General features: G+C 42.2%; 2 protein-coding genes across 3 annotated transcripts; one reads left to right on the top strand and one right to left on the bottom strand.

Annotated features, from left to right (window-relative positions):
* Nucleotides 1-39,683: 39,683 nt before the first annotated feature.
* LOC129855636 (prostaglandin G/H synthase 2-like) lies at nt 39,684-48,544 on the bottom strand. Its single transcript, XM_055923505.1, has 10 exons — nt 48,355-48,544; nt 47,895-48,011; nt 47,650-47,793; nt 47,240-47,383; nt 46,690-46,871; nt 44,383-44,466; nt 44,027-44,273; nt 41,854-42,140; nt 41,430-41,577; nt 39,684-40,624 (listed from the first exon to the last, which is right to left on the bottom strand). The coding sequence occupies exons 1-10, from the start codon at nt 48,416-48,418 to the stop codon at nt 40,212-40,214; spliced, it is 1,830 nt and encodes a 609-aa protein (XP_055779480.1). The 5' UTR covers nt 48,419-48,544; the 3' UTR covers nt 39,684-40,211.
* Nucleotides 48,545-52,952: 4,408 nt separating this feature from the next.
* On the top strand, nt 52,953-105,539 carry LOC129855637 (cytosolic phospholipase A2-like). Of its 2 annotated transcripts, none has more exons than XM_055923506.1 (18): nt 52,953-53,356; nt 74,752-74,887; nt 75,797-75,878; nt 76,222-76,370; nt 76,484-76,600; nt 77,050-77,087; nt 79,201-79,345; nt 80,276-80,412; nt 80,629-80,851; nt 80,981-81,095; nt 83,389-83,526; nt 83,702-83,791; nt 84,997-85,062; nt 89,026-89,271; nt 94,296-94,480; nt 99,711-99,900; nt 101,246-101,403; nt 102,067-105,539. In XM_055923506.1, exons 2-18 carry the CDS (start codon nt 74,855-74,857, stop codon nt 102,193-102,195), a joined length of 2,241 nt encoding a protein of 746 aa, XP_055779481.1. In that variant the 5' UTR covers nt 52,953-53,356; nt 74,752-74,854; the 3' UTR covers nt 102,196-105,539. The 2 variants fall into 2 exon arrangements, with proteins under 2 accessions (XP_055779481.1, XP_055779482.1); XM_055923507.1 differs by having other exon boundaries at nt 52,953-53,242.
* Nucleotides 105,540-144,179: the final 38,640 nt, after the last annotated feature.

Consider the following 144,179-nt stretch of genomic DNA (forward strand, 5'->3'; position numbering starts at 1 on the left):
TTTATTACCCATGTCTCTTCACCGGGGCGGGCCACTGGTTGAACAAACTTATGAAAACCCAAATCTCTCATTTGGAAGCTAAAATTACATTTCATCTCTTCAAAAATAATTTCATATTCAAACATTTGAATTAAACAACAATTCCATGTGAATCCGATACCTCTGATGTTTAGACTTTCTACAGTAGAGTTTATGTCATTCTATCATTGATGAGAATGTGCCAGATGACAACCGAACTGACATAATATACCTTAAGTACCACCGCATATGTTCAGTTGGTCGGATTACCAGAATATAGTTAATTTCCCACCCAACTTCTGATGTTCCCAGAATCTCTATGTTAACCAAAGGGGCTTTCTAATGTCACATCAGTAGAGTAGGGAGAGGAATAGGGGAGAGGTATTTATAACTGTCATAAACCTAGCCCCAGGCCACACATCATTGATCCATTTTTAATTTTCCATTGGTTTTGTCTTGTCTTCCTACACACCTGGTTCCAATCCCATTCATTACCTGTTGTGTATTTAACCCTCTGTTTCCCCTCATGCCCTTGTCAGAGATTGTTTGTTGTTCATTTTATCGTGTTGTTTGTATTGGTGCGCGACGGGTCCTCGTACCCACTTTGTTTTGATTATTGTTATGGTTTTGGAGCTATGTTTTTTAAGCTATTAAACTACTCCATTTTACCAAGTTCGATTCTCCTGCGCCTGACTTCCCTGCCACCTATACACACGTTTATGACAAAAAAAACAAGAAAGTCTGCAGCAAAAATTGTCTCCCAAAAAATTACTGATAATGTTTTTCTTGCGTGTTCTAATCTGAATACTGGAAGGTTGTTGACAACGTAGGCGCTGAAGCTATCAGCGCCAACACAGGTGTACGTGAAAGACAAAATACATGCACCAATGCATCAGTAATAATAGCTATTATAATAGCCTAAAGTTCGAGAAAAGTTCTCAAAGGAAAACCTGCGTCATATCACGTTTTCTTTTAAATATCATAGACACTGCTGTGTTTCCAGATATAATCTTTTTTTAACAGGAGTGTTTGTTATGATGTTTGACTTCTTCGCCCCAGTACAAATAAATGATGACAATGGGGATGCAGGTAGCCTAGTGGTAAGAGCGTTGGGCCAGTTTCCAAAAGGTTGCTGGGTTGAATCCCCAAGCTGACAAGGTAAAAATATGTTGTTTAACCCACTGTTCCCCGGTAGGGGAACCTTTAAATAAAGGTTAAATAAAATAAAGAAATCAATTCCCAATTGTTATGGTAAACCACCCCCACAGATAATCAGAGGATGCTGATTGGTCTGGCTATACGGTGGACAGAAGGGAGGGGCTCAAACAGTTTGAATCTGGTTGAGTAGGGAAACAAAACTGAAGCTCGTAAGATCAGGTTGGATGCATACTTTCATTATGTTCCACTGTTCCGACCAGCAAAATGAAGTTCCGAACCGGTTAGAACCCAACATGTTTTAAAGGTTTCTATCATTACTTTCTGTTCCTTTTTAAACCTCTGAAATCTTTATTTTTTTACTTTTTTACAATTAGATTTTTTTGTGGGACTGGGGAAAAAATGCCCGGAATATAAAATAACATTATTAAACGGTTTCCATGCTTTTAAAATTACGGTTTTGTTCCGGAACATTATAGATCACTTTTGTTCCCGGTTCTGAATCTGTTCCTTGAATATTGTCATTATTTTCCGGTTTAACCAGTTCCAACCTCTGGTTTGTATGAGGCTACCCTTTAATAGATCCCTTAGGGAAACAATGACTGGCTTTATGTCAGCTTCTGTCAGCTTCTGCCATAGACTCACCACTAGGAGGAGCTGCAGGAGCACAATGGTGTAACAGATTATATGTATTTTTTATTTTTTTATTTAACCTTTATTTAACTAGGCCTTTTGTTGTACTCACTCAGAGGCAATCCATCCTGGTCCTGGCTACCTGCCAACCTATATGCGTTAGTAAATGCCAAGCAGTGAATTACTTAATCCAATCTTTTGTCTAATATCCAGAGATAAAGTAAATAAGGCAATGGGTCCAAATAACATGAGACATAGATAAATCTCAAGACTTTTAAGGTCACAAAATGTCCAAGAAAGTTTGAATTGAACTATCAGATACTTTACTAGAGCTGGGATTAGGGGGCATTCTGTAGTATCAGTATAAGTGTTCTGACAGCTTCCTTTTCACTGTAAAGACTGAAATAAGACCTGTATGGGAGAGTTTAACATGCTAACATAAACACCAGCATCTGCAGTAGCAGTGGATGCGTAGCCAACACCTCTGACTCACAATTCTATTGACAACAAGCTCTGTGACATTTTATAACCAACATGAACACAACTCATCAACTGCAATATTTTATGTTTTCCCAACTTGCCAACCAGCTACCGCCCACTGGGACATCAGGGCCAGGCAGGGCAGGAGGGCTGTTCTAGTGACTTCCAATATTATGCAGTGGCGACCCTTCATTCAGGGCTGGTGGGGCAGAGTCTGTTTTGAGACCCACATTTCTAGAAAAATAAATAAATACAATAATAATATATATATATTTTAAAAATCTGTGGTGGTGGGGCGAGCCAGCAAAAAATAGGAGCATTGTGCCGTGATTGGCTCAGTGTTCTGTCACTTATAGGAACACTACATCATCGCAAAGTGTAGACATCCCAAATTGCGGCCCTTTGGGTCCTGCCATAGAGTTATTACAAGTTCCCTTCCAAGAAGGCTCAAGGTTATTGGCCACAGATTTTCATTTATTTATTTATTTATTTTACCGTTATTTTACCAGGTAAGTTGACTGAGAACACATTCTCATTTGCAGCAACGACCTGGGGAATAGTTACAGGGGAGAGGAGGGGGATGAATGAGCCAATTGTAAACTGGGGATTATTAGGTTACCATGATGGTTTGAGGGCCAGATTGGGAATTTAGCCAGGACACCAGGGTTAACACCCCTACTCTTACGATAAGTGCCATGGGATCTTTAATGACCTCAGAGAGTCAGGACACCCGTTTTAACGTCCCATCCGAAAGACGGCACCCTACACAGGGCAGTGGGCCCTGGGGCATTGGGATATTTTTTTTAGACCAGAGGAAAGAGTGCCTCCTACTGGCCCTCCAACACCACTTCCAGCAGCATCTGGTCTCCCATCCAGGGACTGACCAGGACCAACCCTGCTTAGCTTCAGAAGCAAGCCAGTAGTGGTATGCAGGGTGGTATGCTGCTGGCGAGATTAAAGGACGTCAAATCACGTTATATGTACAGTAGCTTTGATTGGACTGATCATGTCAACATCTTACTTTCAAAGTCTTAGCTAGCAGTCATCAACATGAATCAAGTCGACAATCTACTGGTATATCCTTTGTAATCCTTGTCATATGAAAATAAATAATGAAGAGAAATTAGATATAAAACGTATCAGTGCTCATTGGCCAAAGATTACACAACAATGAGTCGTTTGGAAGGAATCAGTGGCTAACTGCAAGCAGTGCAAAGCAACCAGTAGCCTGCTATTCAATGGAGTGGCTTTGTGTTTTTTTTCTGAGTTCCCACCATGAATCCAGAGAATGCCAAACTTTGATGACAAAGTTTGATGACAAAACTGCCCTGCCACCTTCATGTTTAAGTGAGCACATCACAAGGTGAGTCCAAAAATGTATTGTTTGCTGCTGCAAAAATGATGTAATATGCAAGGGAGATATGCATACTGTAACTAGGAAAATAATTACGAAGTGTATGTTGTGTAGTAAGCTGTTAGTAGCCCATGTGCCTCACCCTAATAATTTGGTCTATTTTCACCTCTAAATTTCGCCTAACATTACTGTTCTGACTCGGTGGTGCTGCACATGTAGCCTATAACCTGTTTTAGGAAATGTCATCATCTAATATTGTAAGAGGTTTCATTGTCTGCTTATATGTCCTGTTTATTTATCCTATGATTCTGACTTGGTGTACAGGGACAATACTGTAAGAGCAGCCCATGTTCTGTATTCTGTCGCTGTACTTTTCAAAAGTGCTGAACACTTTTGAGTTATATTGACTATGTCCGTCATAGCTCACTAATGAATGTTTTAATCGAAATTACAGAATGCCTCTTATCCGCTCATCGTTCCCTTATGCCATAGTTTGCACATCTCAATTGTCGGTAGAAACCACATTTGTTTAAGCAAGTCAGCCATATCAGCTATGTTTTTTGAAAAGGCAGTAAACGAGGCTGAATATTGTTTCGCTGCTAGACAAAGCTCCAGGTGTAGCGGTGGTAAGGCGCTGGTAAGGATTCACTTCATTATGCTGGAAAGGAAGTTCTGCTGTAGGGACAGCTTTATGTAGGCCCTAACCGTTTGTGGGAACCGCTTGTCGCCGTTATAGTGCAATTAATTAATTGTTTAGAGTTGTGTAGTGTCTTTGTTGGCATGCATCTACATTTTTTGGCGGGGAGTTTGTCCCACCAAGATTTACATGCTAAAATCGCCACTGGTGTTATGTATAGTGACGGTGGTAACAAACCCTGGCATTAACGTGTCAGTTTTGATGTGTCAAATCCTGGTGTGTCAAAACTGGGCATTGACGTGTCACTGTATACAATAAATGGTGAACCAACTGTGCTCGACAGGTGTCCCTTGAGTCTGTCCCCTACAATCCCTTCTCCCAGAGAGGATCTTTGCTTCCCCCTCTGCGTTTCACCCCACTTACCACACATTTAAGATGGGTTGTTTAGGCTCCTCGTAGTGTATGCTGTGCTCTTGTATGACTCATCCATATACAAATGTTTGAGGTTTACCATGTATGTTATGGTATTATTGTTGGATGTTTAAAGGCCTGGTTGACTAATTCACTTAAGAAATGTCCTAGTTAAAGCTGATTTTAGATTTCTAAAGAAAAGTAGTTGCCACAAAGGTAGTTTGTTATTAGAAATGATTTTACGCTTTAGAAGTGGTGAGACAATTTCAACAATTTCAACCAATTAGTTGCCATTAATTAGTGTGCATTAAGTAGTCTCTAAAACGTTCCCATATTTGAATTTTGTGAGGAAATATGAGAGGACATCTGCTCTCTCCCATACGTCATTCCCTGCTTCCGACTTCCTGGCCTGTAAACATAAACCTACACAACCACCTGCTGGTCTTCAAAGCACACGCTTCCACTACATCAATAATTTAAATAATTGAGTAAACAAGGAAATATCTCCATTAATGCGCAGTGGTCTAAGGCACTGCATCGCAGTGCTATACCCAATACATACAAATCTAAGTAGGAATGAATTAAGACTGTATACATATGGACGAGCGATGTCAGAGCGGAACAGACTAAGATACAGTATATACTTATGAGATGAGTAATGCAAGAGATGTAAACATTATTAAGTGACTAAGATACCGTAGAATAGCATAGAATACAGTATATGGGATCCTGGGTGGCACAGCGGTCTAAGGCACTGTATCTCAGTGCAAGAGGTGTCACTACAGTCTCTGGTTCGAATCCAGGCTGTATCACATCTGGTCGTGATTGGGAGTCGCATAGGGCGGTGCACAATTGGCCCCACAATTTGCCCGAGGGTAGGCCGTCATTGTAAATTCGAATTTGTTCTTGGTTGCAACACTCACTACGGAGTTCCAAACTGCCTCTGGAAGCAACTTCAGCAAAATAACTGTTTGTCGGGAGCTTCATGAAATGGGTTTCCATGGCCGAGCAGCCACACAGAAGCCTAAGATCACAATGCTAAGCATCGTCTGGAGTGGTGTAAAACTCGCCGCCATTGGACTCTGGAGCAGTGGAAATGCGTTCTCCGGATTGATGAATTACGCTTCATCATCTGGCAGTCCGACGGACAACTCTACCTGCCCGAATGCATAGTGCCAACTGTAAAAGTTGGTGGAGGAGGAATAATGGTCTGGGGCTGTTTTCATGGTTCGGGCTAGGCCCCTTAGTTCCAGTGGAGGGAAATCTTTGTGAGAGTGGATTTCTTCATCAGTGTCAGCTTGAAGCGAGCCCTTGCTCCTACAGTGTCCTATAGTTTGTAACTTACTGCAAATAATCCGTCGCATCTGCTGTCATATGGAATGAAGCCTTATGACCAGTTCCCTTAACACTTCCCCAGAGCCATATATTTCATACATGGCTTTCACTGCCACAAATCTCCACACCTAGCCGCCTACTAGGGTGTTTCCATGACAACTATCACTATGACCTATGACACCAATCAACTATGACTGCGATCTAGTGTTGTGAACACAGATAACACCACCCCTCACTCCAAAAGTTTTGTTAGAAATATCTCAAGATCATGCTGGTGTGTCCACTGTGTGTACAGTTCCGTTTCAGTTTCCGGCATCGCTATGACCATCACAAGACAGTTCATAACATGAGTGAGTTCCATTCAGTGGTAACTCTGTATACAGTAAATTGTGATCATGTGAAATCCAAGGCTGTACATAAGATAGATGTTGAATATGAATCAACCACAACGTGAGTGAGTACAGTAGCAGCTTTTATTCAGCTTGTATTCATAAGTAAATAGTGACCCACAGTAGGCTACACCGCCAACTAATTGCTTAGTCAGAGCTCAGTTTCCCATCTGCCAGCTCGATCCAAACACATTCATGACTTGGATGTGTTATTCAGCTGCAGTCCCAGATACGTGCTGAACGAAGACACCAATTAGACTACGGGTAGCTGGGTCGTGTAGAACCTGATCCAAGCATAGCCCAGGACAGCCCAGCAGCCCTGCCAAATACTGTTCCCCAAAGCCTCAGCCAGTCCAGCAGCACTGGCAAATATTGTTACCCAGGAAATGGGGTTTCCCAGAGCACTCTAATAAAGCCAAATTACTGTTAAACCAGGGGTTATCAAAACGACACGTCCAGTCAGAGACGAAACACTACTGAGGGAAAACGAGCCAAATGATGACATTTCGTTTTTTGTTGTCATTTCCTGCTGTTTTTGTGACTTAAAACACCCTAGAGTCAATGCCCACTGTGAAAAGGTGAGACCCTCACGAACACTTACAACTCGGTTGTTTTGCTATGGGACGCCCACAGAAGACTCGTCTGAAGGTCTCCAGTACCTGTTGAAAGAAATGTATGGAGGTATATATGGAGACTGTTTAATGCCAAAATAAGGGGTCAAATACATATACATTTTTTTTTTTACAAATGTTTCTTGATCTTTCTTATATCTCTCAGACATAGGACAAACACTTCAGAACAAACTTCCCTTAGATTTTTTTGGGGGGACTATGTGTTGTTCCATGTAGTAAATCTGTTATTTAATGCATTTGTATGAACTAATAGCAGTACGGCCAAATACAATTTTTCATTGAAGACGTATTTTTTTTATATTTGAAGGGGTCTTAAATTTCAAAATCAAATAGCAAAATGATCCTTGGTATGACCTTCTTAAAACAATTCCATATAGCTTAGTAGAACCCCCTTCCACGGCTTAGTAAAGGGCTTAGGCTAATGCTCCCGAGTGGCGCAAGGCACTGCATTGCAGTGGAAGAGGCGTCACTACAATCCCTGGATTTGGCCAGGGTAGGCCGTCATTGTAAATAAGATTTTGTTCTTAACTGACTTGCCTAATGAAATAAAGGTTCAATTAAAAACATTCAAAATAAATGAATGGGTTAACTTAAATAATACATTTGCGAAGATTTTGTGGCAATAGAGGAAGAACAACGAAATTGGAGCTTGAACCATATTACAGGGCAAGGGCACCTGCACCTGTGCAATATACTGTCGATACCATGATTCACCCTGTCCCCTTGAATCATCATTCCATCATCTAGACAAATCAGTTGTGCACCTCTGACATATACTAAACAAAAATACAAAACAAAACGTGCAAAGTGGTTGATCCCATGTTTCATGAGCTGACAGAAAAGAGCCCAGAAATGTTCCATACGCACAGAAAGCTTATTTCTCTCAAATTTTGTCCACAAATTTGTTTACACCCTGATAGTGAGCATTACTCCATGATAATCCATCCACCTGACAGGTGGGGCATATCAAGAAGCTGATTAAACAGCATGATCATTACACAGGTGCACCTTGTGCTGGGGGCCAATAAAAGGAAGCTAGAATGCGACGTTTTGTCACAAACAAAGTCTTGAGAGAGCATGCAAATGGCATGTTAATTTCTCTACCATAAGCCGCCTCCAACGTCATTTTAGAGAATTTGGCAGTTCACCCAACCGACCTCACAACCACACCAGCCCAGGACCTCCCAATGTTTTATATATGTTTTAATTTAACTTGACAAGTCATTAGAGAAAAAAATCTTAATAACAATGACAGCCTAGGATCAGTGGGTTAAAAACTTCTTATGGCTGCAGGGTGAATATTGAAAAACTGGAAAATATGTGCACATTTTCAAACGGCCTCTTAATCAATTTTTGCTCTTACAATATGCATATATTTACTACTATTGGATAGAAAACAGTCTCTAGTTTCTAAAAACGTTTGAATTATTTCTCTAAGTGGAACAGAACTATTTTTACAGCACATTTCCTATCCGGAATTGAGATTTCCAAATGCGATGTCTCTCTTTAAGAGCTTGTCTATAAAAGGTCATGTCACTTAGGACTGTAGAAACACGTCATACGCCTTCCTCTGGGTGTAATGCGGAAGTGAGAGCAGAAAGCAGTTGAATATCTCGTCTAGGGACTGAACACAACATCTTGGAGTGAGACCTGCGCACTTCATTTTTTTTTCTGGTCACGAAGTAGAATATGGACTCGGCTCCTGGAAAACGCTCGTTAAAGGTGAATATGAGCTCTGGCTACGATTTTATTTGATACATGTCACAAAATCATCCTAAAGTATGTTTTTTCAATATAGTTTAATTATATTATTGAAATTTATTCTGGACTTTAGACGTGATGCGACGCAAGAATTGTTTGAAGAAAGAGAGGTTAGCGCCGCACGGCCAGTGTGCTTGCTAACACAAGAGGGAAATAGTTTGTTCTGGAACCCAAACAACGACTGTACTGGACAATGGACCCCTTTACAACATTCTGATGGAATATCAACAAAGATAAGGACCCAATTTGGGATGCCTTTTCATATATCTGTCGAACTGTGCTATGCTACCGTTTGACTAGAATCAATGCTGCCGTATGCTAGCTAATGTAGTAAGCTAATATAACGATATATTGTGTTTTCGCTGTAAAACACTTCAAAAATCGGAAATATTGGCTCTATTCACACGATCTTTGTCTTTCATTAGCTATCCACCATATATTTTTCTGAAATGTTTTATGAGGTGTAATTAGTAGTTGACGTTGGTGTCTGTATTTTCTCTGGCTACTCCCGTGCGATTTCAGATTGTAGCTATGATGGGAGCAGTAATGTAAAACTTATTTATAGCTAAAATATGCACATTTTTTGAACAAAACATAGATTTATTGTGTAACATGTTATAGGACTGTCATCTGAGGTAGTTTTTTCTAGGTTGTTTAGGTTGGTTCTGGGTTAGTTAGGTTGGCTTGTGCATGCTACTTGAATCCTACTTGTGCTGTGAAAAATGTCTGTCCTCTTTTTTATTTGGTGGTGAGCTAACATAAATATATGTGGTGTTTTCTCTGTAAAACATTTAAAAAATCGGACATGTTGGCTGGATTGACAAGATGTTTATCTTTCAAATGCTGTATTGGACTTGTTAATGTGTGAAAGTTAAATATTTAAAAAAAATAGATTTTGAATTCCGCGCCCTGCACCTGAGCTGGATGTTGTCATAAGTGTACCGGTGACGGGCTGCCCCCCTAACAGGTTAACTGCCTTGTTCAGGGGCAGAACAACAGATTTTTACCTTGGGGATTCTATCTAACAACCTTTCGGTTACTGGCCCAATGCTCTAACCAGTAGGCTACCTGCCGTCCCACACGCGGCTTCTTCACCTGCGGGATCATCTGAGACCAGCCACCCAGACAGCTGATGACAGCTGATGAAACTGTAGGTTTACAAAACCGAATACAAACTGTAATTGTTCAGAAACCGTCTCAGTGAAGCTCATCTTTCTCACTAGGGTCTTGACCTGACTGCAGACCAACTTAAGAGGGAAAATGCTCCCTTTCGATGGCTGCTGGAGAAGTGTGCCCTTCACGGATGAATCCCAGTTTCAACTGTACCGTGCAGATGGTAGACAGTGTGTATGCCGTTGTGTGAGCGAGCGGTTTGCTGATGTCAACATTGTGAATAGAGTGCCCCATGATGGCGGTGGAGTTATGGTATGGGCAGGCATAAGCTATGGACAACGAACCCAATTGCATTTTATCGAAGTCAATTTGAATGCACAGAGATCCTGAGGCCCATTGTTGTGCCATTCATCTGCCGCCATCACCTCATGTTTTAGAATGATAATACCCGGCCCCATGTCGCAAGCATCTGAACACAATTCCTGGAAGCTGAAAACGTCCAAGTTCTTCCATGGATTGCATACTCGCCAGACATGTCACCCATTGGGAATGTTTGGGATGCTCTAGATCGACACGTATGACAGAGTGTTCCAGTTCCCACCAATATCCAGCAACTTCGCACAGCCATTGAAGAGGAGTGGGACAACACGCCACATCAACAGCCTGATCAAATCAATGCTAAGGAGATGTGTCACGCTGCATGAGGCAATTGGTGGTTACACCAGACACTGACTGGTTTTCTGACCCATGCCCCTACCTTTTTAAAGGTATATGTGATCAACAGATGCCTATCTGTATTCCCAGTCATGTGAAATCCATAGATTAGGGCCTAATGAATTTATTTCAATTGACTGATTTCCTTATATGCACTCTAAGTAAAATCTTGAACTTGTTGCACGTTGCGTATATATTTTTGTTCAGTATATGAACTATAACTCAGTAAAATCCTAACAATTGTTGAATCATGCGTTCATATTTTTTGTTCAGTGTACACAGTACCAGTCAAAAGTTTGGACACACCTACACATGCAAGGGTTTTTCTTAGTTTTTTCTATTTTCTACATTGTAGTGTTTAGTTTACACTTTGACCTCGATACCCAGATGTCTTGCAAAACATCTCAAACATGTAAGCTGTCCGTGGACAGGAACCACCTTTCCGGAGCCATATAAGGACTCTCTCTGGGAATGACGTAAGACCAGCTGTGACTGAGGATTTTTAGGCCCACATTAGACGGACACTATCTCTGGAGGGCAGGCAGCTCCAACACATCACACACAAAAACACAATCAAATACATACAGTATACAACACACACTGTGACATCACATAAATAGTACTGGTCAAAAGTTTGGGCACACCTACTCATTCAAGGGTTTTTCTTTATTTTTACTATTTTCTACACAGTAGAATAATAGTGAAGACATCAAAGCTATGAAATAACACATATGGAATCATGTAGTAACCAAAAAAGTGTTAAACAAATCAAAATATATGTTATATTTGAGATTATTCAAAGTAGACACCCTTTGCCTCTGATAGCTTTGCACACTCTTGGCATTCTCTCAACCAGCTTCATGAGGTAGTCACCTGGAATGAATTTCAATTAGCAGGTGTGCCTTGTTAAAAGTTAATTGTGGAATTTCTTTCTTTCTTTTAATACGATAGAGCCAATCAGTTGGGTTGTGACAAGGAAGGGTTGGTATACAGAAGATAGCCCTATTTGGTCAAAGACCAAGTCCATATTGTGGCAAGAACACCTCAAATAAGCAAAGAGAAATGACAGTCCATCATTACATGATGACATTACTGACATTAGGTCAGTCAATGCAGAAAATTTCAAGAACTTTGAAAAATAATTCAGGTGCAGTCGCAAAAACCATCAAGCGCTATGATGAAACTGGCTCTCATTAGGACCGCCACAGGAAAGGAAGACCCAGAGTTACCTCTGCTGCAGAGGATAAGTTTATTTGAGTTACCAGAAATTGCAGCCCAAATAAATGCTTCGCAGAGTTCAAGTAACAAACACATCTCAACATCAACTGTTCAGAGGAAACTGCTTGAATCAGGGCTTCATGGTCAATTGCTGCAAAGAAACCACTACTAAAGGACACCAATAACAAGAACAGACTTGCTTGGGCCAAGAAATACGAGCAATGGACATTAAAAAGGTGGAACTCTGTCCTTTGGTCTGATGAGTTAAAATTTGAGATTTTTCATTCCAAACGCTGTGTCTTTGTGAGACGCAGAGAAGGTGAAAGGTTGATCTCCGCATGTGTGGTTTCCACCGTGAAGCATGGAGGAGGAGGTGTGATGGTGCGGGGGTGCTTTGCTGGTGACACTGTCTGTGATTTATTTAGATTTCAAGTCACTTAACCAGCATGGCTACCACAGCATTCTGCAGCAATATGCCATACCATCTGGTTTGCGTTTAGTGGGACTATCCTTTGTTTTTCAACAGGACAATGACCCAAGACACTTCCAGGCCTTATAAGGTCTATTTTACCAAGAAGGAGAGTAATGGAGTGCTGCATCAGACGTACTGGTCTCCACAATCATGCGTCCTCAACCCAATTGAGATGGTATGGGATGAGTTGGACCGCAGAGTGAAAGGAAAAGCAGCCAACAAGTGCTCAGCATATGTGGGAACTCCTTCAAGACTGTTGGAAAAGCATTCCAGGTGTAGCTGATTGAGCAAATGCCAAGAGTGTGCAAAGCTGTCTTCAAGGCAAAGGGGGGCTACTTTGAAGAATCTAAAATATTACATATATTTTGATTTGTTTAACACCTTTTTTGGTACTACGTGATTCCATATGTGTTATTTCATAGTTTTGATGTCTTCACAATTTTTTTTCAATGTAGAAAATCGTAAAAATAAAGAAAAACCCATGAATGAGTAGGTATGTCAAAACCTTTGACTGGTACTGTATTTCGTGCATCAATCATATGCATCACACAGACATCCTTCAAGTGTACCTTCATGGTACCAAACAGTGCAGTGTCATGCCAACATCATTAGTAAGTCCTATACTTATACTGCTAATAGAACAATAATCATTGTCTTAGTGACAGAGAAGACCAAACAAGGGAAATAATTATGGGATTTTCTCTTATAAGTGGGGTAATTGCTAAATAGACTCTCAGCTGAAAGTAGGCTTGAGATATCAGTCAGTCAGCTGGACTTGTAATTGTGAAATAAATCGTCTAACACTGCATGCCTAAAACAGATTGCATTGCTAACTTGATCTATTATTAATTAAGATAAAATACGTGTAAATACAATATCATCACAAATATATATATTACAAGATGTGCACATGCTTCCAGTCATTACTGGCAAATAATGTAATCTCACCAAGAAATTCCAATACTTTGGTAGTCAGAAGCATACAAAGACCAGAATATCACACAATTTATCAAAAGACAGTAAATGACTACCAATGCTACTACTGTAACTGTGTAATGTATACTCAACGTAGGCCGATTGTCTACAGTGTGATCACTAGTCTAACTGCTGTAAAATTCTACATTAAGCACTACACAATCGAGGGATAGTACAGTGTGTAGTATAGTAGTCTACAGTATACTACGAAATTATAAAGTAAGCACTACACATTATCAAGGGTTAATACAGTGTGGAGTACATTATTGTACAATATATTACAGTTTACTACAGTCGGCTATATAATTCTATAGTAGGTACTTTAGTATTCTCTAGTAAACTGTAATTATTTTTTAATGTAGGATACCATCTAAATAAAGAAAACTAAATAAGTTATACTGTCTATGGTCATTTTGCAGGGCTCTGGCAGTGCTCCTCCTTGCACAAAGGCGGAGGTAGCGGTCCTACTGCTGGGTTGTTGCCCTCCTACGGCCTCCTCCACGTCTCCTGATGTACTGGCCTGTCTCCTGGTAGCGCCTCCATGCTCTGGACACTACGCTGACAGACACAGCAAACCTTATTGCCAGAGCTCGCATTGATGTGCCATCCTGGATGAGCTGCACTACCTGAGCCACTTGTGTGGGTTGTAGACTCCGTCTCATGCTACCACTAGAGTGAAAGCACCGCCAGCATTCAAAAGTGACCAAAACATCAGCCAGGAAGCATAGGAACTGAGAAGTGGTCTGTGGTCACCACCTGCAGAATCACTCCTTTATTGGGGGTGTCTTGCTAATTGCCTATAATTTCCACCTTTTGTCTATTCCATTTGCACAACAGCATGTGACATTTATTGTCAATCAGTGTTGCTTCCTAAGTGGACAGTTTGATTTCACAGAAGTGTGATTGACTTGGAGTTACATTGTGTTGTTTAAGTGTTCCCTTTATTTTTTTGAGCAGTGTATTTCAAGGACTACCTTCACACTCAGTGCCTCTTGGCTTGACATGGGAAAATCAAAAGAAATCAGTCAAGACCTCAGAAAAAGAATTGTGGACCTCCACATGTCTTGTTCATCCTTGAGAGCAATTTCCAAACTCCTTAAAGAACCATGTTCATCTGTACAAACAATAGTACACAAGTATAAACACCATGGGACCACGCACGTCATACCGCTCAGGAAGGAGACTCCTAGAGATAAACGTACTTTAGTGCGAAAAGTGAAAATCAATCCCAGAACAACAGCAAAGGACCTTGTGAAGATGCTGGAGGAAACAGGTGCAAAAGTATCAATATCCACAAGAAAACAAGCCCTATATCGACATAACCTGAAAGGCCACTTAGCAAGGAAGAGGCCACTGCTCCAAAACTGCCATAAAAGAAGCCAGACTACAGTTTGCAACTGCACATAGGGACAAAGTTCGTACTTTTGGGAGAAATGTCCTCTGGTCTGATGAAACAAAAATAGAACTGTTTGGCCATAATGACCATCGTTATGTTTGGAGGAAAAATGGGGAGGCTTGCAAGCCGAAGAACACCATCCCAACCGTGAAGCACGGGGGTGGCAGTATCATGATGTGTGGGTGCTTTGCTGCAGGAGGGACTGGGGCACTTCACAAAATAGATGGCATCATGAGGACAGAAAATTATGTGGATATATTGAAGCAACTTCTCAAGACATCAGTCAGGAAGTTAAAGCTTGGTCGCAAAAGGGTCTTCTAAATGGACATTGAAACCCAAGCATACTTCCAAAGTTGTGGCAAAATAGCTTAAGGACAACAAAGTCAAGGTATTGGAGTGGCCATCACAAAGCTGTCACGACTCCTACCGAAGGTGGCTCCCCTTCCTATTCGGGTGGCGCTCGGTGGTCGTCGTCACCGGCCTACTAGCTGCCACTGATCCTTTTTCCCCCCTTGTCTGTTTATTAGTTGCACCTGTGTTTAGTTAGGTTAATTGGTTGGGCTTTATTTACCAGCCGGCCCGCCTGCCGGTTGTGCGGGATTATTTTTCAGTGTACGGTTGTACACGACTGTAAGTCACGGTTGTCCGTGTGTGTGTGTTTTGCTGAACTGTTTAGTTCCCCCCCTGTTTGGGGCATTTATTTGAGTTGGCGTCATTTTCACCGGTGTGGTGTAATAAAAGTATCGCTACCCTGAACTCACTGCTTGCTGCGCCTGACATCTTCCTCCACTACACCCCGGGCATTACAAAAGCCCTGACCTCAATCTTATAGAACATTTGTGGGCAGAACTAAAAAAAGCGTGTGAGAGCAAGGAGACCTGCAAATTTGACTCAGTTACACCAGCTCTGTCAGGAGGAAACGACCAAAATTCACCCAACTTATTGTGGGAAGCGTGTGGAAGGCTTCCCGAAACGTTTTAGCCAAGTTAAACAATTTAAAGGCAATGTTACCAAATACGAATTGTGTGTATGTAAGCTTCTGACACACTGGGATGTGATTAACAAAATAAAAGAGGAAATAAATAATTCTCTCTACTATTATTCTGACGGGTCAAATTCTTAAAATAAAGTGGTGATCCTAACTGGTGTAATGACCTGGGTGTCGGGGGGGTGCGAAGTCAAACGCAGGAGACAGCAGAGCTTCAATAAGTTGAGTCTTTTAATCCCCAACAGTCCAACACAAATGTCCAACACGGACGAACTGGGTGAACATACACTACGGTCCAACGACACGAGCAACAATCCCAGTCCACAAATATAATCTCCACTCCCGAAATCCAAAAGGTATACAAAGTAACAATCCCGCACAAAGACGCCTACGGGCTGGCTGACAAATAAAGCCATACTAATTACCCACTTAACTGAACACAGGTGTAACAAATAAACACATAAGGAGGGGGGAGGAAAAAGAGTCAGTGGCAGCTAGTAGGCTGGTGACGACGACCGCCGAACGCCACCCGAACGGGAAGGAGAGCCTGCCTCGGTTGAAGTCGTGACAGTACCCCCCCCTCTGACGCGCGGCTCCCGCAGTGCGCCGACACCAGCCTCGAGGTCGACCCGGAGGACGAGGCGCGGGGCGATCCGGATGGAGGCGATGGAAATCCCTTAGCATAGATGGATCCAAAATGTCCTCCACCGGTACCCAGCACCTCTCCTCCGGACCGTACCCCTCCCAGTCCACGAGGTACTGCAGGCCCCTCACCCGGCGTCTCGAGTCCAGAATGGCCCGTATCGTGTACGCCGGGGACCCCTCGATGTCCAGAGGGGGAGGAGGGACCTCCGCACCTCACTGTCCTGCAGGGGACCAGCTACCACCGGCCTGAGGAGAGACACATGAAACGAGGGGTTAATCCGATAATAGGAAGGGAGTTTTAATCGATAACACACCTCGTTTATTCTCCTCAGGACTTTGAAGGGCCCTACACACTGCGGCCTCAGCTTCCGGCAGGGCAAGCGGAGGGGTAGGTTTCGGGTCGAGAGCCAGACCCTCTCCCCCGGTACAAACACGGGAGCCTCACTGCGGTGGCGGTCAGCGCTCCTCTTCTGCCTCCTAGTAGCTTGTTGAAGGGACTCCTGGACGGCCCTCCAGGTCTCTTTGGAGCGCTGCACCCACTCCTCCACCGCAGGAGCCTCGGTCTGGCTCGGATGCCATGGTGCCAGGACCGGCTGGTACCCCAACACACACTGAAAGGGGGACACATTAGTAGAGGAGTGGCGTAGTGAGTTCTGGGCCATCTCGGCCCAGGGAATGTATCTCGCCCACTCCCCTGGCCGGTCCTGGCAATAGGACCGCAGAAACCTACCCACCTCCTGGTTCACTCTCTCCACCTGCCCATTACTCTCGGGGTGAAAACCGGAAGTCAAGCTGACCGTGACCCCCAGACGCTCCATGAACGCCCTCCATACTCGGGACGTGAACTGGGGGCCCCGATCAGAAACGATGTCCTCCGGCACCCCGTAGTGCCGGAAGACGTGAGTGAATAAGGCCTCCGCAGTCTGTAGGGCAGTAGGGATACCGGGCAACGGGAGGAGACGACAGGACTTAGAAAACCGATCCACAATTACCAGAACCGTAGTGTTTCCCTGAGAAGGGGGGAGATCGGTCAGGAAGTCCACGGACAGATGAGACCATGGCCGTTGTGGAACGGGGAGGGGTTGCAACTTCCCTCTAGGAAGGTGCCTAGGAGCCTTACTCTGAGCGCATACCAAACAGGAGGAGACATAAACCCTAACGTCCCGAGCTAAGGTAGGCCACCAATACCTTCCCCGAAGGCTCCCCACTGTCCTCGTCACCCCAGGGTGACCCGAGGAGGGTAGGACATGAGCCCACCGAATCAGTCGGTCCCGAACACCAAGCGGTACGTACTTACGGCCCGCCGGGCACTGAGGAGGCGCGGGTTCCGCCCGTAACGCCCGCTCGATGTCCGAGTCCACCTCCCATACCACTGGCGCTATCAGCCTCGAGGCGGGGATGATGGGAGTGGGCTCGGTGGTCCTATCCTCCGTGTCGTAAAGGCGAGACAGTGCGTCAGCCTTTACGTTTTGGGAGCCGGGTCTGTAGGACAACGTGAACCTAAACCGGGTGAAAAACATGGCCCACCTTGCCTGACGCGGGTTCAGTCTCCGAGCTGCCCGAATATACTCCAGATTCTGGTGGTCGGTCCAGATGAGAAAGGGGTGTTTAGCCCCCTCAAGCCAGTGTCTCCACACCTTCAGAGCCCTGACCACCGCTAACAACTCCCGATCCCCCACATCATAGTTACGCTCCGCTGCACTGAGCTTACTAGAGAAGAAAGCGCAGGGGCGGAGTTTTGGTGGCGTACCCGAGCGCTGTGATAGCACGGCACCCACCCCAGCCTCGGACGCGTCCACCTCCACTATGAATGCCAAAGAGGGATCCGGATGCGCCAACACGGGAGCATCCGTGAACAGAGCCTTCAACCTGTTGAAAGCTCCGTCCGCCACCGCTGACCACCGCAACCGCACCGGGCCCCCCTTTAGCAGTGAGGTAATGGGAGCCGCCACCTGACCAAAACCCCGGATAAATCTCCGGTAGTAGTTGGCAAAACCCAAAAACCGCTGCACCTCTTTCACCGTGGTTGGAGTCGGCCAATTACGCACGGCCTTTATGCGGTCACTCTCCACCACCACCCCCGAGGTGGAAATGCGATAACCCAGGAAGGAGACGGCTTGTTTGGAGAACACACACTTCTCAGCCTTGACGTATAGGTCATGCTCCAGCAGTCTGCCAAGCACTTTGCGCACCAGAGATACATGCGCGGCTTGAGTAGTTGAGTAGATCAGAATGTCATCGATATACACAACTACCCCCTGCACGTGCAGGTCCCTGAGAATGTCGTCTACAAAGGATTGGAAAACAGCTGGAGCATTCTTTAACCCATACGGCATGACGCAGTACTCATAATGGCCCGATGTGGTACTAAATGCGGTTTTCCACTCGTCCCCCTCCCGAATACGCACCAGACTGTACGCGCTCCTGAGGTCCAGTTTTGTAAAGAACTGCGCTCCGTGAAATGATTCCACCGCCGAAGCGATGAGAGGTAGTGGGTAACTAAACCCCACTGTGATGGCATTTAGACCTCTATAATCAATACACGGACGCAAACCTCCCTCCTTCTTCTTCACAAAAAAGAAACTCGAGGAGACGGGTGAGATGGAGGGCCGAATGTACCCCTGTCCCAGAGACTCCGCGACATATGTCTCCATAGCCAACGTCTCCTCTTGGGACAAAGGGTACACGTGACTCTTGGGAAGCGCAGCGTTAACCTGGAGATCTATCGCACAATCCCTACCCGGTCGATGTGGTGGTAATTTCGTCGCTTTCTTTTTACAGAAAGCGATTGCCAAATCGGCATACTCGGGGGGAATGCGCACCGTGGAACCCTGGTCTGGACTCTCCACCGACGTGGCACCAATGGAAACTCCCAGACACCTTCCAGAACACTCCTCTGACCACCCCTGGAGAACCCCCTGTCTCCACGAAATATTGGGATTGTGCCGGGCCAACCAGGGAATACCCAGCACCACTGGAAACGCAGGCGAATCAATAATAAAGAGACTGATACGTTCCCTATGATTCCCCTGCGTCACCATGTCCAGGGGAACTGTGGCCTCCCTGACCACCCCTGACCCTAATGGCCGGCTATCTAGGGAGTGCACGGGAAAGGGAGAATCTATCGGCACAATCGGAACGCCCAACTCTCGGGCGAGTCCGCGATCCATAAAGTTCCCAGCTGCACCTGAATCTACTAGTGCCCTATGCTGGGAAGAGGGGAAAAATAAAGGGAAAAAAATTGAGACAAACATGTGACCAACAGGGGGTTCTGAGTGAGTTTGGTGCTGACTCACCTGGGGTGATCGAGAAGCGTTCCGCCTGACATCTCGACTCCCAGACAGACCCCCCCAGCACCGATCGGCCGTGTGTCCTCTCCGACCACAGCTGGTGCAGGGGAGGCCTCCTCCTCCGGTACCCCTAGGCGCGGCCCCTCCCAACTCCATTGGGATGGGAGCCGGGGCGCTGGGTGGTGGAACGCACAGGACCCTCTCCGAACGCCCGCGGGCAGCCAGCAGATTGTCCAGTCGGATGGACATGTCGATAAGCTCATCCAAAGAAAGAGCGATGTCCCGACACGCTAGCTCCCTGCGGACGTCCTCCCGGAGACTACACCGGTAGTGGTCAATAAGGGCCCTGTCGTTCCACCCTGATCCCGCGGCCAAGGTCCGGAACTCCAGCGCGAAATCCTGTGCGCTCCTCTTCTCCTGCCTAAGATGAAACAGTCTCTCACCCGCCGCTCGGCCCTCTGGGGGGTGGTCGAACACGGCACGAAAGCGACGGGTAAACTCTGGGTAGTGCTCCTTCGCTGAGTCCGGGCCATTCCAGACTGCGTTGGCCCACTCCAGAGCACGACCCACTAGGCAGGAGACGAGGACACTCACCCTCTCCGCTCCCGAGGGAGTAGGGCGAACAGTGGCCAGGTATAGCTCCAGCTGGAGTAAAAACCCCTGGCACCCTGCCGCCGCTCCATCATAATCCCTCGGGAGCGTAAGACGGAGCGCGCTGGAGCCGGGGGATGAAGAGTCCTGAGGAAGGGGAGCTGAAGGTGGAGAGAGGAGCCCACTCCTCTCCCATCGCTCCATTCTCTCCATCATCTGGTCCATGGCGGATCCGATTCGATGGAGGACGGTGGTGTGGTGGAGAACCCGTTCCTCCATCGATGGGAGAGGGTTGGCTGCTGCTCCTGCTGACTCCATTCATGGTGCGGGATTCTGTAATGACCTGGGTGTCGGGGGGGTGCGAAGTCAAACGCAGGAGACAGCAGAGCTTCAATAAGTTGAGTCTTTTAATCCCCAACAGTCCAACACAAATGTCCAACACGGACAAACTGGGTGAACATACACTACGGTCCAACGACACGAGCAACAATCCCAGTCCACAAATATAATCTCCACTCCCGAAATCCAAAAGGTATACAAAGTAACAATCCCGCACAAAGACGCCTACAGGCTGGCTGACAAATAAAGCCATACTAATTACCCACTTAACTGAACACAGGTGTAACAAATAAACACATAAGGAGGGGGGAGGAAAAAGAGTCAGTGGCAGCTAGTAGGCTGGTGACGACGACCGCCGAACGCCACCCGAACGGGAAGGAGAGCCTGCCTCGGTTGAAGTCGTGACAACTGGCCTAAGACAGGGAATTTGTACTAGGATTAAATGTCAGGAATTGTGAAAAACTGAGTTTAAATGTATTTGGCTAAGGTGTATGTAAACTTCTGACTTCAACTGTATATGTATTAAACAGCCAGTCACAGATAATGTACAGAGCTGTGTCCATCTCCAGCTGCACAACACAGCACATGACTGAGAAGCCCAGTCACAGCAGCAGAGTATCATGTTTAAAACAATTTGTTTCATTAATCTTTGGTCCTCTGTCCAAAACGAACATGCTAGTCCAGGCTGGATCCATTGCTCCCTGAAGGCATGCTGACGTTCCTACTAGCACAGAGAGTTCAGAGTTCTGAGTCAGGCCTAGAAAGTAAAACCCCAAACAACTTCCTAGACATTGACTCCCCATCGATTCACACACTGACTGATCTAATTCATCTCTCGAGTCACAAACACATATCAAACTCCAGAGGCTTGAGTCAATGCTTCGGGATCCACTGTATCTGCACTGTTTCATAGTGATTAGTTCCAGCACACACAAGCACGCCAGGGAGGCACGTGTGCACACCCACACATACATGCGAGCACACGCACATGCACACACACCTAGAAAGACACATGGACATAAACCAGTCAGATTGAATGAGTCATGAGTCATGTTCATCAGTTGTCATCCCATCTGAAAAATGTCCGGCCTCCTCACAATCTATAGTCCTTCCTAACTTCAAAGAGCTGGGCGTAGAACAGCCTGTCATATGTCGTTTCACTTGGCCCGTCATGGCAGGAAAATGACCTGATTGTGCGTGCACCATTATTAGTGTTCCCCTTTCCGAGTGGCCCGGAGGGAAGGCTCACTGCTGCAGAGGGCCAATGTGGCATGCCCATACCTAGGCGATGAGCTCTGAGAGGAGCAAGCGGGGGAACACATCGGTCTTTGTGTGTGTGTAATGAGCGTGAGTGGGTCGTGAGCGGTGGTGTGGGAGAGTATTGGGGCGATAGACCTGTGTGTTTTCCCGCTGACCGCTCCTTGCCTCTGCCTCTACTCCGCCTACGCCTCGCATCTGCTGGCCCAAGCCCCAGTGTGGACGCTGACACTGTGCTCTGGGGAAAGAATTACGTGCCGATCCTCAGGTAGAGGGGAGCCGCCGGATAGGCTACTGGGTACTGGACGCCACCACCATAGTCTTATATAATGATGGCCTTCCACACACATGTGAGGGCCTGGCAGGGAGATGGCACTGCTAATTGTGATTAATGCTAATGATGTTCAACAACCGGTTCTTGTTATGTAGATGCTAAATATAAATGCACCAGCTGAGCACACATGATATGGTGGCAGTCTGGCTGTCAAATAAGTTTTGTTCTTTGTTCAAATTCATGTTTTTTGTGCACTGTGTTGTCATTAGATGTGAATGTGTGTATGTTGGGGGAATATGAGAGTATCTTCACATGGTGTGTGAGCCCTTTGAATGGGTGCGTGTGCGTATCATAAGTATATGGTGGTTACAGTATGTGTATGCATGCGTCTCCATGTCTCGGGGAATGTGTTTATGTGTTTGTTTTGAATGTGTGCTGTAGCTGTGTGGTGACAACCTGTCCATACCTGCCCCAGGGAGTCTCTGATTGGTTATCTCTGGTGCATGAGGTCACACTCTCAGTCTCACTGAGACCTGATTCTCAGACATGATCTGAGCAAACAAAGAGCACTCGACTAATGAATCGCTCTCATAAAATTCCCATAACGGTGCTCTGTCAGACAGAAAGTAACCTGGCTGTGTGTTTATGTTTAGCCTGTCATGGGGACACTAAAGCACTGTATGACACTAGTAGTGAGACGAAGCCCACTGGCACTATGAGTATTAATGTGCCTGGAATATATCCAACATACAGTGTGGGATCCTGTTTTAAGCCAAAACACTCATCACTCATCATTGACAAAGTGTATCTAATGAACTAAAAAACAAGTCCATGAGTCAAGCACCTGATCCCCTTTTTCGTTCATGCTGGGTTGAAGCTTGTTTGGGTACCTTTTCTATTCAATGTATCTAAAGAAATGTCAGTTCATTGATGCCTTGTTGTTTATCTCAGGTGTCAAATAACAACAAATGACATTCCTGATGAGGAGCAGAGAGATAGTGGCTGGCATGTGGACATACTCTGCGCGTTTGTAAATTCGCTCTGGCTATCTACTCTGATTTCAGAGCACTCTCATCTGAATGTTCCAGAGTGCAGAATAACTCATGTTATCACCAACGCTCTGGATAACAGGAAAACAACCTAACCAGCTCTGCTAGGGCAAGTAAAATGGTCAGAGTGAGGTGTTCTCTCATTTATGTCTGGAAGTAGCTAGCAATCTAGCCAACTTTCCCCAACCACCTCTAAGCCAAGTGGGGAGAGTTGTTATTACTGCAGTCAACTGAGTGTTGCTCTTTTAATTATGAAGCGTGGTGCCGTCAATAGATTAAGGAGCGTGGGGCAGTCTGTTAGCTGTCAGTCAAACTGTGTAAAAGTGAAACCGAAACGAACCTTGATGGTTAAGGTAAGAAATTAATTCTGACTGGTTAAAAAAAAATAGAGTCGATTGATGCACATGTGCGTCAATATAATTAACCTGTTAAAGCTGGGGGCGCTGTTGTCACTATTTATGGTAATCGTGTAATTTTTAAAACGGCTTCCTACAAAATTCTTGATCGTACAATATGCATATTATTATTATTATTGGATAGAAAACAGTCTATAGTTTCTATAGGAGTTGAAATTTTGTCTCTAAGTGGAACAGAACCCATTCTACAGCAATTTCCCTGACATGGAGTCAGATTTCAGAAATGTTGGCCCCTGATCTGGAGTCAGTTAAAAGGCCACTGTTATTGCTATGAGTATACGGACACTGCTTACGTCTTCCCCTGGATGCCTTTACGTGATGACGATTTGAATGGGGTCGATTGCGCGTTCACAGGCACTACAAATTAAAAAACCCTGTAGCTAGTCACTCTTTTGGATCTGCGTCATGCGCCTGGAGGACACCGACCCGCACCTGTTCCAAGCATTAGTGTTGGGAGTAATCTTTCTCCGGTCATGTTAAGACTCGTTATAGGAGTTAAAAACATCATAAGGTAGTTAATTTAAAGCGTTTTATAGCAATTCATATCCGTTTAGTGCGATTTTGGGACATTTATTTCTGAAACGCTGTGAATCGCTGGGCACGCTTCCAGTTCATGCTGAACGCAGTTGGCATTTCCACATGGCAAGAGGACAGCTTTCCACCAAAAGACGATTAGACCCAAGAAAGGATCCTTTGCCCAAGATACTGATGGAAGAACAGCTCAAAGTAGGAAATTTTTATTATGATAAATCGTGTTTCTGTCGAAAAATGTTAGTGGCTTAGGACGCCATGTTTTTTGACGTAGCTTCGCTTGGCGCAAACTGTATTGAAAAGTAAGGATAATTTAAAAAATTAATTCCGCGATTGTATTAAGAATTAAATTGTCTATCAATCGCTGTCCACCCTATATATTTTTTAGTCACGTTCGAGTATTTATGTATAAGAGTAGATCACTGTCTAATATGGCGCACGGACATTTTCTCACCAGCTGGGCTACATTTCACATTGTCTAACCATGATTTTGGTGGCTAAATATGCACATTTTCGAACAAACTGTATATGTATGTTGTAATGTGATGTTACAGGGGTGTCATCTGAAGAATTCTGAGAAGGTTAGTGAAAAAAATAATATATTTTGGCGATGTTGACGTTATCGCTCTCTTTGGCTAGAATCAATGCTGGGCTGCTATGTGCTATGTGCTATGCTAATATAACGATTTATTATGTTTTCGCTGTAAGACACTTAGAAAATCTGAAATATTGTCTGTATTCACAGGATCTGTGTCTTTCGATTAGTGTATGCTGTGTATTTTTACGAAATGTTTGATGATTAGTAAGTAGGTAAACACGTTGCTCTATGTAGTTATTCTAGTCCATTTGTGACGGTGGGTGCAATTGTAACCTATGCCATCTACCTGAAATATGCACATTTTTCTAACAAAACCTATCCCATACCATAAATATGTTATCAGACTGTCATCTGATGAGTTTTTTTCTTGGTTAGGGGCTATAAATATCTTAGTTTAGCCGAATTGGTGATAGCTACTGGTGTTGGTGGACAAATAAAAGATGGTGGATTATGCTAATGTGTTTTTAGGTAATAGATGTACATCTTTACATATTGTGTCTTCCCTGTAAAACATTTTAAAAATCGGACATGTTGGCTGGATTCACAAGATCTGTGTCTTTCATTAGCTGTATTGGACTTTAATGTGTGAAAGTTAAATATTTAAAAAATATGTTTTTTTTGAATTTCGCGGCTCTGCCTTTTCAGTGGGGGTGGGGGGGGAGTGCCGCTAGCGGCACCCTCATCCTAGACAGGTTAAAAACATCATAAGGTAGTTAATTTAAAGCGTTTTATAGCAATTTATATCCGTTTAGTGCGATTTTGGGACATTTATTTCTGAGACGCTGTGAATCTCTGGGCACGCTTCCAGTTCATCCCGAACGCAGTTGGCATTTCCACATGGCAAGAGGACAGCTTTCCACCAAAAGACGATTAGACCCAAGAAAGGATCCTTTGCCCAAGATACTGATGGAAGAACAGCTCAAAGTAGGAAATTTTTATTATGATAAATCGTGTTTCTGTCGAAAAATGTTAGTGGCTTAGGACGCCATGTTTTTTGACGTAGCTTCGCTTGGCACAAACTGTATTGAAAAGTAAGGATAATTTAAAAAATGTAATTCCGCGATTGTATTAAGAATTAAATTGTCTATCAATCGCTGTCCACCCTATATTTTTTAGTCACGTTTATGAGTATTTATGTATACGAGTAGATCACTGTCTAATATGGCGCACGGACATTTTCTCACCAGCTGGGCTACATTTCACATTGTCTAACCATGATTTTGGTGGCTAAATATGCACATTTTCGAACAAACTGTATATGTATGTTGTAATGTGATGTTACAGGGGTGTCATCTGAAGAATTCTGAGAAGGTTAGTGAAAAAAATAATATATTTTGGCGATGTTTACGTTATCGCTCTCTTTGGCTAGAATCAATGCTGGGGTAATGTTTGCACATGTGCTATGCTAATATAACGATTTATTGTGTTTTCGCTGTAAGACACTTAGAAAATCTGAAATATTGTCTGTATTCACAGGATCTGTGTCTTTCGATTAGTGTATGCTGTGTATTTTTACGAAATGTTTGATGATTAGTAGTTAGGTAAACACGTTGCTCATTGTAATTATTCTAGTCCATTTGTGACGGTGGGTGCAATTGTAAACTATGCCATCTACCTGAAATATGCACATTTTTCTAACAAAACCTATCCCATACCATAAATATGTTATCAGACTGTCATCTGATGAGTTTTTTTCTTGGTTAGGGGCTATAAATATCTTAGTTTAGCCGAATTGGTGATAGCTACTGGTGTTGGTGGACAAATAAAAGATGGTGAATTATGCTAATGTGTTTTTAGGTAATAGATGTACATCTTTACATATTGTGTCTTCCCTGTAAAACATTTTAAAAATCGGACATGTTGGCTGGATTCACAAGATCTGTGTCTTTCATTAGCTGTATTGGACTTTAATGTGTGAAAGTTAAATACTTAAAAAAAATATTTTTTTTGAATTTCGCGGCTCTGCCTTTTCAGTGGGGGTGGGGGGGGTGTGCCGCTAGCGGCACCCTAGTCCTAGACAGGTTAACATGATTTTTAAAATCCACATAAAAATCAATTTGGGTAAGCTAGAGATCATTTTTGTTGTTGCATGGGCTGTAATTCAATCCACCGCATCTGCTGATGTCAGCCTTCATCATCTCTGGTGGAAAGTGGCGGAGCTACAGCGCTGTTTGTCAGACCAGGAGACATCCTGAAAATCTTCTCCCGAAAATGTCTGTAGCGTGGCCTGCTGGAGGTGGCCTGCTGGAGGTCATTTTGCAGGGCTCTGGCAGTGCTCCTCCTGCTCAAAGGCGGAAGTAGCAGTCCAGCTGCTGGGTTGTTGCCCTCCTACGGCCTCCTCCACGTCTCCTGATGTACTGGCCTGTCTCCTGGTAGCGCCTTCATGCTCTGGACACTACGCTGACAGACACAGCAAACCTTCTTGCCACAGCTCGCGTTGATGTGCCATCCTGGATGAGCTGCACTACCTGAGCCACTTGTGTGGGTTGTAGACTCCGTCTCATGTTACCACTAGAGTGAGAGCACCGCCAGCATTCAAAAGTGACCAAAACATCAGCCAGGAAGCATAGGAACTGAGAAGTGGTCTGTGGTCACCACCTGCAGAATCACTCCTTTATTGGGGGTGTCTTGCTAATTGCCTATAATTTCCACCTTTTGTCTATTCCATTTGCACAACAGCATGTGAAATTTATTGTCAATCAGTGTTGCTTCCTAAGTGGACAGTTTGATTTCACAGAAGTGTGATTGACTTGGAGTTACAGTGTGTTGTTTAAGTGTTCCCTTTATTTTTGTGAGCAGTGTACATCCCCTATGTCACACCCTGACCTAACTAAAAATAATAAAGAAAACAAAAATAACTAAGGCCAGGGCGTGACAGAAATGGGCTACTCTGTGTGAATGAATGAGGAGGCAGAACACACCTCAATTCATACTGTTGTTAGAAAATACCACCTGTTAGAAATTAATTTGAAATTGACAAGTTGAAACATAGCCTATAGATAATTAGCAGGCAGCGCGTGTTAACTGTCCTGTTGCGTAATAATCACATTTTGGAACAGTGAGTGCATTCTGACATGTGCATAAAACAACTCACGCTAGGGTGACCGTGAGAGATATTTCAGTGACCGTGTACTGATATTTCTGCCTTGCCATGCAGTCATGGGTGAACAGGGAGTACAGGAGGGTACTGAGCACTCCCCCCTAAGGGGCCCCCGTGTTGAGGATCAGCGTGGCATATGTGTTGTTACCTACCCTTACCACCTAGGGGTGGCCCGTCAGGAAGTCCAGGATCCAGTTGCAGAGGGAGGTGTTTTGTCCCAGGGTCCTTAGCTTTGTGATGAGCTTTGAGGGCACAATGGTGTTGAACACTGAGCTGTAGTCATAGAATATCATTCTCACATAGTACGTGTTTCTTTTGTCCAGATGGGAAAGTGCAGTGCGGAGTGCAATAGAGATTGCATCATCTGTGGATCTGTTGGGGTGGTATGCAAATTGGAGTGGGTCTAGGATTTCTGGGATAATGGTGTTGATGTTAGCCATGACCAGCCTTTCAAAGCACTTCATGGCTATAGACGTGAGTACTATGGGTTGGTAGTCATTTAGGCAGGTTAAGGGGAAACATTTAAATGTCTTGGAATGGCCTAGTCAAAGCCCAGTCCTCAATCCAATTGAGAATCTGTGGTATGACTTAAAGATTGCTGTACTCCAGCGGAACACATCCAACTTGAAGGAGCTGGAGCAGTTTTGCCTTGAAGAATGGGCAAAAATCCCAGTGGCTAGATGTGCCAAGCTTATAGAGACTTACCCCAAGAGACTTGCAGCTGTAATTGCTGAAAAAGGTGGCTCTACAAAGTATTGACTTTTAGGTGAGGTGAATTGTTATGCATGCTCAAGTTCTTTTTTCTTGTCTTATTTCACAATAAAAAATATTTTGCATCTTCAAAGTGGTAGGCATATTTAGTAAATCAAATGATACAAACCCCCCCAAACATAAATTGTAATTCCAGGTTGTAAGGCAGCAAAATAGGAAAAATACCAAGGGGGTGAATACTTTCGAAAGCCACTGTACGTAAAAAATAAGTTGCAAAAAAAACCACACACAATAGCACAATTGGTTTGGAAACCGTAAAACGGGAGGCATCTCCTCCGGCGCCATTCTTGTGTTTGTTTTTTCATTTCATTACTTTTCTAGCACTGATAGTAACTGCAACCACGTTTCTACGCAGGCAGAAATCCTGCCTGACGATCTTCCCTGATGTTTTCGTGAACTTTCCAAATGCTTTGAATGCATTTCAGTCACTTTGTGATGCAAATAAAAATGTAATCAAATCATTTCACATCTTTTCTTATTAGCCTACGCAGAAACGTGATTGCAATTTCTCTCTGTGCTAGAAAAGCCATAAAATGAAAAAGGAAATAGGATATTGGTATTGGCCCTCAATATTCACATTGGTGCATCCCTTAAAACCTGATTAAAAATATGCAGAAATTATAATGGCCTATATATTTTTTAATAACTGCCTTTGGCCTTGTGGTTAAAAAGTACACCCCGAGATTCAAAGGTTGGGATTCATTGCCTTGTTGAGAATTGGACATGATGCCACTCTGCTTGACACTCAGCATTAAAGAAAATTCAACCCCAAAACTATGTTCTGGTATGTATTTCATTATTGCATTGTTGATATCGTTCTAAAATGTTTTGCATGTCAGCAATCAAGCTATATAACTTTCAAAATACAGAAATACAGTTGGTATGATGCATAATAGATCAGTTCCAAACCTCTCTGCCAATAAAAGCTAGTTTTCAGGTTAGGCTACATTTCCCTCTCATTAGGCCCTTCTGCTCTGGTGGATTTATCCACACTGTTGTTAACCTGTTGGGGATGGGGGCGCTGTTTAGACTATTTATGCTAATTTGGCTAATTTTTTAAACGGCTTCCCACAAAATCCTTGATCGTACAATATGCATATTATTATTATTATTGGATAGAAAACAGTCTATAGTTTCTATAGGAGTTGAAATTTTGTCTCTAAGTGGAACAGAGCCCATTCTACAGCAATTTCCCTGACATGGAGTCAGATTTGAGAAATGTTGGCCACTTTTCTGAAGTCAGTTAAAAGGGCACTGTCGTTGCTATGACTATACGGACACTTCTTACGTCTTCCCCTGGATGCCTTTACGTGATGACGATTCCAACGGGGTCGATTGCGCGTTCACAGGCCCTACAAATGAAAAAAACCTTTAGCTAGCAAGTCTTTTCTTGCTGCGTAACGCGCGTGGAAGACACCGACCCTCTCCTGTTCCAAGCGTTAGTTTAGCCTGTTATATTTCTCCGGTCATCTTTTCACTCGTTATAGGAGTTACAAACATCATAAAGTAGTTAATTTAAAGCGTTTTATAGCAATTTATATCCGTTTAGTGCGATTTTGGGACATTTATTTTTGCAACGATGTGAAAAGTTGGGCACGCTTTTCAGTTCATCCCGAACGCAGTTGACATTTCCACATGGCAAGAGGACAGCTTTCCACCAAAAGACGATTTCTCCCAAGAAAGGATCCTTTGCCCAAGATACTGATGGAAGAACAGCTCAAGGTAGGACATTCGCTTGGCGCAAACTGTATTGAAAAGTAAGGATAAATTAAAAAATGTAATAACGCAATTGTATTAAGAATTAAATTGTCTATCAATCCCTGTCCACCCTATATTTTTTAGTCACGTTTATGAGTATTTATGTATAAGAGTAGATCACTGTCTAAGTGGCGCAAGGACAAATTCTGACCAGCTGAGTTACATTTCACATTGTCTAACCATGATTTTGGTGGCTAAATATAAACATTTTCGATCAAACTGTATATGCATGTTGTAATGTGATGTTACAGGAGTGTCATCGGAAGAATTCTGAGAAGGTTAGTGAAAAAATTAATATCTTTTGGCGATGTTGACTTTTATCGCTCACTTTGGCTAGAATCAATGCTGGGCTGCTAATTGCTATGTGCTAAGCTAATATAACGATTTATTGTGTTTTCGCTGTAAGACACTTAGAAAATCTGAAATATTGTCTGTATTCACAGGATCTGTGTCTTTCGATTCGTGTATGCTGTGTATTTTTACGAAATGTTTGATGATCAGTAGTTAGGTAAACACGTTGCTCATTGTAATTATTCTAGTCCATTTGTGATGGTGGGTGCAATTGTAAACTATGCCATCTACCTGAAATATGCACTTTTTTCTAACAAAACCTATCCCATACCATAAATATGTTATCAGACTGTCATCTAATGAGTTTTTTTGTTGGTTAGGGGCTATAAATATCTTAGTTTAGCCGAATTGGTGATGGCTACTGGTGTTGGTGGACAAATGAAAGATGGTGGATTATGCTAATGTGTTTTTAGGTAATAGATGTACATCTTTACATATTGTGTCTTCCCTGTAAAACATTTTAAAAATCGGAAATGTTGACTGGATTCACAAGATCTGTGTCTTTCATTAGCTGTATTGGACTTTAATGTGTGAAAGTTAAATATTTAAAAAAAAATATTTTTTTTGAATTTCGCGGCACTGGTTTTTCAGTGGGGGGGGGGGGGGGGGTGTGCCGCTAGCGCCACGCTGATCCTAGACAGGTTAATGTACCACTTTGGTGTCCTTCCCTCCCCACTCAGATCACTTACATACAGTCCTAGAGACATTCTTGCTTGACATAGTTTTTTTGCTTAAAAAAGACATGATAATTGATTTTTTTTGACCACATTAAAATGATTTTCTTTTTTTGCCTACTTCTGTTTTTTCCCCCCCAAATTCCGTTTTTTCTTGGTTTTGTTTTTCCAGGTTTCGGATTTCCCCCATTTTTTTCTGGTTTACCCCAGTTTTTCACACTTTTTTTATGGAAAAACAACAACATTGGATTTTCTGTGTTCACAATAATGCTTAAACTACATCAGGGGATTACTTTTGAGGTCTGGGAAAAATGTAAGATACTTTGTTTTTTAGGGTAGTTGCCCTTTAATTCAGTGAGCTGCCCTGTACTGTTGTTTGGTTAGCAGGTTTTCTGTAGTGCAGTAAGCACACATGTGATGTGATTTGGCCGGCAACAGAATGGGTGGAGTAAAAGACCAGCAACACTCCGTATTATTCAGATTCACCATATATACATTCTACAGACCCTACTGAGTATTGCCTACAATACTTTTACTGCAGCACCGAGAATAGTTTTTGCTCTAAGCCAATATGCATTCCCTATACAGTGTTTCGCATTGGGGGCATTTATTTGATCTTGGAACATATTTTAAAACCCACATTTTATGCAAATGTAACTTGAATATGAACAAACACAAATCATTGTTAATTTTTCAATAATGATTTTTGAATGGTCATGGACACCTTTCTACTATTACGTGTGGAAGTTTCATTTTGAAAATGTCTGAAATTCCGTGACCCGGATGTGTTTTAATGTTGCTGACGAGATGGCAAATCAAATGCCCACTTATGCTGCCACTGGACAGCGAAAAAAAACAAGTATGTTAACCTTTATTCATTGTAATTTGAATTAGTTCAGTAGTTAAGTGTTGAGCTAGATTACATACTGCATCTCAAATAATTTCGGTGACATCAAAGCAGGCTCAGCTAAATACAAATCCTTTTAGACAGTCATGTCATGATATTTGTAAATGAAAGAGGAATATACTGTAATAATACGAATTGAAAGGAGTTTCCCATCTTCCCATTTAGAGATTCTGGTGCAGCACAGAAATGCCCTTATCCATATCGTGTGACAAAGGCATTTCCTAACAGACCTGCTAACTTTCTTTGATGTTCATTTTAAGGTTGGAACCAACATGCAGTACCTCAAGCAGGAAGAGGCCAGAACCATTCGTCCGCCAGCTCAGGGACTAGCTACACTATTCACAGCCTTGTGTAATGTTCAATGTTATTGCATTGCTGGACTTTTTGAAACTTTCTGAATTTAATTTAATTTTTTGTACAAATAAAAGTAAATGTCTTTGATGTTTATTTGTTTTAACTGTTAGTGATAATTTCATAAGTCTATTTGTGTTATGAATGACCAAAGGAGTCAGACTTTATAATAAGTACAGCGTCAAATGATACGAGGCATTTATGTATGTGTTATAAATGACCAAAGGAGTCTGACTTTAAATTACAGTTGAAGTTGGAAGTTTACATCCACTTAGGTTGGAGTCATTAAAACTCGTTTTTCAACCACTCCACAAAGTTCTTGTTAACAAACTGTAGTTTTGGCAAGTCGGTTAGGACATCTACTTTGTGCATGATACAAGTACTTTTTCCAACAATTGTTTACAGACAGATTATTTCACTTATAATTCACTGTATCTCAATTCCAGTGGGTCAGAAGTTTACATACACTAAGTTGACTGCCTTTAAGAACAAGTGTATCTTTAATTCTGTGTAAAACATGTATCTTTCATCAAAGTTTATGATTAGTATTTCTGTTATTTGACGTGGCTCTCTGCAATTACTCCGGATATTTTGGAGGCCCTTCTCAACATGGCGCCAATGTAAACCGATATTTGTGGATATAAATATGCACATTATCGAACAAAACATAAATGTATTGTGTAACATGATGTCCTATGAGTGTCATCTGATGAAGATCATCAAAGGTTAGTAATTCATTTTATCTCTATTTCTGCTTTTTGTGACTACTATCTTTTGTTGGGAAATGGCTGTGTTTTTCTGTGGCTATGTACTGAGCTAACATAATTGTTTGGTGTGCTTTCCCTGTAAATCCTTTTTGAAATCAGACATGTTGGCTGGATTCACAACATGTGTAGCTTTAATTTAGTGTCTTTCATGTGTGATTTCATGAAAGATTGATTTTTATAGTAATATATTTGAATTTGGCACGCTAAATTTTTTCTGGATTTTGGCCAAGTGGGACGCTACTGTCCCAACTATCCCAGAGAAGTTAATGCAACCGCTGTGTCAGATTTTTTTAAAACTTTACGTAAAAAGCACACCATGCAATAATCTGAGACGGCGCTCAGATGTAACAACATTTCTCCGCCATGTTGGAGTCAACAGAAATACAAAATTACATCATGAATATTCCCTTACCTTTGATTATCTTCATCAGAATGCACTACCAGGAATCCTAGTTCCACAATAAATCGTTGTTTTGTTCGATAATGTCCATTACTTATGTCCAATTAGCTACTTTTGCTAGCATGTGTAGTGCACGTGTCCAAACTCTCGCGCAGATGCAGGCAAACGTCGGACGAAAACTCCAAAAAGTTATATTACAAGTCGAATAAACTGGTCAATCTTCAGGATGTTGTTATCATTTATATCTAATAAGGTTCCAACCGGAGAATTCTTTTCAGTCTCAATAAGTAATGAAACGCATGGCGATATCATGAGGAAAGTGCGTGACTAAGAACTGGCACTCTGCCAGACCACTGACTCAAACACCTCCCATCCGGTCCCACCTCACAGTATAGGCTTCATTCAGCGTTCTACAGACTGTTGACATCTAGTGGAAGGCGTAGGAAGTGCAAACAGATCCATATATTACAGGGAATTGAATAGGCGATGAGTTTAACATCGACCAGTCTCAGAATTCTCACTTCCTGTTTGGATTTTTTTCTCAGGTTTTTGCCTGCCATATGAGTTCTGTTATATTCAGAGTGTTTTATATCCAATAGTAATAATAATATGCATATATTAGCATCTGGGACAGAGTAGGAGGAAGTTCACTATGGGCACGCAATTCATCCAAAAGTGAAAATGCTGCCCCCTATATCAAAGAAGTTAAACAGCTTGGAAAATTCCAGAAAATGATGTCAAGGCTTTAGAATGTCATGGGCGGAAGTGTCTGGGAATGAGATTAGGTGTAATGTGACTAACATGACATCACTTTAGAGTGTATGCCATCCTTCATCACAACATGTCACCCTTTATAAAGCTGTTTATATCATATTCGACATAATGGGTTATGTCACATTTGACATTGGTGATTAAATCACACAGTTATGCCACATTTATGGCATAACCCTTTAAAAAGCATGACATAGGGTTACAGATGCTTTGTAACACATGTATGAAGGCTTTATGAAGCCGAACGTCATTTAAAACGAGAGCCAGATAATTGTATGTATGGTGTACAGAGATGATGTAGTTAATCAAAAATCATGTTAAACACTATTATTGTAAGGCCTGGGTGTCGGAGTGTGAAGGAAAAGCGCAGGAGCAGCAGGTGCAAATACAAATGTTCTTTCATGAACACGGAACAAACTAGGCCACACTACTAACACACTGGGAGTACACTATAAACTACCCCAGACACGGGGGGAATGAACACAGTCCAGATAAACGTGAAGCACAAAACCAACACCACACTTACATACAAACAATCCCGCACAAAGAAACGTGCGGGCCGGCTTCCTAAATAAGCCCAACTAATTACACCCTCATACAAAACAGGTGCACCCAATAAACACATAGGGAGGGGGAGAAAAGGATCAGTGGCAGCTAATAGGCCGGTGACGACGACCGCCGAACGCCACCCGAACGGGAAGGAGAGCCTGCCTCGGTCGAAGTCGTGACAATTATTGCACACGGAGTGAATCCATTCAACTTAGTATGTGACTTGTTAATTAAGCAAAATTTTACTCCTGAACTTATTTAGGCTTGCCATAACAAAGGGGTTGAATACTTATTGACTCAAGAAATTTCAGCTTTTGATTCATTATTAATTTGTAAAGATTAATTCCACTTTGACATTATAGGGTATTATGTGTAAACCAGTGACATTATTTTTATTTGATACATTTTGAATTCAGGCTGTAACACAGCAAAATCTGAAAAAAGTAAAGGGCTGTGAATATTTTCTGAAGGCATTGTAGATGTCCTGGAGGGTGGGAGCTCAGTCCCAGTAATGTACAGGGCCGTCTTCTCCACCCACTGGAGGGCCTTGCAGTCAGCAATTCCCGGACCAAGCTCTCGATGGTACAGCGGTAGCATCTGGAGAGGACCCAGGGTGGCATACCACATTTCTTCAGCCGTTGCACCCTCTTAACTAGAGTAGTGGTGTTATTGGTCCATGTCACATTCTCGGTGATGTGCACACAGGGGGATTTACAACTGCTGACTCTCTCTGCTGCATTCCCATTGATGTGAATCGGGGCGTGTTCCCTCCTCTGCTTCCTGAAGTCAACAATCAACTGTTTGTTTGTTTTGCTGACGTTGCGGGAGACGTTGTTGTCCTTACACCACAACTCCAGTTCACTTACCTCCTCCCTTTAGACTGACTCGTCGCTGTTGGTTATCAGGCCTACAACCTTGATGTTGTCAGCAGACGTGGTGATGGAGTTGGTGCCATGCTAAGCCATGCAGTCGTGGGTGAACAGGAAGTACAGCAGAGGGCTGAGGACACATCCCTGGGTGGCCCCTGTGTTAAGAGTCAGTGTGGAGGAGGGGTTGTTGCCAATCCTCACAGCCTGTGGTCTGCCCGTCAAGAAATCCAGGATCCAGTTGCAGAGGGTGGTGTCCAGACCCAGGGCTCTGAGCTTGGAGGGAACAATAGGGTTGAATGCTGAACTGTAGTCAATAAAGTTCCTTCTCACATAGGTGTTCCTCTTGTCCAGATGTGTTACTGCAGTGTGAATAGCGATGGAAATGGCATCTTCCGTGGATCTGTTGGTGGATAAGCAAATTGGAGTGGGTCCAGCATGCCTGGCCTTGATGTGGGCCATGACCAGACTCTTGGCGCACTTCATGATGACTGGGGTGAGTGCGACGGAGCGATAGTCATTTGGGCATGTCACCTTGTTTTTCTTAGGCACTTGTCTTATTAAAGTGTGTGTGTGCATGTGTGCGTGTGTGTGTGTGTGTGTCCCAATCTAAGTTTGTAGCTCCTGCAGCAGATATGTGACCCGTTTCAGGAAAACAGGCGTATGTCGTGGGTCACGAGTCATTTTTATCTGCGTTTTTTGGCAGAATGGCCTTCTGAAACATGTGAACTTTCATGCCATCTGTAAATAGAAATACAATTGTTAAATTACGAGCCTAGTTGGTTTAGCCACAGAAAAGGTCAGCAACCTTCCCACTAGCCATGATTGGCTGAGATAATGAGTTCAGATTGGTCTGCCATATAGCACGCTTATGTCTATTTGAGCTGGTTAGTATGTGTAGGTAATTCTGTCTAACGCTGCTTTTAAAAAATATATATTGCTTTATAGAACTGCATAAGTGTTGCTCTCCACTTTCTGGAGGACTGAGTTTTGAAATCAGTGGAATTAGTGTATGATAGCTAAGGAGATGGAGAAAACGCCTTCAAACTCAGGGCAACCCTGACATCCGTGACAGGGAGAAGTGTCCAACCATGATGTATACGGGTAAGATAGTCTAGCTAGCTACATTTTCAGATGTTACTTGTTTCTAATTTTGACTAAGTCATTTTCATTTCAAGTTAGTGTGCTGTTAACTGGCTCACTAGACAACGTTACGTGTATGATCGTATTATTCATTTCTCAGAGCCATTTGCTTGGCTAGTTATAACCTGATAATAGCTAGCTAACATTTAACCTGGTTGGTTAGCTACCTGCAGGTTCATGCAGGGTAGTAACGTCATGAGTTGCGGTTCATTGTTTAGCTAGCTACATCACAAAAGACTCCAGTATGCAAGTGTCCTTTTTAATAGAATGTCACTGGGACAACTGTTAGCCAGTTAGATTGGGTGCTTGACTGCTGTTGTTAGGACAGAATACTTGGATCAACACTTAAGAGATTGGTGGAGCTAAAGCTTAAGAGGGTGTGAACGATGCTGAATGGGTGTGGACAAAGAAGAGCTCTCCAGTAGGTTCCAAAGCAGTCAAGGCCATTTTCTCAAAAGTGAGGCTATAAAAGTTTATCAACTTTGATAGCAGAATTACTTTCCCAATGTTCCCCAAAAGCAGTGTATGATATACCATTTTGTTTCTGCTTTTATCCAATGTAAAACACAATTTCAAATTTTGCTACGTAAGACAGAGTCAAGGCGGTCAGTCACATATGGAGGACAGAAAAGGGGAAAGAGGGAGAGGAAGAGGGAGGTTTGGCAGCACTGAGACAAGAACCTCTAACTTCATTTTTATCTTCGCACAAAGTGCCCTCTTAATTGACTTCTTATGGCTGCAGGGCGGTGCCGGTACACTTATGACAACAGCCACTTCAAGTGCAGGGCGCAAAATTCAAAAGATATATTTTTTTAATATTTAACTTTCACACATTAACAAGTCCAATACAGCAAATAAAAGGTACACATCTTGTAAATCCAGCCAACATGTCCGATTTTTTAAATGTTTTACAGCGAAGGACAGACATTTTTCACAGCACAGGTAGCATGCACAAAGCCAACCTAACTAACCAAGAACCAACCAAACTAACCAACAAACAACTTCATCAGATGACAGTCTTATAACATGTTATACAATAAATCTATGTTTTGTTCGAAAAATGTGCATATTTCAGGCATAAATCATAGTTTACATTGCAGCTACAATCAGAAATTGCACCGAAAGCAGCCATAATAATTACAGACACCAACGTCAAATACCTAATTACTCATCATAAAACATTTCTGAAAAATACATAGTTTACAGCAAATGAAAGACAGGCATCTTGTGATTCCAGCCAATATTTCCGATTTCTTAAGTGTTTTACAGCGAAAACACAATATAGCGTTATATTAGCTTACCACAATAGCCAGAAACACATGCCATTTCCCAGTAGCAAAAGGTTAGCGATCGTAACAAACCAGTAAAAGATATATAATTTTTGACTAACCTTGATATTCTTCATCAGATGACAGTCCTATAACATCAGGTTATACATACACTTATGTTTTGTTCGGAAATGTGCATATTTAGAGCTAAAATCAGTGGTTATACATTCTGCTAACGTAGCTATTTTGTCCCACAACGTTTTGATATTTTTCTGACACTTTTTATGACACACATATTCTGACCAAATAGCTATTCATAAACATAACTAAAAAATGCATGTTGTATAGGAAATGATAGATCCATTAGTTCTTAATGAAATCGCCGTGTTAGAATTCTAAAAAATGACTTCATTACGACATCCAGCTTCGGTATAGCTGAGTACCCAAATGTTGGGCGCCGACGACTAGTTCACATGCACGACAGATATATGAAATAGCATCATAAAATGTTTCTTACTTTTGGTGATCTTTCATCAGAATGTTGGACAAGGGGTCCTTTGTCCAGAACAGTCGTTGTTTGGATTTAGAACGGCCACTTTCCCTCTCGATTTAGCAAGCGTACTAGCCAAGTGGCACGAATCGCTCCATCGTCAACAAAGTCAGAGAACGGAACACGGCAAAACTCCTGAAAAATGTTCACTAATCTGATTAAACTATATTGAAAAAACATACTTTACGATGATATGGTCACATGTATCAAATGAAATCAAAGCCGGAGATAGTAGTCGCCTAGAACGACAGCTAAACAGAAGGCAAATCCATGTCTCTCTTCGCGCCTTCCAGAAAACAGGAAATGGAGTACACGTCATTCCATGAGCTGTAATTCGAGTCCAGATCAAGTTACAGTCCATTTCTTCTCACTCCTTGTCGACATCTAGTGGAAGACGTATTAAGTGCATCTAAACTAATAAATAACAAGGGCTTTAATAGGCAGCCCCTGGAACAGAGCCTCAATTTCAGACTTTCCACTTCCTGTCAGGAATTTTGCTGCAGAATGAGTTCTGTTTCACTCACAGATATAATTCAAACGGTTTTAGAAACTAGAGTGTTTTCTATCCAATAGTAATAATAATATGCATATTGTACGAGCAAGAATTGAGTACGAGGCCGTTTGAAATGGGCACCTTTTATCTGGCTACTCAATACTGCCCCTGCAGCCCAAACAGGTTAAACAAAAATACATGAATTGAGAATAAGGATATCACAGTGATGCAGGACTGAATAGCAATCTCTGCTGCAGTGTCACTTAGCAAATGTGAAAAGATGGAGTCATGTATTTCATTATAGACAGTGTTTTATTTGAACAATAAGGAGTCAGCTCAAGAATAAAAATACACAAAGAAAATACTTTAAGGGTTACAGTATCACAGTACAATGGACTTTACATACCTAGCTATCTTTTCCCTTGCACGATAAGTGGAGAAGCAGCTGTAAGTTAGGTGGAATGTAACATTGTAACATGCAGCTAAGAAGGAATGTTAGAGTCATGTTGTCAACCAAACGTGTTGAATTCAAGTATCAGTTGTTAAACAAAGTAAAATGACAAACAAACACAATATTGCTAGTGCTATTTCTGAGGTCAATAAAATTACATAATACATTAAATTAGCTCTTAGAATAAAAATAAGCCAAACGTAAGGATTGGTTTTCTTTAAACTTACAAAAGTCATGTCAAAACAATGAGACATTACAAAAAATGTTCTCAACAACATTTCTCAATAACACTTCCAGAATACAATAAATTAAATAAATATTAACATAAATAAATACATGAAATGCTTATACATTTAAATGCTTAATTGTCTTAGAGCTCAGTGGTCCTTTCTCTTAGAAGTACTGTGGGGTTGCGATCGTTACTTCCCGAATGTACCGTACTGGAATTAATGACATTGGATCCATTGTCTTTTACGTCGGGCACATGAAAGGATGCCAAAGGGCAGGGGCCCTTGATGTTGCTGCACACCAGACTCTGTAGGGACGCTGTGTTGATGATGTTAAAGCCGATGCTCCCACCGAAGGTGCTGGGCTTCCAGTACTCTGGCGAACAAATGGGGTTTCCCATCAGGCCTTTCAAGGAGTAGGGGGCGCCCATCTCCACCATGGTCTCCCCAAAGATGGCATTGGTTCTTGGCTTCTCCACCAGCAGGCCTGGGTAGAGCTCCACAGCATCCACATGCCCATACATCTCCTCCAGCTCTGCAGCCATCTCCTTATCCCCTGAGAAACACACACAGAGAGAGGGGGACATTTTACATTACTCAGTCTGGCTTCTGGGAGAAAGGATTATGTTAGGTACTCTACTCAACCTGGCTAATCTCAGTTTGACTAGACTGATGTGGACGTTATGATGACGACACACTGATGTAATGTATCTACATCTGACCTCGTGTCTTGCCATCTGTGTTTTGTCCACAGAACAAGTGTCAGTGAAAACGATACAAGTTTGAGAGCTGTTTCATAAGCATTTAGAGATTGAGTTTCCATACAATACACATGGAAAGTAGGTCAAACTCATTCAACATCTTTCTCTTTCACTCTTACTCTCTCTGTCTCTCACTCTTTTTCACACATTCTTTTTCACACACACACTGTCATTAAAGAAAAGCTTCTTCTTTCCGAGAGGAATGCAGTAGGCCTGTGTGAGGCAGTGTAGAGCTTGTCGACCTCCCAGACGCCCCTCTGCCTGTTTACACCCGGCTCTCTGCCATCACTAACTGCTTACACTATCTTTAACTAAAGTGCACATCTGTTTTCCTTTGCTGTAGCCCTTAAAATGAGCTCAGTATTACTCCAATATAACTTACAGCAGCACGCTCCATCTGCCCAGGCTAGTTTATTACTATTTTAATGATCTTCCATCCATCCCTTTACATGCCTTAATTGAAAGCAGTATACCACAGGATGTCACACCTTCTACTGCTAAACGATCACTATATTGCAATCTTATTACTATATACTCAATCCCAATGCTTAGGATGATAAGTGTTTATGTAATAGCTGTGATGCTAATGGTGGTTCTCACCTGTGAGGTCTTCGAAGGAGATGTATGGCGTCATGGAGAAGCGTTTCCTGTAGGCGTTAAGGGACTGGTAGCGCATCTGTCTGCTGTTCTCTATGGACTTCAGAGCCACCATTAGCACTGCAGGGGGGACATTACGACCTCCAGCAACCTAAGGAGGAACAAGATGTAAGTCGACCAGCCTTAAACAACAATGAGTTTCTGCTCATTTTGAATGACTGACATTCCCTCAGGGTAAGCACTAAAGAAAAAATATATAAAGTCTGTTGAAAACTCACATAATAACATGCAACATTACCATTCACCCACATTTCAACCATGGTTCACCAGGCCCCATTTACATTCCTAATTCTGAACCACACCTTAAGCAGCCACCCAGAGCCCACAGTGTACAACCTAAATCCCACACAAAAAAAGAGCCTCTTACCCTTCCAGCAATCTGCTTGGTGAAGGACTCCACCAGGTTGGTGATTCCATGTGTGGTGACCACAGAGGTGTTGAAGACAAACTGTGGGTAGGAGTAGACCTGCTCCTGGATGTGGAAGGCGTCGGGCATCAGTGGGTGCCAGTGGTACAGGGTGTTGAACTCTGATGCGATGCGGTTCTGATACTGGAAACGCTCTTTGAAGAGAAGCTCTGGGTCGAACTTCAGCTTGAAGTGGTAGCCGCTCAGGTGCTGCACGTAGTCCTCGATCACAATTTTGATGGTCTCACCTACAGCAAGGAGAGGGGCAATTAGTTCTAATCTTTGTTGTTTCTTTATATATGCATGCATTTACTCTTTACTTCAGGTTGTCCCACTGGAACAAAATCCCTTTAACAAGAGGGAAGTTATTAAAAATCTCCATAAAGTCAATTTTGACATAATATCAACTCTCAAGTGTTGTTTTGAACCCCAATTTACATGGCGCCATTTAACTGCTGTCATATTAGGCGTATTTACACAGTGACTGATCGACAACTTTTGTTAACTGACATTAACACATTTGACATTTTAGTCATTTAGCAGAGCTCTTATCCAGAGCGACTTACAGGAGCAATTAGGGTTAAGTGCCTTGCTCACTCAATCGCACTCCAATGCTGTTCATTGACTACAGCTCAGCGTTCAACACCATAGTACCCACGAAGATCATCACTAAGCTAGGGACTCTGGGACTAAACACCTCCCTCTGCAACTGGATCCTGGACTTCCTGACGGGCCGCCCCCAGGTGGTAAGAGTAGGCAACAACACATCTGCCACGCTGATCCTTAACACTGGGGCCCATCAGGGGTGTGTACTTAGTTGCCTCCTGTATTCCCTGTTCACCCACGACTGCGTGGCCAAACACGACTCCAACGTCCTCATTAAGTTTGCTAACGACACAACAGTGGTAGGCCTGATCACCGACAACGATGAGACGGCCTATAGGGAGGTCAGAGAACTGGCAGTGTGGTGCCAGGACAACAACCTCTCCCTCAATGTGAGCAAGACAAAGTAGCTGATCGTGGACTACAGGAAAAGGCGAGCCTAACAGGCCCCCATTAACATTGATGGGGCTGTAGTGGAGTGGGTCGAGAGATTCAAGTTCCTTGGTGTCCACATCATCAACGAACTATCATGGTCCAAACATACCGAGACAGCCGTGAGGAGGGCACGACAAAATCTTTTCACCTCAAGAGACTGAAAAGATTTGGCATGGGTCCTCAGATCCTCAAAAGGTTCTACAGCTGCACCATCGAGAGCATCCTGACCGGTTGCATCACTGCCTGGTATGGCAACTGCTCGGCATCTGACCGTAAGGCAATACAGCGGGTAGTGCGAACGGTCCAGTACATCACTGGGGCCAAGCTTCCAGCCATCCAGGACCTATATAATAGGCGGTGTCAGAGGAAAGCCCATAAAATTGTCAGAGACTCCAGTCACCCAAGTTATAGACTGTTTTCTCTGTTACCGCACGGCAAGCGGTACTGGAGCGCCATGTCTAGGACCAAAAGGCTCCACAGCTTCTAACCCCAAGCCATAAGACTGCTGAACAATTCATAAAATTGACACCCCTCCCTTTTGTACACTGCTGCTACTCGCTGTTTGTTTGTTACTTATGCATAGTCACTTCGCCCCCTGTATATAGCCTCGTTATTGTGTTACTTTTTATTTTAGTGTACTTGGTAAATATTTTGTTCTTCTTGAACTGCACTGTTGGTTAATGTAAGTAAGCTTTTCACGGTAAAGTCTACACTTTTTGTATTCGGCGCATGTGACAAATAAAGTTTGATTTGATTTACTATCAAGGACTTCATGAAAAAAGAGAAGACAATGGAGAGGAAGTGAAAACAATGAGCACTGCTGTAAATATGGGTTCACACTGTTTCATTAGGTCGAATACAATAGAATTTTGGGTCTGGATAGAATTTTGTAGAATATTGGGTCTGCATACAATATTATAGAATATAATAGCTGTTTGCAAGTAAATGCAATATTTGATCGGCACAAGCTATAATAGACAATGTCATTTCAGATACTATGTAAGATCTGCAGGATCTGACCACATGGCTTCCTTGTGATAATGAGCAGCAAGTCCTATACATCTCTCTTCACATACGGCTCGCTTAGACTCCTTACCAATGAGAATGAGGCGAGATGTCTGGAAGAGCCTATCATCATCCCAGTCCGGATGTACCTCCTTCAGGACATCACAGACTCGGTTGTGTTCTCTCAGCCAGATGGTAGCATACATCATAAGACCAGGCACCAGGCCGAATGCCTCATGGCCCACAGCGAAGCGGTGAGACTCAGGGACATGGGGAGGGTAGTGCATATCCGCCCCTACCTCCTTCACTGTAGGTGGGTACACCTCACCCTCCAACACCTATAGAGAGTAAAAGGTGAGAGAAGAGACAGTCAGCTGGGCATATGACAAACAGAATCTGTTCAGTGATGTTCAAGGTTATTTATAGTTGACAAGATCTGTCCAGTACCTGAAACTTCAGCTTGCCATCCTTGAAGAGCCGCAGTTTGTGTTGCCTCTCAAGGTTATCACCGTAAATGTGACCCAGGTCCACCTGGAAATCAAGCATTGAAGTGAGTCATATACTGATGTAGGATCTTAATTTGAACAAGTTTTCTACAGCTGGAAAATAATCCTGCAGCAACAGGAAAAGTTAATTATTATGTGGATTATAATGAATGAACCCTTTTGTAAGGGTTGATACTAAAAATGTAAGGGAAAATAAAGTCTGAGTTTTCAAAATGGAAATTACAAACTTCAGAAGCTTTTTTAAACCTCATACACTACAAGGTTTACATTTCCTACATTGCAGGAAAGCTCTCCTGCAACAGGGTGATCAATTTAAGATCCTACAGTGTATTCGGAAAGTATTCAGACCCCTTGACTTTTCACATTTTGTTACGTTAGCCTTCTAAAATGTATTTACAAATAATTATTCCCTCAATCTACACACGATACCCCATAATGACAAAGCAAAAACTGTTTGCAAATTAATAAAAAATAAAAAATTGAAATATCACGTTTACATAAGTATTCAGACCCTTTACTCAGTACTTTGGTGAAGCACCTTTGGCAGCGATTATAGCCTCGAGTCTTCTTGTGTGTGGCGCTACAAACTTGGCACACCTGTATTTGGGGAGTTTCTCCCATTCTTCTCTACAAATCCTCTCAAGCTCTGTCAGGTTGGATGGGGAGTGTCGCTGCACAACTATTTCCAGGTCTCTCCAGAGATGTTCGATTGGATTCAAGTCCTGGCTTTAGCTGAGCCACTCAAGGACATTCAGAGACTTGCTCCGAAGCCACTCCTGCATTGTCTTGGCTGTATGCTTAGGGTCATTGTCCTGTTGGAAGGTGAACATTCACCCCAGTCTGAGGTCCTGAGCAGGTTTTCATCAAGGTCCTCTGTACTTCATCTTTCCCTCGATCCTGACTAGCCTCACAGTCCCTGCCGTTGAAAAACATCCCTACAACATGAAGCTGCCACAACCATGCTTCACCGTATGGCTGGTGCTAGGTTTCCTCCAGACGTGACGCTTGGCATTAAGGCCAAAGAGTTCCATCTTGTTTTCATCAGACTAGAGAATCTTGGTTCTCATGGTCTGAGTCCTTTAGGTGCCTTTTGAGTTTAGTTTGAGTTTATTTTATTTTTACAGGGACAGTGCACATTAATCAACGTTTCAGTAAAAGTGCCGGTTTTAGCCAGCCGGCTAATTTTCAACCGCAGTCCCTGGGCAGGTTATTAAAAAAAGTTACAATATAGACAATAGCAACATAGAACAAGACATAGCATACAGACATAGGGAGTCTACAACTTTTGGCCATCTCCAAGCGGGCTGTCATGTGCCTTTTACTGAGGAGTGGCTTTCGTCTGGCCATTTTACCATAAAGGCCTGATTGGTGGAGTGCTGCAGAGATTGTGGTCCTTCTGGAAGGTTCTCCCATCTCCATAGAGAAACTCTGGAGCTCTGCCAGAGTGATCATCAGGTTCTTGGTTATCTCCTTGACCAATGCCCTTCTCTCCCGATTTCTCAGTTTGGTTGGGCGACCAGCTCTAGGAAGAGTCTTGGTGGTTCCAAACTTTTTCCATTTAAGAATGATGGAGGCCATTGTGTTCTTGGGGACCTTCAATGCTGCAGAAATGGTACCCTTCCCTCGATCTTTGCCATGACAAAATCCTGACTCAGAGCTCTACGGACAATTCCTTTGACCTCATGGCTAGGTTTTTGCTCTGACATTTACTGTCAACTGTTGGACCTTATATTCACAGGTGTGTGCCTTTCCAAATCATGTCCAATCAATTTAAATTTACCACAGGTGGACTCCAATAAAGTTGTAGAAACATCTCAAAGATGATCAATGGAAACAGGACGCACCTGAGCTCAATTTCGAGTCTCATAGAAAGTCTCCTATCTGAATAAGGTATCTGTTTTTTTATTTTTAATACATTTTCAAACATTTATAAAAAGCTGTTTTTGCTTTGTTATTATGGGGTATTGTGTGTAGATTGATGAGAAAAATAAATAATGTAATAGATTTTATAATAACGCTGTAATGTAACAAAATGTGGAAAAAGTCAAGGGGTCTGAATACTTTCCGAATGTACTGTACGTAGACCTACATACATAAGAGATGTCTTCCTTCCGCTAACGCAATCTCTAAGGTGAGACCAGGGTTGCCAAGACCCAACTAGCCCCCCTGTCATTTGATCCCTGGGCAAAACCATGTTGTAATGTTCAGTGCTGTTATTGTGCTGGTGCTGTCCAGTGTTGGTACTCACCCCGTGGCCCTTGGCTTTAGTGAAGGCCGGCCCCATCTTCTGGTCGGATTTGAAGAACTGGTGGGTGAAGTGTTGGGCAAAGAAGGCAAACATCAGACTGGAGCCCTGAGGGTCTGGGATAAACTTCCTCCTGATCAGGAGCTTCTTTGCCAGCATCTCAGCATTAGGCAGCTCCTTCTTACCTGGATGGAGGAAAGCAGAGAGATTGGTTTAATTTAGAGGTTTGCTTTTTTAAATGTTGTAGTTTTATAAGATATACAGGAGATGGTGCTTGTTTTTATCATTAACTGAAATATATTGCCAATACAATAGAATAACCTGATCCTATGTCCACCAAACCAAAAGCATGCATGGGAATGCCACACACATTTTGGTGTGGCTCAGTGAGTATGATTTTCCCTCACAGTAAACCTCAGGCAAGCAGCCAGCTCTACTCTACAGGGACTGTCAGACATGTGCATGATGTAATGAAGCTATGGAGGTGAGGCATCGTTCAAAAATCTGAGAGAACAGGTTTGGATAGAGAGAGCGAGAGAAAGAGCTTGCTTACCTACGACTCCCATAGGAGTTGGGCAATCCTTGGGCAGAGGAGGGAGCGTGCGTGTGTAGTAGGAGAGATTTGAGTAGGCTTCCCAGCTTTTATAATCATAGTCTGTATTGAAAGTCGGGGGGCTGTCAATCAGATGAGAGCGAGCTGTAGACAGAGAGAGCACAATTCATGAACATGAATTCAAAATAAACTGTGGTGACTTTGTATGTTATTGTATTGGTAGCCCTACTTTTTGAATGGCCTAGTTTTGACTAAGCAAAACTTCACATCAATCGTTTTTTGACATGATTTACATTTATATTTAAGTCATTTAGCAGACGCTCTTATCCAGAGCGACTTACAAATTGATCAAATGGCAAGAGAGGAAACCTCATCAAGACTACTGTACGATGCTATTGAACTCAACTCACATGTCAGAACATATCTCATGATAGCATCCCTGAGGAATGATACGCTGTTGATGATGTTCCAGAGCCCCTTGTAGTGGGTGAGGAGGTAATGCACTGTGTTCGGGGTTGGCTTCAGAGACACTTTAATCCACGTGAATAATGTAGCTGTTAAATCAAGATAAAAGCATATTAATAAGGTGTCTAGGGAGGAAAAAATAAAGGATTTTTTAAAAAATGTTGATTTGTTTATATAGGATACAACTTACGTTGTGTGCAGTTGTGGCCATAAAATCCCGTGCGTGTGCAATCGCACTCATAGTCGTCGGCGCCCATGGCCGTACACACGCCACGGTTCTGGCATGGCTGTGAGCAGCAAGGGTTGCCTGCATAAAAACATTTTTGGTTAAGTTAGACTAAGTGTAATAAATGATGATCACATAAACATGTTATTATCTGATTGTTTCGATGTACATATTGGCCCACATATCAAATAATTCACAGATTGGCTGTATATCCAAATATAGCAAAGGCTATCAATTTATATAGCCCTAAATAAACGCTCATAATGTCCGATAGCTGATAGAAAATGAATTAGATTAACTCAAATAAAAAAATAAAAAGAGTGAATAAAATGTTTAGAAACATTTTTGGTAACACATTGCAAACGAAACAAACACATTTAGACAGCACCAACGCTTCACAATTACTCTCCCGTCATGTTTTTACCTCCTTCGCAGACAAATATAATGCCTAGAGACAGAAATAAAAGCGCCGATATGCTTCTGTTCATTCCAATGCCTTTTACCGATAGCGCGCCTCTGTTTTTCTCTCCAGTTCAAGGTTGCGAATGAAGCTGTCTGCAGCGAGGACACGTTTTGTAGTAGGCCTACTGGGTGTGGGCTTGAGCGTGACAACCTCAATTATTCGCTCACCAAGTGGTGTCGTCGACCCATTGAAGCGTTATGCTTATCAATAGATTCAAATGGACTGACCAGTGGAAATATTTGTGATGATGACTTTGATCATAATGAGCCATCTCAGTCTAGCGAATATTAATTAAGCTATAGGAAACACACTCTTTTTTAATGTTATTCAGGTTTCAAGAAGATATAGGATAGGCTATAGATATTACAGTAATGTGACTGTTGAATTTGCTATTAATTCATTTAACAAATCCATATTATGTTGCTAATGTTAATCTTACTTGATAATGACTGAATCTCAATCAATTTAATAGTACTGGTCAACGAATAATGTCCACATTGAACGTGTATTATATTACATTGCCAGACTTTTAAAATCCTATTTGGTATGGGTGCTTGGGGGAAATGTAATTCATAGCTTGTATTATAGGCCACAAATAGGTGACATTTAAATGTTTAAAAAAATCCACCTCAGTATTTTCAGACCACCAGCCAGCCTCTCCACAAAATCTCGCAAATGTTCATTCTGGGAATCAAGATTCAAGCTAGTTTTTGCGCGCCCTCGAGTGGAGGCATTTTACGCACACCAATCATAGAGCATAATGGGAAATGGATTAACGTTCTCCTAGCAGCAGCAAATCATGCTAGCGTAAATATTTCCTCCAAAATAAAAGTCCCCCTCCAAAGACACTCAACTTTGGGAATATTGACTGTTTTTAATCACACCTTGGAAAAAATACTTAGATAATTTGATGTAATATTAATTGTAATATTTTATTGTTTGTACCAGCATTTATTTGAAAGCTTACACAAATACTGGTACGTTGAACGCTATTGTGTATTTAACATAATACACTTTTAATAACATACAAAATATATGTTATAGGAATTATTGGAGTCTAAGAATTTACATCTAGTCTCTTGTGCTGGGCAACTGGTGTAATACAGAGTACTGGTGACTCCTTAGTCCACCCACTCCATTCACAGCAATGCAATTAATTGTAGGCTATATAAAATATATATTGGTCCATAGCCAGGGGCATGCTGCAACACTCAGACATAATTTACAAACAAAGCATGTATTTAGTGAGTGCGCAAGATCAGAGGCAGTAGGGATGACCAGCGATGTACTCTTGATAATTGTGTGAATTAGACCATTTTCCTGTCCTGCTAAGCATTCAAAATGTAACGAGTCCTTTTGGGTGTCAGGAGAAAAAAAGTACATTGTTTACTTTAGGAATGTAGTGAAGTATAAAGTTGTCAAAAATATAAAAGGTAATGTAAAGTACAGATACCCCAAAAAACTACTTAAGTAGTACTTTCAAGTATTTTTACATCACTGACTCTCATGGGACGCCTTTGAGGTCAGATAGGTAGGCTAGCCTATAGCAATATCTCTAATACAACCCATGCGCCACATTTCAGGTTTTGATTTGTCCCCCCAAAAGTTCTGACTTCCTACATTATCAAAGCTAGAAGTTGAATTGCGCTACAGAGGTGCATAGGTTTTGAGAGACCGCGTTTAGCACCTCCTGCTCATCTTACACAGTGGAACCATACTTCTGCATATGATTACATATGTTCTAGGATTTATGAGCTGAAGTTAAGTGGGAAAATAACTGGCATTCCTCTATGTTGCATGTTTGTTACAATACAAACACATTAGGCCTACTATGTAGGACACGGCCTATTTAACCAATTTGACATGCTGCCCTTGCGAGATTGCTGTGCGCAGTGGTGTGTTAAGTGTATTGACTTCCTGATCTTTATGGATTTGGCAAGTCAAAGATAATATATTTGCCTTATTAGACCACTATTTAATTCCATTGTTAGCCAATTCGATCATAACTTGAAATATCTTACATTTTCTACAACTCAGCAAGGAATGATAAACCCTCCTTTGAATGACCTTTATGCGATTCATAAAATGATCAACCACTGAAGATATTTGGCAAATAGTGATGTCTGATCTTTCTGGAATTGATTATGCGCAGCATCCTTAACCGGATGATTCCAATCTAGCAGATTCGGCTAACATGACTAGCCTAGCGATGAGTAGGCTACTAGTGATGAGAAGTTAGGCTCTTTTTACTGTCTCGGATCTTTTCAACTCGTTCAGTCAAAAGCATAAATATTTCGACTCATTTTCTTAGTTTGTGCTGAGGTAAAAGTGGGGTTGGAAGTACTTAGTACGGTCTTTGGAATCTATATTGGGAAGGAAAAGTATGTGAACCCTTTGGAATTATCTGGATTTCTGCATAAATTGGTAATCAAATTTGATCTGATCTTCATCTAAGTCACAACAATAGACAAACATTGTGCGCTTAAACTAATAACACACAAATTATTGTATTTTTCATTTAACATTCACAGTGTAGGTTGGGAAAAGTATGTGAACCCCTAGGCTAATGACTTTTCCAAAAGCTAATTGGAGTCAGCAAACCTGGAGTCCAATCAATGAGACAAGATTGGAGATGTTGGTTAGCGCTGCCTTGCCCTATAAAAGACACTCACAAAATGTGCCTCTGCCTCTGCCCCCAGCTGTGCTCTGGACACCATATGTGAACTGATTGCCCCCCATCTATCTTCAGAGCTCATGCTGCTAGGTGGCCTAAACTGGGACATGCTTAACACCCTGGCCATCCTACAATCTAAGCGCGATCACTGCCTCCATACCTGCATCCGTAATGGGTCTGCGGTCAAATGACCACCCCTCTTCACTGTCAAACGCTCCCTATAACACTTCAGCGAGCAGGCCTTTCTTATCGACCTGGCCCGGGTATCCTGGAAGGATATTGACCTCATCCCGTCAGTAGAGGATGCCTGGTTGTTCTTTAAAAGTGCCTTCCTCACCATCATAAATAAGCATGCCCCATTCAAAAAATGTAGGACCAGGAACAGATATAGCCCTTGGTTCTCTCCAGACCTGATTGCCCTTGACCAGCACAAAAACATCCTGTGGCGTTCTGCATTAGCATCAAATAGCCCCTGTGATATGCAACTTTTCAGGGAAGTTAGGAACCAATATACACAGGCAGTTAGGAAAGCTAAGGCTAGCTTTTTCAAGCAGAAATGTGCATCCTGTAGCAGAAACTCAAAAAAGTTCTGGGACACTGTAAAGTCCATGGAGAATAAGAGAACCTCCTCCTAGCTGCCCACTGCACTGAGGCTAGGAAACACTGTCACCACCGATAAATCCACAATGAGAATTTCAATAAGCATTTTTCTACGGCAGGCCATGGTTTCCACCTGGCTACCTGCCCAAGACTCCCCCATTTCTCCCTCACCCGAATCCAGATAGCTGATATTCTGAAAGAGCTGCAAAATCTGGACCCATACAAATCAGCCGGGCTAGACAATCTGGACCCTCTCTTTCTAAAATTATCTGCAGAAATTGTTGCAACAACCTATTACTAGCCTGTTCAACCTCTCTTTCGTAACGTCTGAGATTCCCAAAGATTGGAAAGCTGCCGCGGTCATCCCCCTCTTCAAAGGGGAGACACTCTAGACCCAAACTACTACAGACCTATATCTATCCTACCCTGCCTTTCTAAGTCTTTGAAAGCCAAGTTAACAAACAGATCACCAACCATTTCGAATCCCACTGTACATTCTCCGCTGTGCAATCTGGTTTCAGAGCTGGTCATGGGTGCACCTCAGCCACGCTCAAGGTCCTAAACGATATCATAACCCCCATCGATGAGAGACAATACTGTGCAGCCATCTTCATCGACCTGGCCAAGACTTTAGACTCTGTCAATCACCACATTCTTATCGGCAGACTCAACAGCCTTGGTTTCTCAACTGATTGCCTCGCCTGGTTCACCAACTACTTTTCTGATAGAGTTCAGTGTATCAAATCGGAGGGCCTGTTGTCCGGACCTCTGGCAGTCTCTATGGGGGTGCCACAGGGTTCAATTCTCAGACCGCCTCTCTTCTCTGTATACATCAATGATGTCGCTCTTGCTGCTGGTGATTCTCTGATCCACCTCTACTCAGACGACACCATTCTGTATACTTCTGGCCCTTTGGACACTGTGTTAACAAACCTCCAGATAAGCTTCAATGCCATACAACTCTCCTTCCGTGGCCTCCAACTGCTCTTAAATGCAAGTAAAACTAAATGCATGCTCTTCAACCGATCGCTGCCTGCACCTGCCCGCCCGTGGACAACTACAAATACCTAGGTGTCTGGTTAGACTGTAAACTCTCCTTCCAGACTCACATCAAGCATCTCCAATCCAACATTAAATCTAGAATCGGCTTCCTATTTCGCAACAAAGCATCCTTCACTCATGCTGAGTGAAGTCATCAACATTTCTAAATGCAGGCTTTTAGTTTGAAGGTTTCTTTATTACCATACAGAGTAACGTCGTCATTTTTGCTGCTGGTGGAATCAAGATGGAAGCAGGGGCGCACTTTTGGAAATGATTGCGTACCTACGCATGTAGCGTACCAAGGTTACCAAAGGAATTAAAATATCTGCAGGTTACTTCTCTATCGGGGTTACTCTGCAATTTTATTTCGCCTACTCCCATGGGACGCATTTGTGGTTAGATAAGTAACGTTAGGCTAGCCTACAACAATTTCTCTAATACGACCCATGCGCCACATTTCAGGTTTCGATTTGTCCCCCCAAAAGTTCTGACTTCCTAAATTATTAAAGCTGGAAGTTGAGTTGCGCTACAGGGGTGAGTACGTTTTTCTTGAGTCGGTGTTATTTTAGCACCTCCTGCTCCTCGTATACATACGTCTGCATAGGATGACATATTTTCCAGGATTTATGAGCTGATACTGTTCTCAAGGTAAGTGGGAAAATAACTGGCATTCCTCTATGTTGCATGTTTGTTACAATACAAACACATTAGGCCTATTATGTAGGACACAGCCTATTTAACCAGTTTGACACGTTGCCCTTTGCAATATTGCTGTGCGCAGTGGTGTTTCAATTGTATTGACTTCATGATCTTTATGGAATTGGCAAGTCAAAGATAATATATGTGCCTTATTAGACCACGATTTAATTCCATTGTTAGCCAATTCGATCATAACTTGAAATACCTTAACTTTATTTTGTTAATTTTCTACAAATCGGCAAGGAATGATACACTCTCCTTTGAATGACATTTATTCGATTCATAAAATGATCAACCACTGAAGATATTTGGCAAATAGTGATGTCTGATCTATCTGGGATTGATTATACACAACAACCTTATCCGGATGATTCCAATCTAGCAGATTCGGCTAACATGACTAGCGATGATTAGGCTACTAGTGATGAGAAGTTAGGCTCTTTTTACTGTCTCGGATCTTTTCGACTCGTTCAGTCAAAAGAACAAATCTTTCGACTCATTTCGTTCATTTGTGTCTGTAATGCCCAGAGCATGCAGTACCTCTACCCGTGAACGATGAACTGAAAACTCTAAAGAGTCATGATTCTACAAGCATCTCGTTCACATGTCGTTCGTCATACGGGGTTTATTGTAGCTGGCATTTGGGAATGAGACGTGTAACAGTGTGTTTTAAACATAGTACATTGGTTGATTGCTAGGCATACAAATACTACTATTTCTTGATAAATTTGAAACGAGGTCTAGTTGTGACCGCAACCGGACTAGATTGTAAACAAGTCTTGGCGGAATGCATTGCTTGAATGCTCTGGACAGGGCCTGGTTAAGAAATCATAGGCCCTGGGTTTTTTTTCCAGGCAAATTATAATTTCATGTAAACAAACCCGTGCACAAAGATGCAAATCCGTGCACCACGTTGCAATTCGATGTGTGGTAAATGTACTATTGAAGAAAAATCCCTTTTATAATAAAGGCATAATACCTTTTGCAATGTGGCATAGACTACACTTGAGCAGTAGCATTTTTACATTTTCCACACATGGGGAACATGTGTTAATTGCCTTTTTAAAAACGCATTTCATCAAATATTATATTATATACATGATAGAAGACATAAGCTGAATGTTTTTCAATAGCACACAAATGACTGAAATAGTGACTACTCTCACAAGCTGAGATCAATCTGGTCTTGAATTCAAAGAAACAATAGCCCAGGCCAATGAAGCGACACACAGATTGTACAATATTAGGAGGCTATATCAATCTGTGTGTCGCTTCAACGGCCTGGGATATTGTTTCTTTGAATTCAAGACCAGATTGATCTCATATATATATATATATACTGCTCAAAAAAATAAAGAGAACACTAAAATAACACATCCTAGATCTGAATGAATGAAATATTCTTATTAAATACTTTTTTCTTTACATAGTTGAATGTGCTGACAACAAAATCACACAAATTATCAATGGAAATCAAATTTATCAACCCACGGAGGTTTGGATTTGGAGTCACACTCAAAATTAAAGTGGAAAACCACACTACAGGCTGATCCAACTTTGATGTAATGTCCTTAAAACAAGTCAAAATGAGGCTCAGTAGTGTGTGTGGCCTCCACGTGCCTGTATGACCTCCCTACAACGCCTGGGCATGCTCCTGATGAGGTGGCGGATGGTCTCCTGAGGGATCTCCTCCCAGACCTGGACTAAAGCATCTGCCAACTCCTGGACAGTCTGTGGTGCAACGTGGCGTTGGTGGATGGAGCGAGACATGATGTGCTCAATTGGATTCAGGTCTGGGAAACGGGCGGGCCAGTCCATAGCATCAATGCCTTCCTCTTGCAGGAACTGCTGACACACTCCAGCCACATGAGGTCTAGGATTGTCTTGCATTAGGAGGAACCCAGGGCTAACCGCACCAGCATATAGTCTCACAAGGGGTCTGAGGATCTCATCTCGGTACCTAATGGCAGTCAGGCTACCTCTGACGAGCACATGGAGGGCTGTGCGGCCCTCCAAAGAAATGCCACCCCACACCATGACTGACCCACCGCCAAACCGGTCATGCTGGAGGATGTTGCAGGCAGCAGAACGTTCTCTACTGCGTCTCCAGACTCTGTCACATGTGCTCATGTGCTCAGTGTGAACCTGCTTTCATCTGTGAAGAGCACAGGGGCCAGTGGCGAATTTGCCAATCTTGGTGTTCTCTGGCAAATGCCAAACGTCATGCACGGTGTTGGGCTGTAAGCACAACCCCCACCTGTGGACGTCGGGCCCTCATACAACCCTCATGGAGTCTGTTTCTGACCGTTTGAGCAGACACATGCACATTTGTGGCCTGCTGGAGGTCATTTTGCAGGGCTCTGGCAGTGCTCCTCCTTGCACAAAGGTGAAGGTCCTGCTGCTGGGTTGTTGCCCTCCTACGGCCTCCTCCACGTCTCCTGATGTACTGGCCTGTCTCCTGGTAGCGCCTCCATGCTCTGGACACTACGCTGACAGACACAGCAAACCTTCTTGCCACAGCTCGCATTGATGTGCCATCCTGGATGAGCTGCACTACCTGAGCCACTTGTGTGGGTTGTAGACTCCGTCTCATGCTACCACTAGAGTGAAAGCACCGCCAGCATTCAAAAGTGACCAAAACATCAGCCAGGAAGCATAGGAACTGAGAAGTGGTCTGTGGTCACCACCTGCAGAACCACTCCTTTATTGGGGGTGTCTTGCTAATTGCCTATAATTTCCACCTTTTGTCTATTCCATTTGCACAACAGCATGTGAAATTTATTGTCAATCAGTGTTGCTTCCTAAGTGGACAGTTTGATTTCACAGAAGTGTGATTGACTTGGAGTTACATTGTATTGTGTTTAAGTGTTCCCTTTATTTTTTTGAGCAGTGTATATACAGTTCATACGGAAAGTATTCAGACCCCTTGACTTTTTTCACATTTTGTTTTGTTACAACCTTATTCTAAAATGGATTAAATTGCAATTTTTCCTCATCGATATCCCATAATGACAAAGCAAAAACTGTTGTTTTTTTTAAATGTTAGCAAATGTATAAAAAAAAAAGACAGAAATCTCACATTTACGTAAGTATTCAGACCCTTTACTTTATACTTTGTTGCAGCACATTTGGCAGCGTTTACAGCCTCGAGTCTTCTTGGGTATGACGCTACAAGCTTGGCACACCTGTATTTGGGGTTTGTCCCCATTCTTCTCTGCAGATCCTCTCAAGCTCTGTCAGGTTGGATGGGGAGCGTCGCTGCATAGCTATTTTCAGATCTCTCCAGAGATGTTCGATTGGGTTCAAGTCCAGGCTCTGGCTAGGTCACTTAAGGACATTCAGAGACTTGTTCCAAAGCCACTCCTGCGTTGCCTTGGCTGTGTGCTTAGGGTCGTTGTCCTGTTGGAAGGTGAACCTTCGCCCCAGTTTGAGGTCCTGAGCGCTATGGAGCAGGTTTTCATCAAGGATCTGTTCATCTTTCCCTCGATCCTGACTAGTCTCCCAGTCCCTGCCACATGATGCTGCCACCACCATTGCTGCATCTCACTTCCTTGACAAGTTGCTAGACAACAAACATGGAGAACTTTGACAAAAGTTCACAAATCAAAAACATATTTATGATACCTCGTAAGAATTTCAAAGACACAAAAATGTGTTTGAACTCCTGGAAAGAGATCGGGGAGGTAAACGGAATAGATGCGACTGGTGCACATGGATTGGCGCACATTCAACAAATCTGTCCAAAAAAGTGCATATTTGTAAAATCCATTATGATTTGTAACAGGCCCACAAAGTGGAAAATCTGATTTGGACATATTTGGCTTTTTTCACTGGGTAACATTTAGAAGACACTTTTCAGGAAAAATGCTAACTGCCATTTGTATACGCTTGTAGCATAGATAGCATACAAAAATTGGTGGTGGTAGTCCAAGTAGTTTTTAACTGTAATGCAATTGATTGATGACATGAACATGTATTGGGGTTGACATCTATACAAGCATTATAATCACATTTTTACCTCAACATAGTGTGGTTAAAACATATGATTTTGCTGGGGGGCAATGGTGGGCTGCCCCGGTCAACTGTAAGTGCTGTTATTGTGAAGTGGAAACGTCTAGGAGCAACAACGGCTAAGCTGAGAAGTGGTAGGTCACACATGCTCACAAAACGGAACCGCAGAAGCGTGTAGCTCGTAAATATCATCTGTCCTCGGTTGAAACGTCAGCACACAAACTGATCGTCAGGAGCTTCATGAAATGGGTTTCCATGGCCGAGCAGCCACACACAAGCCTAAGATCACCATGCGCAATGCCAAGCATCGGCGTAAAGCTCACCTCTATTAGACTCTGGAGCAGTGGAAACGTGTTCTCTAGAGTGATGAATCACGCTTCACCATCTGGCAGTCCGACAGACAAATCTGGGATTGGCCAGTGAGTGCTACGGGGCTACGGTTCAGTTACCTTTGCTGTCTTGGGTACACGAACAATAGTGGACATCTTGAAGCATGTGGGAACAGTAGACTGGGATAGGGAGAGATTGAATATGTCTGTAAACACTCCAGCCAGCTGGTCTGCGCATGCTCTGAGGATGTGGCTCGGGATGCCGTCTGGGCCGGCAGCCTTGCGAGGGTTAACACACTTAAATGTCTTACTCCCGTCGGCCACGGAGAAGGAGAGCTCACAGTCCTTGGTAGCGGTCCTCGTCTTTGGCACTGTGTTATCCTCAAAGAGAGCGAAGAAGGTGTTTAACTTGTCCGGAAGCAAGATGTCGGTGTCCGTGACGTGGCTGGTTTTGCCTTTGTAGTCCGTAATTGTCTGTAGACCCTGCCACTGACTGGCGAGACATGGTTCTCCTCATATTTGTTTAACCACCTCATGTTTAAAACGAATACAATTTGAGTTGATTTATTTTATTATTATAGTGTCATGCATCATTAGGATGGCCATCCCACATGGCCTATAAGACACTATATTTGCTGTAGCAAAATAAAATAATCATGTCTATATATGGACACATACATATACTGAACAAAATATAAACTCAACATGCAACAATTTTACTGAGTTACAGTTCATATAAGGAAATCAGTCAATTGAAATAAATTCATTAGGCCCTACTCTATGTGTCACGGATTCCCCCGGTATTGCTGCTCGTGCACCAGCTCCGGAGGTCTACATCACCGGCCTCTAGGCGTCACTGAACTGTTTCATTACATACACCAGGTTTCCATTCCCCCTGTTTAGTAGTTGTATATATGTGCCCTCTGTTCACCATTGTTTTGTCATTTATTGTTCCCATGTCCGTTGGTCTCATGTATACCTGTGCTTTGTTGTTTTGGCTTTCGTGCTGAGTGTATTGTGTACTCGTTATTACGGGTCTCGTCCCGTGTATTGTTGTGCACTTGTTAATACGGGTCTCGTCCCGTGTATTGTTATTACGGGTCTTGTCCCGTGTATTTATTAGAGGTTTAACCTCGCTCTTTTGTTTGTGTTTACATCCCTGTGTTTGTTTTGGGCTTCGTCCCCGAGCCTTTTCATGGCATGTTGTAATTTTGGGTGGAGTATTAAACCCCCTATTACGTATTCCTGTGCCTGTCTCCAATTTATACAATGTGACACTATGGGCTTCACATGATGCGGTCATATGTAGCAAAAGTTGAAATTGTGTTTTTTACATTGGATAAAAGTAGAGTCTCAGAGCTAGAAAATTGTATATCATACACTACAGTTGAGGAACAATGGGAAAGTAAGTTGATAAACTTTTAACCTCACTTTTGAGCAAATGTCCATTCGTAAATTCAGAGTGTTTCACTCTTGGAGCGTTGTTAGGTCAGAACACTCGGAAACAACCTTACTTTCCAGCCAGAGCGTCCAGTGTGCGCTCTGGCCGAAAAGTAAGGTTGATCCGAGCGTTCTGACCTAACAACAGCAGTCAAACGCCCAAGCTAACGTTGGCTAGTTTGCTAGCTACCATTTTACTCACCCTAGCAGAGCTGGTTAAGCTGTTTTTATGTTATCCAGAGCGTTGGTGACTGCAACTGTGCTGCTGGAAACAATTTAATAAAACATTTTTGCCAGCGTTTACTGACACCGGCCATATTTAAAAGGTGTTGAGAGTTCGTAAATTCATCAGTTATTCTGCGATCTGGCACACTCAGACGAGAGTGCTCTGAAATTGGAGTAGATAGCCAGAGTGAATTTACCAGCTATGTCTATCGACAGTTGTCGCAGTGACATCATAAACATTGTGTTGAAATAGTGACTTGCATAGCAGAGTATTTTGTTTAGACATGTAGCTAGCTAGCTAAACAATTAACCATTATCCCAACTCATAACATTACTACCCTGCATGAATCTGCAGGTAGCTAACCAACCATGTTCAATTTTAGCTAGCTAACATGGCTATAACTAGCAATGCAAATGCTTCTGAGATACAAATAATATTACTACACAGATCATACACGTGACGCTAGCTAGCTAGCCAGCTAACAGTACACTTTAACTTGAAATTAAAATGACTTTCTGACAAAATTAGAAATGTGTAATATCTGAAAATGTAGCTAGCTAGACTCTCTTACCCGTATACATGGATGGACGCTTCTCCCTCTGTCACGGATGCCATGGTTGCCCTTAGTTTGAAGATGTAATCCAGAGGCAGGTGTTTTACAACAGCCTTCTGTCTGTTCTCTTTTCGATTCTGTCTGCATATTTGAAATCAAACGGCAGAATTTTCTCCATCTCCTTAGCTATCATACTCTAATTCCACTGATTTCAAAACTCGGCCCTCCAGAGAGTGGAGCGCAACACTTATGCACTTCTACTACGTGATATCTTTCAAAAAGCCGTGTTAAAAAGGATTACCTACACATACTGACCAGCTCATAATATAGACAGAAGCGTGCTACATGGCAGACCAATCCGTCCTCATCTCTCAGCATGACCAGGCCACTCATTATCTCAGCCAATCATGGCTAGCGGGAGGGTTGCTTTCTTTTTCTGTGGCAAAACCAACTAGGCTGGTAATTTAACAATTGTATTCGTATTTACAGATGGCATACAAGTTTGTTATTAAGGCACATGAAAGTTCACATGTTCCAGAAGGCATTTCTGCCCAAAATCGTATTTTGATTTTTAAAAATCATTATGTTCAAATGGCTCTCCTGTGAAGAAGTAACACGCGACATACGTCTAGCTTCCTGAAACGAGTTACATATGCATCTGTTGGTCACAGATACCTTAAAAAAAGGTAGGGGATTGGATCAGAAAACATGTCATTATCTGGTGTGACCATCATTTGCTTCATACAGTGTGACACATCTTCTTCACATAGAGTTGATAAGGCTGTGGATTGTGGTCTGTGGAATGTTGTCCCACTCCTTTTCAATGGCTGTGCAAAGTTGCTGGATATTGGTGGGAACTGGAACACGCTGTCATACACGTCGATCAAGAACATCCCAAACATTCTCAATGCGTGACATGTCTGGTGAGTATGCCAGGTCATGGAAGAACTGGGACATTTTCAGCTTCCAGGAATTGTGTACAGATCCTTGCGACACGGGCCCGAGCATTATCATGCTGAAACATGAGGTGATGGCGGCGGATGAAGGGCATGACAATGGGCCTCAGGATCTCGTCGCGGTATCTCTGTGCATTCAAATTGCCATCGATACAATGCAATTGTGTTCGTTGTCCGTAGCTTATGCCTGCCCATACCATAAGTTTACCGTCACCATGGAGCACTCTGTTCACAACATTGACATCAGCAAACTGCTCGCCCACACGACGCCATACACGTGATCTGCAGGTTGTGATGCTGGTTGGAGGTACTGCCAAATTCTCTAAAATGACGCTGGAGGCGGCTTATGGTAGAGAAATTAACATTCAATTCTCTGGCAACAGCTTTGGTAAAGCTGTTTCCTGCAGTCAGCCATTTGCACGCTCCCTCAACTTGAGCCATCTGTGGCATTTTGTTGTGTGACAAAACTGCACATTTTAGTGGCCTTTTATTGTCCACAGCCAAGGTGCACCTGTGTAATGATCATGCTGTTTAATCGGCTTCTTGATAAGCCACACCTGTCAGGTGGATTTATTATCTTGGCAAAGGAGAAATGCTCACTAACAGGGATGTAAACAAATGTGTGCACAAACTGTTTTGTGCATATGGATCATTTCTGGGATCCTCTATTTCAGCTCATGAAACATGGGACCAACACTTAACATGTTGTGTTTATATTTTTGTTCAGTGTGTGTATATATAAACATACGTTCATACGGCAGTGAGAAATAATTGAGAAAACAAAGCAATTCAAGATGACAGCTTATCTTGTCACATTTACAATTATGTAAAAACACCACAAGAGATACAACACACCATTAGAACTATAGCTCTAGCCATTTTGTTTTCCTTCACTCTGTGCTTATTCTTGTTCGCTCTCTGTCTGCCTGTCTGCTTAAAGTGGAACTGACAGCGTTTTAGGAACATGAAATAGGAAGAATATGACACCTTTTTTTTTCTTGTTTTTCTGACATGCGAGCACTTAGATATGGTAATTTTCACATTACCATAAATTCATAGAATGTTTTGGAAAGATGTATGCTAATGCATTTGTGGAAATTCTATAACAATACTGTAGAGTGGGAAAACGGCTGTGCGTTTGGACAATTAATAGACACTGAAGTAAATAAAACCTAATAAAAACATCTCTGGGCTGTGTTTACAGGCAGTAGCACCACCACGACTTTAGATAATTCGAACGCGTTCGCCAAAAGCCTCAAAATACACCTGAATGGATTTCTGCAAATATGTAAATACCACTGGAGTCCTCTTTCATTTAGGAAATTCAGCCCTATTGATCAAACAACCATGAAAAGGTAGGCTCTTTACTCCCGTCGGCCACGGAGAAGGAGAGCCCACAGTCCTTGGTAGCGGTCCTCGTCTTTGGCACTGTGTTATCCTCAAAGAGAGCGAAGAAGGTGTTTAACTTGTCCGGAAGCAAGATGTTGGTGTCCGTGACGTGGCTGGTTAACATTATTATTTCACATGTAATTCACTGTATCACAATTCCAGTGTGTCAGAAGTTTACATACACTAGGTTGACTGTGCCTTTTAAACAGCTTGGAAAATTCCAGAAAATTATGTCATGGTTTTAGAATCGGAATGCTTTATTTGTCATCAGTACTTGTAAATACATTATACTACATACATACATACAATATACGCCTACAGTAGAAATGACAACGCGATATACAGAAAATAAGGAACTTACTTTGATAGGAACGCACACATGTCCAAAGTTATTATGTGTAAGGAAAACAACAAGGAAGGCAAAGCGAGCGCCAGCAAGAAAATGTTCCAATTCTTGCAAGACTGCGCAAATATATGCAGGCATGAGTGAAGTGAGGTGGGCTGTCCTCAAAAAGAGAAGTTTATCCGGCTCAGTAAAGGCTCCAACATACATTTTCCGTAACGCTAAATTGAATTAATGAGGAGGTGGAATACACCTCAATTCAAACTGTTGCTTGAAAATTTAACTTGTTAGAAAATAATTTGAAATTGACAAGTTGAAACATAGCCTATAGATAATTAGCAGGCAGTGTGTATTAACTGTCCTGTTGTGTAATAATCACATTTGGGAACAGTGAGTGCATTCTGACATCTCGTGCATAAAATAACTCACGCTGGGGCGACCGTTAGAGATATTTGGAACTCGCATATGAAAAGGTTAATGCGTTTGATGCGTCAGTTGTTTAATGTGTCAGTTGTGTTGTGACAAGGTAGGGGTGGTATACAGAAGATAGCCCTATTTAGTAAAATACCAAGTCCATATTATGGCAAGAACAGCTCAAATAAGCAAAGAGATACGACAGTCCGTCATTACTTTAACACATGATTGTCAGTCAATGCGGAACATTTCAAGAACTTTGAAAGTTTCTTCAAGTGCTATGATGAAACTGGCTCTCATGAGGACCTCAACACAGGAAAGGAAGTTACCTCTGCTGCAGAGGATAAGTTCATTACAGTTACCAGCCTCAAAAATCAGCAATTAACTACACCTAAGCTTGCACCAGGCAGAGTTCAAGTAACAGACACCTCTCAACATCAACTGTTCAGAGGAGACTGCGTGAATCAGGCCTTCATGGTTGGATTGCTGCAGAGAAACCACTACTAAAGGACAGCAATAAGAAGAAGAGACTTGCTTGGGCCAAGAAACACGAGCAATGGACATTAGACCGGTGGAAATCTGTCCTTTGATCTGATGAGTCCAAATATGAGATTTTTGGTTCCAACCACTGTGTCTTTGTGAGACGCAGAGTAGGTGAACGGATGATCTCCGCATGTGTGGTTCCCACCGTGAAGCATGGAGGAGGTGTGATGGTGTGTGGATGCTTTGCTGGTGACACTGTGGGTAATTTATTTAGAAGTCAATGTACACTTAACCAGCATGGCTACCTCAGCATTCTGCAGCGATACGCCATCCCATCAGGTTTGCGCTTAGTGGGACTATAATTTGTTTTTCAACAGGACAATGACCCAAAACACACCTCTAGGCTGTGTAAGGGCTATTTGACCAAGAAGGAGAGTGATGGAGTGCTGCATCAGATGACCTGGCCTCCACAATCACCTGACCGTAACCCGGTTGTGATGATTTGGGATGAGTTGGACTGCAGAACGAAAGAAAAGCAGCCAACAAGTGCTCAGCATATGTGGGAACTCCTTCAAGACTGTTGGAAAAGCATTCCAGGTGAAGCTGGTTGAGAGAATGCCAAGAGTGTGCAAAGATGTCATCAAGGCAAAGGGTGGCTGCTTTGAAGAATCTCAAGTATAAAATATATTTGTATTTGTTTAACACTTTTTTGGTTACTACATGATTCTATATGTGTTATTTCATAGGTTTGATGTATTCAATATTATTCTATAATGTAGAAAATAGTTTTAAAAAACTTAAATGAGTACCGTAGGTGTGTCCAAACCTTTGACTGGTACTTTATATAAACAAGATGTTTTTGTAGGTCTTCATTTTTACCAGCCCACCCAACAAAAATGGTCCAATCCGCCCCTGGCCAAGACGTTCAAAGGTTGTTTCCAACTTAAAAATTTGCCAACAACAACGTGGACATTTTAAAATCACATCTAAAATCACACAGTCCATGCGGGCCTTAAGCGGATTAAAAAGGGGGAGAGACTGTTTTATAGTTTGTGAGGAATCTATATGAGCTAGCTGAACACTGCGAGTTTGGCATTACAAAGGACTAACAAATAAGGGACAGGATTGTGATTGGCATTATGGACAGTGATGTTTCACAAAAGCTACAACTGGAGTCTGACACTGGAGAAGGCGATTGAAATTGCACGCCAGTCAGAGCAGATAAAGAAGCAACACACAGCCATGTGCGCCGGAGCCCATAATGAAGTTGACGAGGTGAGACACAAACCACAGAGTTACAAACATTCTAAAAAGAATACAGGGGGCCAGGGCAAAAAGTTAAAAGCAAAGAGTCAAAATAGGGAAATTGCTCACGTTGTAACCGCAGCCATGATAGTAAAAATTGTCATGCTCGCAATAAAAGATGCTGGTAGTGTAACAAAATGTGGCACTTTAAGAGATTGCATGCAAAACAAAAATGGTTGAAGAAATGACTGAGGAAAAGCGAAGGACATTCTTTTACGGTCAGTTACAAGGCAGTCCGATTCTGATGAGTCATGTTGAGCTCCCAGTGAATGGCACACATGTAAAATTGACACAGATATTACAATGATGTCTTCGAGCAAGTAATAGAGTTTGCCACAGTGCCCTCAGCTGGTCAACACTGAACTAGACTTCTGCAGCCCAGGTGGCAGATTGATTGCGTATAAGGAAAATTCCAAACCACAACCGAGCAAAACATAATAAAAGTACAAATTCTGGATCTTTGTGACCATATACAAATAACCTACTGAGCAAAACTGTTGCATGTCAGATGGGTTTGGTCCTCAGAGGAGACGAGATCAACACAGATGTGTTACTGAACTGTGAAGCAGTTAAGATTGATTTAGGCCGGATGCAGTCCCCTATTCTCTGACTTCGCCACTCAGAATTCCTTTTCCACTCGTTCCAAAAGCGGTGGAAGAATTTGACAGAATAGAAAGAAGGTACATCATTGAGGAAGTCACCGAGCCTACTGATTGGTGTGCTCCCATGGTGCTGGTGATGAAGAAGAATTGTCACAATGAGAACATGCATGGACCTAAAATGACTCAACAAAGCAGTGAAACGGGAGGGGTTCATCTTACCCACCTTGGAGGATATAGCACCAAAGTTATCCGGGGTGCGAGTGTTCTCCACACTCAACACGTCTAGTGTTTTTTGGCAAATACTTCTTGAACCCAGCTGCAGAAAACTGACAACTTTTATCACTCAAGCGCCTTCCTTTTGGAATAACCAGAGCGCCAAAGAGGGAGTGTAAGCTCCTGAGAGGAGAACAAGTTCTCATTTACAACTGCGACCTGGCCAGGATAAAGCAAACAGTGCGACAAAACAACACAGAGTTACACATGGGATAAACAAATGTACGGTCAATAACACAATAGAAAGATCTATGTACAGTGTATGCAAATGTAGTAAGATTAGGGAGGTAAGGCAATAAATGGGTCATAGTGGTGAAATGTCTCCCCCGTTGAGATGGAAATGTGAATCCAACATATAAATGATTCATTCGTAGACAAACTGGAATTAAAGCCAGACTAAGTCAGTTGTGTTAAATTGAGTAACACATCCATGGCCACATTTTGAGGTTAGCCTACGCGTGCATGTTCAAGATAGCATGCAAAGGTCGCAGGTCTGTGTAGATCTTCACAATTGCTATAATAATCTGTGCAGAATCTTGACCAGCATTGATCACTTGCACTGTGTACTTCTAATGTAATCTCAACCGCAGTCCTTGTCATTTGGTAGTGCTATTTAATGTTGCACAGTGATAACAAATGAAGTTGTTTTTTAAATACAAAATATCTGACATTGTATTCCCATTTTGAACTTTGTTGTGCTTTGAAGTGATTGAAAGCGCAGTGATGACGCATTTAGATGGCGAAACCCAAAATCAGGTATTGCTTTTCCATTGGTTGTGCTTTTAGATGGTTGAAGTATAGTGATAACACATAGGGAATTCAACAAACTTCTGGCTCTTTTTTTCAGTGGGTGAACAATCTCGTTGATCAACGTCTCATCCGAATATGAACAAAATGTCCACTTTGAAATTACGTGGTGTGCCCAGTGGGACATGGCTAATCTAGCAATGAGTGCTAGAAGACAGTATCTCTGTGGACTGCATGTTAAATTCAGCGCCGTAACCAGAGTTTGAGTTTTAGTGAGGTCCGGAAAACTCCTAGGAAATGATTTGAAAGTTGAAGCTCGATGCGGTTACATATCAGGATATTATTTTTTTGACAATATCTAGCTAGTTGGCTGTACCTCCACCAAAACTCCAGTACTTTTCCTTCATAGCTTGTTGTCCATCTTCTTTTTACATAGGGAAGCAATTTGTTTTCAGCTCTTATTTCCATGACTGATCAAAACTTGTTTTCTCAAGGCTCTCTCTCTTCCCTCTGTGGCAGACATACGGTGAGCAATAGGTTTGGAACATCGAATCGCAATAAATATAGAATCGGGAGAATCGCAATACATATCGTATCGGCAGCAAAGTGTCGTGATAATATCATAACTTGAGGTCCCTGGTAATTCTCTGCCCTACTGGCCATGTAAAATGTTATAATTCTATCTTCATTTTTGTTATTGACTTTCATTTGGATCAAAGTCACGGCATTTAGGTTCATTAAATGCTATTGTGTCCCGCCGCTCTCTATGAGCAGAGTGATACCTTAACATAATAACACAAGTGTTCCAACATGGCATATTACTGCATGTTAGTTACTGGTATGTCTGTGAAAGGAGTTTGGAATATGATGTTAAAATAGAGAGAAATAGTCTACATTCTCTGACCATGGCTTAGTGCTTAGGAACATAGAAATGCAGTCATGATATTGTCATTTAAATGTGATCAACCATTATTGTTATTCCATTCCATTAATCCAATAATGATGCCGGTAGTTATTACTAAGCACATTGGCACTGCTTTCTTTAATGTCCCTGGCAGCTAAAGTACCAGGCGACCACTCCGTAGTGGCAGAGCGTCAGGCCCTGCTGTGTCTGTGTTCCTGTCCAATCTACTCAGCTCTTATTGCTTTGTGGATCGTTCAGAAATATGGTGCATATGCAGGTCACCACGTCGCAGACCCCGAACAAGCTCATTCAAAACTTGGACCATCCATTCAAACTACGTGACCAGCACTGCGAACACACACACCCACAATACGTGCATGAACTGCTCACAGAAATGCTACGCTTTATTGAACAAGTGAGAACTGAGGAAAGCCTTTTAGCCACACTGAGCTTGTGAGACACACACGCGCGGTAACACACACACAACATTATTAGACTGTGGTAGCATCTTTTCCTTCATTGCGTCACATAGGCCTCTCTCTCTCACTCACTCACTCACACACGCACGCACGCACGCACGCACGCACACACGCACGCACGCACACACACACACACACACACAGGCTTATCTCAGTCCTGTGGCTTTAGCACACTTCCTCTCTCCCCGGTCCTACACTCACTACAGTAGTTGCTAACCAGTTACACAGTTATTTCAAGGCATTATTTTAGTATTTGCATCATCACTGTTGCAGTAAACCTGACCGGCTCCCGAGTAGCGCAGCGGTCTAAGGCACTGCATCTCAGTGCTAGAGGCATATCGTGAGGTCCCACAACCGGCTGTGATTGTGAGTCCCATAGGGCGGTGCACAATTGGCCCAGCTTTGGCCGGTGTAGGCCGTCATTGTAAATAAGAATTTGTTCTTAACTGACTTGCCTAGTTAAATAAAGGTTACGTAAAAATAAACCGTTTCACACACAAGCACAAATACATTTTTTCACTAACTGCCAGTCTGTAGATGCTACCACACCATCCCTTACATCAGTGGTATTCTAAGTCGGGGTTTCGGTGGAACTGCAGTGGGGTCACCAAAGTAAAAGTAAATACAAGCATTTTTTTTTTCTTTACAAAAATGAATGAGTACAGATTATTGTATGGAACAATATGCAATTTCTTTTGAGAAAGATCATTTGAAATTTACAATTTTATTGAGTACATTTATTTACTGTTTTCTTTTTATTTTGATGAGAGATTTTTTGGTTATTTGTTGATGTAATAATATCAATTTACCGACTCTAATGTTGTGTCATTAGATTTGGGGTGGGGTCGCAAGAAATTATTGTGAAAACAATGGGTCCCCGCAGAAAAAGTTTGAATACTGCCTTACATGATGATTCACTGTGCGTCACCAGTCTCGATGCTACCACACCATCCCTTACATCAGCCAAACTCAACTTGCGGACCGCGGTCAGAGTTCCGGACTCAGAAGGGTCAATCCGGGTCGCATTTTGTTATATAAAAGTGAATACATTATTTTTTTAGACATCTTTTTTTTTTTACTACCCGGCTCAGCGGCCTCTTTAACTCAGCAACCTCTCGTTCTCGCTCTCTCTCGAAGCAACGCCCACCGCTAATAGTGCCTGTCTAATCCAATCGCGTGGTTATATGCAAATACAAGAGGCCGCGTCTTACCCAGTCACATTAATCCAAATATCCTCTGTTGAACTTTGGGACAAGCAGGCAGCAAAACAGAAAGATTTGACGGCAATTCAACTAAATATCACAGATAGAAGGAGCTTAGTTACCATTATCTTTGTTAATATGGCTTGTTAAAAAAAGGGGTTGACTCTGAAAACCGTATATTCAAAGTTGAGTGGATGGAAAAGTATTTATTCATTCTGCCGCAACTAGCAGCTACTCGCCCAAGCCTCCCCAACTTCTCCTTCACCCAAATCCAGACAGCAGATGGTCTGAAAGAGCTGCAAAACCTGGACCCGTACAAATCAGCTGGGCTAGACAGCTGGACCCTCTCTTTCTAAAACTATTTGCCGCCATTGTTGCAACCCAATCAAATCTAGAATCGGCTTTCTATTTCTCAAAAAAGCCTCCTTCACTCACGCCGCCAAACTTACCCTAGTAAAACTGACTATCCTACCGATCCTCGACTTAGGCGATGTCATCTACAAAATGGCTTCCAATACTCTACTCAGCAAACTGGATACAGTGCCATCCGTTTTGTTACCAAATCACCTTATACCACCCACCACTGCGACCTGTATGCTCTAGTCGGCTGTCCCTCGCTACATATTTGTCGCCAGACCCACTGGCTCCAGGTCATCTATAAGTCTATGCTAGGTAAAACTCTGCCTTATCTCAGTTCACGATAACAACCCCCACCCATAGCACACGTTCCAGCAGGTATATCTCACTGATCATCCCAAAAGCCAACACCTCATTTGGCCGCATTTCCTTCCAGTTCTCTGCTGCCTGTGACTGGAACGAATTGCAAAAATCGCTGAAGTTGGAGACTTTTATTTCCCTCACCAACTTTAAACATCAACTATCTGAGCAGCTAACCGATCGCTGCAGCTGTACATAGTCCATCTCTAAATAGCCCACCCAATCTACCTACCTCATCCCCATACTGTTTTTATTTTATTTACTTTTCTGCTCTTTTGCACACCACTATCTCTACTTGCACATCATCATCTGCTCATTCATCGCTCCAGTGTTAATCTGCTAAATTGTAATTATTCGCTCCTATGGCCTATTTATTGCCTACCTCTTTATGCCTTTTGCACACACTGTATATATACTTTATTTTTTCTACTGTGTCATTGACTTGTTTATTGTGTTATTGGCTTGTTTATTGTTTACTCCATGTGTAACTCTGTGTTGTTGTCTGTGTCACACTGCTTTGCTTTATCTTGGCCAGGTCGCAGTTGCAAATGAGAACTTGTTCTCAACTAGCCAACCTGGTTAAATAAAGGTGAAATATTAGCTGAAGATTTAACTTCACAACTTGATGAGGCCATTCAGTATGCACCATGCAGTTCATTAGTTCTGGGTGAATCAACAAATAACACTGATAGTGCCCAGCTTCTTGTGTTTGTCAGATTTTAAAACGAAACAAAGAGGAATTCTGTGAGGAGCTGTTGGGCTTAACAAATTTAGAAGCACACACACGGGAAGAAGATTTGCAGTACCAGTCAAAGGTTTGGACACACCTACTCATTCAAGGGTTTTTGTACTATTTTCTACATAGAAGAATAATAGTGACGACATCAAAACTTTAAAATAACACATGGAATCATGTAGTAACAAAAAAAGTGTTAAACAAAATAAAATATATTTTAATTTTGAGATGCTTCAAAGTAGCCACCCGTTGCCTTGATGACAGCTTTTGCACACTCTTTTCATTCTCTCAACCAGCTTCACCTGGAATGATTTTCGAACAGTCTTGAAGGAGTTCCCACATATGCTGTGCACTTGTTGGCTGCTTTTCCTTTACTCTGCGGTCCAACTCATCCCAAACCATTTCAATTGGGTTGAGGTCGGGTGATTGTGGAGGCCAGGTCATCTGATGCAGCACTTCATCACTCTCCTTCTTAGTCAAATAGTCCTTACAAAGCCTGAAGGTGTGTTGGGTCATTGTCCTGTTGAAAAACAAATGATAGTCCCAGCGCAAACCAGATGGGATGGTGTATCACTGCAGAATGCTGTAGTAGCCATGTTGTTTAAATTTGCCTTGAATTCTAAATAAATCACTGATAGTGTCACCAGCAAAGCACCCCTACACCATCTTACCTCCTCCTCCATGCTTCACAGTGGGAACCACACATGCGGAGATCATCCGTTCACCTACTCTGCGTCTCACAAAGACACAGCAGTCGGAACCAAAAATCTCATGTGGACTCATCAGTCCAAAGGACAGATTTCCACCGGTCTAATGTCCATTGCTCGGGTTTCTTGGCCCAAGCAAGTCTCTTCTTCTTATTTGTGTCCTTTAGTAGTGGTTTCTTTGCGGCGATTCGACCATGAAGGCCTAATTCACGCAGTCTCCTCTGAATAGTTGATGTTGAGATGTGTCTGTTACTTGAACTCTGTGAAGCATTTATTTGGGCTGCATATTCTGAAGGTGGTAACTGTAATGAACTTATCCTCTGCAGCAGAGGTAAGTCTGGGTCTCCCTTTCCTGTGGCGGTTTTGATGAGAGGCAGTTTCATCATAGCGCTTGATGGTTTTTGTGACTGCACTTGAATAAACTTTCAAAGTTCATGAAATGTTCCGCATTGACTGACATTCATGTCTTAAAGTAATGATGGAATGTCATTTCTCTTTGCTTATTTGAGCTGTTCTTGCAATAGTATGGACTTGGTCTTTTACCAAATAGTGCTCTCTCCTGTATACCACCCATACCTTGTCATAACACAACTGATTGGCTCAAAGGAACACCTGTTAATTGAATTGCATTCCAGCTGACTACGTCATTAAGCTGGTTGAGAGAATGTTAAGTGTGCAAAACTGTCATCAAGGCAAAGGATGGCTAAATTGAAAAATCTGAAATATAAAATATATTCCGATTTGTTAAAAAAAAATACATATTTCATAGTTTTGATGTCTTCACTATTATTCTACAATGTAGTAAAAATAAAGAAAATCCCTGGAATGAGTAGGAATGAGTGTCCAAACTTCTGGTACTGTACCTGAGGCCATACATTTACATTACATTTAAGTCATTTAGCAGACGCTCTTATCCAGAGCGACTTACAAATTGGTGCATTCACCTTATGATATCCAGTGGAACAACCACTTTACAATAGTGCATCTAAATCTTTTAGGGGGGGGGGGGGGGGGTTAGAAGGATTACTTTATCCTATCCTAGGTATTCCTTAAAGAGGTGGGGTTTCAGGTGTCTCCGGAAGGTGGTGATTGACTCCGCTGACCTGGCGTCGTGAGGGGGTTTGTTCCACCATTGGGGTGCCAGAGCAGCGAACAGTTTTGACTGGGCTGAGCGGGAACTGTACTTCCTCAGAGGTAGGGAGGCGAGCAGGCCAGAGGTGGATGAACGCAGTGCCCTTGTTTGGGTGTAGGGCCTGATCAGAGCCTGAAGGTACGGAGGTGCCGTTCCCCTCACAGCTCCGTAGGCAAGCACCATGGTCTTGTAGCGGATGCGAGCTTCAACTGGAAGCCAGTGGAGAGAGCGGAGGAGCGGGGTGACGTGAGAGAACTTGGGAAAGTTGAACACCAGACGGGCTGCGGCGTTCTGGATGAGTTGTAGGGGTTTAATGGCACAGGCAGGGAGCCCAGCCAACAGCGAGTTGCAGTAATCCAGACGGGAGATGACAAGTGCCTGGATTAGGACCTGCGCCGCTTCCTGCGTGAGGCAGGGTCGTACTCTGCGAATGTTGTAGAGCATGAACCTACAGGAACGGGTCACCGCCTTCATGTTAGTTGAGAACGACAGGGTGTTGTCCAGGATCACGCCAAGGTTCTTAGCACTCTGGGAGGAGGACACAATGGAGTTGTCAATCGTGATGGCGAGATCATGGAACGGGCAGTCCTTCCCCGGGAGGAAGAGCAGCTCCGTCTTGCCGAGGTTCAGCTTGAGGTGGTGATCCGTCATCCACACTGATATGTCTGCCAGACATGCAGAGATGCGATTCACCACCTGGTTATCAGAGGGGGGAAAGGAGAAGATTAATTGTGTGTCGTCTGCATAGCAATGATAGGAGAGACCATGTGAGGATATGACAGAGCCAAGTGACTTGGTGTATAGCGAGAATAGGAGAGGGCCTAGAACAGAGCCCTGGGGGACACCAGTGGTGAGAGCACGTGGTGCGGAGACAGATTCTCGCCACGCCACCTGGTAGGAGCGACCTGTCAGGTAGGACGCAATCCAAGCGTGGGCCGCGCCGGAGATGCCCAGCTCGGAGAGGGTGGAGAGGAGGATCTGATGGTTCACAGTATCAAAGGCAGCCGATAGGTCTAGAAGGATGAGAGCAGAGGAGAGAGAGTTAGCTTTAGCAGTGCGGAGCGCCTCCGTGACACAGAGAAGAGCAGTCTCAGTTGAATGACTAGTCTTGAAACCTGACTGATTTGGATCAAGAAGGTCATTCTGAGAGAGATAGCAGGAGAGCTGGCCAAGGACGGCACGTTCAAGAGTTTTGGAGAGAAAAGAAAGAAGGGATACTGGTCTGTAGTTGTTGACATCGGAGGGATCGAGTGTAGGTTTTTTCAGAAGGGGTGCAACTCTCGCTCTCTTGAAGACGGAAGGGACGTAGCCAGCGGTCAAGGACTCAACATCAAAGGGATGCTGACAAAAAGGGGGATAGATCTGAAGTCAGTGAGCTCCAGCCATGATTTGAAGAGGGAGGGGACTGGTTGCACGTTTGAAAGACGACAACCCTGACCTGACATCATATCACTGCATAATTGGTCAATCTGTCCTGTGTTGGGCCGTTTAGGAGGAAATCAAAGATTTCTTATCAGGGCAAAAGAGTGACAAGGCAACTCAATTTTCTGAGTTTTTGAAAGATGAGGAGAAGATGGAAACAGTTGCATTTTTGACAGACATTACATCACACCTTAATCAACTGAATGTTAAGCTGCAAGGACGGGACAACACAGTGTGTGATATCATAACAGCAGTCCGGACTTTCCAGAAGAAATTGGAGCTTTTCAAGAATTGATCTCCAGGGAGAACTTGTCCACTTCCCCAAACTTCTGGTGCAAATGCAGGGAGATGAAGATGTTCTCAACCATGTTCATTTCATTTAGAAGCTCGTGGATAACTTCAAGGCATGCTTTGAAGACTTCACTGTTGGAAGAGAACTGCTGTTGCTCATCCAAAACCACTTCTCGGTCACAAATGTGACAAAAGTTTTCAGAAGAAGCAAAATTGATCTTCAGATGGGTCGATTGAGCCCAGAGTGACTTATATATGAATATCGCATGGCCCACAGTGACATTCGGTGCATTTAGACTATTCTTTTTGTTCAACTCTCCTTTGTTCTCCAGAAAACATACACTTTATTTTATAAAAATGTAAATAATAATATTCAAGGATGGTTGGTTCATAGTGGAACCACTTTTGTTCTTCAGTAATGTTGATGCAATGTTGCACATGTTTACATTTTGAAATAAGTTCAAATTAATTCAAATTCTTTAGTCTCATTTCATGTACATTTTATATAGCAACATGTTTCCTAAGTCGTAGACGACTATGTTTGTTACTATCCTGTACCACAGCACCAATAAAGGACGATATCCATCCGGAACTTTGCCACTTAGTAAATATTTGTCACTGGACCTTCTCAAATAGTAGTTGAGTACCCCTGCCTTACATTATGATGCTCTGTGTGTCCCCAGCGTCTGTAGATGGTACCCAGTATCACTGGAGGATCTTCCTGAGTTCAAGGACACTGGAGACTGGACAGAGACTGGACAAGAGGGCAACACCAACCAGCCAACAATGTCTTCCATTGACCCCTACCAGTACATTATTGTAAGTCCACACATGTCCACTTGCATTCAAAGTCTATGGCAGGGGGAACCCACTGCATTGGCTTGTGTGTAAGCTCAGACCCTGTTGAGCAAATAAACAGCAGTATAACTTCAGTTGAAAACCTCTATCTGTTTTCTGGCTCACTCTTATCAGCACATTCGTGGGCAGCACTGCATGTTTCTCGTCATTGAAGCTCTAGACATACTATATATCATGGTAGGATAAAGACGACACCCTGCTGGTTCTGGAGTCTGGTCTAGTGGTAGTGCTGCTGACTCAAGACCACACATTGTCCCTTGTGGGGCATGGGTTCAAAACCCTGCCTCCACCTTCATATATGTATTACTCTACCTAGCTGTCTGCTCTTCTCATTTGCGACTTTCTATTTCAATAGAAGAAAACACAAATAAAAACCATTTTGAAATGAAGGCGCCCAACTGGCTTGACATGCCACTGCACTGTAGCCCCACCATGGCAGTCTAGTTCCCAGTGAAAGTCTGTGCCTGCTGCTCACTCCTCACTCATCGCTGTTACACTGCGGTGAATACTAGCAGATCTACAGATGCACTACAAGAGGAATAGTGATAAGACAAAATGTCATCGTCATACCTTATGTTCACAATCGACTGCAAAACAATAACAAGGCAACAAAAAAGACCAGCGGCTGCCCCTTAGTTGGGTAAGGGAGCTCTGATAATCTTAAAGAAAAGGGATAGGACTCACACCTCACCTTGACACCTCTTGTATCACATGATTGTATCTAAGCCTAGGTTTAGACAAAAAAGCACTGTTAATATTGTACACACGGTCCGTAAGTAGCTCTAGGCAGTTGTTGGAGTTCAAGTGTGATAGATCTGTGCATGTGTGTCCTTGCTCACAGGCTGTGTTTCTGTTGATGTTTGTGTGCAGGTGGAGCAGCAGTTCTCTCACAAGTTCAGAGTGACAGTGGTGCGCGCTAAGAATGTCACTAAGGGAGCACTGGGTGACCTGTGTGAGTCTGACAACACCTGTTATTCCACATGCTCCTAGTTCACATGTTAACGATCACAAGTTCTCCAACATAAAAGCATATCACAGGGAGTTGTCATTTCTGTATGTAAAAGCAAATCATTTATATTGTGTCGTGAAATGTAATTATTCCAAATACTCAAGACCTGACAGAATATTCAAACACTTCATATTAACTTGCTCTTATAGCTATGTAATAACAATACTGTAGTTGTGTTTATCTATGTTATGTGTTTATCAAAAATATATGTACAGTATGTTTGTATCACTTTCTCTATTTCTATGTACTGTATGTAACGCATGCATTCGTGTGTTTGTGTCTGCAGTGGACACTCCTGACCCCTATGTGGAGCTGTTCATTCCCACCACCCCTGAGAGCAGGAAACGAACGAGGCACATAGACAATGACATCCACCCGGAATGGAATGAGACCTTTGTCTTCATACTGGACCCAAACCAGGATAATATTCTAGAGGTGAGAGATGGAACCGTGTCAGTTCAACTCAGTTCTGCACAGTTTAATTTAAGTCAAATCAACATGTGGAAGCTGAAGCCTTAAGCTTGTTGGTTGGTGCTGTACTCAATCAGATAACATTAATGGACGCCAATTACGTGATAGACGAGAAGCTTGGGACTGCATCGTACAACATCTCCAAGATGTTGAAAACTGGCCACACAGAGACAGTGCCTTTCCTCATCGGCAAAGTAAGACCTCTATACTTTCACTGTCTTTCTGTAGAGTATTCCGAAGGAAAGAGTGTGCCTGAAAGACATTAGCTCACACAAATATACTTGTCTGTTGAGTGATGTTGACTCATCTATGGCAGTGAGGTTTTCCTCTCTTCTCCTCCTACCTCTTACTGAATATCCCTCTCCTTTCTCTTCTCTCACCCTCTATCTATCCCTCTTCGTCCACTCTTCCTCTTCCTTACTGTAGCTTACCCACCTGCATCTCTCCCCTTCTCTCCTCTCATTACTCTCATCCTCCTACAGTGTTTCTCATCCCCTCTCCTTGTGGATGTTGTACTGTATCCCAGGGTGTTTTGCTGTTGACAGATTCCCTTTTGTGTTTAGTTTTATCCCAGGCTGTTGACAGATGAATCAATGTTTTCTTCTTCTACGATAACCACAGCGTCTTTGTGTTGTTTTGACAGGCAACCAATGTGTACTTAGAGATGGCCCTGGAGGTCTGGTACGTGTACTTCCATGAACACTCCTCTCCTCGTCTGTCTGTTTATTTATTTGGATCCCCATTTAGCTTTTGCAGAAGCAGCAGCTACTCTTACTGGGGTCAGCTTAAACAAAGCACAGGAATTCACCTCAAGCTATGTCACCCACACCATTGTGTTTTAGTACAAAACTCTTAACTGTAAGTCGCTCTGGATAAGAGCGTCTGCTAAATGACTAAAATGTAAATGTAAAAATGTTTTTTTTAAATTCATTTTTTTTTTGATGATGATGACCATCTTTTTATTTAGGTTGTCCATTTTCAGAATGAGTTTACAGGTGCTACCCCTCAAACAAAGAAATCTGAGAAGTGCATACAAAATACAAAGAACAGCATCAGCAGTTTTTAAGTCATATTCTGTATGAAGGGAAAATAAACAAAAAATGCTCCCCCTCCCAAACCCATTCCCCCCAACCCCGTCAGTCCCCATCCACCTGCCTGCATTCTCCCTCCCCTACCGGAAACCATGTTTCCCATCCCTCCTAGCCGTCCCCTCTTCACACATCTTCATCGTCATTTTTCCATATTCTGGTCCAGTTAAAGGATGATTCAGTTACATTTAGATCTCTGGGCCATACTTTTTTGATGGCGAGCTTTCCAAAAGTTGTTGAAATATTACCGAGATTAGTCCTTTCGTTTCCAAATTCCATCATTGGATGAATCGACAGCTGGGTTTCCCATGGAACCCCATAAACCAGCACAGCTGACCTAAGTTGGAGATAAAGAAAAAAATTGTTACCTGGTAATATAAATAAATGCTTCTTTCAGATCTTGGAATATCCTCAAACAATTACTATCCATAGTATCGCAAAGGGTACGGATACCACATTTGGACCATTGAGGCGATGTGAAAGGACATCCTCCAGATCGCAAGGCATTATTGTTAAATTTTGGAGGTTGGGGGTGCCATTTCATTTCCCAGTTGAATTGTTTTTCAATTTTGCGCTAAATAGATTGTTTGGGCCAAAGTGTAGTTTGTTTAAGAGAGAGATCAATGAACACCACTTCTTCCAGGGCAATGGGAGCCACCATATTTATTTATATTCCTTTTTTAACAACTGTAACTGTTTTCAGTCCACACAGGGCTTAGATTTACTGGACTGTTGCAAAAAAAAGACCCCCAAAAATGTTCCAACACTGGAATGTGCTGTTTTACAGGGTCAGCGATAGTACTAAAGCGCTCCTGGAGCAAATCGGGGTTAAATGCCTTGTTCAAGGGCTCATAGACAGATTTTTCACCTTGTCGGCACGGGTATTCAAACCAGCGACCTTTCGGTTACCGGCCCAATGCTCTAACCAGACTGTTGATTTAGGTAAAGGGGAGGACATGCTTGGCATGATTGTAGTCTCAGTAATGCAGAGGTGGGAGGTCTTGGGTGTGTTTGTCTCTGGAGGTCTATCTCAGACCAGACCAACTTGGAACCAGATCGAATAACATCTGTTAACTTCAGTCATGGCTGGCTAACCTACAGAACATAAAATCAGTCATCATGGCTGACTAACAGGTCTACTAAAGAGAATACAGAGATGTCTGTCTGTTTCCCATATGGGAAAACGTGATGTTTTAAAGCAGTTGTTGAAATGTAATGACATACGTGTGAATATGTTTTGTCTGCTTTTGTTTATGCTTATTATTGTAGGTCTTCTAGACTAATCTTACTTCATGTCACTCAACAACACATATCCTAAACTCACTGACCCCACAAACAGGCTTTTGCTAGTGGGACACATTCAACTGAGCACTCTAACAATCTAAATTGATAATAAATTATTACATTTGTCAAATATGACAAATATTTATTGGTAACACTTTATTTGGATAGTCTGTAGATGCTCTACATACTATCAGTAACATTTCAACTATCTACAAACTCTAACCCTAGTTACGGTTAGGGTTATTCTTACTCTAATTGTAACCTTTGCAAGCAGTTGCTTATCAACAAATAGTTTATTCATAGTATGAAAATCCAGACTATCCAAATAAAGTGGGACCTATTTATTTGATAAACATTTTGTCTTGCTTATGATGGCCATATGCAGGGTTATAACCGTATCTTGTCTCTGTGTCCCCATGCAGTACGAACCTGGACCTGCGGTTCAGCCTGACCCTGTGTGACAAGGAGAAACTATTCAGACAGGCCCGCAGAGAGAGGGTGATGCTGGGCATCAAGAAGCTGCTGGACATGGAAAAGCCCCGCTTCCTCCCCAGCACTCCTCAGGAGGTGGGCATACCTGAGTACTGTGGGCCCAGGCTTGCAAAGCGGCCTACTGCCAACCACAGTGTTCTTTTTTGAATCAGTTTCTGACTTATAGTCAAATGCAGTGTTTTACATGTGAAACATCATGTATTGGGATGCATTGCAGGGTCAATGGGTCATAGAATGGTAACCATTTCAAAATGAACGGGCAATATAATAGACATGAGCTAAATAAAGCATTTATTGCCATGGAAATGGGGCTTACTATGCAGTATTGCTGAGCATAGTGGTCAAGTTCATAGACGAGACAATATTAGCCAACAACACCACTTTTTATTAGCAAGAACACGTACATCACATCCACAGGTCTCTTAGTATTCAAACGTGATAATTTTATAGGCCCTAATTTCCTCTCACACCGAAAGCTCTGAAGGCTGGTTCAGAGGCAGCTGACATTTGGCCCTGTTCTCCTGGTTGTAGCCTCTATCCGACACCTCTCACTGCCTGCCTGTGTTCTCGGATGATCCGGAAGCTACCAGCCAGAATGAGATAATAACCCACAACACATTCAAAGTGTTGTTGCAGAACTTCTGAGCTGCCACACCGCATTCCCATTGAGGCTAGTAAATACTAGAACATTTCACAACTCAGTGAAGTGCAGTTGTTGTGTCAGAGTGGGTTATAATATTTGTTGTAATTGTTTACGGAAATGACTGTGGTTCTAGTTCAGAGAAGTCAGTGCAGAGGCGGAAAGAGGCCCAGGAACTACAGCAAGTAGAGTGAGGCAACAACAGTCACCTACTGTAGACTGACTGACTGACGGAAGTAACATCAGGAAGTAGGGCTTACTGACAGTTGAGCTGCTATGAATCTCAAGGAGTCATGTTATGACAGGGATCCGAATCCTTTCCAATCTCTTCCTGTCTGTGGCTGTCATTGTCTGTGTCTGTGCAGGTGCCGGTGATCGCCATAGTGGGTTCAGGGGGAGGCTTCAGGGCCATGGTGGGCTTCTCTGGGGTTATGAAGGGCCTGTATGAGTCTGGGGTCCTGGACTGTGCCACCTACATTGCTGGCCTCTCTGGATCCACCTGGTCAGTCAACTATTCATCTGTTTATACCATGCTCTCTCTCTCTCCCTCCCACTCCTCTTTTCTCCGACAGTATCTACCCATCTACCTCTGCACCAAAATGTAACCCGTTTTTACATGGAGGACTGTATGTGGTCTGCCTGCGTGTTCTCATGCCTCCCTTCCTCCCTCACTATCTCTTTCCCTCTCCCTCCCTCCTTATCTCCGTTCCTCCCGCAGGTACATGTCGACCCTGTTCTCTCACCCAGAGTTCCCCTCTAAGGGTCCTAAGGAGATCAACGCGGAGCTGATGAAGAGAGTGAGCAGTAACCCTCTGAGACTGCTGCTGCCCCAGCACATCACCAACTACATCCAGTCTCTGTGGAGCAAGAAGGCCAACGGACAGCCCGTCACCTTCACTGACATCTTCGGCATGCTCATCGGCGAGACACTCATCCCCGCGGTGAGAGGAGAACCGCACACACCTGTTTTTGGTGTTACTGCATTATTTCACCCATCTCTCTCTTTCTCTGTCTTCAAGAGGATGAGACTAAACTGACTATAACTCCCAGTGTTTCTCTGTTTTCATCAGAGGATGGACACAAAGCTGAGTGAGTTGCAGGAGAAGGTGAACGAGGGCCAGTGTCCTCTCCCTCTGTTCACCTGTCTGCACGTCAAACCAGACGTGTCCGAGCTCATGTTCGCAGGTCAGTGAGCGTGTATACGTTGTGTGTGTGTCTGTGTGGGTGGTCTGTGTGAGTGTGTGTTTGTTCACACTATGGTTACGCAACAATCACTGTTGTCAGTTTGAGTAGACCTGTGTAAGAGGGGGAGGCGAGAGTGATGAGCCCCTGTTATTGCCTTTACCTCACTGATTTACATTCATAATGGTGTGTTAACGTGTGTGTGTGTGTGTGTGTGTGTGTGTGTGTGTGTTACTGTAGATCACAAGGTCAGTGTGGCTCCGAGGCTCTCCTCAGTTCTCAGTTTTTCAATGAAGCGTAGCATTTCAGTAGGAGTTCATGCACCACAGGAGGCTGGTGAGAGGAAGACTGCTCATAATAATGGCTGGGATGGAGTGAATGGAATGGTATCAAACTCAAACTCTTTGATGTGTTTGATACCATTCCAATTATTCTGTTCTAGCAATTACAATGAGCCCGTCCTCCCCAATTAACGTACCACCAGCCGCCCTTGTCATGCACGTAGTGTGAGTGTTGTCCGCAGTATTGGGCATGTAGTTGGAATGGAGGATTTAAGTTCTGGTGTGTGTGTGTGTGTGTGTGTGTGTGTGTGTGTTTGAATCTCTAGTACAATGAATGTGTATGCCTTTTGCATAATGAGTAATCAGAGATGGTCAGATAATCTCTCCCGCATGCAAATTTCCATTCTTTACATTTCCTTGGAGCATCACTCATTTCACACCCACTGATGTGTCATGGTTGGCTGATATTCAAATGTTGCTTTGAGAGAGTCATCCATGAATGTACTGCAGATAGCCACTGTGCATATGGCCAGCGCTGGTTAAGTTTGTCCCATTCATTTTAAACAAATGAATAGTGACACGAGTCTGAACAATTTGCACATCTGAAACAGTCTCTGTTACTGAAGGTAAGGAGAAACTGGAGGTGATGACGAACAAAGGTTTATGCAAACAATGTTATTCCAATGCAGTAAATGGAGCTATCATCATATTGACCCCAGGCATTCTTGTTGTTTTAGTGCTGTAGTGTGAGAAGGAACATCAACAATGTGTAAGTGTTAATGCTGGGAATTGCCAGGAACCTCACGATATTATCAAGATACTTAGGTGCCGATACAATTCTCGCTGATTGCGATTCTCGCTGATTCTCACAATTCTATATGTGTTGCAATTCGATACTGTGATTTTTATTGCGATTCGATGTTCCAAACATATTGCTCCCCATATGTCTGCTGCGGAGGGACAAGAGAGAGCCATGAGAAAACATGTTTTGATTAGTCATGGAAATAAAAGTGCTGAAAACCAATTGGCTGCCTATTTAAAAAGAAGATGGAGAACAAGCTATGAAGGAAATAGGGGCAGGTACAGCCAACTAGCTCAAAAATAATATTGCGTTATTGTCAAAACGATATATCATCAAAAATAATGTCCCGATATGTAACTGTATAGATCCCCCCCCATCACTAGTAGGTGTAGTAGTACAATGTGGAAGGGCAATGTTACGTAGGTGTCAATGTCGTTGTGGTACGCCGCTGGTCCTGATCTAGGATCTTTCTCAAATTTTAGCTTGACTCATAATGACATGTAAAACGGACCTCAAAACAGTCCTTAGGGACAACCTGTCCTCTGTTAGGTTGACTGAGTCCATTACTGTATGCTGAGTCATTGGTACTGTGACCAACATATTTGTAATAATATTCATGCAAATTAATGTTGGTGTTCCAGTGTATTTTACAGATTAGCTGGAATAGAATATTAAATCAGTTCACTTTTTTTCTTACTGTAAATCCCCCACCTTTTATCTCTGGTGTGACAAGGTAATGCTGTCACAACTTTCCAGAGAAAGGCAAAAATAACACCACATAACTTACAGTACAGTAGTAACATTATACTCCTTATCCAGGACCAATGATAGGCTGAAAGGTGATACTGTATTGTCATTCTGAGGAACTCTGTCAGACTTATAATGTGTGAACAGTGTGTTGTGTTTGGCCTTACAATTATATGTGTGGGTGTTGTTGTGTCACTAGAGTCAGGTAGGGTATATACCTCCTGTCACCTGGTTCCAGTAATGAGGGTCATAATGACAGTTGCTTCTGGCCTGCACTGTTACTGTAAACCTGGGCTACCCTTTTTCCATAACATAAACATACACATATTTACTGCAGGATATACACATTTTCCCAAATACATTGCACTTACAGTGTGCTCCCCTAATTAAAGTGTTAGCTAGTTACATACGCGGATTGATTTTTATCAATGGATGTTGTTATTTTATTTAACCATTTCTTTGACAGACTGGGTGGAGTTCAGCCCGTATGAGATTGGAATGGCAAAGTACGGAACGTTCATGACCCCTGATCTTTTTGGAAGCAAGTTCTTCATGGGAATCACTGTGAAGCAGTATGAAGAGAACCCACTACATTACCTTATGGGTAAGAAAACCCAGACATAGACACGCACATACATACACAAACGACAGAATGTTGCTGGCACTTCTGCATAGGACTTCCTGAAGAGATTCCTCACATGATAAGCGATCATCAAACATGATATGCATAAGTCGTCACATGATAGTGATGTTGATCTAGTGGGTTTATCTCTCTCCAGGGGTTTGGGGGAGTGCCTTCTCCATCCTCTTCAACAGAGTGCTGGGTGTCAAAGACACTGTCGGGGGGAGCACCATGGAGGAAGAGCTCGGTAAGAAACCACACACACGTTTCTTATAACCCCAATCCTAACCCTGACCTCTGGTCTTATCCCTGACCCAAATGAAGTCATGCACCCTGTACAGATATAGTACCACATCATGGTCTCCTCCACAGTTAGGACAGCACATACACTTGCCTTGTATCTACTCACAGTGAAGCTCATACATTGCAGCGTATAGACCTGAAGACGATGACTGTGCTTAGCCCAAAGGCTTAGTTCCTATGTGTTGTGTTAGCCCATAGTCCCAATCCAATATGTTGGATCTGCTCTGCGCAACACAAGCCAACTGCACCTCCCATTGTAGTCTGTTTTTTTTATTACGTACGGTACGCCTGACTCTGTGTGAACGCAGATTAATGTGACATGCTGGTACCTGATGCCAACTCACAGATGTGAGTGTGATTCCCCTACTGTCACGTTCTGACCCTAGTTCTTTTGTTATTTCTTTGTTTTAGTATGGTCAGGGCGTGAGTTTGGTGGGTTGTCTATGTTCGTTTTTCTATGTTGTGTTTTACGTTTGGCCTGGTACGGTTCTCAATCAGAGGCAGGTGTCGTTAGTTGTCTCTGATTGAGAATCATACTTAGGTAGCCTTTTTCCACCTTTGTTTCGTGGGTGTTTATTTTCTGTGTCTGTGTGTTCCACACGGAACTGTTTCGGTTGGTTATTTCACGTGTCGTTTATTGTTTTGTTTCAGTGTTCGATTGTTTTAATAAAGAGCATGAACACGTACCCCGCTGCGCATTGGTCCTCCGATCCTTACTACTCCTCCTCGTCAGAGGAGCCGTTACACAGCCGTTACACCTACGGTCAAAACAAAGATAATGTTCAGCTTCCTGTCATTATTTTTTAACTGCTTTTTAAGTTTGTTTTATGGGCTGTTGGTGTTTGATTTGACCTTTCAGCTTGTGTTGCACATGTGCACTCACTGCATCTGCAAGCAGGTACACCTACACCCATTCCAATGATTTACTGGTTTATGTTAAATGCCAATTGTTTTATTGTGTTTGCTATGTAAGCTATTGTTGCTAATGAGTTTATAAAAAGGTAGGGCCTAAAAAATTGAAAGTTAATTGGACAGCCTAATGTAAGCGATACATGTCATGCTATGATAACCTCTGTTTTTGAGATGGAGTGAAGACTTGGATATGAGTGAAAGTGTGATTAAAGAAGATGTCCTTGTCTTTTCCTGCAGAACAGTTAAAGCCTCAACACATTGTGGGGAAGGACAGTCTAGATGATGACGAGAGGCCTTGGAAAGGTGAGAACTGCAATATCCATGATGCATAATGATTCATACGAAATACACAGAATCCTGAATAAGTGTGTGGTCTACATTATTTTAACACATTCACACTGTTCAGGGGAAGTCACAGCCTTGATGCTGCATTGATGGAGCAGTGACTGTCTGATGAGGAACAGGCCGTCTCGACATAGTGAGCTAGGTTATAGGCCTACATCATGGGCTGGATAGAAGCAGTTTACCATCTTCAGAACTGGATAATAATAGCTTTATTTGCCTCATAAAATAATAGAAAATAAATAATATGATTTGTTCTATCTCTCATAAAGCTGTGATTGAGAATAGCATATGCCTAGGCTTAGGCTATAGACTTTCATTCTTGTTATTTTTGAATATCACGACATGCTAGAATACCTTACGTTTTTAGGCTATTCAAATAAGTTTTGGAGATGGAACTCTGTTACATGTATTGTTTGATTGGGAGAAAGCCATGCATAAAACAATGAAGTGTAGCCTTCAGTCATATTCATAGCCTATCGAATGGAGAGAGAAGGGAATATAGGCTACAATTTTTTTAAATGTTTTGACACTAGATAGTTAAGGAGTGTCCATTATAAAACAAAATTAGGTTTAGGCTATTGCCTAATGCCCATGCATCCGACAAAGAGAGAAACAATAGGCTATTTTCTGACTGGACATTGTGCACTGCTTTGGTGGAATTCTCTGCTCTGTCTGGCCTACAGTCCTCTCTTTCATTCCTCTCTTTCTATATTCCTCTCGTTCTTTATAGTTGGCTATATAGTTCAAATAGGCTAAACCATTGTCTGTCAGATCACAATGTTGTCACCATCAGCGATGGCAGTCAATTATTGTCGATAGACGATGCTATGCTACGATGCTATATCACCCAACCCTAGTCGTGCATGTAGGGGGAAACCGGGACGAAAGTAACACTTTTTGTTTTTTCCATGTGCGAGTAGGGGAAAAACGGGACGAAAGTAACACTTTTATTTTTTTCCTAATTACTCAAAGATCGATAGAACTAGAGAGACCATCTTTCATGACAAACAACTTATATACACTGAGTGTTAAAAACATTAAGGACACCTTCCTAATATCGAGTTCCCCCCCCCCCCTTGTGCCCTCAGAACAGCCTCAATTCGTCAAAGCAAGATGTCAAAAGCGTTCCACAGGGATGCTGGCCCAATGCTTCCCACAATTGTGTCCACAACTTTCAATGACTATTCATGCTTAGCCCTACCAATCAGGTGTGCTTTAGCTGCCTTTGTCATGCGCGCTCCTCGTGTCTTGATATAATAAACATTTGTATTCTGTTCACAAACGGCAAACTCATCAGGCTTATCACATTTCCATGGCTTGATACAAGGTAATTAACCCCCAAAATCATAAAGATATACAGCACCAGTTGATGGATTCTGAGTTCTATCAGGTATTCTATTGAAATATTGAGTGCTATGGTTTAGAGGGTCTACACCAGAAGTTAATGGTTATCTGTAGGAGGAAGGTATATGGTGGGTGCAATTAAGCTTAGAATGTAGTGAGTGTAGGGAAAACGATCATATGTGGCAGGCATTGATAAGGGGAGAGAGTCATGTATTAGTGATGAAGGGGGCCACGGTCAGGTCTCATTAGGGACCCAGCTAACGGCTGGGTTTCCCTTTGTAGTACGTCATAGTTTTCAAGCCCTGCCACATCTGATGACCGTCAGAGCCAGTGTAGTAGGATTCAATCTTAATCCTGTATTGATGCTTTGCCTGTTTGATGGTTCGACTGAGGGTGTAGCAGAATTTATTATAAGTGTCTGGATTATTGTCCCGCTCCTTGAAAGCAGCAGCTCGAGCCTTTAGCTCGATGCAGATGTTGCCTGTAATCCATGGCTTCTGGTTGGGATATGTACGTACGGTCACTGTGGGGACGACGTTGTCATGACTTGCCCTGTTGGGTGAGGATTATAGGTGCCAGATTCCCCTCCCCATCCCTCTCTCTCTCTCCCCCACCAGTTTTATGACCGGTCGTAAAATACAGAGAGAGACTGTGGAATACAGAGAGAGACTTGGCCAAACTTTAACATAAAAAGGTTCAATAATGAAACAATATTTCTGTTTTCCAACCAGTTGGAAGGGTCCAAGGGCACTTAAAGAACAATCCTGTTGAATTTGTTAATAATTGCAATGTAGCTTGGAGCTGTAGCTACATGTTGAAATGGTTGGCAATTTAAATAGAGACCAAGCAGGCGGATGGTGGGAACCGGAAGTCACGAATGGTTAAGAAATCTACAAAACTAAAGACTACACATTCACAGTCTGCAACTGTATATGTAAAATAGTCTAGGAAACTCGACCCGAAGAAGAGAGAAGAACAATCTCTTTTCACTACTATAGATACATCTAAAGTATCTATTCTAGTAACCTCGACCAATAACCACCGGGTGGTAATTGTGAAAGATCCATTCTAAAGTACATTTCCTTATCAAACGACCAAGATATTACAGTTTTTAATGTCCCATTGGTAGGATAGTCTTGACCATATATCATCCATTTAGTTTTCCAATGATTGCACAATGGCCAATAGAACGGATGGTAGTGGAAGTTTACTCACGCACCTTCGAATTCTCAGAATGAAGCCTGACCTCCGCCCCCTTTTTCTCTGTCTTTTCTTCCCGTAAATGGGAAGAATTTAGGCCCATTCCCGAGAAAGCAGTATATCCTTCACGTCGAACTCATTAAAGAAAAAATCTTTGTCCAGTTTGAGGTGAATAATCGCTGTTCTGATGTCCAGAAGTTATTTTCGGTCATAAGAGACGACAGCAGCAACATTATGTACAAAATAAGTGAAAAATTGTGTTATAAACAACATGCCATTAACTCACTTAACTAATCAGGCCTTTATGGTAGAGTGGCCAGACCGAAGCCACTCCTCAGTAAAAGGCACATGACACATGACAGTTTGCCAAAAGGCATCTAAAGGAATCTCATACCATGAGAAACAAGATTCTCTGGTCTGATGAAACAAAGACTGAACTCTTTGGCCTGAATGCCAAGCATTACAGCTGGGGGAAACATGGCACCATCCCTACAGTGAAGCATGGTGGTGGCAGCATCATGCTGTGGGGATATTCTTCAGCGGCAGGGACTGGGAGTTTAGTCAGGATCGAGGGAAAGATGAACGGAGTAAAGTACAGAGAGATCCTTGATGAAAACCTGCTCCAGAGCGCTCAGGACCTGAGACTTGGGAGAAGGTTCACCTTCCAACAGAACAACGATCCTAAGCACACAGCCAAGACAACGCAGGAGTGGCTTCGGGACAAGTTTCTGAATGTCCTTGAGTGGCCCAGCCAGACTTGAACCGGATCAAACATCTCTGGAGAGACCTGAGAATAGCTATGCAGCGACGCCCCCCATCCAACCAGACAGAGCTTGGGAGGATCTGCAGAGAAGAGTGGGAGAAATTCCCCAAATCCAGGTGTGCCAAGCTTGTAGCGTCCTACCCAAGAAGACTTGAGGCTGTGCTTCAACAAAGTAATGAGTAAAGTGTCTGAAAACTGATATCACATTTACAAAAGTAGTTATTTTTAATACATTTGCAAACATTTCGAAAAACCTGTTTTTGCTTTGTCATTATGGGGTATTGTGTGTAGATTGATTAGGAAAAAAGACAATTTAATCCATTATAGAATACGGCTGTAATTTCACAAAATCTGGAAAAAGTCAAGGGGTCTGATACTTTCCGAATGCACTGTATATAATATTTTTATACCTGGGAGTGTAGACTAAACGATTGATCAATTAAACTGTGACCCTCGAGGAACTGTGCACTTCAGATCAAGGCCTATCAAGCACCTCTAGGCACCAAATGCATACTGTAAGCCTGCTGTACATCCCATGTGGCCTCTCTTTATCAACATTGTCCCCTTCTCTCTCACTTGCCTCCCTTCTTTTTCTCCATCTCTCCCCTCTCCAGGAGGCAAGGAGAACCCAGAGGCGGAAGATGAGTACGGCACCGCCCAGAACAGCTGGGTCCAGCGAATGATCACCTCCCTCTTCAGCGGCGACTCTTTGTTCAACACGCGAGAGGGGCGGGCGGGGAAGGTCCATAACTTCATGCTAGGCCTCAACCTCAACACCAACATGCCCTTCTCTACCTTCGGAGACTTTATGTACCAGAACTCCTGCGCCTCCTTCGAGGATGAGGTTGACGCTGTCACAGGTCAGATGTCAAATCTGGAGATCTAGGAGTTCTAGATGTAACACATTCTAGATTCCAGATATAGGACAGGTCTATGACCGTTGTTAGATTCTAGGTAAAGCAAATCAAATCAAAGTTTATTTGTCAGGTGCACAGTACAGTGAAATGCTTACTTGCTAACTCTCCTCAACAATGCATTACATGATCAATATCCATCAAGAATCAAATGCCAAATGCAAAAGTAAAAAAATAGTAGTAATAAAAAGTCAGATCCTCTGTGATATGCACGCCGAGGAACTTGAAGCTTTTGACCCTCTCCACTGCATCAAAGGTTCTCAAACTTTTTGACTCGGGGCCCCCCTTCCAGTATTGGGGAACATCCCGAGCCCGCGTGCACGCGCCACATCTATTTCTATGGGCACAAGCACTGTTCATAACAAAAACTGTTCACACCCCTCTTGTTGGTGGAGAGAATTTTGCAGGTTTAAAGCTTATTTCCTGCAATTCTGCACATTTTGTCATCGGGTTGTTAGGTTCTAATTCTCAGAGTAAAAAACTCAACGGACACTATGAAAGCTTAACCAAGTTTATTCTTCCCAGAGGATCAGTACAGCTGCATTAGACAAAACATGTTTCCACCATCACAAGTATATATACTCCAATTTAGATGCACTCCTCCTTCTCTCCAACCCTGACATCTGTTATGGTTCGACAGGAAGACGAAGTGATAGGGTAATAAACTGTTCCCCCTCCCTTAACTTCTTATGGCTGCAGGGGCAGTATTGAGTAGCTTGGATGAAAGGTGCACAGAGTAAACGGCCTGCTCCTCAGTCATAGTTGCTAATATATGCATATTATTATTAGTATTGGATAGAAAACACTCTGAAGTTTCTAAAACTTTTTGAATTATGTCTGTGTGCTTTTTACGTAAAGTGTTTTTTAAATCTGACACAGCGGTTGCATTAGGAACAAGTGTATCTTTAATTATATGTAAAACATGTATCTTTCATCAAAGTTTACGATGAGTATTTCTGTTATTTGACGTGGCTCTCTGTAATTACTCCGGATATTGGAGGCATTTCTGAACATGGCGCCAATGTAAACCGAGATTTGTGGATATAAATATGCACATTATCGAACAAAACATAAATGTATTGTGTAACATGATGTCATATGAGTGTCATCTGATGAAGATGTTCAAAGGTTAATGATTAATTTTATCTCTATTTCTGGTTTTTGTTACTACTATCTTTTGCTGGGAAAATGGCTATGCTTTTCTGTGGCTATGTACTGAGCTAACATAATTGTTTGGTGTGCTTTCCCCGTAAATCCTTTTTGAAATCAGACATGTTGGCTAGATTCACAACATGTGTAGCTTTAATTTGGTGTCTTTCAGGTGTGATTTCATAAAAGATTGATTTTTATAGTAATATATTTGAATTTGGCGCGCTACATTTTTTCTGGATTTTGGCCAAGTGGGACGCTACCGTCCCACCTATCCTAGAGAAGTTAATAACATTATCTCTACGAATAGTGTCAAAGAGCATAGCAACATACTGTTACTGTTAAAACCATTTTCAAATGAGTTCATACTCCCTTATTTTACTGGCAACCTCTTGGAAGAGTTACCAGATCAGGAAGTTAGCACCATAACCCATCGGGGAATCCAACACTCCATAAATCGAAACAAAGACAAAAAGGAAATCAGCAATACACATATCACAATCCATTTGGAGTAACTGTCATCCCTATTTAACCGGAACCCCTCGCTAACAGCCAGTGAAATTGTAGGGTGCCAAATTCAATCAACAGAAATCTCATAAATCAAATTTCTCAAACATACAAGTATTAGGCACCCTTTTAACCTCTCTGGGATAGATGGGACGCTTGCGTCCCAACAGCAATGTCAAAATGTAGAGCGCCAAATTCAAAAAAATTATATAAAATTAAACTTGATTAAATCACACATATAAGATATCAAATTAAAGCTACACTCGTTGTGAATCCAGCCAACATGTCAGATTTCAAAAAGGCTTTTCGGCGAAAGCATAAGATGCTATTATCTGATGATAGCCCAATGTAAACAAGAGAGTGTAGCCTATTTCAACCATGCTAGCGCTACTCAAAACGCTAATATAAAATATAAAACATGCATTACCTTTGACGAGATTCTTTTGTTGGCACTCCAATATGTCCCATAAACATCACAAATGGTCCTTTTGTTCGATTAATTCCATCCATATATATCCAAATTGTCCATTTATTTGGCGCCGTTGTACCAGGAAAAACAGCGTTCAATTTGAACAAAATCACGACACAATATCTAAAAAAAATTACCTCTAAACTTTGCCAAAACATTTCAAAGTACTTTTGTAATACAGCTTAAGGTATTTGTAAACGTTAATAATCGATCAAATTGAAGACAGGTCAATCTGTTTTCAATACAGGATATCAACAAACTCACGGAACATTTCACGTCTTGCCCAAATCTCAAACATAAACAAACGACGTCCCTCCACTTCCGGGTCAATATCTTGTTCACCTCACTAAGAAAAAACCTTAACCATTTTCCATACAATGGCGACATCCAGTGGAAGCAGTAGAAACTGCGCATTTACTGATTAGAATTCTGGTTTGCCCAAAACAATCCATTGAACATAGAGGAACTTAACAATAAAAAAGTTAGTCCTCAGGGTTTTGACTGCTATATAAGTTATGTTATACTTACAGATATGATTCAAACAGTTTTAGAAACTTCAGAGTGTTTTCTATCCAAATCTACTAATTATATGCATATCTTATATTCTGGGGATGAGTAGCACGAAGTTGAAATTGCGCACGCTATTTTTCCCTAAGTGAAAATTCTGCACCCTATCATCAAGAAGTTAAAGATACAATTATCGTTAATTCAGCCACAGTGTCTGATTTCAAAAAGGCTTTACAGCGAAAGCTCCACAAACGATTATGTTAGGTCACCACCAAGTCACAGAAAAACACAGCAATTTTTCCAGCCAAAGAGAGTTGTCACAAAAAGCAGAAATATAGATAAAATGAATCACTAACCTTTGATGATTTTCATCAGATGACACTCATAGGACTTCATGTTACACAATACATGTATGTTTTGTTCGATAAAGTGAATATTTATATCCAAAAATCTCATTTTACATTGGCGTGTTATGTTCAGTAGTTCCAAAACATGCGGTGATTTTGCAGAGCCACATCAATTCACAGAAATACTCATAATATACATTGATAATAGATACAACTATAAAACATGAAACTTTAGAAAAACTTCTCCTTAATGTGCAACCGCTATGTCAGATTTCGAAAAAGCATAATCTGAGTACGGCGCTCAGAGCCCAAAACAGCCAAAGAAATATCCGCCATATTGTGCAGTCAACATTAGACAGAAATAGCATTATAAATATTCACTTACCTTTGATGATCTTCATCAGAATGCACTCCCAGGAATCCCAGTTCCACAATAAATGTTTGATTTGTTCGATAAAGTCCATCATTTTTGTCCAAACACCTCCTTTTGTTTGCGCGTACACAATCCAAACTGACGACGCGCTGGCAGGTCCAGCCGAAAGTTCAGACGAAAAGTAATATTACAGTCCGTAGAAACATGTCAAACTAAGTATAGAATCAGTCTTTAGGATGTTTTTATCGTAAATCTTCAATAATGTTCCAACCGGAGAATTCCTTTGTCTTCAGAAATGCGATGGAACGCAAACTACCTCATGTGAATGCGCATGACCAGCTCGTGACTCTCTGGCAGACCTCTGACTCAGTCCCCTCTCATTCCCCCCTCCTTTATAGTAGAAGCATCAAATAAGGTTCTATAGACTGTTGACATCTAGTGGAAGCCTTAGGAAGTGCAACATGACCCCATTTCCACTATCTTGGATAGGCAAAGAGTTGAAACACTACAAACCTCAGATTTCCCACTTCCTGGTTGGATTTTTTTCTCAGGTTTTTGCCTGCCATATGAGTTCTGTTAAACTCACAGACATCATTCAAACAGTTTTAGAAACTTCAGAATGTTTTCTATCCAAATCCACTAATTACATGCATATTCTAGCTTTTAGGACAGAGTAGCAGGCAGTTTACTCTGGGCACCTTTTTATCCAAGCTACTCAATACTGCCCCCCGGTCCCAAAGAAGTTAAGCATAGCTGATGAAGGAGAGAGAGGTTGAGGTGCTGCTCTAGCAGGCGGAGGGGCCATACTGTGAGCGAGGGAAACGGGCAGGCAGGAGGGAGGGAGACATGAGAGACAGCAACCAACCAAGCCGACTTGCGCTATAGTAGTCTAATAGCTATAGCCATAGCTAGGTTAACTTTCATCAAATATGATTACGTTGTACCGGTCTTGACTGCATAGAACTGAGAGACACTAGTCAAGTAAGCTAACATTAGCTAGCTATGCTAATTGAGGCTGCAGTGCATGCACTTTCTCATCCTACACTTACGAATAACAACAACTCCATTCAGAATATTAAGTAGCAGCCTACCTGTTGGCTCTTGGTAGTTGTAGCCTATATTTCTCCTTTTAATTACATCTCCCATTTGCCACACACTGAGGCTCTATGACCGTAACCTATTGCCGCAATGATGACTTATGATTGGCCAACAACAAGCTACACACGCCACGTCCACTCTAGTGAAAAGTAAGAGCAGCAGCAAAAATTATAGAATTTCTCTCTACTGCAACAGTCGCGTTCAGATCTATATGGGCCCTTCCAGACAAGTCGGTTAAAATTACACATACCTGAGACCTGTGACAATCATATCATATGACATCCGACCCAGACCCGTGACATTATTTAGAATTCTGGATCCGGACCCACTCGCGTCTCGGATCGAATCTCGGGTATTTGGGTACAGGTGGATCCATGAAGACATCTACTGTGTACATATGGAAACAGTTATAACATGACCATCACACACATGCCCAATCAACACACACATCTGTTCCTTTACGCATTTCTACTATAACACGTTCTGTATTTATTCTGCATGTATTCCATAACATTCTCAGACCCAGATGAGTTTGCTGGTATCTACGAGCCACTGGACGTGAAGAGTAAAAAGATCCACGTAGTGGACAGTGGTCTGACCTATAACCTCCCGTACCCCCTCATCCTGCGCCCGCAGCGTGGCGTCGACCTCATCATCTCCTTTGACTTCTCAGCCCGCCCCAGTGACTCCAGCCCACCCTTCAAGGTCAGTAGGTTGACCACATGTCCAGGATTGTGCAGGACAGTCCCGCAATTTGGACCTTTGTCCTGAGTCCCGCAACCAAACAATCATGTCCCACATTTTATCAACAAATTCAAACATCACTAATTTAGAAGGAAAAAAGTTGTTTTGTTCCATATTTCAGTCAGACATTCCAACCTGTCTCTTCCAGTCACATTGTGCTTATGAAAAAACATATATCATAAGGATGTGGTACTGGTGATGTTAAACACTTCTCCAATCTTTGTTGAGATCTGATATTCTGCGCAACTTTTTTTAATGTTTTTTGATTTTTATTTTTATTTCACCTTTATTTAACCAGGTAGGCTAGTTGAGAACAAGTTCTCATTTACAACTGCGACCTGGCCAAGATAAAGCATAGCAGTGTGAACAGACAACAACACAGGGGGAAAAAAGTACGGGGGGAAAATGAGTCTATATACATTGTGTGCAAAAGGCATGAGGAGGTAGGCAATAAATTGGCCATAGGAGCGAAAAATTACAATTGAGCAGATTAACACTGGAGTGATAACTCATCAGATGAACATGTGCAAGTACAGATACTGGTGTGCAAAAGAGCAGAAAAGTAAATAAATAAAAACAGTAAGGGGATGAGGTAGGTAAATTGGGTGGCTGTTTACAGATGGACTATGTACAGCTGCAGCGATCGGTTAGCTGCTCAGATAGCAGATGTTTAAAGTTGGTGAGGGAAATAAAAGTCTACAACTTCAGCGATTTTTGCAATTCGTTCCCGTCACAGGCAGCAGAGAACTGGAAGGAAAGGCGGCCAAATGAGGTGTTGGCTTTTGGGATGATCAGTGAAATATACCTGCTGGAGCGCGTGCTATGGGTGGGTGTTGTTATCGTGACCAGTGAACTGAGATAAGGCGGAGCTTTACCTAGCATGGACTTATAGATGACCTGGAGCCAGTGGGTCTGGCGACGAATATGTAGCGAGGGCCAGCCGACTAGAGCATACAGGTCGCAGTGGTGGGTGGTATAATGTGTTTTAGTAACAAAACGGATGGCACTATGATAAACTGCATCTAATTTGTGAGTGAGATGACATCGCCGAAGTCAAGGATCGGTAGGATAGTCAGTTTTACTAGGGTAAGTTTGGCGGCGTGAGTGAAGGAGGCTTTGTTGCGAAATAGAAAGCCAATTCTTGATTTGATTTTGGATTGGAGATGTTTAATATGAGTCTGGAAGGAGAGTTTACAGTCTAGCCAGACACCTAGGTATTTATAGATGTCCACATATTCTAGGTCGGAACCGTCCAGGGTGGTGATGGCGGGTGGGTGCAGGCAGCGAACGGTTGAAAAGCATGCATATTCTTTTACTAGCGTTTAAGAGCAGTTGGAGGCCACGGAAGGAGTGTTGTATGGCATTGAAGCTCGTTTGGAGGTTAGATAGCACAGTGTCCAAGGAAGGGCCAGAAGTATACAGAATGGTGTTGTCTGTGTAGAGGTGGATCAGGGAATCACCCTCAGCAAGAGCAACATCGTTGATATATACAGAGAAAAGAGTCGGCCCGAGAATTGAACCCTGTGGTACCCCCATAGAGACTGCCAGAGGACCGGATAACATGCCCTCCGATTTGACACACTGTCTGCAAAGTAGTTGGTGAACCAGGCAAGGCAGTCATCAGAAAAACCGAGGCTACTGAGTCTGTCGATAAGAATATGGTGATTGACAGAGTCGAAAGCCTTGGCCAGGTCGGTGAAGACGGCTGCACAGTACTGTCTTTTATCGATGGCGGTTATGATATCGTTTAGTACCTTGAGCGTGGCTGAGGTGCACCCGTGACCGGCTCGGAAACCGGATTGCACAGCGGAGAAGGTACGGTGGGATTCGAGATGGTCAGTGATCTGTTTATTAATTTGGCTTTCGAAGACCTTAGATAGGCAAGGCAGGATGGATATAGGTCTGTAACAGTTTGGGTCCAGGGTGTTTCCCCCTTTGAAGAGGGGGATGACCGCGGCAGCTTTCCAATTCTTGGGGATCTCAGACGATATGAAAGAGAGGTTGAACAGGCTGGTAATAGGGGTTGCGACAATGGCGGCGGATAGTTTCAGAAATAGAGGGTCTAGATTGTCAAGCCCAGCTTATTTGTATGGGTCCAGGTTTTGCAGCTCTTTCAGAACAGGCAAGATGAGACGTAGTCCAATGTCATATGCCTATTGTCAATCAATCATATTTCTCAAATCTTTTTGGGTTAAATTCCAGCTAAAATTGGAGAGGACAGTTAGGCAGTCCCTCCAGGATTCCGCGATTCTGCGATCGCATAATTCAATGCAAAATCAACCAATCAGCGCATATTATGCGAGAGCTCGCAATTTTGAACAATTCCTGCACTTTTAGCGCATAAAAGGATCCAATCAAATGCGGGTTCGTAATTTTGACTAATTACTGCACTGTTACCATGGAAAATGGCCCAATCCAACCACATGTCAACAAAGTTGTTTCCCCCTGGCCTGTCAGCGTATTCACGTGTGAAGATGATGGCTGGTGCATTGAACAGAAATCAATCTCATTTGCCAACAAAGATAACAGCTAACGACCGTGCGAAACAATTTCAAAATGAACGTGAAAAAAACCATCGCAAAATGTATCGCAGAGTTTCAGAACAGATGCCGCAAAATCAAGCATTTTTGGCCGCAGAAATCACACAAAAAATTTGCAAAATCCTGGAGGGACTAGCTAGGCCTAATAACTTATAAAAAAAGCGTACGCCTGGTGAAGAGCTACAAATTGAAGCATTAAACTGAAAGATAAGGTAATTTCATCAAACTTGTGAGGCTCTCCATGCTCATTAATTTCTCATTCAACATATTTGCTGCTACTTCACTCAATCCTGTTTTAAAAGTCTCCCTTCCTAACTGTTTTACATTCCCTTTGCTCGCTCAGCGCAGCGGGAGCAGGTGTGGCCGGAGCATTGTGCCGCAACTTCTCACAACGTTTAGTGAAGTTAGATCAAAGCTGAATCAATGTCTAGGAAGAGAACATCATGAATAATTAGTACTCTACATAACAGAACCAAATATAATCACATGATATAATGTTACTGTTACACCAGAAACACCACCTAAATTTTAGCATGGTCAGCTGAATAGTAAAAAAAATTATATTAATGCGGCCAAAAACTCAAAAGCATGCAGAATGATACAGGAAGGCTATGTGCCTTGCAAAAGTATTCATCTCCCGTGGCGTTTTTCCTATTTTGTTGCATTACAACCTGTAATTTAAATGGATATTTATTTGGATTTCATGTAATGAAATAGTCCAAATTGGTGAAGTGAAATTAAAAATATAACATGTTTCCAAAAATTCTAAAAAACGGAAAGTGGTACGTGCATATGTATTCATCCCCTTTGCTATGAAGCCCCTAAATAAGATCTGGTGCAACCAATTACCTTCAAAAGTCTCATAATTAGTTAGATTGCACACAGGTGGACTTTATTTAAGTGTCACATGATCTCGGTATATATACACCTGTTCTGAAAGGCCCCAGAGTCTGCAACACCACTAAGCAAGGGGCACCATGAAGACCAAAGAGCTCGCTTAACAGGTCAGGGACAAAGTTGTGAAGTACAAATCAGGGTTGGGTTAAAAAAATATATATCAAAAACTTTGAACATCCCACAGAGCACCATTAAATCCATTATTAAAAAAATGAAAGAATATGGCACCACAACAAACCTGCCAAGAGAGGGCCGCCCACCAAAACTCACAGACCAGGCAAGGAGGTCATTAATCAGAGAGGCAACAAAGAGACTAAAGATAACCCTGAAGGAGCTGCAGAGCTCCACAGCAGAGATTGGAACATCTGTCCATAGGACCACTTTAAGCCGTACACTCCACAGAGCTGGGCTTTACGGAAGAGTGGCCAGAAAAAAGCCATTGCTTCAAGAAAAAAATAAGCAAACACGTTTGGTGTTCTCCAAAAAGGATGTGGAAGAAGGTGCTCTGGTCAGATTTAGTTTTTTGGCCATCAAGGAAAACGCTATATCTGGCACAAACCCAACACCTCTCATCACCCCGAGAACACTATCCCCACAGTGAAGCATGGTGGTGGCAGCATCATGCTGTGGGGATGTTTTTCATTGGCAGGGACTGGGAAACTGGTCAGAATTGAAGGAATGATGGATGGTGCTAAATACAAGGAAATTCTTGAGGGAAACCTGTTTGTCTTCCAGAGATTTGAGACTGGGATGGAGGCTCACCTTCCAGCAGGACAATGACCCTAAGCATACTGCTAAAGTGACACTCGAGTGGTTTAAGGGGAAACATTTAAATGTCTTGGAATGGCCTAGTCAAAGCCCCGACCTCAATCCAATTCAGAATCGGTGGTATGACTTAAAGATTGCTGTACACCAGCGGAACCCATCCAACTTGAAGGTCCAGTTTTGCCTTGAAGAATGGGCAAAATCCCAGTAGCTACATGTGCCAAGCTTATAGAGACATACCCCAAGAGACTTGCAGCTGGAATTGCTGCAAAGGGTGGCTCTACAAAGTATTAACTTTGGGGGTGTGAATAGTTATGCACGCTCAAGTTTTCATTTTTTGTCTTGTTACTTGTTTGTTTCACAATAAAAAAATATTTTGCATCTTCAAAGTGGTAGGCATGTTGTGTAAATCAAATGATACAAACCCCTCAAAAATCCATTTGAATTCCAGGTTGTAGGCAACAAAATGGGAAAAATGCCAAGGGGTTGAATACTCTCACAAGCCACTGTAGTTTGTTAACACCATCTGTTCTAATTTGCACACGGACAGTAGTTCAAGAAGATTTAAATGCATATTCCCATGAAACTGATTGAGATCAAATGGTTGGCATGCGGATTCAGTTTAAGGAATATTATTCACGATTGGCAGTGATGGCCTATTTTGAAATTAGGTATGCCTAACTTGGTGTTTGAAAACATTTCTTGAGACGATATGTGAGGTCATAGGCAGCACATTGCAAATGGAGAATGAATTTTAATACATTAGGTATTTTAAATGTGGTCACCCTTCAGGTCAGATCATTGTACTACCAAGCTCCGCCTGCCAGTACTTTGCTTTAAAATGTTTGTTTATATCATTTTATCATTGACGATTATTTTGTGAATTTTTTTTGTGTGATTAAGTAGTTATGAGGTAGGATAAAAGTTCATCATTTTACTATGCCGTAGTAATCAAGATGTGAACTTTTTGACTTGTGTTTGGTATATAGGAGCTCCTGCTGGCTGAGAAGTGGGCCCGGATGAACAAGCTGCCATTCCCTAAGATTGACCCCAAAGTGTTTGACCGCGAGGGCCTGAAAGAGTGCTACATCTTCAAGCCAATAAAGGGGGAACGGAACTGCCCCACTGTCATCCATTTTGTCTTGGTCAACATCAACTTCAGGAAGTTCAAAGCCCCTGGTAAGTACTGTATATGTACAGTGTATGCCAAATGTATGTCTGTACAGGTTGTTTGTGTATATGTGAATATGTGAGCCCTGTTTGAAAGTGATTTCCTCTTCAATTAAGCTATGGGGCGTTTAGCTATAAGCAATGTTATTTTAGTGACTGGTCTCCCCTAACTTGGTTTTGGTTCCTAGATCAATTCCAGTGTATTCCGATCAAGTCTGGTCTGTTCCGATGTATTCCATACATAATAGTAGGCCCCTTACTGACTGTTTATCCATAGGGAGTATGCCCCTAAGGAAGTTGAGGGTTTATGGTGGAGAACTGGGCCATGTGTGGGATTGGTATTTTACGAGTTGCCTAGTGGGGTGACTTATGAACCCATAAGGAGCAGATCTGTGGCCAAGTGCTATGGGGGGAATCTCTCACTATACTGGGAGATCACTGTGTGTAAACAGGGTATACATCATCAGCCATAGGAACACATATATACACACTGGCCTGGCCTCTGCTCTGCCTCACGACGAGGGCCACTCACATGTTGTCATACACTGATATATTTATGTCTGTGTAGGAGAGAGAGTAGGTTATATCACTGGTCTGTTAATCCCCTGTAGAGTCAAAGACAAGTGTACCCTCATTTAGGATGCCTTAAGCTAAAGTGTGCCCTAACCTACATTCCTAGGGTGCCTTGAGCTACATGCCTTAAGCTAAAGTGTACAACCCCCGTTGAATTTGGCCGGTGTCAGTAAACGTCAGCAAAAAAGCATAATGAAATTGTTTCCTGCAGAGCTGGTAAGGATGTTTTCATGTTATCCAGAGGTAAACAAATCATTGCCCAGAGAATCAAGTGTGCGCTCTGAACGCTCCGAGAGTGAAACGAGATGGGTAGGGCTAAAGCTTAAGAGGGTGTGAACGATGCTGAATGGGTGTAAACAAAGAAGAGCTCTACACTAGATACCAAAATATTCGAAGGCCATTTTCGCAAAAGTGAGTTGACAAGTTTAACAACTTTCAAAGCAGAATTACTTTTCCTTTGTTCCTCAAAAATGCAGTGTCTGATATACCATTTTGTAGCTCTGAGTCTCTACTTGTATTCCATGTCAAAAACATGATTTCAAATTTTGATACATAAGACCGAATTCAGGTGGTGAGTCGCAAATGACTAGCCATCACGTAACTTCGCCATTGTTAAAATGGACTGACAGTGCATAATCCACTGGAGTTGGGGCTGAAACAACCGTAGTTCTGAATTAGTCATATGATATAGGCTATTATTAGCTGTATATGACCAATTATTAGTTAGTCATAGTCACTATCATCCTGAAATACATATCATCCCTTTGCTGTGTGTTTGAAGGAGTGCCTCGTGAGACAGAACAGGAGAAGAAGATGGCTGACTTTGACATCTTTGATGACCCCGAGACGCCGTACTCCACGTTTAACTTCCAGTACTCGAACCAGGCCTTCACACAACTCCACGACCTCATGGAGTTCAATACGCTCAACAACATCGAGGTATGTTCAGCCTTCAACAACATCACCACTGGCTACTGTACATCCGTCTCTAATATGTTAGGTCAGACAGTTTTTGGAACAATTAAGTGCTCTTCAAAGAGCCAGGAAATATGTTGATGTGGAGCCATACTAGTTTTGTCTGTGGTTGGTGCGTTATCGTGAAGTGCTTTACAACATCAAGGTCAAAATTATTATTGAGCACTGTGTGTGGGTGTGTAAAAAGATCCCACGAATCAAAAAGTCAGGTCAGTCGGTCAGAACTAAAATGCCAGTGACTGAAGGGGTTTCCCAATTTGACATTAGTACTGTATGTGGTAGATGGTAATGTACATCCTGACTCCTGTTCAAACCACCCTCAACAAAGTGGCGTGAGTTCGGTTAGCCAGAACTAATGTATGTAAAACAATATTTCAACAACGTAAATGTCAGTTCAGCCAGCCAGATGTAATGTATGTTAAACATTCCAGCAACATCAAAGTTTGCTCAATTATCCATCACTAATTATGGGTCCCCCGGACATCAAACACCTGTGTGTAGGCCTATGCTGATTGTTTTTTTATCTAACCTATAACCGCATTTGAATTCATTATGATTGCTTGTTAACCACATGTTTAGGTTAATACAGTCTTTAATCCATTCCACCTCCTCCATCCACCTCTTTAGGTGATAAAAGAGGCAATTAAGGAGAGCATTATGTACAGGAAGGAGAATCCCTCACGCTGCTCTGTGTCCCTCTCACTCAACGAGATCCAGAACAAAATGTTCCTGATGCGGGAGAAAGCCCGGAAGTGAGAGCCAGAATGCTGCCAGAAGCAACGTCAAGCTATCAGACAAGACTTTGCGAATTGACATACAGTACCAGTCAAAAGTTATTTCAATTTTTTTTTTTACTAAATAACACATACGGAATCATGTAGCAACCAAAAAAGTGTTAAACAAATCAAGATATATTTGAGATTCTTCAAAGTAGCCACCCTTTGCCTTGATGACAGCTTTGCACACTCTTGACATTCTCTTGACGTAAAGTATTTATTTCAAGTTAAAGTGTACTGTTAGCTGGCTGGCCGGCTAACTAACGTTACGTCATGCGTTGGGATTCATAGTTTACCTAGCTAGCTACATTTCTTAACTAAAGACTCTCGTCTTAGTGTGCCAGTGCAGAATAACTGATTCATTTTTGTGCTCAACACCCATTGAATATGTCTGGTGTCAGTTAACGTCGGCAACAAAGCGTAATTCAATTGTTACCAGCAGCACAGTTACAGTCACCAACGCTCTGGATAACATGAAAACAGCCTAACCAGCTCTGCTAGGGTGAGTAAAATGATCAGAGTGGGGTGTTATCTCATTATTTGCCTGGAAGTAGCTAGCCAGTTAGCTTGGGTGCTTCTGTTGTTGTGAGGTCAGAGCTTTCGGATCAACCCTACTTATTGGCCAGAGCGTCCAGTGTGCGCTCTAAAATTACCAACGGACAATCTGACAGCACAGTTGCAGTCATCAGCGCTCTGGATAACATAACACCCTAACCAGCTCTGCTAGGGCGAGTAATGTTCAGTGACCTGTTCTCTCTCTCTCTCAATGTCTGGATGTAGCTGGAAAGTTAGTACAGAATGCTCGGATCAACCCTTAAAGAGATGGGTGGGGCTAAGGCTTAAGAGGGTGTGAGCAATGATGAATGGGTGTAGACAAATAGTAGTACCAAAACGGTAGTACCAGGCGGTTTTCTCAAAAGTGAGTTTACAAGTTTCAAAGCCGAATTGCTTTCCCATTGTTTCCTCAAATGCAGTGTATGATATACCATTTTTTGTAGCTCTGAGTCTCTACTTTGATCCAATGTAAAAAACAGAAATTCCAAATTTTGCTACATAAGACCGAATCCAGGTGGTGAGTCACATACAGTTGAAGTCGGAAGTTTACATACACCTTAGCCAAATACATTTAAACTCAGTTTTTCACAATTCCTGACATTTAATCCTAGTAAAAAATTCCCTGTCTTAGGTCAGTTAAGATCACCACTTTATTTTAAGAAAGTGAAATGTCAGAATAAAAGTTGAGAGAATGATTTATTTCAGCTTTTATTTCTTTCATCACATTCCCAGTGGGTCAGAAGTTTACATACACTCAATTAGTATTTGGTAGCATTGCCTTTAAATTATATAACTTGGGTCAAACATTTTGGGGAGCCTTCCACAAACTTCCCACAATAAGTTGGGTGAATTTTGGCCCATTCCTCCTGACAGAACTGGTGTAACTGAGTCAGGTTTGTAGGCCTCCTTACTCGCACACGCTTTATCATTTCTACCCACAAATTTTCTATAGGATTGAGACTTTGTGATGGCCACTCAAATACCTTGACTTTGTTGTCCTTAAGCCATTTTGCTACATCTTTGGAAGTATGCTTGTGGTCATTGTCCATTTGGAAGACCCATTTGTGACCAAGCTTTAACTTCCAGACTGATGTCTTGAGATGTTGCTTCAATATCCACATAGTTGTCCTTTCCTCATGATGCCATCTATTTTGTGAAGTGCACCAGTCCCTCCTGCAGCAAAGCACCCCCACAACATAATGCTGCCACCCCCGTGGTTCACGGTTGGGATGGTGATCTTCGGCTTGCAAGCATCCCTCCTTTTCCTCCAAACATAACGATGGTCATTATAGCCAAACAGTTCTATTTTTGTTTCATCAGACTAGAGGACATTTCTCCCAAAAGTACAATATTTGTCCCATTGGTCCTTTGCTGCTGTTCTGGGATTGATTTGCACTTTTTGCACAAAAGTGTTCATCTCTAGGAGACAGAACGCGTTTCTTTCCTGAGCGGTATGACGGCTGCGTAGTCCCATGGTGTTCATACTTGCGTACTATTGTTTGTACAGATGAACGTAGTACCTTCAGGCGTTTGGACATTGCTCCCAAGGATTAACCAGACTTGTGGAGGTCTACAATTTTTTTTCTGAGATCTTGGCTGATTTCTTTTCATTTTCCCATGATGTCAAACAGAGGCACTGAGTTTGAAGGTAGGCCTTGAAATACATTCACAGGTACACCTCCAATTGACTCAAATGATGTCAATTAGCCTATCAGAAGCTTCTAAAGCCATGACATCATTTTCTGGAATTTTCCAAGCTGTTTAAAGGCACAGTCAACTTAGTGTATGTAAACGTCTGATCCACTGGAATTGTGATACAGTGAATTATAAGTGAAATAATCTGTCTGTAAACAATTGTTGGAAAAAATACTTGTTTCATGCACAAAAGTATATGTCCTAACCGACTTGCCAAAACTATAGTTTGTTAACAAGAAATTTGTGGAGGGATGAAAAACAGTATTTAACCTGTTGGGGATGGGGGCGCTGTTGAGACTATTTATGCTAATTGGGTAATTTTTGAAACGGCTTCCCACAAAATCCTTGATCGTACAATATGCATATTATTATTATTATTGGATAGAAAACAGTCTATAGTTTCTATAGGAGTTGAAATTTTGTCTCTAAGTGGAACAGAGCCCATTCTACAGCAATTTCCCTGACATGGAGTCAGATTTCAGAAATGTTGGCCACTGTTCTGAAGTCAGTTAAAAGGGCACTGTTATTGCTATGACTATACAGACACTGCTTACGTCTTCCCCTGGATACCTTTACGTGATGACGATTTCAATGGGGTCGATTGCGCGTTCACAGGCACTACAAATGAAAAAACCCTGAGGCTAGCAAGTCTTTTCTTGCTGCGTAACGCGCGTGGAGGACACCGACCCCCTCCTGTTCCAAGCGTTAGTTTAGCCTGTTATATTTCTCCGGTCATCTTTTCACTCGTTATAGGAGTTAAAAACATCATAAGGTAGTTAATTTAAAGCGTTTTATAGCAATTTATATCCGTTTAGTGCGATTTTGGGACATTTATTTTTGAAACGATGTGAATAGTTGGGCACGCTTTTCAGTTCATCCCGAACGCAGTTGGCATTTCCACATGGCAAGAGGACAGCTTTCCACCAAAAGACGATTACTCCCAAGAAAGGATCCTTTGCCCAAGATACTGATGGAAGAACAGCTCAAGGTAGGACATTTTTATTATGATAAATCGTGTTTCTGTCGAAACATTTTAGTGGCTTAGGACGCCATGTTTTTTGACGTAGCTTCGCTTGGCGCAAACTGTATTGAAAAGTAAGGATAAATTAAAAAATGTAATTCCGCAATTGTATTAAGAATTAAATTGTCTATCAATCCCTGTCCACCCTATATTTTTTAGTCACGTTTATGAGTATTTATGTATAAGAGTAGATCACTGTCTAAGTGGCGCAAGGACATATTCTGACCAGCTGAGTTACATTTCACATTGTCTAACCATGATTTTGGTGGCTAAATATAAACGTTTTCGATCAAACTCTATATGCATTGTGTAATATGATGTTACAGGAGTGTCATCTGAAGAATTCTGAGAAGGTTAGTGAAAAAATTAATATATTTTTGGCGATGTTGACGTTATCGCTCACTTTGGCTAGAATCAATGCTGGGCTGCTATGTGCTATGTGCTATGCTAATATAACGATTTATTGTGTTTTCGCTGTAAGACACTTAGAAAATCTGAAATATTGTCTGTATTCACAGGATCTGTGTCTTTCGATTCGTGTATGCTGTGTATTTTTACGAAATGTTTGATGATTAGTAAGTAGGTAAACACGTTGCTCTAAGTAGTTTTTCTATTCCATTTGTGACGGTGGGTGCAATTGTAACCTATGCCATCTACCTGAAATATGCACTTTTTTCTAACAAAACCTATCCCATACCATAAATATGTTATCAGACTGTCATCTGATGAGTTTTTTTGTTGGTTAGGGGCTATAAATATCTTAGTTTAGCCAAATTGGGGATGGCTACTGGTGTTGGTGGACAAATAAAAGATGGTGGATTATGCTAATGTGTTTTTAGGTAATAGATGTACATCTTTACATATTGTGTCTTCCCTGTAAAACATTTTTTAAATCGGACATGTTGACTGGATTCACAAGATCTGTGTCTTTCATTAGCTGTATTGGACTTTAATGTGTGAAAGTTAAATATTTTAAAAAGATTTTTTTTGAATTTCGCGGCACTGGTTTTTCAGTGGGGGGGGGGGGGGGGGGGTGTGCCGCTAGCGCCACGCTGATCCTAGACAGGTTAATGACTCCAACTTAAGTGTATGTAATCTTCTGACTTCAGTTCTAGATTTATATTTGTTTAACACTTTTTTGGTTACTACATGATTCCGTATGTGTTATTTCATCGTTTTATTCTACAATGTAGAAAATAGTTAAAATAAAGAAAAACCCTGGAATGAGTACGTGTATACAAACTTTTGACTGGTACTTGCTTAATTAATTTGATTACATTTATGGTGTTTCTACTTCAAGTAAAATTAAAAACCTTCTGGGTTTCCGTTACGATGGAACGGAAAATATAGCACTGTACAACGTGACGGTCTTGAGTAGTCTACAGTGCTGAGCTATTTAGTTGAAGAATCTCCGTGTTGTGCGCAGCACGCATTCCATATGTGTTATTTCATAGTTGTGATGTCTTCACTATCATTCTACAATGTAGAAAATAGTAAAAATAAAGAAAACCCTGGAATGAGTAGGTGTGTCTAAACTTTTGCGGTCATCAAGACGTTTTGGTTAGAGAAATTGAGATGCTACAATGCAACAAATACATTGATCAGCTCAGCAAGGTTTTACCTGTGGTTATGGAGCTGGGTGTAGTTTAAATAACCACCTGCATTTTAAATGTATTTTTTTCTACTTATTTTATTAACGAAAGCATAAAGATGTTGATGAAGAAATATTGTACCGCTGTTTTGAGTTAGAAATGTAACACTTCAGAGTACTTAATACTTCAGCGTCGAATACATTGTAGGTAGGGGGATGTTCACACCTACAGTAGCCGGGCTATAAAGAGTCTATTGTCCTGCTAATTGGGCTACAAGTGTTTGAAAACCTGTTTTCAAAATGCCACCAGTTGTCCATCACTACTGTAAAATAAAACACAGCATCTGGTTTACATTCTTTATTGTAACCACATCACAAATAATTTGTATCTATCTTTCCAATTATTTTTAGAGTTTGGGATTAATTTGATTAATATTATGGTGTTTATATTCCAAGAAAAAACAAAAAACCCTCTAGGTTTCCATTAGGATGGAATGGAAAATATGGTGCTGTACAAAGTTACAGTTGGGTGTAGGCTATACAGTACTGGGCTATTTAGCTGAAGCATCCCCGTGTTGTGCAGGCACACAGGAGACTGGGGTTCAATTCCCCAACCAGGGAGGAAGGAGTAGGTTGTCCTTGTAAATAGGAATGTATTCTTAACTGACTTGCCTAGTTAAATAAAGGTTACACTAAGAGCATAACATTTATAATTGTAGTCTAACCAATACCAAAACGGAGGTTCAGTGAAAATAAAAATCTCATTGATTTATCAAGACCAGTCCCCATGCTTGTCTCAGAGCAGCGCAAAACGGTGCTAAAATAGTTGTAGGCTATCAAATCCTATTGCTTCTAAATTCAATATGCTCTTTAAATAAATAAGACCTACACCCCTTGTAACAGCACATTACTCAACACTAGTGAGACTCATGTTGCCTACGGTAGACCTACTGTCACGTTCCTGACCTGTTTTCTGTTGTTTCGTTGTGTTTATTGGTCAGGGCGTGAGTTTTGGGTGGGTTGCCTGGTATGGCTCTTAATTAGAGGCAGGTGTTTTGCGTTTTCCTCTAATTGAGAGTCATATTAAGGTAGGTTGTTCTCACTGTTTGTTTGTGGGTGATTGTCTCCTGTGTCAGTGTCTGTATGTTACGCCACACGGGACTGTTCCGGTTTTTGTTAGTTCGTTCGTTTTATGTAGTCTGTTTTCCTGGTTCATGCGTTCTTCACGTTGTATGTAAGTTCGTGTCCAGGTCTGTCTACATTCGTTTATTTGTTTTGTAATTAGTCAAGTGTTCGTCGTGTTCTTCTGTTTATTAAATCATTATGTATTCACAACCCGCTGCATTTTGGTCAAATCCCTGCTACTCCTCTTCGGATGAGGAGAAGGAGGAAGCCCGTTACACCTACAGTATATCGAAAAATATGACGTGACTCTCCGCCAATAATTACATATAACGTAAACTCACCCCATTCCGTACAAATGTGCGCAACCGCAACATTCATACGAGGCTACAAAGAAAACGAATGGGACTGTAGCGACTATGTTGACTTCAAAATTGGGGGTGTGAACTACGTTTCTATTCAAGCGTTGATTGACATGGTAAAGGCTCTATAGTATTGGAGGAAAAAACGGACCCTCCATTACATCGTGACGTGACGTGTCATGTCGTAACGTACAGCCCGCATAAAGCAACTATTTCTGTCTTACAATCTCTCCACCAGGTGTAGCACTTCTCTTATCGTTTAAAAAAAATAAATGGACAGTGACAGGGGTAAGGGAGGATACCTAGTAATTTTTTGCATCATCATTGCATGCTATCATCATTCTCAAAGCCGCTGTTTACTTCTAAGATCACTTTGGCACCGCCCTAAAAACCCGATTCAAATTCGACACAAACCTTCAAATAGGTATGTAATGACACATTATATAAACTCTTTATAGTGTTTTATTTACATTTTAGAGGCGATAAGGTGATAAGTTGGACAGATCGAGTGAAAAAAAATAATTTTCCCACACAACATCCTCTCCTTCTCACTATCACGCATTAGTTTCGCTTCCCCACCCGCCATTTTTTTTAAGACCCAACGGAGCTCATTGCCTTGTTGAATTATGCAGAAACGGGCAGCGTGGGGTCATGTAATTGATTCTGTTGGAAAGGGGAGAAATTGTGCTTTACAATGGTATTGACGTTACAGTTGATCTGGAAGTATTACGTTTTTGGGGCGCTAAAATAAGGTCAATTGTACGGACCAAGGCGATGTACAAAAGTGAGTGAGTTTACATTGGAGGATTCTAAATTAAAACCAAAAGCCGCCTCATGGGTCTCCCGGTGGCGGCCTGCACGGATATCTGTAGCAACGCATTTTGCTTTGCGATGCAGTGACTTAGACAGCTGCACCACTGGGGAGACCCCATCCACAAAGTATCAAAAATACAGAGAGGTGTTGGTAAAGGTAAATTGTTCTGATAATAGCCCATAATGGGTTATTATAATAATGTACATGGTGTCCAGGTCAGGATAACCAAAACATTTATTTATTAAAGACTATCAGAAAGAATGTTGGTACTTATTTATTTTGACCCAAAGCCATGAATGAGTGAGTCACTCAGCTTTATTTAGGTGCCGGCTATGTGACTGTGCCATCAACTTCATAATATATAACGATATTTTGGAGGTTATTTCGTTTTCAAAAAAACGAAAGTGAGCGATTGTAATCTGAATAAAGGCCAAAATAATATTTGTGAAGGCCAAAACATTTATTTCTGTTTTTAGAGGGAGCGAAACGTTGGGCCAATTGTTCGATGCCCTATGGGACTCCCAATCACGGTCGTGATACATAAGTATTATTATTAACTTAAATACATTTGACGAAATAATTCTCCCCCTACCCTCCATTGGGCAAGCCTATTGTCCAGTTACCTGCTAGAACGTTTCCCTAGTCAGCGCCATTATTAGTGCAATGCCCATTAAAGTGTCGCTCTGTGCTACCCAGTGTGGAGAGGTGGGGGTCCACCCCACCCTCCCTCCTCCAAGACATACAGAACAAGGACAGGTAGAAAGAAAGAGGGTAGATTTTACCCCCCCCCCCCCCCGCCCTTATTCCCCTCCCGACTGCTCGAGTGGCGGGGCCAGCACATGCTGCCCAAAGGTAGATTAATATATTACAATTGAGAGTGCGTTAAAAAGTACAAATTCACAGCGCCGACTGATCCAAGTAAGAGAGGAAAGGCTGCCAGATTTGATCAAATGTTGATAATTTATTGTTCAGAATATATCTAATTCTTTCTAAGTGTACAGTTTTTGCCAATTCGCTGAGCCATATTTTGGTAGAGGCCGCTTCCCTCCTTATCCAAAAAAACAAGATTTGTTTTTTTGCCGAAATGAGACTGTAAGAGATGAGTTGTTTTGGGGGGTTGGTTAATCCGTTTAGGGATTCAGACACTCCCAGGATTATCAGAAGCGGGCCTGGGTCTATTGAAGTCTCCAGAAATTCAGAGAGGATCCTAAAAATTCCACACCAATAACCATACAAGCTAGAGCATAGGGCAAAGCAGTGGAGTAGTGTACCCTGCGCAGCCTGACATTTATCACACATAGGGGATGTATCAGGAAATACCCTATGCAGTTTGGTTTTGGAATAGTGTAACACCTTGAATTGTATGAGACGATGTCTTGAGTTAATGGAGCATGTGTGGATATACTCCAAGCTATCTTCCCAGTCTGCCACCGAAATGTCAGTCCCTAGTTCTTCCTCCCATTTTGCCTTAATGGCATCTGTAGAAGGTGTGCTAACAGATTGAAAAGCGTCATATAGACGAGATATCAGTTTGTCTGAGGTGGGGCATATTTTTATGCATCCGTCAAACATGGAAGATTTAGCATTCCCAAATGTTGGGAGGTGTGTTCTAACATAGTCTTTAATTTGTAGGTATCTGAAAAAGTTACTTCTGGGAAGATTATAAGTTTCCCTCAGCAACTCAAAGGAAGCAAAGGTCCCTTTATATACACTGCTCAAAAAAATAAAGGGAACACTTAAACAACACAATGTAACTCCAAGTCAATCACACTTCTGTGAAATCAAACTGTCCACTTAGGAAGCAACACTGATTGACAATACATTTCACATGCTGTTGTGCAAATGGAATAGATAAAAGGTGGAAATTATAGGCAATTAGTAAGACACCCCCAAAAAAGGAATGGTTCTGCAGGTGGTGACCACAGACCACTTCTCAGTTCCTATGCTTCCTGGCTGATATTTTGGTCACTTATGAATGCTGGCGGTGCTTTCACTCTAGTGGTAGCATGAGACGGAGTCTACAACCCACACAAGTGGCTCAGGTAGTGCAGTTCATCCAGGATGGCACATCAATGCGAGCTGTGGCAAAAAGGTTTGCTGTGTCTGTCAGCGTAGTGTCCAGAGCATGGAGGCGCTACCAGGAGACAGGCCAGTACATCAGGAGACGTGGAGGAGGCCGTAGGAGGGCAACAACCCAGCAGCAGGACCGCTACCTCCGCCTTTGTGCACTGCCAGAGGAGGTGCACTGCCAGAGCCCTGCAAAATGACCTCCAGCAGGCCACAAATGTGCATGTGTCTGCTCAAACGGTGTTTCTCCATAGATGGATGGCTAGCATTCTCCCTATCCAGTAAGTGAATTTGTCGCTCCAGTTCTACCAATTGTCCTCTATTTTCCTACTCCTGGCAGCCCGAAAGGAGATGATACAGCCTCTCAAATAAGCCTTCAGTGTTTCCCACAATAATGCTGGGGAAGTCTCTGTGTTGTCGATGGTATTAAAGAAAAATGTAATTTGGTCTTTAAGATGTTCACAGAATGTTGGTTCTGTGAGGAGCTGAGGATTCAACCTCCAGACCCTGTCGTTTGGTATGATGTCACCCAATCTCAGGGAGAAGGTGAGTGGACTGTGGTCCGAGATTATAATATCATGATACCTCACATTACAGGTATAGGGGAGTAGTTTAGCATCAACCAAAAAGTAGTAAATTTGAGTAAAAACATTGTGAACATGAGAGTAAAAGGAGTATTCCCTACCCGTAGGGTTAGCGATCCTCCATATATCAAATAAATTAGATTTTTTTAATGTAGGTATTCAAGAATTCGCTTGAATAGGGGGTAGGGGTTCGCCGGGTAGAGGATCTATCCAAATATTGGTCTAGCACACAGTTAAGGTCCCCTCCAATGACCAGGTTAGTATGGGAGATATCTGGAATCAGGGCAAGGACTCTTGAAAAAAGAGGGGTTATCAATGTTTGGCCCATAGATATTTAGTAGAGTTACAGAAGTAGAGTGGATCTCTCCTATTACAATCACATAACGACCCTCTTTATCCTCAATAGTGGTTTTATGTAGAAAGGGAATTCCTTTCCGTACCAGAATCGCTGTTTCTCTCGTTTTGGCAGAGAAGTTAGAGTGATACACTTGCCCCACCCACCTACATTTAAGTCTGCTATGAGAATACATTTACATATTGTGGGTTAGGAGATCAGAACAAGGATTTTGCTGAATTAAACGTACCCCCCAATCAAAAAAAAAGTTTTTTTTTAAGTTTGTTTTTTAAAGAAAAAAATGATTTTATATACATACATATACATACATACATACACATACACAAAAATATATATATATTTAAATATATACACATATATATACACATACATCTACATACACAAACATTCATACCCCAGAATAATAATCTACACTAATTTAATATATACATAATAATAAAGTACAAATAATAATTATATGTACGAACACCTACACAGACACAAGCACTACAGAGGGCTGGTGGGAATCTAATCGGGAGAGCGGCCCACGACTATGACAAAGGCAAAACGACACCAAACATCAACTTGCTATCCAGGTGTCTGCGTCTGCCCCTTCCCAACCATCACCCCCAGTCCCCTGCAAGCAATAAATAAATGGTATGGTAATAAGAATAATGTAAGAATTGAAAAATAAATAACGAAACAAAACAAAAATGGGGGAATAAGTATATCCATCCGAAAGTGTCAATGATCAAAACTGGAAGGCCTACCAAATAGGCATCGCTCTGAACACGGAATGAAAAGTGAACTTAACATTAAATGAGAGCTCTGACCGCCCTCCATTGGTCGGCTCAGCATCTTACATGTTCGGTAGCCCTTGCTGAGACCGTTTAATACGTTTTCACCCGTTATGGTATAGTATGGATTCGAGTCCATGAGCAGACCCTAACACACAATGACAAGGCACTTTAAACTATGCCACTTTGTTTATGCCCTACATTACTCATCTCATATGTATTTACTGTACTCTATACCATCTACTGCATCTTGCCTATGCCGTTCTGTACCATCACTCATTCATATATCTTTATCCCTTTACACTTGTGTGTATAAGGTAGTAGTTGTGGAATTGTTAGGTTAGATTACTCGTTGGTTATTACTGCATTGTCGTAACTAGAAGCACAAGCATTTCGCTACACTCGCATTAACATCTGCTAACCATGTGTACGTGACAAATAAAATTTGATTTGGACTGTAGGTGCGAGTAAGGATGACAAAAGGCAGAGAATTACCGTTTACAGGTTATTTATTCCGTCACACGGTAATTTTGGGGAAAAAGGGCTGGACGGAACCAAAGCAAAGAAAGTAAATATCAAAGCCCCCTCTCCTACCTTACCTGCCTATCCACTGCTTACCTAACTAACACCACCTAGTGCACTAACCAAAATACAGGGGATGGTCCACCCAGGTCTTACCTAGTGTGCATAGACAGAGTATATACTACGGGTATATGTATGCCCGCAGGCCTCTTGTCTAAGCACTCCCAAGATGCCTTCCCCTTCCCCCCTGGGAACAAAAACAGAATAGAAACGTTCAATAATCAAAACAGTCCTTTGGACATAAACATACCTCCTCAGGACCGCTACAAAATACTTAACAACAAGTATACAGACCAACAACGAAAACACAGGACACACTCATCTGCCTCATCTCTTAATAACAACCAACACTGGTTATCACCCTCATCTCTCAGCAATCATCTCCCTTCTGAGCAATAGAACACTGGTTTATATTGCTTCAGAAGGAGTCTGTAATTGAAGACAGCTGTTTCTGACGAAAGGGCGGGGTCAGCTCCAATTTGCAATGGAGTCGACCAATCAGGTGCTTGGGGGATTCCGTGAAGCCATTTTCCTGAAACACACACATACAAATACACAAACCACAACACAGAATCTGGGGAACGTAACACCAAATACAATTCTACTTCTCTGTAAACAAATTAACAGATTTTCAGTATGCTTATAGAGAAGGCCACTCAACATGTACTGCACTGACACAAATGACTGATGATTGGTTGAAAGACATTGATAATTAGAAGAATGTGGGAGCTGTACTGTTAGATTTCAGTGCCGCCTTTGAAATTATTGACCATAACCTGTTGTTCAAAAACTTTTGCGTTATGGCTTTTCAACCTCTGCTATATTGTGGATTCAGAGCTATCTAATAGAACAGAGTTTTTAATTTTATGGAAGCTTCTTTGATGTTAAACGTGTAAAGTGTGGTGTATTGCAGGGCAGCTCTCTTCACCTGTCACGCCCTGACCTTAGTTATCTTTGTTTTCTTTATTATTTTGGTTAGGTCAGGGTGTGACGAGGGTGGTATGTGTTTTTTTGTCTTGTCTAGGGTTTTGGTATGTCTAGGTGTGTGTGTGTAGTCTAGGCATTATGTAGGTCTATGGTGGCCTGGATTGGTTCCCAATCAGAGGCAGCTGTTTATCGTTGTCTCTGATTGGGGATCCTATTTAGGTTGCCATTCTCCAGTTTGGTTTATGGGTTATTGTCTATGTGATGTTGCATGTCTGCACTCGTGTCAGTTAGCGTTCACGTTCGTTTTGTTGTTTTGTATTAGTTTGTTAAGTGTTCTTCGTTTTCATTAAAGAAGATGTATTCACATCCCGAGTTTGGCTGAGTCAGGTAGGAGACCTGAGCCAACTCCTCGTGCTTACCGTGGGGAGAGTGTTACTGGTCAGACACCGTGTTATGCGGTATTCCAGTTCCCCGCATTGGCCAGGCTAGAATGAGCATTCAGCCTGGAAGGAGGGTGCCGGCTCAGCGATCCTTGTCTCCAGTGTACCTCCTTGGACCAGGATATCCTGCGCCGGCTTTGCGTACTGTGTCTCCGGTGACTCTGCACAGCCCAGTACGTCCTGTGCCAGCGCCCTGTATTTGCAGGGCGAAAATAAACATCCAGCCAGGACGGGTTGTGTCAGCTATACACTCCAGACCTCTAGTGCGTCTCCACGGTCCTGTGTATCCTGTTCCTCCTCCCCGCACTCGCCCTGAGGTGCGTGTCCCCAGCCCGGTACCACCAGTTCCGGCACCACACACCAGGCCTCCAGGGTCCAGTACGTCCTGTTCCTCCTCCCCGCACTCGCCCTGAGGTGAGTGTCCCCAGCCCGGTACCACCAGTTCCGGCATCACACACCAGGCCTACAGTGCGCCTCCAAGGTCCAGTATGCCCTATTCCTGCTCCTCGCACTCGCCCTGAAGTCCTCAGCCCGGTACCACCAATTCCGGGACCACGCACCAGGCCTACAGTGCGCCTCGGCAGTCCTGAGCGTCCGGCGACAGTATCCTGTCCGGAGCCGCCAGAGCCGCCCTCCTGTCCGGAGCCGCAAGAGCCGCCCTCCTGTCCGGAGCCGCAAGAGCCGCCCTCCTGTCCGGAGCTGCCAGAGCCGCCCTACTGTCCGGAGCCGCCAGAGCCGCCCGTCAGTCCGTTCACATTCGTTTTGTTGTTTTGTATTAGTTTGTTAAGTGTTCTTCGTTTTCATTATAGAAGATGTATTCACATCCCGCTGGGCTTTGGTCTCCTTCGTATGACGAACGTGACATCACCTCTACTCTTTTCTGTTTTTAGCAATGATCTGCCACTGGAATTAAACAAAGCCTGTGTGTTCATGTATGCTGATGATTCAACCCTATGTTTCAGCAACCACAGCTAGTGAAATCACTGCAACCCTAAACAAAGACTTCCTGTCAATTTTAGAATGGGTGGCCAGTAATAAACTGGTCCTGAACATCTCTAAAACTAAGAGCATTGTATTTGGTTCATTCCCTGTTCTAGACCTCAGCTGAATCTGGCAATGAATGGTGTATGTGTTGAGCAAGTTAAGGAGACTAAATTACTTGGTGTTACCTTCGATTGTAAACTGTCATGGTTCAAAACATATTGATTCAATGTTTGTAAAGATGGGTCTGTCTGTGATAAAGAGATGCTCTCCTTTTTTGACACCACACTCCACAAAGCAAATCCTACAGGCTCTAGTTTTAACTTATCTTAATTATTGTCCAGTCATATGGTCAAGTGCTGCAAAGAAGGACCTAGTTTAGCTGCAGCTGGCCCAGAACAGAGTGGCATGTTTTGCTCTTCATTGTAATCAGAGGGCTAATATCAATAATATGCATGCAAGTTTCTCTTGGCTAAGAGTTGTTTTTAGAAGAAACAATGTGTTAGAAATTCCTAATTGTTTGCATAGTCAACTTACACACAGCACAGACACACACACACACATCTCGCCAGACATGCCACCAGGGGTCTTTTCAAAGCTCCAGAACAAATTCAAGAAAACATACAGTATTATATAAAGCCATGATTGCATGGAACTCCCTTCCACTTCATATAGCGCAAGTGAACAGCATACCTGGTTTCAAAAACAAACAAAGCACCACCTCCAGTTTATGACCTACTTTTTGTGTGTTTGTACTGACAAGTATGTGTACCTAATAGATGCAAACGCACGCACGCTACATGCTAATGTTTTTAAATTGTCAAGAATTTTGTCTGTAATGTTTTTTCCATTATGTGTCAGACCCCAGTAAGACTAGCTTTTGCCATTGCTTCGGAGGGTGTGCATGGATGTGTCTAGGTGGTACATGTAAGGTCAGGCAGGTCACACATCTGAGGACAGAGAGTGCGTCACACTCTCTTCCCATTTTACTCACACTTTCTCTGACACTACACAGAGCTATTCTATTCCAGTTAGTCAGATTCCACCGTACGCACTCCCGACACAGTTACACGCACTCCTAACACAGTGAGCAATCCTTTCTCACACATCTGACACAGACTGGAAACAGGCAGATACAGTGGTCAGGTCCAGTATGTCTGACCCAATAGGAAGTAGTGTGTTTATGTTATCCTTTCTCTTCAATGAGAGGCAAAAGGCCAACTGTCTAGACACGGCCCATTAGACGTGTTACAGTAAATGTTAATGCCCCACTAATACTAGGGTGTGTCCATTCTCATAAATGATATTTAGGCCTACCAGTAAGTGTAGTTTCTTTTGAGTCTGTTAAAAGCACAAAAGACACATCTTCCCAAAAAACTGCACTTTTAACTAAATTCCAAAGACCGTCTCTGTGGGCGGTGATGACAAAGCTAAAACCATCTGGAAACTTTCCCTTATTTCCTGCAAACCTAAAAAAGACCACTTGAAAATAATTTGACGTAGTCGTGACATCATGGAGTGTGAGCTGCACAGGGTTTCATCTTTCATGGGGAACCACCACGGTCGACTGGCTGGCAGTTTCTACCCCCTGAACCAGCAAAGCACGGTCGGTAAAGTACATACAATGCCTTTGGAAAGGGTTCACACCCCTTGACTTATTCCACATTTTGTTGTGCTACAGCCATGAATTTACATGTCGTTTTTTTGTCACTGGCCTACAAACAATACCCCATAATGTCAATGTGGAATTATGTTTCTCAAAATGTTTACAAATTAATAAAAAATGAAAAGCTGAAATGCCTTGAGTCAATAAGTATTTAACCCCTTTGTTATGGCAAGCCTAAATAAGTTAAGGAGTAAAAATCGTCCTAACAAGTCACATAATAAGTTGCATGGACTAACTCTGTGGGCAATAATAGTGATTAACATGATTTTTGAAGGACTACCTTATCTCTGTACCACAGTGGCGGGGTATAGGCGACATGGGCAGCTGCCCAAGGCGGCATCTTGCCGGGGGCGGCACGGGGCACCCACACAATTTTGGGGGGGAATGGTTACATTTGTGCGATCGGTTTTCTATCGCTCATTTGCACGTCACATCAATGATATCATATCACCGTGTGGGACTGTGGGTCAATTAACCTTGTTGGAGTGGGCTCGCTGATTCTAGATTGTGAGCTAGGCAGGCTACTGCCAGGGAGGGTCTCCCACTCAAAAATACGAGATGGGGAGGGGGGCGGGGGTAGGTTGACCTCAGGTCTCCCCACTGGAAGCCCGAGGTAGCGGGAGCGGGGGAATCTATCAAATAGGGCACCTCTAACTGTACACTACTAATGCAATTAGTAAAATCAGTCACACTACAAAATTCAACCAAATAAACCACAATTCATTCATAGTACTGTGAATATATACACTACTGTTAAAAAGTTTGGGGTCACTTAGAAATGTCCTTGTTTTTGAAAGAAAAGCACATTTTTGGTCCATTAAAATAATATCAAATTGATCAGAAATACAGTGTAGACATTGCTAATATTGTAGCTGGAAACAACAGATTTTTAATGGAATATCTACATAGGCGTACAGAGGCTCATTATCAGCAACCATCACTCCTATGTTCCAATGGCACATTGTGGGCCAGTAACAAAGACCTTTCTTCTGAAACTCATCAGTCTATTCTTGTTCTTAGAAATTAAGGCTATTCCATGCGAGAAATTGCCAAGAAACTGAAGATCTCGTACAGTGCTGTGCACTACTGCCTTCACAGAACAGAGCAAACTGGCTCTAACCAGAATAGAAGAGGAGTGGGAGGCCCCAGTGCACAACCAAGCCAGAGGACAAGTACATTAGTGTCTAGTTTGAGAAACAGACGCCTCACAAGTCCTCAACTGGCAGCTTCATTAAATAGTACCCGCAAAACACCAGTCTCAACGTCGACAGTGAAGAGGCGACTCCGGGATGTTGGCCTTCTAGGCAGAGTTCCTCTGTCCACTGTCTGTGTTATTTTGCCCATATTAATCTTTTATTTTTATTGGCCAGTCTGAGACATGGCTTTTTCTTTGCAACTCTGCCTAAAAGGCACTCTGCCTAAAACTCTGCCTAAAAGGATCAATATGATGTTATTTTAATGGACAATCTATAAGAAAAAGAAACGCACACCTATTTAGGCGAGGTGCTGGCTAGCGGAGTAGAAAACTTGAAAATAAAGGAGAGCCGCACACTCTAGGAGCTCAGATGCAAAAATGTAATATCCAACGTTTCGACAGCCAACCTCCAGGACGCCCTATTGTAACGGGCATTGATGCAGTAACGGCCCCTCTATCTACTTTTGTTGACTTTTTTATTAGACCACTCGCAGAACAGCTCCCCTCCTTTGCTCCCAGCTCCCCTCACTGCGGGATGACTCGTTTATATATTGTCAAAAGACACACAGGTGTCTGTAATCATGGCCAAGAGTGGCCTAATATCATTGGTTAATTCTCAAATATTAAAATTGCATACAAAGAACAGCATACAAAAAACAAATGGATAGCATACGATCATAGATTCATTTTAGACTACACAAGCTTACAAACAGTTACAATGGCAAAGTCACAATAATCACAAGAATGGCTTCAGATCAAAGTCTACATTGAGACCGAAGGGACCAAGGGTCTTTAAGTTAAAGATCCAGGCAGCCTCTCGTTTTAACAATAAATTATCAAGGTCACCCCCTCTCCTAGGGAGGGTGACATGTTCGATGCCAATATAACGCAGAGACGACATCGAGTGGCCTGCCTCCAAAAAGTGGGCCGCAACTGGGTAAGTCAAGATTTTTGCACCTAATGGTGCTACGTTGCTCTGAGATACGTACTTTAATTCGCGCTTTATTTTACCCACATAATTTTTACCACAAGGACAAGTTATAAGATAAATAACTGCCTTAGTGGAGCATGTAATAACACCTTTGATTGGGATTGATTTCCCTGTTTGTGGGTGTTTGAAGGATCTGCATTTATAAGTGCCATTGCATTGAGCACAGCCATTACACTTGTAATTTAGGTGCGCAAATAGACGTGGTGGAGGGATATCTTGGGGTGGTAAATCAGAGTGTACCAATTGGTCTCTGAGATTTCTGCCCCACGAGAATACGACCAAGGGAAGGTCCGAAAACACATTACTGAGACTATCATCGGATTTTAGAATGTGCCAATGTTTGTGAACATTCCCTTAATTTGTTCAGAGCGCTTTGAATAGCGGGTAGTTAGAATGCAAGAATGCTTCTTTTTGTGAGACTGCCCTTGAAAAAGGTCATGTTTCGTTTTGTTTTGAATTTTCTCAATGGCAATATTCATCTGATCATTTTTGTACCCCCTCTCCTTGAACTTTCTTTGCGTCTCAGCCATATTTCTGTCGAAATATGATTGTTTTTGCAAATTCTTTTGATTCGACAGAATTGGCTGTAGGGCAAACTATTTTTCAAGGGAAGTGGGTGACAACTGTCAGCCCTCAACAAACTGTTACGATCAGTAGGTTTCCTGTAAAGATCAGTGTATAGAACATTATTTTCACACAAGATCAGAAGATCAAGAAAATTGATTTGACGTGTATCAGATTGCATAGTAAATCTCAAATGTTCAGAACAGGAGTTAAGAAAAGCATGGAATGCCTGGGGCTGTTTTGCATCACCCCTCCATATTACAAAAATATCATCAATATACCGTTTCCAAATAATGATGTTAGGCAAGAAAACATTTTTGAGAGGATTGAAAATAGACTGTTTCTCCATGTAACCCACATACAAATTAGCATAGTTAGGAGCCATGTGGAATCCCATAGCAGTACCCTTCATCTGAATAAAGAAATAATTTAGGAACATGAAATAGTTATGTGTGAGTACTATTTCAGCCAATGTTATAATGCATGCACTGGAAGGTAGTTCATTTGGGTCACGTTGCAGAAGAAAATGTTCCATAGCTTCAATACCGCCCTCGTGTGGAATATTTGTGTATAACGACTCAACATCAAAAGTAACTAACAAGGTATTCTCAGGGAGAGGATCAAGAGATTCAATGATAGAGATCATACTGCTGGTGTCCTTTACAAATGAGGGGAGCTGTTCTGCGAGTGGTCTAATAATTAAAGTCAACAAAAGTAGATAGAGGGGCCGTTACTGCATCAATGCCCGCTACAATAGGGCGCCCTGGAGGTTGACTGTCGAAACTTTGGATATTACATTTTTGCATCAGAGCTCCTTGAGTGTGCGGCTCTCCTTTATTTTCAAGTTATTTTAATGGATAACATTTTTTGCTTTTCTTTCAAAAAACAAGGACATTTCTAAGTGAGGTAGTGTATATAGACACACACTATCTTCATTGAGAAAGCTAAGTCAAACAAATGTTTAAGCTCTATCTCTTACTCTGCTGGTGATCCTTGCACTGAAGTGTATACATTCTTCTTCGACCCTGCTTAAGCAAGTTCTGTCGGACTCTGGCATCATAACTGAGAAGAATGGTAATGCTTTTAATCATCATTCTATCACAGCAGGCTTTTATTTGAGCGAAAGTGTGTTTTAATTGGCCCTGTTCAGTCAAATGAGTGCTCTTCCCTCTAATAGCCTCTACCTGACTCGACAGTTAACCCGTCAACTTCTAGTGAATCTTTGACTTCATTTAAACAATTTACTGCCTGTCATGTGCTAGATGCCTTGATTGATGTAAAAACAAATCTACTGGGACTGATATGCTTGATCCATTTTTGCTGCAGCCCTTCACAAAGGGTCGTGACCTTAACCAACATTGCAGTTCAAGAAATGGAGTTAAGAAAATATTTACTAAATAAACTAAAGTAAAAAATTAAATAAAGAGCACCACAATGAAATTACACTAACGAGGCTATATACAATCTTTTCTGGCCACCCAGAAAAGAGCGGAGTGTACGGCTTAACTGGTCCTATGGACAGATAATCCAATCTCCGCTGTGGAGCTTTGCAGTTCCTTCAGGGTTATCCCTCTACAAGTGTAACAGATGTATAGTGTACTCTCCATGCGTTGTGTTTTCTAATAATAAATAACTTCGGCCAGTGGTCCCAGTTGAGCATCATTTATTTCTGCTGTTGTTAAATGGGAAACAGCACGTTAGTTGTGCAGGGCTTAACAGTGTTGATGGCTGTCGATGACAAAATCTGTAGCATGAAGACAACTGTGTTAGCCGTGGCTTATGTGACCATGACATCGGTGTATGCTAGCTAACACAATTATTTACAGCAATCATATGCCAAAGCACATCCCAGAAAGCCCCTCAATCCCTAACAGGTACCATATACCCACACATGTATAAAATCAGTAACGTACAGCAAACTTGTACACATTGTAAAATAGAAAATAGAAAACAGTATTCAGAACGTGACCTACCCCTTGCATCACATTTTCATACTGGGAAGACCTGACGTTTGCGATCTCCCCCTATCTGCAAGTGGGGCCAATCTGAACACCCCTTATTGTTATCAGAGTTGAACTAACCAATAAGAATGCTTGAACATGAGGGAAAATTGGTAGTACTGGAGGGACAAATTCACTTACTGGATAGGGAGAATGCTAGACATCCATCTATGGAGAAACATAAAAAAATTACCTCTTTAAAATTTGAATATAATCAGACTCTCTCAGCTAAAATTGCTAAATCTTTTCTCTACGCCAAGCAAAAATATTTTGAGTTTGGTGACAAACCACACAAATTACTCGCCAGACAACTTCGAAAAATTGTGAGTGACCGAATGATTCACAAAGTTAAGTCTGCATCTGGGGAATTACTCTCTTCCCCCAAAGACATCAATGACAGATTCCGTCAGTTTTATGAGACTCTATATACATCTAAAGCCGATTCTAACCCCTTAATTATGCAAAACTTTTTGGATGACTGTAATCTTCCTGCCCTGAGCCAGGAAGATTCTAACTTCCTGAATAAGGAAATATCTCTTGAAGAAATTCGAGAAACAATCAAAACTCTAAAGAGTGGCAAGACCCCGGGCCCAGATGGATACCCGGGTGAATTCTATAAAACATTCAGCAACATGCTCTCTCCCTACCTGCACAAAATGTTGGTTCAGTCCAGAGAGGATGGAGCTCTTCCATCTACTTTGGAGGAAGCATTCATTACAGTTATACATAAGAAGGGTAAAGATCCGGAAGAGGTAGGGTCATACAGACCAATATCCCTCCTCAATACAGACCAAAAGATTTTAGCAAAAACCCTGGCTAACAGGCTTAGCACTTTAATTGGCAAACTGGTCCATTCGGACCAGACCGGCTTTATCCCGAACAGAAACTCATTCTTCAATCTCAGGCGCCTCTTCAACATTATGTATTCTCAGAGGTTACCAAACATGGACCTTGCCGTTATATCTCTTGACGCCGAGAAGGCTTTTGACCAAGTTGAGTGGTCCTATCTATTCAAAGTCCTACATAAATTTAATATTGGAGATGGGTTCATAAATTGGATCCAGCTTTTATATAGGAACCCCTGTGCGAGAATACTCACTAACCAATCATTGTCGCCCCGATTTAACCTCTACAGAGGGACAAGGCAGGGTTGTGCGCTGTCGCCGATGCTCTTCGCCCTAATCATTGAACCTCTCGCTCAGACGATTAGATCTGATGCAGCAATACACGGCTATAATACTAAAGATACTCTAAATAAGATTTCCCTATACGCAGATGACATTCTCCTCTATGTAACAGAACCCCAAGCTAGTATTCCAGCTATTCTTGATGTGATTAATTTGTTTGGTACCTTCTCGGGATACAGAATAAATTGGAACAAGAGTGAATTAATGCCCATACGGTTACAAAACACCTCCTGGCTAGAACATCTTCCACTTAAGTTATCTTCAGAAAAATTTACCTATCTAGGAATTGTAGTTACCAAACAATATTCCTTACTATTTAAAGAGAATTTCCCCTCGCTGATGCAAAAACTAAAAACAAACATACAATTTTGGAGAACTCTCCCAATTTCTCTGCTCGGAAGAATTAATGCCATTAAAATGGTCTTCCTCCCACAACTGCTCTACCTATACCAGAACATCCCAGTATTCATACCTAAATCCTTTCATAAACAACTGGACTCAATTATCAATCCTTTCATCTGGGATTATAAAACACACAGGATAGGTAAAAAACACCTCTGCAAATCCAAGATGGAAGGAGGACTGTCTCTCCCAAATTTTATATTTTATTATTGGGCCGCTAACCTCCGTGCGGTTACGTTTTTGCTGGATGACGCACGTCCGTCACCCACCTGGCTTAGTATGGAGCGTGAGGAGTGTCACCCCTTCTCTATTGGTGCTGTGATTTTGTCGCCTGTCAATCTGGAGAGGTCACTTTATCGTAACAATCCTATTATACATAGCACAGTCCGAATCTGGAAGCAAATTAAAACCCACTTTGAGCTTAGACCAATGTCATTCATGCTCCCTGTTGCCAGGAACCCCTCCTTTGCCCCCTCCAACCTTGATAACACCTTTGAGCAATGGGGAGAGTTGGGGATAAGTACCATAGGGGATTTATATATAGAAGGGACCTTTGCTTCCTTTGAGTTGCTGAGGGAAACTTATAATCTTCCCAGAAATAACTTTTTCAGATACCTACAAATCAGAGACTATGTTAGGAAACACCTCCCAACATTTGGGAACGCTAAGCCTTCCATGTTTGACGGATGCATAAAAACATCCCCCACCTCAGACAAACTGATATCTCGTTTATATGACTCTTTTCAATCGGTTAGCACACCCTCTACAGAGGCCATTAAGGCAAAATGGGAGGAAGAACTAGGGACTGACATTTCGATGGCAGACTGGGAAGATAGCTTGGAGTATATCCACACCTGCTCCATTAACTCCAGACATCGGCTCATACAATTCAAGGTATTACACAGATTACACTATTCCAAAACCAAACTGCATAGGATATTTCCTGATACATCCCCTTTGTGTGATAAATGTCAGGCTGCACAGGGTACACTTCTCCACTGCTTTGCCCTATGCTCTAGCTTGCATGGTTACTGGTGTGGAATTTTTAGGATCCTCTCTGAAGTTCTGGAGACTTCAATTGACCCAGACCCGCTTCTGATCATCCTGGGAGTGTCTGATTCCCTAATCGGACTAACCAACCCCCAAAAACAACTCATCTCTTACAGTCTCATTTCGGCAAAAAAACTAATCTTGTTGTTCTGGAAAAAGAGGGAAGCGCCCACTACCAAATTATGGCTCAGCGAATTGGCAAACACTGTACACTTAGAAAGGATTAGATATATTCTGAACAATAAATTATTAACATTTGATCAGATCTGGCAGCCTTTCCTCTCTTACTTGGACCATTCGGCGCTGTGAATTTGTACTTTTTAACGCACTCTCCATTGTAATATTTTAATCCACCTCTGGGCAGCACGTGCTGGCACCGCCACCCGAGCAGCGGGGAGGGGTATAAGGGGAAGGGATAAGGGGGGGGGGGGGATAAAGGGGGGGAATAAGGGGGGGTGACACCCACCCTCTTTCTTTCTACCTGTCCTTGTTTTGTATGTCTTGTTTTGTAATAATTGTTTTGTACCCAGAACTCTGGATCTTTCTATTTCTGTCTGCTCTTTTATGTTTAGTTAAAAATTGTATACCTGCCTTTCATACCTATACACCATTCCTGTGTGTGTTCAATAAAAATATTTGAACGAGAATGCTTGAACATCAAATACACATTTCTTTAGAGGCAAGTGGAAACATAACCAACCCTGTTACACAAGCACCACTTCAAACCAATCAAATGGCCAGCTCAGTTATCCAGTTTGATGTCACAACATGCTGTGACCAACTAGACGAGAGTTGAGCAAAGGAGGGAACTGACCCTTTTTTTTCGTATTCAAGTACTTCCCAATAACTTCATAGGTAGATGTAGATAAAAGCTAGCTAGTGTTTCTTGTCTCCACCACATTGAGCCTGCAGGAGGGAGCCTACATTCTGGGCCAACATCATCGGCCCTGGAGAATAAGTCTGGGTCATCCCTAAATATCACTACACCTTGTGGGTGGGAGAGAGGAGGGCAGGGTAAAGTACAAGAAGAGGGTAAAACAATTCATTCAGGGAACCACAAAATCCTTTATCATGGGAGAGAACAATATTCTTTTTAGGATATCTGGCCAATTAATATGTGTTTACGTCCATCCAAGAGAAGCTTGCTCGTGCGTAAACTCTTTGTTGTGCACCAGGGGCGAGTGTTGAGGACTATCCTAATCTGCCTCCTGGGGTTTGCAGTTCTGTTCTCTGGTCCTGTCTTAGTTCTCACTTATGAACAGTATTTTTCTACGACACTGAATAAAAATATAAACGCAACATGTAAAGTGTTGGTCCCATGTTTCATGAGCTGAAATAAAAGATCCCAGAAAATGTCCATATGCACAAACTTATTTTGCTAACATTTTGTGCACAAATTTGTTTACATCCCTGTTAATGAGCATTTCTTCTTTGCCAACATAATCCATCCACTTGACAGGTGTGGCATATTAAACTCACCTGTGTGGAAGCACCTGCTTTCAAAATACTTTGTATCCCTCATTTACTCAAGTGTTTTCATTATTTTGGCAGTTACCTATACATCCACACATACAGTCGTTCTCAGTGGGGCTGCATACAGAGGTCGCAACCTTTTCAGGGCCCCCTTTACGTTGTTGTATTAAAGTGCTCTCAGTAGGGGTAGGCGGAGACGGCGATGTAGACGATGAAGGTGGTCTGGTACTCGATGCCTCCGTCAGCCCTCTAAGACAAGGAGCGGACCTTCATCCGGTAGGTGTGGGGCTCTCTGAGGGCCCAGGTCGTGAACAGCATCCCCTTCAGGTTCTCGTTTCATAGGGCAAAGTGTACGGTCGCGTCCTCATCCACCACCAGGAAAGAGGTACACGGGTGCACCACACCGTTGTGCGTGTACGCCACCAGCCGGAAAAGGTCCTGATTTGCCGTGATGCCGAAGGGGAGGAACAGCAGCTTGTAGTCCAGTGCGTAAGGGCTCATGGCACACTCCAGGTTATTGGGTGGGCAGTTCTTCAGACAGAACCTACAACATAGAACACAACATGGGCATTTAGGAACATTCTTTGCTTATTGTGTACCCAGAAAAACAAAATTGGTTCTGTGACGGTTCCCAGAACATTCGTTAGGTCGCGGGAAATTTTCTCAAAACACAAAAACTGTCCAGTGATCATTATACAATGTTTGTATAAAATATTCACCAAATGTTGCAAGAATGTTCCTACAATACATTTAATATGTTCTTTAAAAGGTTACTAGAATGTTTCATTAGGTTGGGGAAACCGTCTGGTGAGAACAATGTGGGGACATCACAAAAGATATCTTCCCAAAACACAAAAACTGTACAGTTGTGCGAATCATTCTACAATGTTTCTTTTAGGGTGCAAAACACATTCACCTGATGTTACAAACTTGAAACTCATGTGCTGCGTATGTATGCCAGTTAGACTCTAAACCTGTTGTAAAGCTGATTCATGTGCTTAATTTTAAGAAGTTACTTGGCCACTTTAGTTGTGATACAAACCATCACTCTGTTTTCTCACACAATTACATAGCCTATAGAAATGTTGCACACGAACTCATGGGCTCTCATGAAGTGTTTGATTAGATTTTCGCTTACATTTGCATTGACGTCTGAGTGATTAGAGGTACAATAGAGTGCTGAGTAACAGGCAGTTAGCAAAGTTTTGTAGGCTACTAATGACCAGCAGCATCAGAGCTTGGAGAAGCCTAATTACCACGACTAAACAGTCACATGGAATTTGATTGCCATCAAGACTAATATGGTCACTGTAACAGCCCTAGTTCCCCTTCAGAATAGCTTCAATTCGTCGGGGCATTGACTCTACAAGGTGTCGAAAGCATTCCACAGGGATGCTGGCCCATGTTGGCTCCAATGCTTCCCACAGTTATGTCAAGTTGGCTGGATGTCCTTTGGGTGGTGGACCGTTCTTGATTCTCTGTACAGGCCAAGATTATGACGGCTACTCTGATCTAACCAGAGTAAGCTGTACTCAATATAATCAGAAACCCCCAGCCAGTGTTAGGAACATTTCTGTGATAACCTGTGTTTGCAGTGAGGTCAGATTACTGTACCGTAGCATAGATCTCACCAACGTTAGCTACAATCCTCTGCTTTGATCCCTGCCAGCCCAGCCATCACTCAGGCTAGGGCCTGGGAGAATTCACTGTAGGTCCGACCGGACAACCCCAGGTTCCAGGGCCCAGAGCCAAAACCCTGAAGTATTGCAGCAATCTCAATGAATGAATATTGTTTTAGTGTTGGTATCACTTCATGGCTGATACAGTGTGTACCATGAAAATAGCGAGCACCGGGGGGGGGCTCGTGGTGCAGCCTGTACCGATCTGGGTGGTTGCCTTGCCAACAAAAACTGACTCACTTCTTGGAATCTTTCAATTTGCAAAAATAAATCAGGACAGGGAGTAGCGGCCAGTCAATCTACCCAGGGTCTGAAACTCAAGCCGTCACATTGTGTGTGTGGCTGGTGTGTGTGTGTGTGCTACATGTACGTGTGTGTGTGTGTGTGTCCCTGTGTGTGTGTGTCCGTGTGTGTGTGTCCGTGTGTGTGTGTCCGTGTGTGTTGGGTCTAGGGGCTCAGAGTGAGGCGTCGCTCTGGATCATATCTGTGCCACTTAATCATGTCTCCCAGCAGATGAACAAATGGAGATTGATGTTGTTCCCACTTCTGCTCTCATCCCTGTGAGTGGCTTACATACAGGCATGACCGATCTCAGCACATGCGTGTCACAAGATATACGAGAGGCTGCACGTATGAAATACTTCACGAAACGTGTTGAAGAACAGAGAGGAAGTGGGCACTACGTCAAACAGAGGATGAGCTAGGAATAGGACAGTTTGGGTCTCCACGTACGTGAGGCTTTTGTGACTTATGTTCTGACAAGCCCTCCCCGGCTAGCACAAACTACTTGGCTAACAAGCAATGCAGTGCAAAAGGGAGTACAAACTAAATCAGAGCAGACTTTCACAATTTCACTGGTCCAGGTAGTTTTAAACTTGCTATAGGCTATACTCTGGCTTGTATTATACCATATTGAAGTCATTACATTATAATATAGTTTGACTTGATATTGACACTGGGAATTTGACTTAATGATTTGATACTTAACCTGTCTCCTGCCCTTCATCTACACTGATTGAAGTGGACTTAACAAGTGACATCAATAAGGGATCATAGCTTCCACCTGGATTCACCTGGTCAGTCTATGTCATGGGAATGTGTTCATAATGTTTGGTACACAACTGTGTATATGCGCGAACATCAATTAACTATTTTGTTCAACCTAAAGCAAATATTCTACGAATTTCATAAAGGAATCATTTCATTCTTACTACATTAAGGGAATTTCCTCTGCAACCTAACTTACACATCATCACAACTGGGTATATTTTGTGTTTCGGGAACCTATCTCTTGCAGTGTACCCACACTGTTCCCACAACCAAATGACATGTTCTGGGAACATTTAAAGAACTCAGAATTGCTGTTTTGTTCATATTCTTGCAACATCAAAGGAAGGTTTTGTGCACACAGATACAAACATTTTATGAATGTCAGCACAACTGGAAAGTTTTTGCAATTTGGGAACATTTACACAGCAGAATGTGGACACCCCTTCAAATGACTGGATTCAGCTATTTCTTCAACCCCCGTTGGGCACACAGCCATGCAATCTCCTTAGAGGAACATTGGCAGTAGAATGGCCTTACTGAAGAGCTACGTGACTTTCAACGTGGCACCGTCATAGGATGCCACCCTTCCAACAAGTCAGTTCGTCAAATTTCTGCCCTCCTAGAGCTGCCCTGGTTAATGGTCTCCTAACTCACTATGGTGCTCAGTTAAAATCTTGCCACTTGAAAATCAAATGCAACAGACTGTATATCCAATTTGATGCAACAAAATGTTGAAATTGTACAGGCAAGTAGGTATAGACATCAGTGTCAATGATGTCACAGGGGGGGATGGACAGGGACAGTTAATGTATGGCATTACAAAGCATAGCCACCCTGGGGTGGGTGAAATCCAGAGTGAAAGAGCCAAGAGGGAGAGAGAGAGGTGCTGGCCTTGTGACGACAGACAGACATGTTATTTCCAGGTCATTTCCTGTCTGTGGCTCCTTTTCATCCTCTTCGCCTTGCTGGTTGTTTCCATTGTCTTTACCTGCTGTACTCTAACTACACATATATTCAATCAGTACTCGACATGTTCAACTTCTCTTTGTAGTGGTTAGTCAGGGTTTCCACAGCAGACAGCTAGCAGTGCTTTAGCAATGTTAGCATTAGAAAGCAAAGGGAGAATGTGATGTCACAGCTGGCTAGGGTATTATTGAAGTTTTGAGCAGGCATCGGGAGAGGGGGGTGGAGAGAGACAGAGGTCTGCACACAGAAGCTGAGGGCAGGGGTAAGTGGTAGTGGGTGAGGGGGTTTGGGGGTAGAGGGGGGACGTACCCACACAAGGGCTTCCTACACCCTGAGAGCGGTAGCCCCTGGGGCAGGTACAGTGGTAGCTCCCTCTGCTGTTCTCACAGATCTGGTTGTACCTGCACTGGTGGGTCCCGTCTCTGCACTCATCTATATCTATAGGGAGATTTTAGATTGAATATAGATATTTGACATTGAAACAATTACCCCACCAATTACTGAATAAACCCTGTTAAAAACAGAAAGTGGTGTACATAAAATCCACTGTCTCTCAGACTTTCTCACTACATCTTAGTTTTATGATATACTCAGATTTAAAAGCGTCTCAGAGTAGGAAATTGGTCGTTAATGCTGAGAATATAGACATTTTTCTCCTAGTCTTATGGGTAAAAATAAAAGCTACTCAGCGAGTCAGTGGTTTGTGCGCCACATGTAGTTGCATTGGAGTTGTTAAAATAATGTTTTGATATTTCCATATGATCAATCCATATATAATCTAGACCTACATGCAACAGTATCTCTTCTGCTTTTGACAATTATTTCACATGAAGCCTATTCACATGATATGCCTAAATACTTATAACCACTACACTAATAAATAAATACACCTTTCTTTGGATTATTTAATTACCTACATCATGTTATCACTTTGTAGCGCAACATCACGATGTTAAAAAATATGCCTAAATTGGGCATTCCTATAAGTTGGGCAATTGAATGCACGGAGTATACAAAACATTAAGAATACCTGCTATTTCCATGACACAGACTGACCAGGTGAATCCAGATGAAAGCTGTGATCCCTTATTGATGTCACTTGTTAAATCCACTTCAATCAGTGAAGATGAAGGAACAGGTTTTCCCTAATGTTTGATACACTCAGTGTGTCCGGGCTTACGTTAACTTTGATTGTGTTAGATGAAAATGACAGACCTTTATTAAAACGTTGTATGCAACATTATCGGCAAGTGACTTGATGCCTACTTTGCCAAAGCGATTTAGAGTTTTTAAACAGGAGCAACGAGTGTGTTGATATAAGGGTAATATTGTCCAAATGTGTTATTAACAACCATCAGAATTGGTTAGGAAAAAAAGGTTATACATGCCAACATAGTTGGCAATAATTAAGAGTAGGCAAAGTGATCGTGTCAGGCGGAAATTATATCAAACATTTTACCATTGCAACATTTGATGTACAGCCACATTCACAGTGGTTGTCTGAAGAGTGCTTTAGAGTTCACAGCAGGCGAAGCTTCATTGCGATTGGTTATTCCCCATCATTTGCAACAATGTTTTTTTTGTTTTAAAACAGGTTTCAACAGGACTCCAAAGACATTTTCTGAGATGCTTTGTGGATATGGGCCCAGTTCAGAACTGAAACAATCAATACCCTTTTCACACACTTTGTGCCGACCCAAACTGTGGTGTACTGTGCTCACCTATACATTGGCGGTTCCTGAGTTGGTACCCGGGCTCACAGGCACAGCGGTAGCTACCGATGGTGTTCAGACAGTGCTGGTTACATGGGTTTGACTCCTGGCACTCATTAATATCTGAGAAATGTACCAAAATCAAATAAACAATTATAAAATAACAGCTTGGAAGTAGCCAGTGGTGTAAACTATTTAAGTAATTTTGGTGGGTAATTTTGTACTTTACTTAACTATTTACATTTGTGATTACTTTTACTTCACTACATTCCTAAAGAAAATATTGTACTTTTTACTCCATACATTTTCCCTGACAACCCAAAGTACTCTTTTCATTTTGAATGCTTAGAAGAATAGGAAAATTGTGAAATTCCCGCACTTATCAAGAGAACACGAGGTCATCCCTACTGCCTATGGTTTGGTGGACTCATTAACACAAATACATATTTTGTAAATAATGTAAATAATGCTCATGAGTGTGCCCCTGGCTGTCCGTACATTTTTTAAGCAAGAAAATGGTGCCGTTTACAGGAATTTGAAATGATTTACACTTTTACTTCTACTTTTGATACTTAAGTATATTTTAGCAATTACATTTACTTTTGATACTTAAGTATATTTAAAACAAAATACTTTTAGACTTTTACTCAAGTAGTATTTTACTGGGTGACTTTCACTTTTAATTGAGTAACCTTCTATTAAACCTGTTGGGGATGGGGGCGCTGTTTAGACTATTTATGCTAATTTGGCTAATTTTTGAAACGGCTTCCCACAAAATCCTTGATCGTACAATATGCATATTATTATTATTATTGGATAGAAAACAGTCTATAGTTTCTATAGGAGTTGAAATTTTGTCTCTAAGTGGAACAGAGCCCATTCTACAGCAATTTCCCTGACATGGATTCAGATTTCAGAAATGTTGGCCACTGTTCTGAAGTCAGTTAAAACGGCACTGATTTTGCTATGACTATACGGACACTTCTTACGTCTTCCCCTGGATGCCTTTACGTGATGACGATTCCAATGGGGTCGATTGCGCGTTCACAGGCACTACAAATGAAAAAACCCTGTAGCTAGCAAGTCTTTTCTTGCTGCGTAACGCGCGTGGAGGACACCGACCCTCTCCTGTTCCAAGCGTTAGTTTAGCCTGTTATATTTCTCCGGTCATCTTTTCACTCGTTATAGGAGTTAAAAACATCATAAGGTAGTTAATTTAAAGCGTTTTATAGCAATTTATATCCGTTTAGTGCGATTTTGGGACATTTATTTCTTTAACGCTGTGAATAGGTGGGCACGCTTTCAGTTCATCCCGAACGCAGTTGGCATTTTCACATGGCAAGAGGACAGCTTTCCACCAAAAGACGATTCCTCCCAAGAAAGGATCCTTTGCCCAAGATACTGATGGAAGAACAGCTCAAGGTAGGACATTTTTATTATGATAAATCGTGTTTCTGTCTAAACATTTTAGTGGCTTAGGACGCCATGTTTTTTGACGTAGCTTCGCTTGGCGCAAACTGTATTGAAAAGTAAGGATAAATTAAAAAATGTAATAACGCAATTGTATTAAGAATTAAATTGTCTATCAATCCCTGTCCACCCTATATTTTTTTGTCACGTTTATGAGTATTTATGTATAAGAGTAGATCACTGTCTAAGTGGCGCAAGGACTTTTTCTTTACCAGCTTGTCTACATTTCACATTGTCTAACCATGATTTTGGTGGCTAAATATAAACATTTTCGATCAAACTGTATATGCATGTTGTAATGTGATGTTACAGGAGTGTCATCGGAAGAATTCTGAGAAGGTTAGTGAAAAAATTTATATCTTTTGGCGATGTTGACTTTTATCGCTCACTTTGGCTAGAATCAATGCTGGGCTGCTAATTGCTATGTGCTAAGCTAATATAACGATTTATTGTGTTTTCGCTGTAAGACACTTAGAAAATCTGAAATATTGTCTGTATTCATAGGATCTGTGTCTTTCGATTCGTGTATGCTGTGTATTTTTACGAAATGTTTGATGATTAGTAAGTAGGTAAACACGTTGCTCTAAGTAGTTTTTCTATTCCATTTGTGACGGTGGGTGCAATTGTAACCTATGCCATCTACCTGAAATATGCACTTTTTTCTAACAAAACCTATCCCATACCATAAATATGTTATCAGACTGTCATCTGATGAGTTTTTTTGTTGGTTAGGGGCTATAAATATCTTAGTTTAGTCGAATTGGTTATGGCTACTGGTGTTGGTGGACAAATAAAAGATGGTGGATTATGCTAATGTGTTTTTAGGTAATAGATGTACATCTTTACATATTGTGTCTTCCCTGTAAAACATTTTAAAAATCGGACAAGTTGACTGGATTCACAAGATCTGTGGTGTCTTTCATTAGCTGTATTGGACTTTAATGTGTGAAAGTTAAATATTTTAAAAAAATATTTTTTTTGAATTTCGCGGCACTGGTTTTTCAGTGGGGGGGGGGGGGTGTGCCGCTAGCGCCACGCTGATCCTAGACAGGTTAAGGTATCTATACTTTTACTTTTGGATGTTAACAAGGTGACTATCCATCTTAACTCCTCCACATTTTCTGGATTGGTCGAACACTGCAGAAGAGAACCTCCCCCAACAGTTTTTTTTTCTTCTCGTCAAGACCAGTATGTAGGGGGATCTAGTTTCAGGCGTTTCTTTTACGCCTCCTACATTAGGTTAGCTAATATGGTGATAATGATGTAGGCTGTGTAGCGGTTAGCCCATTATGGTATGAAGCTTTGGCTTGCTGCTTGAAGTGTTTTTTTACTGGTTACAGACATCTGTTGTGTTGTGCACTGAAGACCACAAGCGAAGGGAAAAGGTGAGAGGAGGAGAGCATGTAGATGTGAGAATTCTACAATGAGCAAAGTGATGATGCTGTATGTGGCTGCTATGAAAGTGAACTGTGTGATCAGGAGTGAATTAATTCCGCCGAGTCTATTGGATTCTGCAAATGGAATGAAACGGGGTTGGATCTACCAGATTTTTCCCAATATAAAATCTTGTTTAAGTTGCAAAATGAAACATTTTGCAACTGTTTGGACTAATGACTACACCCCAGATCAGCTAGATACAGGCAAGAGTGGGCAAGGCAGTACTGAATGTGTCACTGTCTGTCACCTTGATTACTCCAATTTGTGTCTCTACCTGTGCACCTACATTATACATTTTCATTTGTAGGCTAGGTTGTAGCAACCTCATGATGGATATGGGGAAAATTCGACAATCATGTAGTAGCCTAAACCTATCGATGTTACATTGAGCTGGGTAAATGGAATAAAAATGACAGTCACCCAATACGCTGTAAAGAAATAAAGCAATGCTCATGAAAAAAAAGTGTCCTCCTAATCTCAAACACCACCAACCGCCACTAGTCTATACATTCAACTGGTGGAAGATTGAACTCACCTCCAGTCTTTGTACCACTGGATTGTGGGAAACGGGGTTCCTTTGACCTTACAGTCCAGACTGATCTCCTGGTTCAGCACTGCTGACACCTCTCGAGGGGAGCCCGTCCCTACGATGGTGGGGGGAACTAGGAAAAAAGGGGGAAGATTGTCAAGAAAAAGGAGTCAAAGGAGACAAAATCTCCAACAGAGCACATGTTTATGAGGAAATTATTAACAAAACCAACAACAAGTACTACCCTATCTACCCTACTATACTACTCTCTACACAGTGGTGTATCGTACTTAAGTTTTTAAAAACTTTGTACACTGCATATTGACCACAACTAAGCCCAAAAAGAGATTGCATTTGAAAGTAACAATCACTTCATTTCAATACACTCGATTACACTGAGACACAATCACATAAGTCTCTTTTTTTATTCGTGGGAATACTTGAACAGATTTCCGAAATGAAACATTTTTATTACCAAAAACTTTAGGGGGGAAAATAAAATCACTCGCTGGGTGGTTTTGGCCCATAGGCCGCCTGTTGCCGACCCCTGCTCTACGGTGACAAGTCCAGCAGTAAGGACATGAGTATGTTAAAATAGAATCCTCCCCCACCACCTGTCAGTGCTGTCTCCACTCACCCAGAACATCCAGGAGGAAGTTCTTCTCTGTACTACCTGCAGTATTGATGGCTTTGCAGCTATAAATTCCTGCATCTGCCACGGCAGCCTTCAATAACCTCAGTCTTCCCCCGCTGCAGGATCTGAACGCCGTTACTGGGAACCATATACACACACACACACGCAGACACACAAAAATTGTAATCAAATCAGATTTACATTAATAAATATTTGATATGATATATTTAAAACGTACTAATTTAAAATTACTTGCTAACTATTGCTTTCTATCTGACAGCAGACAGAGAACAGAACTATACTTTAGATTTCACTTTATTACCGTATTAACATAACTATTATAATTTTCCCATCTGGAGGATATGAACTCTGTTGAAGGGGAAAGAACCCTTACAGCCAAAGAACAACACTTAGCCTGCAGCCAATGTTAACTTAGGGATAGCTTCCCGCTAGCGGGACACAATATCCGGTGAAATTGGAGGGCGCGCAATTCAAATAAATATTCATAATATTAAGCATTCATGAACATAAAAGTATCTTATATCATTTAAAAGCGTTCATTCTTGTTAATCTAACTGCGTTGTCCAATTTACAATAGGCTTTACGGCGAAAGCATACCATGCGATTGTCTGAGGACGGCACCCCACAACATATTTTTCAACCAGCACAGGCTTCATATAATCACAAAAATTAAATAAATCACTTACTTTTGAAGATCTTCCTCTGTTTGCAATCCCAAGGGTCCCAGCTACTACACGAATGGTCGTTTTGTTAGATAAAATCCTTCTTTATATCCCAAAAAGTCAGTTTAGTTGGCGCCATCGATTTCAGTAATCAACTTGTTCAACATGGAGACAAAGGAGTCCAAAAAGCTACCGCTAAACGTCCAAACAAGTCAAATGATGTTTCTATTTAATCCTCAGGTACTCTAAAATGTGAATAAACTATAATCTTTCATACGGAACGTAGTATGTTCAATAGGAAAGGAAAATTAGTAAGCACGCGCCTTCTCCCTCACGTGCCGAAAGACTGATATTGTTCCAGTGCTCTTCTCACCAAAACTCAAAATTCTTGCTTGTTTTTCAAAAAACAAGTCTGACACCTTGACTAAAGACTGTTGACATCTAGTGGAAGCCATAGGAATTGCAATCTGGGAGACAGATTTACATAGTAACAATAGATTTCCATTACAAGAGCCTGGGACCTAAAACAATATATAAAATTCCAGTTGGTTTTTCTTCAGATTTTCGCCTGCCATTCTGTTATAGTCTCAGACATTATTTTAACAGTTTTAGAAACTTCAAAGTGTTTTCTATCCAATGCTACCAATTATATGCATATCCTGGCTTCTGGGCCTGAGTAACAGGCAGTTTACTTTGGGCACGTCAGTCAGGCGGAAATTCAGGAAACTAGACCCTATCCCTAAGAAGTTTTTTAAGTGGAATATATTATATTACAGTGTAATGTAGATTTATGTACCCATATTAAAATATCATCATTATGATGTTATTACATCTATGCTTCTAAAGCATCATTCAATATGTCCTTGTTGCTGTTTTTATTCCACACACACATGTGCACACAGACACACACACACGACCCGACACACACTTCAATCTGAAAATGATCCACATCAAGATGGCTTTATGAGCAGTGTTTGAGATTTACAGCTGTTTTGTTGGAGCGTGCAGCCTATGATCAGAGCTCTTTCAGATTTTTTGGGCTCTTTCATTCATGGAGGAAAAGCAGCCGTTCCTTTCATCCTTACCTCTGGTTATATTTAAGTATGTTAACCCATGATGCTATCCATGAGTATGGATCTGCAAATGTTGATCTTATCCAGTAAGTTCCTAAAATACCAATCTGGACCTCAAGGCCAGTTCTTCTGCTTTTTTTTCATTCTTCAATTCTAATCAGGAAATGATTTAGACCTGGGCACAAGGTGTGTGCAATTAATGATCAGGTAGAACAGCAAACCAGCAGTACTCTGGGCCTCGTAGGGTAAGATTCAAATACCCCTGCTCTTAGTAATGGATGTATTTGATGATTAAAGGGCTGTTATCATATTCACAATATCGTAACAAGCATAGAACAATAACAAACTACAAGGATGATTGATTAGTTATTAATAACCTATTCAGGAGACAATCTATTATGTGTCAAATCAATGTGCATTGTATATGTTTTATCCTCTCCTCCATCTCTACAGCAGTTGTGTAATATGAGTTCATCCAAAGATTGTCTATTATTTTGACAAGATAGTCGATTGATGACCGCTCTAACAATGGAAATACATGTCCTTAAAGATGGAAAGCAGGCGGGAGGCGCAACCAGGTGGAACCATTCTAGCCAATGAGAGGGGAAAAAAACACATGTGAACAACAGGTCATAGAGATAGATAGAGGACTCATCTTTGTATCTGTGCCATTATAGCGTCTGTGACAGCATGGGCAGACGTTCTTCATTGGCTGATTGCGCCCAACTCATAGGAATTCCAACCCAGTAAAATGTGGAAGCTCTCAATGGTAATGTCCTCGTTAAAACGGGTTATATCCATGATCTATTTCTATGACAACACAACTCCGATATAAAGTCTATTTTCTTTTATATCAGTGCATTTGTAACAACCTAACCATTACAAAACGTATATTCAATCAAATAAGCCTCATGTAGAAAATGAGCAATAATATTTTTTGTTTTGACACTGTAATTGACCTCCATAAAAAAAAATCTCAATTCTTGGGCTTATTTTTCGTGGACAGATTTTGGGCGGAGTAAAACCTCTCGCTTTGCCTCTTCCTCTCTGGTTCACCTACAGGAAAACCATCCTTGTACCAGGTGACGATGAGGACGGGACTTCCTGTGACATCACACACAAGGTTGGTGGTCTGGTTCAGCACCACAGACACGTTGCCCGGCGACTCATTGTCGTGGAGATCTGGGGAAACTGCATGGAGGTCAAAGGGGAAAGGTCAGGTCTGCCATGTTACACTTCGTTTTTCTTCAGCAGTACTACCACATGACACAGTGCTACCATATGACACAGTAAAATGCTAGTACTACCATATAATAATATAATTCAGTTCTACCACCACAGTAGTAATATTCAAAGATTCCACACTAGGCTAGCTCACCGTTGACTTAGAGTTGGTACTGCTTCTTGGTGGTGGCAATCTCGTTGGCGGCAGTGCAGACAATACTCTCCGTTGTCCAGCTGAGACACCGATGCCAGGATGAGGAGGGTTCCGTCCTCCATGATGGTCAGACCGGGTTCATTCCCCGTCAGCTCCTGACCGATACGCAACCACTTTATAATGGGGGTAGGAGTGCCTGGGGGGGGGGGGGGGGGGGGGGGGGGGGAGGGAGGGAGGGGAATAGTGGGAGGAGAGATCATAGAAAGATAAAGAGAGAAAGAAAAGTGGTAAGACATGGGTCAGTTATATAAGTAGCTAGCTTTTTTGGGATATCCTGTAGCAAAAAGCTTCTGTCCATTCTATAAGGGTGACTGAAACTAATATTATTGGTTGACAGATGACACTTATCTGCCTGGTGGGTGCCATTGTGATTGGATGCCTGTATAAAGCAAAGTTGGTCCTCACCTTTGGCAGGGCAAGGGAAGGCAATGCGCTGGTTGGCCACTCTCTAATGGTGGGGGCTGTTGAAGGGGGGGGGGGGGGGGGTTTGGGGGACACTGAAGACGGACACTAACATTAAATCAATGATAAGAAGAATGGTACATGGGCACAACCTAAACCTTTATCAAACTTGTTTGTAAAGAGTTTGGATGCAGTTTTGCAAAACCATGTCCTCACTTTAACTTCTACATTTCCAGTGAGTGTGTGTTTTGTTCCTTTTCAGGCTTATAAGACATTCAGTGACTCACCTTTCACCTGCAGCTGTACATTGGCCTGGTCACGTCCAGCGATGTTAGTGAGCACACAGGTGTAGTTTCCCTCGTCACTCAGCCCCACCTGACCTAAGGTCAGAGAGCCATTGGTGTAGATCCTGTACTGTGCCCCGTCCACCCCCAGGGCGGCGCCATCCTTCAGAGAGGGCTGTGCCCCGTCCACCACCTGAAACTTCATCACCCGCGGACCCACCTGGATACTGGGGGGCACTGGAGAGAGGGAGAGGAGAGAACAAGGAAAACAAATGACTGAGGTATTTCATTGGGCAATTCATCATAAAGGCTCCCGAGTTGCGCAGCGGTCTATGGCACTTTTATTTACATTTTATTTCAACTTTATTTAACCAGGTAGGCCAGTTGAGAACAAGTTCTCATTTACCACTGCGACCTGGCCAAGATAACCTGTTGGGGATGGGGGCGCTGTTTAGACTATTTATGCTAATTTGGCTAATTTTTTAAACGGCTTCCCACAAAATCCTTGATCGTACAATATGCATATTATTATTATTATTGGATAGAAAACAGTCTATAGTTTCTATAGGAGTTGAAATTTTGTCTCTAAGTGGAACAGAGCCCATTCTACAGCAATTTCCCTGACATGGAGTCAGATTTGAGAAATGTTGGCCACTCTTCTGAAGTCAGTTAAAAGGGCACTGTCGTTGCTATGACTATACGGACACTTCTTACGTCTTCCCCTGGATGCCTTTACGTGATGACGATTCCAACGGGGTCGATTGCGCGTTCACAGGCCCTACAAATGAAAAAACCCTGAAGCTAGTCATTCTTTGGGAGCTGCGTCATGAGCCTAGAGGACACCGGCGCGCACCTGTTCCAAGCGTTAGTTTAGCCTGTTATATTTCTCCGGTCATCTTTTCACTCGTTATAGGAGTTAAAAACATCATAAGGTAGTTAATTTAAAGCGTTTTATAGCAATTTATATCCGTTTAGTGCGATTTTGGGACATTTATTTTTGCAACGATGTGAAAAGTTGGGCACGCTTTTCAGTTCATCCCGAACGCAGTTGACATTTCCACATGGCAAGAGGACAGCTTTCCACCAAAAGACGATTTCTCCCAAGAAAGGATCCTTTGCCCAAGATACTGATGGAAGAACAGCTCAAGGTAGGACATTTTTATTATGATAAATCGTGTTTCTGTCGAAACATTTTAGTGGCTTAGGACGCCATGTTTTTTGACGTAGCTTCGCTTGGCGCAAACTGTATTGAAAAGTAAGGATAAATTAAAAAATGTAATAACGCAATTGTATTAAGAATTAAATTGTCTATCAATCCCTGTCCACCCTATATTTTTTAGTCACGTTTATGAGTATTTATGTATAAGAGTAGATCACTGTCTAAGTGGCGCAAGGACTTTTTCTTTACCAGCTTGTCTACATTTCACATTGTCTAACCATGATTTTGGTGGCTAAATATAAACATTTTCGATCAAACTGTATATGCATGTTGTAATGTGATGTTACAGGAGTGTCATCGGAAGAATTCTGAGAAGGTTAGTGAAAAAATTAATATCTTTTGGCGATGTTGACTTTTATCGCTCACTTTGGCTAGAATCAATGCTGGGCTGCTAATTGCTATGTGCTAAGCTAATATAACGATTTATTGTGTTTTCGCTGTAAGACACTTAGAAAATCTGAAATATTGTCTGTATTCACAGGATCTGTGTCTTTCGATTCGTGTATGCTGTGTATTTTTACGAAATGTTTGATGATTAGTAGTTAGGTAAACACGTTGCTCATTGTAATTATTCTAGTCCATTTGTGATGGTGGGTGCAATTGTAAACTATGCCATCTACCTGAAATATGCACTTTTTTCTAACAAAACCTATCCCATACCATAAATATGTTATCAGACTGTCATCTAATGAGTTTTTTTGTTGGTTAGGGGCTATAAATATCTTAGTTTAGCCGAATTGGTGATGGCTACTGGTGTTGGTGGACAAATAAAAGATGGTGGATTATGCTAATGTGTTTTTAGGTAATAGATGTACATCTTTACATATTGTGTCTTCCCTGTAAAACATTTTAAAAATCGGAAATGTTGACTGGATTCACAAGATCTGTGTCTTTCATTAGCTGTATTGGACTTTAATGTGTGAAAGTTAAATATTTTAAAAAAATATTTTTTTTGAATTTCGCGGCACTGGTTTTTCAGTGGGGGGGGGGGGGGGTGTGCCGCTAGCGCCACGCTGATCCTAGACAGGATAAAGCAAAGCAGTGCGACCCAAACAACACAAAGTTACACATAAACAAACAGAGTCAATAACACAATAGAAAAATCTATATACAGTGTGTGCAAATGTTGTAAGCATCTCAGTAAAGCATCTCAGTCCTAGAGGCGTCACTACACCACCCTATGTGAGTCCCATAGGGTGGTGCACAATTGGCCCAGCGTCATCCGGCTTTGGCCAGTGTAGGCCGTCATTGTACATAAGATTTTTTTCGTAAACGACTTGCCTAGTTAAATAAAGGTTAAATAAAATAACAAAATCAAAAATATCCCTCTTTCCTCCCCTGCTTTGATTGCTAAGACAGTTTTGAACAATCTTAGAGTGCTAATTCCCAGTCTGTGGCTGTGATTGTTTTCCGTGTTTGGACAAAAACGCAGTACTGTACACTTCAGAACCCTCTCCACCCCTAGAAGTGATAATAACGTGGTATTGAAATGGCATTTAGATTGCTACTGAAGGTTAATTGTAGTGTTGAGACGGCTTGAGTCACTTCCACCAACGCCTGTCTGGGTTACATCTCTGCTGGTCTGGCCCAGTCCCAGTGAGCAATGCTAAGATGTCTGGGGCTGAATAAGTCATGTTCAGTGCAGTGTTCTCACACATTAGGTATTTAACTATATAACATCTAATTAGTGTATCTGTGCTATAACTGAGGACCAACGGTAAGAAAACAACTGTTAGCCTGGTGATGTTTTTATAAGAACATTTCTGAGAGTGGGAGAGAGAGAGAGAGAGAGAGAGAGGGAGAGAGAGTGGGAGAGATTGAGTGAGTGAGTGAGTGAGTGAGTGAGTGAGTGAGTGAGTGAATGAGTGAGTGAGTGAATGAGTGAGTGAGTGATTTTCATGCCAGGACATGCAGGACGGCTTATTGGACCGGTCCTAATTCTGACCGATTGCCTTTTATGAACAGGTCTCGTTAAAGACTGAATCTGCAGTAAGGGAAATAGAGCCACTGTCCACCCCACGGTCGTTGTTACTGTTTTTGTTATGTTGTCTAAGCAGATCTGGGGGGCATTGCACATCGTGGTAAAAAAAAAGCATTACAAATGCTGCTGTTCTATCGCATGTGCAATGATGTCCGATGCGGGAAAAACAACAGTGTTCGCTGTTTGCCGTAACTTCTTTGTTGTTGCAATATCACAAATGGACTCTGCAGTTTCACCATTAAGGATTCCAGCTTTAAACTGGCTCCGTATCTGCTCATTGTGAATGTTTGCTTCCCCTATTCTGATTTGCTTCAGTTGCATACAGTGGTTCCTCCTTTAAAAGTTGCGAGCTGGCACTGTGGGACTTAGAGGTACCCAGCGTCACGGCTTCATTGCTCCAGACCACCACAAGGGGGAGTTAGTGCACTCATTATGCATTTGGATCCCAAGGTTTTTATATGACCAATCATATCGAGTGGTTCCAATGACGAATTTTGACGCGAGCCACCCTTACCTTGTGGCGTTCTTCAACAAAATGGCTGACAAAACATTATGGTGGAACCAGATGTAAGTTGTTATAACGTCATAACGAGTCAAGCAAAAAATGTACAATTGAGAGGAATATGTTAGTTAATGTAGAGACAAACGTTTGTGCATGTTTTTTTGTCATCAAGTTGATTTACGAAAATCGCTAATTCTTCCTTGCTGAAAGATACAAAAGTATCTATATCCACAGTAAAACGAGTCCTATATCGACATAACCTGAAAGGCCGCTCAGCAAGGAAGAAGCCACTGCTCAAAACCTTCATAAAAAGCCAGACTACGGTTTGCAACTGCACATGGGGACAAAGATCGTACTTTTTGGAGAAATGTCCTCTGGTCTGATGAAACAAAAATAGAACTGTTTGGCCATAATAACCATTGTTATATTTGGAGTGAAAAGGGGGACGCTTGCAAGCCGAAGAACACCATCCCAACCGTGAATCACGGGGGTGGCAGCATCATGT

The sequence above is a fragment of the Salvelinus fontinalis genome, chromosome 5, assembly GCF_029448725.1.
Source record: "Salvelinus fontinalis isolate EN_2023a chromosome 5, ASM2944872v1, whole genome shotgun sequence".
Taxonomy (NCBI): domain Eukaryota; kingdom Metazoa; phylum Chordata; class Actinopteri; order Salmoniformes; family Salmonidae; genus Salvelinus; species Salvelinus fontinalis.

What these genes read in the sequence shown, in the direction of transcription:
- LOC129855637 (XM_055923506.1), top strand. Translation starts at nt 74,855, where the DNA reads ATGTCTTCCATTGACCCCTACCAGTACATTATT. An exon ending in TGCCTTTCCTCATCGGCAAA is followed by an intron (nt 76,601 to 77,049) that starts GTAAGACCTCTA and finishes TTGTTTTGACAG; the next exon opens with GCAACCAATGTGTACTTAGA. An exon ending in GGCCTCTCTGGATCCACCTG is followed by an intron (nt 80,413 to 80,628) that starts GTCAGTCAACTA and finishes TTCCTCCCGCAG; the next exon opens with GTACATGTCGACCCTGTTCT.
- LOC129855636 (XM_055923505.1), bottom strand. Translation starts at nt 48,418, where the DNA reads ATGAACAGAAGCATATCGGCGCTTTTATTTCTGTCTCTAGGCATTATA. An exon ending in AACTCCTATGGGAGTCGTAG is followed by an intron (nt 46,872 to 47,239) that starts GTAAGCAAGCTC and finishes TCCTCCATCCAG; the next exon opens with GTAAGAAGGAGCTGCCTAAT. An exon ending in CCAAGCAGATTGCTGGAAGG is followed by an intron (nt 41,578 to 41,853) that starts GTAAGAGGCTCT and finishes GTTCCTCCTTAG; the next exon opens with GTTGCTGGAGGTCGTAATGT.